General features: G+C 47.3%; 2 protein-coding genes across 3 annotated transcripts; one reads left to right on the plus strand and one right to left on the minus strand.

Annotated features, from left to right (window-relative positions):
- Nucleotides 1-28,440: 28,440 nt before the first annotated feature.
- LOC138665260 (gastrula zinc finger protein XlCGF57.1-like) lies at nt 28,441-92,462 on the minus strand. 2 transcript variants are annotated; one of them, XM_069752576.1, is made up of 7 exons: nt 92,365-92,462; nt 81,461-81,543; nt 81,137-81,325; nt 80,928-81,051; nt 43,563-43,660; nt 41,713-41,821; nt 28,441-30,461 (listed from the first exon to the last, which is right to left on the minus strand). In XM_069752576.1, exons 2-7 carry the CDS (start codon nt 81,530-81,532, stop codon nt 29,356-29,358), a joined length of 1,698 nt encoding a protein of 565 aa, XP_069608677.1. In that variant the 5' UTR covers nt 81,533-81,543; nt 92,365-92,462; the 3' UTR covers nt 28,441-29,355. The 2 variants fall into 2 exon arrangements, with proteins under 2 accessions (XP_069608677.1, XP_069608678.1); XM_069752577.1 differs by having other exon boundaries at nt 92,361-92,432.
- An 11,520-nt stretch (nt 92,463-103,982) lies between these two features.
- On the plus strand, nt 103,983-120,427 carry TMEM17 (transmembrane protein 17). Its single transcript, XM_069752603.1, has 4 exons — nt 103,983-104,180; nt 106,731-106,834; nt 114,183-114,296; nt 118,071-120,427. The coding sequence occupies exons 1-4, from the start codon at nt 104,072-104,074 to the stop codon at nt 118,302-118,304; spliced, it is 561 nt and encodes a 186-aa protein (XP_069608704.1). The 5' UTR covers nt 103,983-104,071; the 3' UTR covers nt 118,305-120,427.
- Nucleotides 120,428-144,179: the final 23,752 nt, after the last annotated feature.

Consider the following 144,179-nt stretch of genomic DNA (forward strand, 5'->3'; position numbering starts at 1 on the left):
CCCCATCGGTTCACTCCCTTCCTCCCCAGCATCATCCACTTTAAACAAGATAGACTTATTCCAGTTTATCGTTAGTCCTGACACTGAGCTAAATCGTTCGATAATCGCAATGGCTCCCTCCAAGGAAGTAGCCGGGTCAGCCAGAAATAGCAGAATGTCATCCGCATACAACGCCACCCTTTCTTCAATCATCCCATATTTAAATCCAGACATCTCATCAGACCGTCTAAGCTTAGCAGCCAGTGGCTCCACAGCCAGGGCAAACAAAAGAGGAGAGAGCGGACATCCCTGCCTCGTCCCTCTAGCTAAGTGTATGGTCCGTGATAACTCCCCGTTCACCCTAACCCTGGACATCGGCCTCGAGTACATCAACCGAATCCAAGACACGAACTGCGGGCCAAACCCCATACTCCGCAACACCTGCCAGAGATATCCCCACTCCAAACTATCGAACGCCTTATGGATGCAATAACTCTCTGGCCACAGTTGTCGGATTTGAGCTGCAGATTCATAAATTGCCTACGTAGGTTAATTGCAGTGGACCTATCAGGCATAAAGCCAGACTGATCCGAGTGCACCAGGCCGGAAATGACACTCGTCAACCTCATCGCCAACACCTTAGCCAGGAGTTTGACATCTATAGTGAGTAAGGAGATTGGCCGGTATGATTTTGGCTGTTTCAGGTCTTTCCCCTCCTTAGGAATCACTACTATTACAGCCTCTCGCATGGATGCCGGCAGACTCCCTCCATTCCTAGCCTCCTCCAAGACCGTCTTTAATCTAGGAATCAGCACTTCCCCCATATTTTTATAAATCTCGGCAGGAAATCCATCTACAAAACCAGGCGCCTTTCCATTAGCCATAGATTGCAATACCCGACCCAGCTCCTCCACCGTGATGGGGGCCTCCAAGTCCTCTCTATCTGTGTCACTCAGCCTCGGGAGCTCCAGTCCCTCAAGGAACACCACCGCGTTTCCCACCGATCCGTCCACCCGAGAGGAATATAGGTCTGCGTAAAAATCCGCAAAGACCTCTAAAATCTCTGGAGTCTCGGAAACATACAACTCCCGGACATCAAAGAATGAACAAAAGAAGAATTTCTCTGAGCAGAAGCCACCAGCGACAACATATGACCCACAGATTCACCCTCCTGATAATAGGCCAGATTAATAAATTCCCTCTTCCTTTCAGCCTTACCCAATAAAACTTCCAGTTGACTCTGAGCAGCCTTCAACCTCCTCCCAGCTTCCGGAGTACCCAGTATTACCATCTCGTCTTCAGCTATTCTCAACCCATCAATCGCTAACCTCTCTGCCTCTCTCGATTTCCGCTTACATCTGCTAATATCCCTAAACAGCAGCCCTCTTAAGTACGCCTTCATGGTTTCCCACACGGTAAGAGCATCCGCACTTCCCTCATTTATCTCAAAAAATTCCGCCAACTCCTGTTTTATCTTTTCCAAATCTACACTGTGTAGCCAATTAGGGTGAATCTTCCACTCCCTCCTACTCCCAGTCCGTGTCCCCATCGGTCGGAACTCCACTTCTGGACTATGGTCCGAAAGGGCCCTAGGTAGATATCTCACACCCCCCACCATTGTATCCAACAAACGATTACCCAGTGCCAGATCAATCCTGGACAAAGTAGCATGAGCCGGTGAGTAGCATGAATATCCCCTCTCCCCAACGTGTCTAACTCTCCATAGATCAATCATACCCACTTCTCGAATGTAAGTCCCAAACGTGGTAATGTGTCCCACTGTCCTATTTTGAGAATTTTTATTTTTATCCCAAAAGTCGTCACATACATTATTAAGATCCCCGATAATTAGAGAAAGCAACGGACCCCATCGCTCCACTCTCTCCAGCACCTCTCTAATTTTCTTGCTTGAATATGGGGGCGGAATATACATTGCTGCTATATACATCAACACTCCATTTATTTTACACTTCACCACCACATACTCACCATCCACATCCTCCTGTACCGCTACCTCTTCATACTGCACCACCACAGGTACCAGCACCGACACACCCCTAGAGTACGCAGAAAAAATAGAATGATACGCCCTCTGTATCCAGCGCCTATTCAATACATCCACCTTTTCCCGCACCAAATGTGTCTCCAGCAGGCATATCATTGAGACCCTCTGTTCTCGAACATACTGCAGACTTGCCGCCCGCCGGGTTTTATCCGCCAGACCTCTCACATTCCAACTCAATGTTTTAATGCGACCACCCATCATGTGGCTCATCATCCTTCATAGTATCCACTTTTCCAAGTATGAGCTCCTGGGGCAGGGGGCTGCGACGGGACCCTATGAGCCCTTTCAACAGCAAAAACTTTGGTCAGTACTGTGCTCCCAATTTTCTCCAGCAGCCAGTTTTCAACAAACTCTGTGGGGTTTCTCCCCTCCGTCTTTTCAGGCAGCCCCACTATACGTATGTTATTCCTTCTGGATCTATTTTCCAGATCCTCATTTTTAGCAGCGAGCTCGGCTATTGCTTGGGCGAATTTCTTCTCCGCTTTTTTGTAATTTAACTATGTGATCTTCTGCCGTGCTCACCCTCTCCTCCACCGCTCCCATACGTTTGTCTATCTTTTGCAGGGCTGCATTAATCTGTGCCGTGTCCCCTTTAACCTCCTGCATCTGCAGGGCTAGGGAATTTAGGGATTGCTGGCACGAGGAGATCAGCGCAATAACATCTCTAAGAGTCGGCTCTTCTGCCCGCTGTGAGCCCTCAGGTCCCCCACCATGCTGCCTCCTTCCTTCCCCTTCTGTACCTTATGCTTCTCCGCCATGCTTGTATCCTCCTCCTCCTCCTTGTCAGTTCCAGCTCCGGATCCTTCCTCTGCCTCCTCCACAGCTTCCACTCTGGCATATTGCGCAGCTTCGCCGCCACCTCCATACGCCGCTGACATGCGGCGTTCTCCCTGTCGGCGTCCTCTCTGACTTCGGCGCCATCTTGGCTGGCTCCTGCATCGCCAGCTCCCGCATCCTTCTGCTGCCTCCTGGTCATGGTCGCCGGTGCCGGTATCGCTGCTCAGCGCCGCTGTGTCCTCCAGACTGTGGGCCAAGTTGTGCACGGTAGGAAATCCCGAAAATGGGGTTTAAAACAGGATTTTAATCCTTCTGGCAGCGGGAGCGCTCTTCCCTGCGTCCGCTCACATTGCTAGCTAGGACACGCCCCAGCTGCCTGCTTCTTCCCTAAATAGTTCTTGCATAATTTGGAGGTGTGCTTTGGGTCATTGTCCTGTTGTAGGATGAAATTGGCTCCAATCAAGCGCTGTCCACAGGGTATGGCATAGCGTGTCAAAATAGAGTGATAGCTCCTTATTCAAAATCCATTTTACCTTGTACAAATCTCCCACTTTACTAGCACCAAAGCAACCCCAGACCATCACATTACCTCCACCATGCTTGACAGATGGCGTCAGGCACTCTTCCAGCATCTTTTCAGTTGTTCTGCGTCTCACAAATGTTCTTCTGTGTGATCCAAACACCTCAAACTTGGATTCATCTGTCCATAACACTTTTTTCTAATCTTCCTCTGTCCAATGTCTTTGTTCTTTTGCCCATATTAATATTTTCCTTTTATTAGCCAGTCTCAGATATGGCTTTTTCTTTGTCACTCTGCCCTGAAGGCCAGCATCCCGGAGTCGCCACTTTACTGTAGACATTGACACTGGCATTTTGCATGTACTATTTAATGAAGCTGCCAGTTGAGGACCTGTGAGGTGTCGATTTCTCAAACTACAAACTCTAAGGTACTTGTCATATTGCTCAGTTGTGCAGCGGGGCCTCACCCTTCTCTTTCCACTCTGTGAATTGCAGTGAAACACCGCCGAGAGGACAGTCAATCGGGGAGTGCGTGCAACTGTTTCACACCTTGGTTTTGCAAGGGAGTTCAGAAGTTTGATGTGACATCTGTGGATGTCAGCGCCAACTGCGGCCTGTGTCACATGATCAGATACAAATATGCTGTCAGTTGTTGTATCATGGATGTATTTCTATGTCCATATTTGAAGTGTCATGCTCATTCCAAGGTTCTACTGACCGGACCACATGTGTTGTGAATTCCGCTCTTGGGCTCCCTTCGGTGGTTGTAAGTGGCACTTTTGTGAGTTCTGCTCTTGGGCTCCCTCTTGTGGTTTCTAGTGGTATGGCTGCTCCTTGGAGTTAGCTGTCATCAGCTGCCTCCACTTATCGTCTCTTCTGCTCGGCTATTTAAGTCTGGCTCTATCTTCTGCCAGTGCCACTTGTAAATGGTTCCTGGTTGGATTCACATCTCTTTGGAGTTCCCTGTTATCCTGACCAGTTCAGCTAAGCTAAGTTTTTGCTTGCCCTTTTCTGTCCATAGATTGTGGAGTTATCCATTCTGTGCTTTCTATGTTTGTCCAGCTTATCAGTGTGAATTAATTCTGTCTTGCTGGAAGCTCTGGGAGGCAGATTTGCCCTCCACACCTTTAGTCAGGTGTGGAGATTTTTTGTAAACTCTGCGTGGATTTTTGTAGTTTTTATACTGACCGCACAGTATTCCATCCTGTCCTATCTATTTAGCTAGACTGGCCTCCTGTGCTCATCCTGGTTTCATTCTGTGTATGTCTTTTCCCTCTCCACTCACAGTCATTATTTGTGGGGGGCTAATCTATCCTTTGGGGATTTTCTCTGAGGCAAGATAGCTTTCCTGCTTCTATCTTTAGGGGTAGTTAGCTCTTAGGCTGTGACGAGATGCCTAGGGAGAGTTAGGAGCATTCCACGGCTACTTCTAGTGTTGTGTTGAGCTTAGGGACTGCGGTCAGTACAGTTACCACTTCCTTCAGAGCTCGTTCCATGTTGCTCCTAGACCACCGTATCATAACACACATGTTCTCGTTGAAACATTTGGCCCGAATACAATCTTATGTAAATGGCCTTATTTTTCCCATCATCCATGACAGCACCTGAGAAGGTGGATCCCGCTCTGTATCACTGGACAAAAAGGCCAGAGCAAACAAATAAAAAGGAAACTCCCACTTGTTCCTTCAATGTGGTTTCCTGTCCTTTAGACAAAAGAACCTTGAGCAAACGACTGGAGTAGCTATGAATCGTGAGGCACCCTTCTTGGTGTTTTTTTTTTAGCAACCTTTAGGAAGAATTACAGTGAGTACATTGGTCCAGTTGGGCACTGGAATGTAACATTAGCCTGGGAAAGTCTAGATGTCATTCCTCCTGTATCTGCTTCCTCATGTTTGATGTTTGGACTACAACTACATGGTTTATGTGGAGCCTGTGGCCTCACTCATGGTTGATGTTGAGCCTGCGGCTGCATGGCTGGTGTTAGGCCTTCAGTCGCATGCTTGATGTTGGGGCCTGCGGCTTCGGGTCTGATGTCTGGCCTGCAGCCTTGTGTTTTGATTGGCAGCCTCATGGCTTGGCTTCATGTGGCCTTTGGCTCTGTGTGTGCGTGACCCTTGGTTAATATGCATTAATTTTGGGCAATATGGCTTTCTTAGGTTTTTTTTTATGACTGCCTCACAACATGATTTTTTGCATGTTGCTTCTAACTTTTTTCACTTGAAACCAGGTGCTGCTGAGCTTGGTGAAGGATAAATTTCAGATGATACTGGTGGTCTGTTTTTAGTTAAGAATGGAACTAATTTGCAGTCCTGCAGGAAGCTGCTGAATGAAACAGGTTCCTAGTCTGTCCCTCCTACTTTGGATGTGCATACTGCAGTAAATAAAATATAACCATTCTAAGCACAGCCATTCCTCTGAAGTCATAAAATAAACTAGTCAGCATTTGATCTGGTAAACCATCTAAGTCCTAGTTGTAGTAATGAGATGGACGTGGCGGCACTAAGACTGAAAACATTATAAGTTCAGTTGTTTTTCCTAGTCTACAGTCATACATTGGTGAAGAACTCCGGCATTCACATATAACCTGAAGCTTGATTCTTTTACTCAGAATCTGTATGAACGTTTCAGCTCTTCACAAGATTTCAAACATACACGTGATAGCATATACAGCGTAACATACAGGTGTCGCATATACAGCATAACATACAGGTGTCGGCATACACAGCGTAACATACAGGTGCCGGCATTTACAGAGTATCATGCAGGTGTCGGGATATACAGCGTAACATACAGGTGTCGGTGTATAGACAGTGTAAGATACAGTTGTCGGCATATACAGTGTAAGATACAGGCGTCGATGTACATATAGTGTAATATATAGGTGTCGACATATACAGTGTAACATACAGGAGTCGGCATATACAAAGTATCATACAAGCGCCAGCATATACAGAGTAACAAACAGGTGTCTTTGTATATATAGTGTAAGATACAGGTGTCGGCATATACAGCGTAGCATACAGGCATCAGCATATACAGCATAACATACAGGCGTCTGTGTATATCCTGAGTGTCATGAATCACAGGGAGGATATTATTATCATCCCCACCGCTGACACCAATATGTCATGAACCGGGGTTGTTTGGCTGCCCCGATTCTTTTCTTAAGTGGATTTAGCTATATCCCAGTTCCGGTTTGGAACTCGCAGCTCTCTGGTGCCCCCTTAATTTCAGGTCAGTCAGGGAACTGCACCTAGGATAATTAATCGCCAGAAAAGCTGCCTGCTATGTACTGCCTATTGGGCACACACTGCAGCAAGGGTGATGTAATTATTCCCAGCTGCAGCAGAGGAAAACACTTATAAACCTCGTTCCGTTACTGCCAGCTTTACCCAACAAGCTCAGTACGGTCCACTGCCACCAGCTCCTATTCCTTAATCAATAACGGGTCAGGAGCCAACCCAATTAGTAGCGGAATTTACTTCAAAGGGTGTGAAAGTACGTCATAGAGCTAGGAGAAACGAAGCTAGTAATTTTATATATTTTAAAAGGTAGGCAGTGTTTACAAAAGTGGAACAAGATATTATAAAATGAGACAATTGTATACTGCATGTACAGAACGATTACAAATAAAAAGGGATTAAAGTTGAAAAAAACACACCGATCTTTCATATCATTGCTGACCATGCGGCTGGGGGGGAGGAGCATATGTCCCAGTGCATCAGAGCAGCTTGCAGAGCTGCTGTTAGCTCTTTTCCTGGGCACAGACTGACTCATAACTGCAGGTTTAAGATATACCCTCTGGTCGTGACATCATTGAGTGGGCTGAATTATGAAATGCACTCCTCTTTTCTCAGAGGGACTGAAGCGTACTGGAAGCTCCTAGCCGTCGTAGTTCGGGGATGGCACCCGATATAGCGACCACAGAACTACCATTCTTCCAGGCATGAGCTGGGTGTTAATTTGAGTCCAAACATGAAGTGGATATGAGCCGCTGTTAAGCAGTAACCCATTTCTGCTAGGCGCTGCGCTTAGAAAACGCACAGGTGTGTAGCCCTATTGTTAAACATACCAAATATATATACAGTACGGACCAAACATTTGGACACACCTCATTTAAAGATTTTTCTGTATTTTCATGACTATTAAAATTGTACATTCACACTGAAGGCATCAAAACTATGAATTAACACATGTTGAATTATATACTTAACAAAAAAGTGTGAAGCAACTGAAAATATGTCTCATATTCTAGTTTCTTTAAAGTAGCCACCTTTTGCTTTGATGACTGCTTTGCACACTCTTGGCATTCTCTTGATGAGCTTAAAGAGGTAGTCACCGGGAATGGTTTTCACTTCACAGGTGTGTCCTGTCAGGTTTAATAAGTGGGATTTCTTGCCTTATAAATGGGGTTGGGACCATCGGTAGTGTTGTGCAGAAGTCTGGTGAATACACAGCTGATAGTCCTACTGAATAGACTGTTAGAATTTGTATTTTGGCAAGAAAAAAGCAGGTAAGTAAAGAAAAACAAGTGGCCATCATTACTTTAAGAAATGAAGGTCAGTCAGTCCGAAAAATTGGGAAAACTTTGAAAGTGTCTCCAAGTGCAGGGGCAAAAACCATCAAGCGCTACAAAGAAACTAGCTCACATGAGGACCGCCCCAGGAAAAGAAGACCAAGAGTCACCTCTGCTTCTGAGGATAAGTTTATCCGAGTCACCAGCCTCAGAAATCGCAGGTTAACAGCAGATCAGATTAGAGACCAGGTCAATGCCACACAAAGTTCTAGCAGCAGACACATCTCAACAACAACTGTTAGGGCTCCTTCTCACTTGCGAGAACTACGTGCAAGTCTCGCATGTTAAAACCAAGCTCTGGTGCCGGCACTCCAGAGCGGAGCGTGCAGCTCCATGTGTTGCTATGCAGCCGCACGCTCCGCTCTGGAGTGCCGGCGCCAGAGCTTGGTTTTAACATGCGAGACTCGCACATATTTCTCGCAAGTGAGAAGGAGCCCTTAAGAGGAGACTTTGTGCAGCAGGCCTTCATGGTAAAATAGCTGCTAGGAAACCACTGCTAAGGACAGGCAACAAGCAGAAGAGACTTGATTGAGCTAAAGAACACAAGGAATGGACATTAGACCAGTGGAAATCTGTGCTTTGGTCTGATGAGTCCAAATTTGAGATCTTTGGTTCCAACCACTGTGTCTTTGTGCGATGCAGAAAAGGTGAACGGATGGACTCTACATGCCTGGTTCCCACCATGAAGCATGGAGGAGGAGGTGTGATGGTGTGGGGGTGCTTGCTGGTGACACTGTTGGGGAGTTATTCAAAATTGAAGGCATACTGAACCAGCATGGCTACCACAGCATCTTGCAGCGGCATGCTATTCAATCCAGTTTACGTTTAGTTGGACTATCATTTATTTTTCAACAGGACAGTGACCCCAAACACACCTCCAGGCTGTGTAAAGGCTATTTGACCAAGAAGGAGAGTGATGGGGTGCTACGCCAGATGACCTGGCCTCCATAGTCACCAGACCTAAACCCAATCGAGATGGTTTGGGGTGAGCTGGACCGCAGAGTGAAGGCAAAAGGGCCAACAAGTGCTAAGCATCTCTGGGAACTCCTTCAAGATTGTTGGAAGACCATTCCTGGTGACTACCTCTTGAAGCTCATCAAGAGAATGCCAAAAGTGTGCAAAGCAGTCATCAAAGCAAAAGGTGGCTACTTTGAAGAACCTAGAATATAAGACATATTTTCAGTTGTTTCACACTTTTTTGTTAAGTATATAATTCCACATGTGTTAATTCATAGTTTTGATGCCTTCAGTGTGAATGTACAATTTGCATAGTCATGAAAATACAGAAAAATCTTTAAATGAGAAGGTGTGTCCAAACTTTTGGTCTGTACTGTATATATTTCATATCTTTCATTAATTGGGGTCAAGTTATGCCTTACTATTAAGTTTTTACATGAACAAAAGAGCACATGGTACTATAGCTGCATTTAGCCAGCTTAAAGCCATAAACTCAGTGGGGGCTGCTGCACATTGGTATCAAGTTGAGTGTGTAGTGAAAAGAAGAGTTTCCTATTCAGCTGAAGAGGGGGGTCAGAGAGCCCACAGCGTGTGTCTGGAAAGCCATGGAACCTTCTAGAACTATACTCCGAATATGACATATTTATATTATCCGGACACCTCCCCCTTTTGGACTGCGATACAGAGGCAAGATCTCTCGGCACTCCTCCATGCGCACCTCGGCAGGTTCACCCCGACAGGACAACCCATCTGCATTGCTATGCTCGCTGCCCTTTTTGTGTTTGACTGTAAAGTTGTACTGCACTCCTTCTCAATGGTGGAATAGGCCACTTTCCTCGGCAGAAGCTTCTGGCTCAGGTACCACATGGGGTGCTCTTGGTTCCGAGTCGACCTGGCTGAGCACAGCACGGAGGCCAAACTCGCTGGCATCGGTCTGTACCAGGAACAGTTGACTGCTGTCGACTGCCTTCAACACGGGAGAGTTGCACAGGGCTGTTTTCAAAGCCCGGAAAGCCACCTTACAGCCGTCCGTCCAGTCGACTGGGGTAGCTTCTTCCTAGTGAGTTCCGTCAAGGGTTTTACCAGGCTACTATAGTTTTGTACAAAGTGCCTAAAGTACCCTGCATGCCCAAGAAGGGCATCACCTATTTCTTGGTCCTGGGGGTGGGCCAGGAAGCGATCGTATCCACTTTCCCAGGCTCTGGTCTCATGACACCCCTGCCTACCTGGTGCCCCAGGTAGTTGGCCTCGCTCATGCCCATCTGGCACTTTCCCAGCTTGATGGTCAGGCCTGCTGGGTGAATTCGCCTGAGCACCTCCTGTAGATGCTGCAGGTGTTCCTCCCAGGAGGAACTGAAGACTGCAATGTCATCCAAGTACGCCACCGTGTACTTCTCCAGTTCCTGAAGCAGGTGGTTGACCATCTGCTGGAAAGTGGCAGGGGCATTCTTCATGCCGAATGGCATGACCGTGGACTCGTACAGTCCGAAGGGTGTGATAAAGGCGGACTTCTGCGCCTCGGGGCTCACGGGAATCTGCCAGTATCCCCGACTCAACCATTTTTGACAGATATTTTACGCCAGCTAACCGCTCAAGCAGCTCCTCGATAGGCGGCATTGGTGGCTCATCAAAGGCTGTAATGGCGTTGAGCCCCCTGTAGTCCACGCAGAATCGGGTGGTCCAAGCCTTCTTGGGCACGAGGACTACAGGTGAGGCCTTGTGGTTTCGGACAATTGAATCACCCCCAGCTGTAACATCTCATCGATCTCTTGGCGCATAACCTGCTGCACCTTGTTGGAGATCCGATATGGTGTTCGCCGTGGGGCATGATTCCCGGTGTCCACCTCGTGGACCTCTAACAGTCCTTCCAGGTCGGTTGTAGAACACAGCCCAAAAGGGTCCCAGCCTGGTTTGCAGCTGCGACCACTGGGGTTCGGTTAACAAGGTGCTTACCTCCACATCCTCGATGGACCCACCGGCCTTGGCTTGGGCCAGCATGTCCAGGAGGGGGTCTTCCCCATCTTTGGGCAGGCTGCAGACCAGTAGGACGTAGGCTTCACATTCGTGATGAGCCTTCATCGTATTGACGTGAAAGGCCTTTCGCCTACCCCGAGCGTGGTCAAGGGTGACCACGTAGGTGACTGGGTTGAGCTGTTGGTGGACGACGTACGAGCCTTCACAGGCTGCCTGAAGCTTATCCTTTGGTACGGGGACCAGCACCCACACCTTTGACCCACCTGGTAGGTCCGCTCCCGGGCGTTCTGGTCGTACCAGTGCTTCTGGTCAGCCTGAGCCTGCGTCATGTTGTCATGAACCAATTGCGTCAAAGTCTGCATTTTATAACGATGAACTCCGGCACTCAGAGATCAAGTTCATATAATTTCTTTAATACAAGAACAATAGTTTTCCATAACAGAGATATTCCATAATCAGCAAGCTTCATACGATGCCATAAAAAATGTGGACATAAGGATTTTTTGTTTCACAGAACTTGATCTCTGAGTGCCGGAGTTCATAGTTATAGACTACTTATATTTCTCCAGAGCACCTATATTAACTGTGAGCACCCCATTAATTACGTGAAAGTCTGCATTTTGTCATGGAAGCGCATTAAATACTTAAATATGGACATGTCAGAAGTAGTGTTGAGCATTCCGATACCGCAAGTATCAGGTATCGGCCGATATTTGCGGTATCGGAATTCCGATACCGAGTTCCGATATTTTTGTGATATCGGGAATCGGTATCGGGATTTAGATTAATGTGTAAAATAAAGAATGGCGATTGCAGCGGTGACAACCAGGGCCCGTCCGAGGGTAAGTATATCAATATTTTTTATTTTTATTCTTTATTTTACACATTAATATGGATCCCAGGGCCTGAAGGAGAGTTTCCTCTCCTTCAGACCCTGGGAACCATTACGGATACCTTCCGATATTTGTGTCCCATTGACTTGTATTGGTATCGGATATCGGTATCGGCGATATCCGATATTTTTCGGATATCGGCCGATACCATCCGATACCGATACTTTCAAATAGCGGACGGTATCGCTCAACACTAGTCAGAAGGGTTCGGCTCTTCCCAGGAGTTCCTTACCAACCCAAGTGGTCCCCGGACTTGCCTGCCATATAGGAGCTCGAAGGGGGAGAACCCCGTCGATGCCTGCGGGACCTCTCGGTAAGTGAATAGCAGGTGGGAGGTACCGCTCCCAGTCACGTTCTTGGGTCTCAAACAGCATGCGCAGCATCTGTTTGAGGGTACCGTTGAAGCGCTCACACAAACCATTGGTCTGGGGTGATACGCACTCGATACCAGACACTTCACCTGCATTCTCTTACAGAGAACCTCCATTAGGCAAGACCTGAATTGGGTCCCTTGGTTGATAAGCATCTCCTTGGGAAATCCTACCCATGAAATGATGGCCAACAGTGTATCCGCCACCTTATCCGCCCTGGTTGAGGACAGAGCGACTGCCTCTGGGTACCGGGTAGCGTAGTCTACCACAGTGAGGACGTATTGCTTTCCTGAGCTGCTGGGGACAGCCAGCGGGCCCACAATGTCCACCGCGATCCTCTGGAAAGACTCCTCTAGCACTGGCAAAGGGATCAGGGGAGCCTTAAGAGCAGGCCCCACCTTCCCCACTCTTTGGCAGGTGATACAGCAGCGGCAGTAGTTTGTCACATCTCTCCCCATCTTGGGCCAATAGAAGTGTTGAGACAGCCAGGCCTTAGTTTTACTGATCCCCAAGTGTCCAGCGAGTGGGATATCATGGGCAATCTGCAACAACTCACCCTTGAATTGGTACGGGACGACCAGCTGTCTTTCCGTCAACCACTCCTTTTGGTATTTTCCGGGTACTGTTTCCCGGTATAACCTCCCTCATTCCCAGAACCCCCTCTCCTTATCCGTCACGGAGGTGAGCATCTCGGCGAGGTGTCTCAAGGTCTCCAGGCTCGGATCTGCGCGCAAAGCAGCCTGGAACTCCTGACTAGGGGCAGCCAGAAGCGACATCAGGGTCCCTTCCCCATGGGAACCCTCTGGGACGTGTTCTGGTTCAGTCATGCCTGTGACTGAGGAGGGTTTGGAAGGCAGAACGTTATCTGGGTTCCGGGCACTTTGACTTTGGGTGACAGCAGCTACGTAGGCTGTCTTCCTGGGGATTTCCACAGACCCATCAGCTGGCGCTGCTATATGTACTACCTCCACATCCACCCCCAACACCTCAGGAGCAGTGCTACCTATGGGGCAGTTACCTTCCTCTGTGGCACTGGTCAGTTACACGGCATAACATTCCTCACGGTTCCCATGTGTCTCCCCATTTCCCTTACCACCATCGCTTGCTCCTGTTAGGGGTTTCTCAGCCATTCCACTCTGCATTGTGACATGGCTGATCACTCCTGCACCTGTAAACACATCATCATTAGGAGATAAATGGTTAACTTAGCACGTAAAACATGCACATTTTCATCCTCATCAGTATGAGATAAAGCATCTGGTATATCAATCTCAGGGGACGCATGCAATTCCCCATCGTTATTAGCCACGTTCGCATCACCCTTAGCATCAGATTGGGTAGGGGAATCAGGGACATAATATGCAAACATTCTCCCCAAATCAGTCCCCAATAAAACACCGGTGGGCAAGTTATCGGACAACCCCATTTCCTTCACCCAGCTCCCGGAGCCCCAATCTATAAACACCCAGGCCATTGGCAGGGAACAGCGGATTCCCCCAATCCCGGTGACAGTCAGGGTTTTCCCTGGAATAATCTCTTCAGGGGCTGCCAGTTCGGGTCGGATGAGGGTACGTTCAGCCCCGGTGTTATTGACGCCTTTAGCGACATGGCCGCCCACAGTGATGTGCTGCACGTTGTCATAGACCCTCCCAACCACCCCACTCACCAAAAGCACTGCTGCATTAGGCCCTGGAGCCTTGGCTGGGGGGTTCTTCTGCTTCTCTGGACAGGTGGTGCTGATATGACCAGTCCTATTGCAGGCAAAACACTTCACCCATTCGACATCAGGCAGCCAATACTGTCTGCAGGCCTTCTCAAAGGCCCTCAGAAAAGTGTCCAAATCCCCATCCTTTTCCATCACAGGAAAGAGCTCTGGCCGGAGTTTAGGGTACGGAGCATTGCTGGACTCACTGCTCTACGTGGTAGATTGTGTGGCTCTGAGTTCGGCCAGTCGCAGTTCATGGTTTCTCTGGGCCTCTCGTTCAGCTCGGGCCTCCTGCTGGTATTGCTGGATCAGCCTCAGATGTCCATTACGGTCGTCGGCGAGGAGTTTTTCCAAGATGCCTGCAGGTGGGGGCCCAATCTGCCCTGGTTGAAAGTAGGCCTGGCATTCAGCGGGTGAACCTCTGCCACAGCACCACCTGCGCTGGTGCTGGCTTCTGCATCCACTGGGCTCCGAGAGCGGTGTTGCGTGGCTTCCCATTGCACTAGGTCAGCGACCAGTGGGTTTTTGTTTTTGCCCACAGAGTCAATCTGCTTCAACATGCACAAGGTAGTAAGAGTGTTCCTGGTCTCCTTCCAATGGTACCGTCACACTCAGCGACGCTGCAGCGATATAGACAACGAGCCGACCTAAACTAGATCGCTGGAGCGTCGCTGTTTAGGTCGCTGTAGAGACGTCAAACACAGCAACTCCAGAACGATGCAGGAGCGATCCAGTGATCGTTCTCGCTGGTTGTTAGCTCCATGTAAAACGTTGCTGGCGTCGTTGCTTTTAATGTCAAACATGACGATACACACCGACCTGACGACGAAATAAAGTTCTGGACTTCTAGCTCCGACCAGCAATAGCACAGCGGGATCCAGATCGCTGCTGCGTGTCAAACACAACAAGATCGCTATCCAGAACGCAACGTCACGGATTGTTGTCGTTCTCGTTGCAAAGTTGCTGAGTGTGACAGTACCTTTATAAAAGGCCTCTGCCAGCATAACCATGGCTGCCAAATAAAAGATAGGACAGAAAAACAAAGAGAAGGGTAGGGGGTAATCGCTATACGCACTATTGTCTCAGGACTAGTAAACACTGAGCTCGTTCTCCAAAACTTTTTTTGCGCAGAGTCCTCACAAGAACTGTGCAAGTTTTTAGTGAAAGGAAAGATTGCTCAAACCCGATCACTAATGCTCTATTATCCCACCACTCTGCCACCAATATGTCACAAATCACAGGGAGGATATTTTTATCATCCCTATCACTGACACCAATATGTCATGAACCAGGGTTGTTTGGCTGCCCCGGTTCTTTTCTGAAGGGGATTTATATATATCCAACTTCCCAGTTCCGGTTTGGAACTCGCAGCTCTCTGGCACCCCCCTAACCCTCAGGTCAGTCAGGGAACTGCACCTAGGATAATTAGTCGCCAGAATGGCTGCCTGCTATGTACTGGCTATTGGGCACACACTGCAGTGAGGGTGATGTAATTATTCCCAGCCGCAGCCGAGGAAAACACTTATAAACCCCGTTCCGTTGCTACCAGCTTTACCCAACAAGCTCAGTACGATCCGCTGCCACCAGCTCCTATTCCATAATAACGGGTCAGGAGCCAACCCAATTAGTAGTGTAATTTACTTCAGAGGACGTGAAAGTAAGGAGCAAGGAGAAACGACGCAAGTAATTTTATATATTTTACTTCAAAGGATAGGCAGTGTTTACGAAAGAGGAATAAAATATTATAAAATGAGACAATTATATACTGTATGTACAGAACGATTACAAATAAAAAGGGATTAAAGTTGAAAAAAAACCACAGATCTTTCATATCATTGCTGACCATGCGGCTGGGGGGGGGAGGAGCATATGTCCCAGTGCATCAGAGCAGCTTGCAGAGCTGCAGTTAGCTCTCATCATGGGCACAGACTGACTCATAACTCTGCAGGTTTAGGCTATGTGCACACGTTCAGGAATTCATGCAGAAAATTCCTGAGAATTCCAGACATTTTCTGCATGAAATCCGCAAGAAAACCGCATGCGTTTTTGCCGCGGTTTTGATGCGTTTTTGCCGCGTTTTTTTCCGGACACTTCCCAATGCATTTTGGAGTGGGAAATCCGCAAAAAAAAACGCAAAAAGATAGAGCATGTCCGGATTTTGTGCGGTATGTGTTTTTTATGCGGAAAAAAACGCATCATGTGCACAAAACATGCGGAATTCATTCTAAATGATGGGATGCTTATTGTATGCGTTTTTTTTGCGGGTTTTATAGCGTTTTTATCGGGAAAAACCGCGAAAAAACCGCAACGTGTGAACACAGCCTAAAGATATAACCTCTGGTCGTGACATCACTGAGTGGGCTGAGTTATGAAATGCATTCCTCTTTTCTCAGAGGGACTGAAGCGTACTGAAAGCTCCTAGCTGTCGTAGCTCAAGGATGGCACCCCGTACAGCGACCACGGAACTACCATTCTTCCAGGCATGAGCTGGGCCTTAATTTGAGCCCAAACATGAAGTGGATATGAGCTGCTGTTAAGCAGTAACCCGTTTCTCCGTTTCTGCTAGGCGCTCCGCATAGAAAACGCACGGGTGTGTAGCCCTATTGTTGCACATACCAAATATATAACTTTCATATCTTTGTCACTAATTGGGGTCAAGTTATGCCTTACTATTAAGTTTTTACATGAACAAAAGAGCACATGGTACTATAGCTGCCTCTAGGGAGCTTAAAGCCATAAATTACTCAGTGGGGGGCTGCTGCATATTGGTATCAAGTTGCACAGAGTGTGTAGTGAGAAGAAGAGTTTCCTATGCAGCTGAAGAGGGGGAGTTAGAGAGCCCATAGCATGTGTCTGGAAAGCCATGGAACCTTCTAGAACTATACTCCGAATATGGCATATTTCTATTATCGTGACACAAAGTAACATACAGGCGCCGGGATATGCAGTGTAACATACAGGCGTCGGCACACGCAGTGTCACATATGGTTTTACTCACGATTCTGGGAGGATTCTGTAACTTAAGTTACCTTCACACATAACGATATTGTTGACGATATCGTTGCTTGTGACGTAGCAACGATATCGTTAATGAAATCGTTATGTGTGACAGCAACCAACGATCAGGCCCCTGCTGGGAGATCGTTGGTCGCTGAATAAAGTCCAGAACTTTATTTCGTTGCTGGATCTCCCGTGGACATCGCTGGATCGGCGTGTGTGACACCGATCCAGCGATGTCTTCACTGGTAACCAGGGTAAACATCGGGTAACTAAGCACAGCGCTGCGCTTAGTAACCCGATGTTTACCCTGGTTACCATCCTAAAAGTAAAAAAAAACAAACAGTACATACTTACCTACAGCTGTCTGTCCTCCAGCACTGTGCTCTGCACTCCTCCTGTACTGGCTGTGAGCGTCGGTCAGCCGGAAAGCAGAGCGGTGACGTCACCGCTCTGCTTTCCGGCCGCTGTGCTCACAGCCAGTACAGGAGGAGTGCAGAGCACAGCGCCGAGGACAGACAGCGGTAGGTAAGTATGTACTGTTTGTTTTTTTTTACTTTTAGGATGGTAACCAGGGTAAACATCGGGTTACTAAGCGCGGCGCTGCGCTTAGTAACCCGATGTTTATCCTGGTTACCGGCATCGTTGGTCGCTGGAGAGCTGTCTGTGTGACAGCTCTCCAGCGACCAAACAGCGACGCTGCAGCGATCCGGATCGTTGTCGGTATCGCTGCAGCGTCGCTTAATGTGAAGGGGCCTTTACTGAACAGAAATGGTCAGGATGGCTGAAGACAGATTGTATTGTTTGTTCAACAGTCCTCCTGTCCTGCAATAAACTTGTCAGAATGACTGAGATAACATTTCTTTGCTGGACTGAGAGCATTTATCTTAGTCCCTCATCCTGTCAGATTCAGTGAAAAGAGGAATGCATGTTCACAATACCTGAAGGACACTGCCTTCATCTAATGTCTGTCTCTTGCAGGTGTGAGAATGGACAGGTGTCCAGGCAAGTTACCCAGAGTTAATGGGTGATCACATTGTTTGCACATGCTATATAATGACTGTATTTTATTCTTATGGCCGGTTTGTTTGTCAGGTTCCTGTAGGGATAACCTCAAGGTCGTCCCTGGAGAGGGGGGATTGGGTGGCCGTACAGGGGGAACCAGTGGGACGGCTACAGTAATAGGCCGGCGTCACACTAGCGAGTTTTACGGACGTATGAGCGCATTAAATACGTCCATAAAACACGCATTACACACGGCCCAATTATTCTCTATGCCCCAGCTCCTATCTGCCGTATTTTACTGATCTGTATTATACGGCTTTTTACGGCCGTCGAAAATCGCAGCATGCTGCGTTTGTCACCGTATTGCGCAAAAAAAATCGCCAATGCAAGTCTATGGGGGCCCGAAAAATACGGATTACACACGGACCAGCAGCGTGACTTGCGAGAAATACGCAGCGGTGTTAGCGAGAAAAGCCGGCAATTCAGTGCGGTGTACAGTAAAATCACACTGACAGCTTACAATAGAATAGGTAGAATAAATGTGTACACATAGAATAGGTATATATATATGTCATTGAGACACATATATGTATATATATTAATATTTCATCCAGCGCTAGATAGCTTAAAAGCCGGCAATTCAATTGCCGGCTTTTGCTATCTCCTTCCTAAACCCGACATGATATGAGACATGGTTTACATACAGTAAACCATGTCATATCCCCCTTTTTTTTTGCATATTCCACACTACTAATGTTAGTAGTGTGTATGTGCAAAATTTGGCCGTTCTAGCTATTAAAGGGTTAAATGGCAGAAAAAATTGGCGTGGGCTCCCGCACAATTTTCTCCGCCAGAGTAGTAAAGCCAGTGACTGAGGGCATATATTAATAGCCTGGAGAGGGTCCATGGTTATTGGCCCCCCCCTGGCTAAAACATCTGCCCCCGGCCACCCCAGAAAAGGCACATCTGGAAGATGCGCCTATTCGGGCACTTGGCCACTCTCTTCCCATTCCCGTGTAGCGGTGGGATATGGGGTAATGAAGGGTTAATGCCACCTTGCTATTATAAGGTGACATTAAGCCAAATTAATAATGGAGAGGCGTCAATTATGACACCTATCCATTATTAATCCAATTGTATGAAAGAGTTAAAAAAAACACACACACATTATTAAAAAGTATTTTAATGAAATAAGCACACCGTTTGTTGTAAAATTTGTTGTACGCTCAATCCACTGGCTGAAGACCCTCGCTCTGTGACAAAGAAAAGATAATAAACCAACAATATACATACCTTCCGAGGATCTGTAACGTCCCACGTTGTAAATCCATCTGAAGGGGTTCATTTTACAGCCAGGAGCTCTGCTATAATGCAGCTATGCTCCTGACTGTAAAACCCCAGCGAATGAATGGAAACTAGGTCAATGACCTGTAGTTACCTTCATTCGCAGTGATGCGCCCTCTGCTGGATGTCCTTCGAGCGTGGGAAAAATTCAGAAAAGTTCCCAGGCTCGAGTTCATATGAGGACAACCAGCAGAGGGCGCCTCACCGCGAATGAAGGTAACTACAGGTCATTGACCTAGTTTCCATTCATTCGCTGGGGTTTTATATAATTAACATTTGTGCAGCATTATATGGGGCAAGTGTTATGTTTGCTAATGACAGGTGTTATGAAGGCAATCCAGAAACACAGTGTGCTTAGCGATCAGAGCGCACACAGTGATCTGACAAATACCCAAAAATACAAGAACGAGCTCTGAGACGTGGAAACTCTGTAGACTGCACACCTGATCCTATCCTAAACACAACTAAAAGCGGCTGTGGATTGCGCCTAACAACTACCTAGGCAACTCGGCACAGCCTAAGAAACTAGCTAGCCTGAAGATAGAAAAATAGGCCTGACTTGCCCCAGAGAAATTCCCCAAAGGAAAAGGCAGCCCCCCACATATAATGACTGTGAGTAAGATGAAAAGACAAAACGTAGGGATGAAATAGATTCAGCAAAGTGGGGCCCGATATTCTAGGACAGAGCGAGGACAGTAAAGCGAACTTTGCAGTCTACAAAAAACCCTAAAGCAAAACCACGCAAAGGGGGCAAAAAAAAACCACCGTGCCGAACTAACGGCACGGCGGTACACCATTTGCGTCTCAGAGCTTCCAGCAAAACAAAAGACAAGCTGGACAGAAAAAAAGAAACAAAAAAGCAAAAAGCACTTAGCTATACAGAGCAGCAGGTCACAGGAACAATCAGGAGAAGCTCAGATCCAACACTGAAACATTGACAAGGAGCAAGGATAGCAGCATCAGGCGGAGTTAAGTAATGAAGCAGTTAACGAGCTCACCAGAACACCTGAGGGAGGAAGCTCAGAAGCTGCAGTACCACTTGTGACCACAGGAGTGAATTCAGCCACAGAATTCACAACAGTACCCCCCCCCTTGAGGAGGGGTCACCGAACCCTCACCAGAGCCCCCAGGCCGACCAGGATGAGCCGCATGAAAGGCACGAACAAGATCGGAAGCATGAACATCAGAGGCAAAAACCCAGGAATTATCTTCCTGAGCATAACCCTTCCATTTAACCAGATACTGGAGTTTCCGTCTAGAAACACGAGAATCCAAAATCTTCTCCACAATATACTCCAATTCCCCCTCCACCAAAACCGGGGCAGGAGGCTCAACAGATGGAACCATAGGTGCCACGTATCTCCGCAACAACGACCTATGGAATACATTATGTATGGAAAAGGAGTCTGGGAGGGTCAAACGAAAAGACACAGGATTGAGAACCTCAGAAATCCTATACGGACCAATAAAAAGAGGTTTAAATTTAGGAGAGGAAACCTTCATAGGAATATAACGAGAAGATAACCAAACCAGATCCCCAACACGAAGTCGGGGACCCACACGGCGTCTGCGATTAGCGAAAAGTTGAGCTTTCTCCTGGGACAAGATCAAATTGTCCACTACCTGAGTCCAGATCTGCTGCAACCTATCCACCACAGAATCCACACCAGGACAGTCCGAAGACTCAACCTGTCCTGAAGAGAAACGAGGATGGAACCCAGAATTGCAAAAAAATGGAGAAACCAAGGTAGCCGAGCTGGCCCGATTATTAAGGGCGAACTCAGCCAACGGCAAAAAGGACACCCAATCATCCTGGTCTGCAGAAACAAAACATCTCAGATATGTTTCCAAGGTCTGATTGGTTCGTTCGGTCTGGCATTAGTCTGAGGATGGAAAGCCGAGGAAAAGGATAGGTCAATGCCCATCCTACCACAAAAGGCTCGCCAAAACCTTGAAACAAACTGGGAACCTCTGTCAGAAACAATATTCTCAGGAATGCCATGCAACCGAACCACATGCTGAAAGAACAAAGGTACCAAATCAGAGGAGGAAGGCAATTTAGCCAAGGGCACCAGATGGACCATTTTAGAAAAGCGATCACAGACCACCCAAATGACTGACATCTTTTGAGAAACGGGAAGGTCAGAAATGAAATCCATCGAAATATGTGTCCAAGGCCTCTTTGGGACCGGCAAGGGCAAAAGCAACCCACTGGCACGAGAACAGCAGGGCTTAGCCCTAGCACAAATCCCACAGGACTGCACAAAAGTACGTACATCCCGTGACAGAGATGGCCACCAGAAGGATCTAGCCACTAACTCTCTGGTACCAAAGATTCCAGGATGACCAGCCAACACCGAACAATGAAGTTCAGAGATAAGTTTATTATTCCATCTATCAGGGACGAACAGTTTCTCTGCTGGACAACGATCAGGTTTATTCGCCTGAAATTTTTGCAGCACCCGCCGCAAATCAGGGGAGATGGCAGACACAATGACTCCTTCCTTGAGGATACCCGCTGGCTCAGATAAACCCGGAGAGTCGGGCACAAAACTCCTAGACAGAGCATCCGCCTTCACATTTTTAGAGCCCGGAAGGTACGAAATCACAAAGTCGAAGCGGGCAAAAAATAACGACCAACGGGCCTGTCTAGGATTCAAGCGCTTGGCAGACTCGAGATAAGTCAAGTTCTTATGATCAGTCAATACCACCACGCGATGCTTAGCTCCTTCAAGCCAATGACGCCACTCCTCGAATGCCCACTTCATGGCCAGCAACTCTCGATTGCCCACATCATAATTACGCTCAGCGGGCGAAAACTTCCTGGAAAAGAAAGCACATGGTTTCATCACTGAGCAATCAGAACCTCTCTGTGACAAAACCGCCCCTGCTCCAATCTCAGAAGCATCAACCTCGACCTGGAACGGAAGAGAAACATCTGGCTGACACAACACAGGGGCAGAACAAAAACGACGCTTCAACTCCTGAAAAGCTTCCACAGCAGCAGAAGACCAATTAACCAAATCAGCACCCTTCTTGGTCAAATCGGTCAATGGTTTGGCAATGCTAGAAAAATTACAGATGAAGCGACGATAAAAATTAGCAAAGCCCAGGAACTTTTGCAGACTTTTCAGAGATGTCGGCTGAATCCAATCCTGGATGGCTTGGACCTTAACTGGATCCATCTCGATAGTAGAAGGGGTAAAGATGAACCCCAAAAATTAAACTTTCTGCACACCGAAGAGACACTTTGATCCCTTCACAAACAAAGAGTTAGCACGCAGGACCTGAAAAACCATTCTGACCTGCTTCACATGAGACTCCCAATCATCTGAGAAGATCAAAATGTCATCCAAGTAAACAATCAGGAATTTATCCAGATACTCACGGAAGATGTCATGCATAAAAGACTGAAACACAGATGGAGCATTGGCAAGTCCGAACGGCATCACTAGATACTCAAAATGACCCTCGGGCGTATTGAATGCAGTTTTCCATTCATCTCCTTGCCTGATTCTCACCAGATTATACGCACCACGAAGATCTATCTTAGTGAACCAACTAGCCCCCTTAATCCGAGCAAACAAGTCAGATAACAATGGCAAGGGATACTGAAATTTAACAGTGATCTTATTAAGAAGGCGGTAATCAATACACGGTCTCAGCGAACCATCCTTCTTGGCTACAAAGAAGAACCCTGCTCCCAGTGGTGATGACGATGGGCGAATATGTCCCTTCTCCAGGGATTCCTTCACATAACTGCGCATAGCGGCGTGTTCGGGCACGGATAAATTAAATAATCGACCTTTAGGGAATTTACTACCAGGAATCAAATTGATGGCACAATCACAATCCCTATGCGGAGGTAGAGCATCGGACTTGGGCTCTTCAAATACATCCTGATAATCAGACAAGAACTCTGGGACCTCAGAAGGGGTGGATGACGAAATCGACAAAAATGGAACATCACCATGTACCCCCTGACAACCCCAGCTGGATACCGACATGGAATTCCAATCCAATACTGGATTATGGGTTTGTAGCCATGGCAACCCCAACACGACCACATCATGCAGATTATGCAACACCAGAAAGCGAATAACTTCCTGATGTGCAGGAGCCATGCACATGGTCAGCTGGGCCCAGTATTGAGGTTTATTCTTGGCCAAAGGTGTAGCATCAATTCCTCTCAATGGAATAGGACACCGCAAAGGCTCCAAGAAAAACCCACAACGTTTAGCATAATCCAAATCCATCAGATTCAGGGCAGCGCCCGAATCCACAAACGCCATGACAGAAAACGACGACAAAGAGCATATCAAGGTAATGGACAGAAGGAATTTGGACTGTACAGTACCAATGACGGCAGACCTAGCGGACCGCTTAGTGCGCTTAGGACAATCAGAAATAGCATGAGTGGAATCACCACAGTAGAAACACAGACCATTCAGACGTCTGTATTCCTGCCGTTCAACTTTAGTCATAGTCCTATCGCACTGCATAGGCTCAGGTTTAACCTCAGGCAGTACCGCCAAATGGTGCACAGATTTACGCTCGCGCAAGCGTCGACCGATCTGAATGGCCAAAGACAAAGACTCATTCAAACCAGCAGGCATAGGAAATCCCACCATGACATCCTTAAGAGCCTCAGAGAGACCCTTTCTGAACAAAGCTGCCAGCGCAGATTCATTCCACTGAGTGAGTACTGACCATTTCCTAAATTTCTGACAATATACTTCTATATCATCCTGACCCTGGCACAAAGCCAGCAAATTTTTCTCAGCCTGATCCACTGAATTAGGCTCATCGTACAGCAATCCGAGCGCCAGGAAAAACGCATCGACACTACTCAATGCAGGGTCTCCTGGCGCAAGAGAAAATGCCCAGTCTTGAGGGTCGCCACGCAAAAAAGAAATAATAATCAAAACCTGTTGAATAGGATTACCAGAAGAATGAGGTTTCAAGGCCAGAAATAGCTTACAATTATTTTTGAAACTTAGAAACTTAGTTCTATCTCCAAAAAACAAATCAGGAATAGGAATTCTTGGTTCAAACATAGATTTCTGATCAATAGTATCTTGAATTTTTTGTACATTTATAACGAGATTATCCATTGAAGAGCACAGACCCTGAATATCCATGTCCACACCTGTGTCCAGAATCACCCAAATGTCTAGGGGAAAAAAAAAAGTGAACACAGAGCAGAAAAAAAAAAAAAAATGATGTCAGAACTTTTTCTTTCCCTCTATTGAGAATCATTAGTTTGGCTCCTTGTACTGTTATGTTTGCTAATGACAGGTGTTATGAAGGCAATCCAGAAACACAGTGTGCTTAGCGATCAGAGCGCACACAGTGATCTGACAAATACCCAAAAATACAAGAACGAGCTCTGAGACGTGGAAACTCTGTAGACTGCACACCTGATCCTATCCTAAACACAACTAAAAGCGGCTGTGGATTGCGCCTAACAACTACCTAGGCAACTCGGCACAGCCTAAGAAACTAGCTAGCCTGAAGATAGAAAAATAGGCCTGACTTGCCCCAGAGAAATTCCCCAAAGGAAAAGGCAGCCCCCCACATATAATGACTGTGAGTAAGATGAAAAGACAAAACGTAGGGATGAAATAGATTCAGCAAAGTGGGGCCCGATATTCTAGGACAGAGCGAGGACAGTAAAGCGAATTTTGCAGTCTACAAAAAACCCTAAAGCAAAACCACGCAAAGGGGGCAAAAAAAACCCACCGTGCCGAACTAACGGCACGGCGGTACACCCTTTGCGTCTCAGAGCTTCCAGCAAAACAAAAGACAAGCTGGACAGAAAAAAAGCAACAAAAAAGCAAAAAGCACTTAGCTATACAGAGCAGCAGGTCACAGGAACAATCAGGAGAAGCTCAGATCCAACACTGAAACATTGACAAGGAGCAAGGATAGCAGCATCAGGCGGAGTTAAGTAATGAAGCAGTTAACGAGCTCACCAGAACACCTGAGGGAGGAAGCTCAGAAGCTGCAGTACCACTTGTGACCACAGGAGTGAATTCAGCCACAGAATTCACAACAGGCAAGTGTCTATATGGAGTATCTTATGGGGCCAAAATTAATGTTTGTGCAGCACTGTATGGGGCAAATATCTTTATGGAGCATATTATGGGGCCATAATTAACGTTTGTGCAGCATTATATGGGGCAACTGTCTATGTGGAGCATCTTATGGGGCCATAATCAACGTTTGTGGAGCACTATATGGGGCAAATGTGTCTATGGAGCATCTTATGGGGCCATTATTAACCTTTATGCAGCATTATATGGGGCATATTTTAATATGGAGCATCTTATGGGGCCCATCAAACTTTATGGAGCATTATATGGAGTTTTTGGTTCAATATCAATATTCAAAAACACATAACCTACTGATGTCTCAATTAATTTTACTTTTATTGATATCTATTTTTACTTTTGACATTTACCGGTAGCTGTTGCATTTCCCACCCTAGGCTTATACTCGAGTCATTGAGTTTTCCCAGTTTTTTGTGGCAAAATTAGGAGGGTCGGCTTATACTCGGGTCAGCTTATATTCGAATATATACGGTAAATCAATATTTGGTGTGGCAGGCCTTTACCTTCTAAACAGCATTGATTCTTCTAGGTACACTTGTACACAGTTTTTGAAAGAATTCGGCATTGAGGTTGTTCTTCAAATCTTGGAGAGCCACAGATCTTTTGTGGACGTAGACTTGTGCATATCCTTCTGTCTCTTAATAATAATAATAATAATCTTTATTTTTATAAAGCGCTAACATATTCCGCTGCTTTACACACATTATCATCGCTGTCCCCGATGGGGCTCACAATCTAGAATCCCTATCAGTATGTCTTTGGAATGTGGGAGGAAACCGGAGAACCCGGAGGAAACCCACGCAAACACGGAGAGAACATACAAACTCTCTGCAGATGTTGTCCTGGGTGGGATTGGAACCCAGGACCCCAGCGCTGCAAGGCTGCAGTGCTAACCACTGCGCCACAGTGCTGCCCCTGTCTCTTCATTTTCTCCCAGATAGACTCGATGATGTTGAGATCAAGGCTCTGAGAGAGCAATAACATCACTTCCAGGACTGCTTGTTCTTTACGTTGACATAGTTGTTAATGACATTATTTGCCGTATGTTTGGGGTCAACGCCCTACAGCACAATCAATTTTGAGCCAGTCAAGACATTTCTGTGATTTAAACTATTAATACTTTTCTTTTTTTTTTTTAAGCATTCTTAAATTGCAGTATTTTTGCACACCTATCCAAAACTTAAGCACAGTACTCTATATTTTAAAATCTCTCTCTTTAAAACAACACATTTTAATTCAAGTTTTATTGGTTTATATTTTAAAGATCTGCCTTTTTTGAGTGTGGTATAATAATATGATAATTTTGTACTCTACGTTGTAGTATGTGTAGTTTTTACATTTTTTTACCATTTTATGGATTTTGTCCAAAAATGTTTTCAAAACTTTATTATTCTTTGCTTTAAACATTTTAATGTTGGTACATTTTGGGTCCTTGGTATTTTTTTTTTCCAAAATGCTGAATGTTCTTATGGTTTTCTCTTCAGGCATTTTGCCACAAGTAAAAAATGCATAAGAAAACTGTCTAAGAAAATTCCACACAAAAAAACCACATGACATTCACGGCACTTTTTACAATGCTAAATGGTAAAGAAAAACTATGTGACGATGGCCTAAAATAGAATTCTGCGTCAACGGATGTAATATTTATTGAAGGGAAATCCCCCACCAAAAAAATAGATAAAATAAAATGAACAAGTGATGTTCTGTCTATATTTCTAGAATTTTACGAAGATTCAAGTAATACCAAGTTACAAACCCCTAATTGGACCGTACAAGCTGGCATGTGGACCTTTATACCAAATGTCATCTATGTACAGCACTGGGTCAACTGCTGTAAATTAAATCTGACTCCTTGCTACAACACACATGACTGGTGAAAGGCGGGGATTCTGGAGGGTAAGACATTTGCGGGCCTCTCAACTAGCTCCCAGGCACAACTGACCTGGACAATGGAACAGAGACCAGAAAATCAATCAGCTCATCTCTAGTAAGGCTAGTTTCACACTAGCGTTTATCCGCATACGGCGGCATGGCCTGCGTATCCAATGTTAAAGATAGGGTGCGCACGCCGCATGCAGCCATAGGCGGAGCTGAACGAAGAGGCGCAGCAGTGGGCAGGGCTTCATGGAGGAAGTCCGCAGCCCGCATAAACGCTAGTGTGAAACTAGCTGTAGGAGGATACTTGAACTTTAGTATTTCTGTAAAAAAAATCCTTTTTTTCTACATATACTTTGGAGATCACTACACAACATCAAGATCCATCCTCTGGTAGTCCACTGCTCTTTGGGGATTCAGAGTACTTCTTTATAGTGTCAGTACAAAACGACTGTTTTTCCTTTTCTATGACTTTTGGTTTCAGGTTGATAAAGTCACAAATGGATATTCTCTGCACATCCTGATGCATGTGAATAGTTACAAAACCTTTGTTCACTTGCATTGGAGGTAGATAATGAGTGAAACTGATGCACCTAAATCCTAATCTAATCCACATCATGGCTCTAAACAATCAGTTGAGGAATGACAGACAGCAGATAACCCTGGTTAACAAATTAATTCTCATCCAATTTTCCTAGGTCCAAATTCTCTGAAATCTTAAGGTACCGTCACACTAAGCGACGCTGCAGCGATACCGACAACGATCCGGATCGCTGCAGCGTCGCTGTTTGGTCGCTGGAGAGCTGTCACACAGACCGCTCTCCAGCGACCAACGATCCTGAGGTCCCCGGTAACCAGGGTAAACATCGGGTTACTAAGCGCAGGGCCGCGCTTAGTAACCCGATGTTTACCCTGGTTACCATCCTAAAAGTAAAAAAACAACCACTACATACTTACCTACCGCAGTCTGTCCCCGGCGCTCTGCTTCTCTGTACTGGCTGTGAGCGCCGGGCAGCCGGAAAGCAGAGCGGTGACGTCACAGCCAGACCAGAGAAGCAGAGCGCCGAGGACAGACAGCGGTAGGTAAGTATGTAGTGGTTGTTTTTTTACTTTTAGGATGGTAACCAGGGTAAACATCGGGTTACTAAGCGCGGCCCTGCGCTTAGTAACCCGATGTTTACCCTGGTTACCAGCGAAGACATCGCTGAATCGGTGTCACACACGCCGATTCAGCGATGTCTGTGGGGAGTCCAGCGACGAAACAAAGTTCTGGACTTTCTTCCCCGACCAGCGACAGCACAGCAGGGGCCTGACCGCTGCTGCCTGTCACACTGGACGATATCGCTAGCCAGGACGCTGCAACGTCACGGATCGCTAGCGATATCGTCTAGTGTGACGGTACCTCTAGTAACAAGATGCCTGCATGCAGCCATTACTAGATCGGTGGTGGTGGGGGGGTAAAGGTGTATATAAATATTTGGCTCCTCCATCAAGCACCGGGCGCCTCTACTTGGTTTGAACAGTTATTCTGTTCTGATAGAGACCCTTTAAAAATTCCCGCCTGTGAATATATGTTTAATTCTACTCAATTGCAATTGGAAACCCTGCTTATTGGACAAATGTATAATTGTTTCTTGAAAAATGTAGATATTTTTTTCTAATATTTTGATGAAGCATGATACGGAGAGTGGACTAATGCTGTAATAAAAGGTACAGTTCTGTCCCAATGGTGGAAATCAGAGTAACTATTGATCTCTGCCACTTAACACTTTGAATGCCACCATCACCTGTAATTGTGGAGTCTAAAAGGAGAAACTGTGACACAATGCAGGCCCAATAATAAAATAACACATGTAAACACTTTTTTTTTGTTTTTACGAAAAAATAAATTATTATAAGCATTAAATAAGATACATATATTGGGTATTTTTAAAAAGCTTAACAATATATTTATAATAGGGCCATAAAATGATGAAAACTGTAGAAATTGTTTTTCTTCAAAATAAAACTGAATACAAGTTAAACACTAATGTAAATGTATAAAAACATAACGCAAAGTACAGTTTGACCCGCAAAAGAAAAATCTCATACAGCAACGTCAAATAAAAAAAAAATAATGTTCTGTGCACTACTTTTCTTGTATTCTGACAACATGCAAGTATAGCAGGTGAAAGATCAAGAGCTAGTCCATCCAAATCGAAGAGTTCAAGTGCTGGGAAGACTCTTGTTCTGTGAAATGTTAGGAATTGCCACCACCTTATGAATTCTCTCATGTTTTTGAAGTACAGATTTCTGGGTAAAACTTTTTCCGCACACCAAACATGGAAATGGCCTCTCTCCTGTGTGAATTCTCTGATGTTTAAGAAGAGCTGATTTCTTGGCAAAGCATTTAGCACATTCTGAGCATGGAAATGGCTTCTCTCCTGTGTGGATTCTTTGATGCTTAACAAGACCTGATTTGAGAGCAAAACGTTTACTGCATTCTGAACATGGAAATGGCTTTTCCCCTGTATGACTTCTATGATGCTTTACAAGATCTGATTTCTGAGTGAAAGATTTTCCACATTCAGGACATGAAAATGGCCTCTCTCCAGTGTGAATTCTCTGATGTTTAATAAGATCGGATTTCTTGGTAAAACATTTCTCACATTCTGAACATGAAAATGGCTTCTCTCCTGTGTGAATTTTCTGATGTTTATAAAGATCTGATTTCTGAGTAAAACTTTTTCCACATTCTGTACATGAAAACGGCCTCTCCCCTGTGTGACTTCTATGATGTTTGACAAGATCCGATTTCTGGGTAAATGATTTTCCACATTCAGGACATGAAAATGGCTTCTCCCCTGTGTGAACCCAATAATGGTTAACCAAACCATATTTCTTGGTGAAACATTTTCCACATTTGGAACATGAAAATGGCTTCTTTCCTGTATGGATGATCTGATGTTGAACTAAATTTGACTTCTTTGTAAAACATTTCCCACATTCTGAACATGAAAACTGTTTTTCACCTTTATCATTTTTCTTATGTTCTACACGACATGATTTCTTGGCAAAATCTTGGCGAAAATCCAAACATGAAAATGGTTTCTCTCCTGTGTGAATTTTCTGATGCTCAGCAAGACCTGATTTCTGCTTAGAATGTTTCCTACATTGTGAACATCGAAAATGTGTCTCTTCTGTGAGAGTTTTCTGATTTAATCTGTGTTTAAACCATTTCCCACACCCTAAACATTGATAGTGATTATTTTCATTTTCTTCACAGGTTGCGGAGGAAAAGAGACTTTGTCCCAAATCCTTGTTGTGGCCATCTGGAAAGGAGGAGAGTAGCTTAATTTTCTCATATTCCTCACATAAAGCTTCAAGTACTATACATTTATTAAGGAGTAGCTTCATTTTTTAAAACTTAATTATTGATCAGTGTTTTGAAAGTTAAACATACTTGTAACATACTTACCTTATTTTGCTTCATTCCCTCATAAACATTAAGTTAAACCCGCTGCTATAACTGCATAGTCCATGCTCTTTCTGAAGATTCTTTGAACTGCTGCTCTAGCAAGCATATGTATCCAAAAACACTGCTCCTAAGGAGCTTTGTTAACCCCTTCCCGACCCATGACGCCACGTAGGCGTCATGAAAGTCGGTGCCAATCCGACCCATGACGCCTATGTGGCGTCATGGAAAGATCGCGTCCCTGCAGATCGGGTGATAGGGTTAACTCCCATTTCACCCGATCTGCAGGGACAGGGGGAGTGGTAGCTTAGCCCAGGGGGGGGGTGGCTTCACCCCCCCGTGGCTACGATCGCTCTGATTGGCTGTTGAAAGTGAAACTGCCAATCAGAGCGATTTGTAATATTTCACCTATTATAACTGGTGAAATATTACAATTCAGCCATGGCCGATGCAGCAATATCATCGGCCATGGCTGGAAACACTAATGTGCTGAAACGCGCTGAAACGCTGCGTTGTATTTTCCGCAGCATGTCAATTCTTTGTGCGGATTCCGCAGCGTTTTACACCTGTTCCTCAATAGGAATCCGCAGGTGAAATCCGCACAAAAAACACTGGAAATCCGCGGAAAATCCGCCGGTAAAACGCAGTGCCTTTTACCCACGGATTTTTCAAAAATGATGCTGAAAAATCTCACACGAATCCGCAACGTGGGCACATAGCCTTAGGGTTAGGGTTGGAATTAGGGTTGTGGTTAGGGGTGTGATTAGGGTTATGGCTACAGTTGGGATTAGGGTTAGGGGTGTGTTGGGGTTAGTGTTGGAGGTAGAATTGAGGGGTTTCCACTGTTTAGGCACATCAGGGGTCTCCAAACGCAACATGGCGCCACCATTGATTCCAGCCAATCTCGTATTCAAAAAGTCAAATGGTGCTCCCTCAATTCCGAGCCCCGACGTGTGCCCAAACAGTGGTTTACCCCCACATATGGGGTACCAGCATACTCAGGATAAACTGCGCAACAATTACTGGGGTCCAATTTATCCTGTTACCCTTGTGAAAATAAAAAAATGCTTGCTAAAACATCATTTTTGAGGAAAGAAAAATGATTTTTTATTTTCACGGCTCCGCGTTGTAAACGTCTGTGAAGCACTTGGGGGTTCAAAGTGCTCACCACATATCTAGATAAGTTCCTTGGGGGGTCTAGTTTCTAAAATGGGGTCACTTGTGGGGGGTTTCTACTGTTTAGGAACACCAGGGGCTCTGCAAACGCAAAGTGACGCCCGCAGACCATTCCATCAAATTCTGCATTTCAAAAGTCACTACTTCCCTTCTGAGCCCCGACGTGTGCCCAAACAGTGGTTTACCTCCACACATGGGGTATCAGCGTACTCAGGAGAAACTGGACAACAACTTTTGGGGTCCAATTTCTCCTGTAACCCTTGGGAAAATAAAAAATTCTGGGCTAAATAATTATTTTTGAGGAAAGAAAACGTATTTATTATTTTCACGGCTCTGCATTGTAAACTTCTGTGAAGCACTTGGGGGTTCAAAGTGCTCAACACACATCTAGATAAGTTCCTTTCGGGGTCTAGTTTCCAAAATGGGGTCACTTGTGGGGGGTTTCTACTGTTTAGCCACATCAGGGGCTCTGCAAACGCAACGTGACGCCCGCAGAGCATTCCATCAAAGTCTGCATTTCAAAACGTCACTACTTCAATTCCGAGCCCTGGCATGTGCCCAAACAGTAGTTTACCCCCACATATGGGGTATCACCGTACTCAGGAGAAACTGGACAACAACTTTTGGGGTCAAATTTCTCCTGTTACCCTTGGGAAAATAAAAAATTGCAGGCTAAAAGATCATTTTTGAGAAAATAATTTTTTTATTTTATTTTCATGGCTCTGCGTTATAAACTTCTGTGAAGCACTTGGGGGTTCAAAGTCCTCACCACACATCTAGATTAGTTCCTTTGGGGGTCTAGTTTCCAAAATGGGGTCATTTCTGGGGGATCTCCAATGTTTAGGCACACAGGAGCTCTCCAAACGTGACATGGTGTCCGCTAATGATTGGAGCTAATTTTCCATTTAAAAAGCCAAATGGCGTGCCTTCCCTTCCGAGCCCTACCGTGCGCCTAAACAGTGGTTTACCCCCACATATGGGGTATCAGTGTACTCAGGACAAACTGGACAACAACATTTGGGGTCCAATTTCTCCTATTACCCTTGGCAAAATAGGAAATTCCAGGCTAAAAAATCATTTTTGAGGAAAGAAAAATTATTTTTTATTTTCATGGCTCTGCGTTATAAACTTCTGTGAAGCACCTGGGGGTTTAAAGTGCTCAATATGCATCTGGATAAGTTCCTTGGGGGGTCTAGTTTCCAAAATGGGGTCACTTGTGGGGGATCTCCAATGTTTAGGCACACAGGGGCTCTCCAAACGCGACATGGTGTCCGCTAACAATTGGAGCTAATTTTCCATTCAAAAAGTCAAATGGCACGCCTTCCCTTCCGAGCCCTGCCGTGTGCCCAAACAGTGGTTTACCCCCACATATGAGGTATCGGCGTACTCGGGAGAAATTGCCCAACAAATTTTATCCTATTGCCCATGTGAAAATGAAAAAATTGAGGCGAAAAGAATTTTTTGTGTGAAAAAAAAGTACTTTTTCATTTTTACAGATCAATTTGTGAAGCACCTGAGGGTTTAAAGTGCTCACTAGGCATCTAGATAAGTTCCTTGGGGGGTCTAGTTTCCAAAATGGGGTCACTTGTGGGGGAGCTCCAATTTTTAGGCACACGGGGGCTCTCCAAACGTGACATGGTGTCCGCTAAAGAGTGGAGCCAATTTTTTATTCAAAAAGTCAAATGGCGCTCCTTCCCTTCCAAGCCCTGCCGTGCGCCCAAACAGTGGTTTACCCCCACATATGAGGTATCAGCGTACTCAGGACAAATTGGACAACAACTTTCGTGGTTCAGTTTCTCCTTTTACCATTGGAAAAATAAAAAAATTGTTGCTAAAAGATAATTTTTGTGACTAAAAAGTTAAATGTTCATTTTTTCCTTCCATGTTGCTTCTGCTGCTGTGAAGCACCTGAAGGGTTAATAAACTTCTTGAATGTGGTTTTGAGTACCTTGAGGGGTGCAGTTTTTAGAATGGTGTCACTTTTGGGTATTTTCAGCCATATAGACCCCTCAAAGTGACTTCAAATGTGAGGTGGTCCCTAAAAAAATGGTTTTGTAAATTTCGTTGTAAAAATGAGAAATCGCTGGTCAAATTTTAACCCTTATAACTTCCTAGCAAAAAAAAATTTTGTTTCCAAAATTGTGCTGATGTAAAGTATACATGTGGGAAATGTTATTTATTAACTATTTTGTGTCACATAGCTCTCTAGTTTAACAGATTAAAAATTCAAAATGTGAAAATTGCGAAATTTTCAAAATTTTCGCCAAATTTCCGTTTTTATCACAAATAAACGCAGAATTTATTGACCTAAATTTACCACTAACATGAAGCCCAATATGTCACGAAAAAACAATCTCAGAACCGCTAGGATCCGTTGAAGCGTTCCTGAGTTATTACCTCATAAAGGGACACTGGTCAGAATTGCAAAAAACGGCAAGGTCTTTAAGGTCAAAATAGGCTGGGTCATGAAGGGGTTAAAAGGCTGGGGTCACGGGGGCGTGGCTTCGGTGCTGATGGAGAAGCACCTGTGAAGAGAGAGCTCCTGGGGTTTTGACCCAAATAACCTACTTCCACCGCATCAAGGAGACCCCCACGCCACAAAGACCCCTTTCAACATCAGCTGACACACCAGAGACCCCCTTCAACCTAATCCCGGGACATTTTCTCCTCATTCAGGGCTCCAAAGCCCCAAAGCTGCACCAGCGCGTCTAGGCCTCAGGCCTGCCGCCCAGCGGATTCATCCGCGCCGCCCTTAAGAGGAATTTCTGCCTCCTGTCCACAGAAATAAACGGCCACAACGGACTCATCTCCCCCTTCCAGGGGTCCCAAGACCGATCACCGGGTATAGGAGAAAACAGACGGAACACCTGGGACCCCTGCACCAGCCAGAGTCTGACAAAATAGTCCCAGGCTTGCAACGCCGCCGGGGGACCCTACCCTAGCAGCCGATACCTGCAGGCAGAGAGAGCAGAGCTGCAGCGGCGTCCATAACCTAAACACAGACAGCCGGCCGGTTGCTCCGGCAGAAGACACAGCGGCTATCCCCAGAAGACCGGCTCCGGAGCATAGGGGACAGAAGAGGACGGAAGTCTCCTGCCGCACCAGGTACAACGCCGCCGGGACTCCACCGCCAGCGCCTGTCAGGCGCCGACAAACATCACAGAGCCGCAGCAGCGGCGAACTCCGTACCTGCAGCCGCCGTCAGAGGATCCCCCAGCCGTCACTCCCGGAGTAAAAGACCCGGACCGCATTCACCAACGCGGCAAGTACTGGAGCTTCGGTCTCGTACGGAGACCCGAAGCTCCGCCCCCTCATCCTGAGCCCGTGTCTCCGCTGGCGCCGCCGAAGATATCTCCGGCGACGGAGATCTGAGCAGGAGATACCGGAGCTGCAGTGGTGCTGAAGGAGGTAACAGCCCCAGCTCCTGACCCTTCCAGCGGGCCCTGTCTCTCACCCTCCCCAGCAATCCCGGACCTGCCGGGCAATCCCTGGGGCGCATTCCAACAACGTAGTACTGGGAGGTCACAGGTTCGATCCCCCTCCACCTCTCCTTCTTACATTCCAAGCCCCCATATAAGCACATAAGCTAAGGGCATAAATAATCCCCCCCCCCTAAACTCGGTCTCACAATAAATAAATAAATAAGTAAACAACCAATAAACCAAAAGTCCTAAGATCTCTAACTAGCTGCCTAAGGGAAGAAGTCCTGGCAAAAATATTCAGGTATTCATACGCAGGGGCCATTTTGTTGTCTGCTCCCCAGACCTGATAACAGAGAACAACAGCTCTAAACTCTAAGTCCTGCACCAAAACTACAAAAATTAACCTGCTTAGTGAATCTTACAGTATTTTCTCATCTGACCTCTTATAACAAGGTGCACCATTTCCTGCATTAACAGATAATCAAGGGAAAAGGCTAAAACTCAGTGCCATTGCATTCATCTCAATTACATCAGAACAAATTCAGCTAAGGTACCAACGGCTTTCAAGCCTTCTATCTGTCAACATGAGCGGCACTAAACCCAAAGGAAAAACCGTCCCAACTGCACCACTAAGATCCCAATATAGTCAGAAACAAGAAAAAACCCTGAGTCGCAGAGACCAGGAAAAAACTAGACACAACTCCTTCTCCTCTCCCAGGCCCAGATCCAGGTCTCCCAGGAGAGACCTTCCTAACCTTCTAGAATATGATTCCTTTAGCAAGTCTCCAACCAGTAAACCTTCCCCAATAAAAATGGACTCATCATATAGCCTAAAAAGATCGAACCCAGGCGCAATAAGTGAGAAATACACACCTGTGGAAAATTACTCTGGAGTAGAAGACGAGATTGACTCTAGTGACACCTCTCCAAATTCAACCCCCATGAAGAGCAAAACCAAATATGATACCCCAGGCCCCTTCGTAAGCTCTAATCCGCCAGACTACGAAGATTTACTTAATAAGCAAGCATCTAAAATGGACGAAAAATTAAATATCGCCGTCAAAACAATAAAGACGGAAATGGATATTAACTTCCAAAAATACTGTGACAAATTAGACGATAAAATAGACAACTTAGACAGACAATTATCCAAACATCAGGAAAGGATCAACAGGCTCGAACACAGGTCATCAATCTCATTTGACGAACTTGACCGAGTTAACATTGAATTGAAGAACCTACGCTCCAAGATGGCCGACTTGGAGGACAGAAGTAGAAGAAATAACTTAAAAATCAGAGGTATCCCTGAAGATGTGCCCCAAGATCAGTTATCTCAACATATAAAAGACATATTTAAATCAGCCTTGCCCGATCTATCAGACCTGGACCTATCAATTGACAGGGCTCACCGACTGCCAAAACCTCCTAAGGTCCCCGCTGACCTACCTAGAGATACTATTCTCAAAGTTCATTTCTTCAAGACTAAGGAGGCCATTCTATCTTACTTGAGGGATAAAAAATCCTTCCCAGACCCCTACAAAAATCTGAAGGTATTTCCTGATTTTTCCAAAGACACCCTGGAAGGCCGCAGAGAGTTCAGGCCAGTCACCTCAGCCCTCAGGCATTAAGTATAGATGGGGCTTCCCGCTCAAACTTCTAGTCTCCTTCACGGAAAAAATCATCCCGATATACTCGGTTGATGAAGGAATGGACTTCGTCAAATCATTGGGCCGTTAATCAAATATGTTCTTTTTTAAATTTTTATCTTCCATCTTAAGGGGTCTCCTTCCCCCCCTTTTTTCATCATATTTTGGGATAAACCCCTTGTTCTCGTCCACATGTACTAACCCCCCTTTACCTTTTTTCTAGGTAGTTCTGCGACCTACCAGTTTTGTTCTGACCTTTCTTCTCCCTAGGTACCCACCAAGTTTTGGTTGATCTGTGGATAGACTAGGGAAAAGTTATATTTAGGTCCTTCTATTCCTGCTGTGACTTTATGCTTGTCTCCTACTAGGTTACATCAGCCTTTTTTGTCCTATTTTGTAAATATGTCATTCAAAATACTCTCCGATAATGTTAGAGGGCTGAATAGCCCACAAAAAAGACATGCTCTGTGGAGAGAGTTGATCAGTCTTCAGACAGACATCGCATGCATACAAGAGACAAAATTCCTGGCGGGGAATCACCCCTACTTTAATCACCGTAGCTTTCCTCATATTTTTGAGGCCTGTAACTCCAGCAAAAAAGCGGGGGTGATCACCCTGATCAGGAATAGTGTACCTTTCGAGCTCATTGAGGAATATGCTGATCCAAAAGGCAGATATCACATCCTGCTATGCAATATTAACGGCCAAGACTGTACTATAATCAACACATATGCTCCAAACAAAAACCAGATTAGCTTTCTGTCCAAGCTCCTGAAGAAAATCAACAAGGTTAAAAAGGGTAACCTCATCTTCCTAGGCGACTTTAATGTCACCCCTGACAAAACACTTGACTCTTCTTCTGGCCTGAGACCAGCCTCAGAGGACCTGAATCGGTGGCTGGACAAAAGTGAGCTCTATGACACTTTCAGATGTCTTAATTCCACATCTAGAGAGTATACTCATTTTTCTTCGGTCCACCATTCGGCATCCAGGATTGATCTAATATTGTCAGACATTTTCTCTCTGGAAAAATTCAAAAAAGTAGACATAGGGGATAGAACTCTGTCGGATCATGCCCCCGTCACCGGAGAAGTTATCCTTGGCCCCTCCCTAAAAAATTCTAAAACATGGAAATGCAGCTCATTTATTATTCACGATTCCATTCATGCGAACACGATCCAAAATAATATTTCCCATTTTTTCAACGAAAACCCTCTAGAAATCACCAACCCCGCAACCAATTGGTGCGCCCATAAAGCTGTTATTAGAGGTACTCTAATAAACATATCTTCTAAAATAAAAAAGGAAAAAAGGGCAAAAATTAAGAAACTTCAAAAAGACATCCGTGACCTGGAAAAGTCCCTAATTAGCCTTCCTTCTTCCTCACCTAAACTCCTAACAGATTTAAACTCCCTTAGGCAAGATTTAAGATACCTCCTCTTCCTACCTTACGAAGCTGCCCTTAATTCTTCCAATTTTAAAGTATATTCCTCCCTGAACAAGCCAACCAAATACATGGCAAATAGAATAAAAAAACTTAGAATCCATAACAAAATTAATAGAATTTCTTCCCTTTCCGACAACACCACTTTGTCCCACCCCCAAGATATAGTTAATGAATTTTCCAAATATTATTCTAAATTATATAACCTTAATCTAGACCCAACATCCCCCCCACCAAAAGACTCGGACATTAAATCCTATCTTGCCAACATCAACCTTCCTTCCCTCACAAAAGAAGAAATTGAATCCCTATCAGCCCCTTTCTCTTCCTCAGAAGTTGAAGAGGCCATCAATCACCTCAAACCGCAAAAATCCCCAGGGCCAGATGGCTTTTGTAATTCATATTACAAAGCTTTTGAAAAAAACCTAACACCTCACCTGGTTAAACTATTTAATTATGTTTCTGATTCAGGTTCCTTCCCTCCAGAAATGTTGGAGGCTTTAATCGTCCTTATCCCAAAGCAAGCAGCTAACCCTATGGATACTAGTAGCTATAGGCCTATATCCCTCCTGAACACGGACATCAAGTTGTTCTCAAAAATCTTGGCCAATAGACTTAGCGTCATCCTCCCTAGATTGATAGTCAATGATCAAATGGGGTTTATTAAAAATCGGCAACCTGCCGACGCCACCAGAAGGATATTGAATCAAATCAAACTCACTAATAAATCCAAAACCCCCACAGTTTTTGTCTCTTTAGACGCCGAAAAGGCCTTTGATCGTATAGATTGGAGCTTTCTCAAACAAACCCTTCAAAAATTTGGTTTTAATGACAAACTTATCTCTTCATTTATGACATTATACCAAGGTCCTACAGCCAAAGTCACCTGCAATAATCATATCTCAGACCCCTTCCTTATTAACAATGGCACTAGACAAGGCTGCCCCTTATCCCCCTTACTCTTCAATTTGGCACTTGAACCCCTGGCGGAACGTATCAGGCAGAATTCTCTCATTACAGGCATATCCACCAACAAACGTCATCATAAACTTAGTTTATTTGCAGACGACATTATCCTAACCCTTACCAATCCATCCGTCTCCACTCTAGAAACCATCAAAGAACTTGAAAACTTTGCATCTCTTTCCAAATTCAAAATCAACGGCTCAAAATCTAACATCCTACCCATCCATCTCTGCAAAAAGGAAATCAATTCCTTGAAAAAGGTAATAACATACAAGTGGTGTAATGAAGAATTCCCATACCTAGGGATCATAATTAACAAAAACCTTGATAAGACTATCTCCTCAAACTTGGGGAAGATAGATGAAATACTTAAAAAGGATTGCAACACTTTTAATGACAAAAGTTTATCCTGGTGGGGAAGAAACCTAACAGTTAAGATGTTTACCCTACCAAAAATCTTGTATATCCTTAGATGTATTCCCCTTCCCATCCCCGCATCTTTCCTGCATAAAATCCAATCAAGGCTAAACAAATACATCTGGAACGATAAAAAGCCCAGAACTAATACTAGATCCCTTTACAAAACAAAAATCCACGGAGGAATGGATCTCCCAAATATTACGGCCCACTATAATACGCTTCTACTAAAACAAAGCTCACCTTGGTGGTCAGACCAGAATGAACCCGCATGGCTCGACTTGGAGGTAGAGATCAACGGAAGAAAACCCCTTAAATCCATCATTCTCAAAGCTATATCTAGTTCCCCCATCAAAACCCACAACCACCCAATTTTTCAGGTGATTTCTCTCGCATGGTCCTCAATTCTAAAAAAGGAAGATGGGGTTAAAAACAACCCTGTCCAACTCAAACTATCCCTGCTATTTATCTATTCAATTCTGAATCTTGTCCTACCCCCCATATGGGCTGACTTAAAAATTCAAACCCTTGGCGACATTTACACTGGGTCTAAATTTATTGACTTCAGTTCACTAAAAAACAAATTCAACGCCCCCTCGTCTCTTTTCCTTCACTACATGATCCTGAGGGAAAACCTAAGTCTATTTCTCAACTTCAAATTGAAATTCTCGGAGTCTTCCTCAAAAATATTATCCAATCCAAATCACCCAATCTTCTGGAGTCACAAGTTCATCTACAATAGCTTCAATAAAGATTCATCACTGGTCAAAAGCGCAGCTCTAATAACCTGGGAGAAATCCCTAGGCCTCCAGGCCTCTACAGACGATTGGGAGGAGGCCTTTTCGGCATCATACCAATCATCAATTTCAATGTCTCTTCTGGAAACACACTTTAAGGTGTGCTCCAGGTGGTACTACACTCCAGCAAGACTGTCTCACATTAGCACATCCAACTCACCCCTTTGTTGGAGGAACTGTGGCCATAAAGGCGACTTACTACATATCTTTTGGAGCTGCCCCACAGTGGCCCTCTTTTGGCTGGAAATATCCTCAATCATCTCTAACTTGTCAGGATCTCCTTCTACCCTCTCCCCACAATTAGCCCTTCTCTCCTTAGACACTAATTCTATCGACAGATCCCTATTGCGCATAACCCTACATCTCTGTTCAGTAGCTAAGAAATCCATTGCCTTCCACTGGAAAAAGCCCACACTGCCCAATGCAGCCTTCGTTGTCAAACTCATGATGCAACATAGAGAATTTGAACTCAAATTTGCCCTGCTTAATAACGAATTTAGCAAATTTTACCAAAAGTGGCATATATGGGAGCAGCATTATCCTCCTTGAGCAACCAACATAATTAACTTGGTTTACGTCTCAATATAAGATGAAAATGTTCACAAGACTTTCTCTCGTTCCCCTCTCATGTTAAACGTCGGTTTCGTAGCCGTAGTTGCTTGATGTTAACAAGTTTTTTCATAAGGACCGTCTCTTTACATCGTTTAGATAAACTGTTGATGACTCGTTTCTTGCCTAATTGCCTTCAAGGGTTGCGTCCCTTGCTTCACTCTAAGTTGAATTATTTCTACGCATAGTATGTTGTATTTACCCTCCCCTTCTTTCCTTCACTCCTATCCTTCCCTCTCCTCTCCTCCCCTCCCTTCGTTCCCCTCCCCCTCCTCTCCAGGTTAAAATTCAAAATCCCAATAAAGTTCTTTGGAAAAAAAAAAAAGGCTGGGGTCACACGTGAGAGAAACTTGCACAGGTCTCGCATCTCAATACGCGGCACTGCCGCCGGCATTCGGGACCGGAGAGTGCGACTGCATGTATTTCTATGCAGCTGAACGCTCCGGTAATGAGTGCCGGCGGCAGTGCCGGGTATTGAGATGCGAGACTCATGCGATTTTCTTGCACGTGTGACCCTGGCCTAAAGCTATGGCTAGCTAGTAATTGTTACAAGGAGAAAAAATGAGAAAGTGATTTTTTTTCAGGTATGGAATCTGATTTTTTTTTCAGGTATTCTCTTATTTTTACTCACCTGGGCTAATTTCAACAGGAATGTTCTCTTCCTTACATGTGTGATCACTACTTATATTAATTTCTTCTTCTTCAATAATTTTAATCTTAAGGTTTAGAAGATCTTCATCCTGATTCCACATGCAAACCAAATAAGAAATTATATTAATTTATTTTTATGCAAAAAAGAAAGGTTTGTAGTGTCATAAGACATATATGAAATAAAACAGTCATAGATAGTAGATTATCCTTCTCCCACCAGGTAATCGCAACAGGAAGTGATAACTTAAAAAGGCCTCTGCAACCTCCACAGTGCCTCCAAATCAAGACAGATCTTAAAGGAATCCAAACATCTCTTTCTACACTCCCAAAAACCGTTAACTGTTAGATGCCTTTAGAAATATGTACAAAAAATGTGTATGTATTACTCTCTTATTTACACAGTAGAATGTCAAGGGCTTGCTCAGCTCCTTAAATCTGACAGGTAATTTTTGCATACCCTACTAATAGTATCCTGAAATAGGGCTTTCGTAGCGCTTTCAGAATATGTAAGTTTTCTTGATGAACGCTACCCCGTTGTGTAGCTGTAAGGCCCTGAAAGTTTATGGTTGCACTCGGGCTAGACAAATGTTTGATAATACCAAATGAATATTCACCCGTTCCCTCACCCATAATCCCGTCCACCCCTCTGGGCCGACTTCACTGATTGGGTGCAGTCAGACTGCCATATTACTTGCCCAAGGATCGCACCACAATCCACGGACTGGCCGTCTGCCCTCCTGACCTATGCATAACAACATGTATTTCTATGCAACTGTTATGCAGTTCTCGGCCATATGGCAGTCTGACTGAATTGCTGACGCCGGTTCAAAGAGTTGGGCAAGATTATGGGTGGGGGAAGGAGTGAATATTCATTTGGCATTAACAAATGTTTGACTAGCCGGTGTGCGAATATTCAGGGGCTTACAGCACCACAATGGGGTAACATACATTAATAAAAGTTACATATCTTGAGAGGGCTGCCCAAGCCCTATTTCAGGATACCATTAGTAGGGTATGCAAAAATGACCTCACAAATTCCCTTTAAATGGGTACGATTGCAGAGTGCTTGTTGCATCAGTTTTTTTCTGATCTGCTTTTTCACTGAAGCTGGTAGACTGAACTTTTTATCCATTGACTCTTAGTAATGGATCAGTTAAAAATGGATGAAACTGGAATGGAACTCTGAAGTACAAAGAATGTCTTACTTGTGTCATCCGTTTAATACGGATCCCCATAGACTTTAATGGCCGAATTTGATCTGCATAATGGATGGTAATTGGACATGTTCTGGGTCTCATGGATTGGAGACACTGATCTGTTTTTAAAACTGAAGAGTACATGGATCAATGAAATTCTGTAGGTCAGTGGGATGTCTGAGAAAAAAAAGTGCACTTAGAAAATTGGTGACATGTTCAATACTTGTTTCACCCGCTGTACATTCCATGTAGTGTTAAACTATCTCCATGTAACAGCAGCAGAGCTTTCAACGGGGAATATTACCAGGCACATGTCCTATTATCATCCTATTATCATAGTATATCACAGTGAGATTTGCTAATCAAAGGAGTTATTGTTTTCATTTCTTGGGAGAGCCCCTTTAAAAAAGTCTTTGGTAAGTATGGCAGAGCTGCTTGCTTGGGTGTTACCGTAATCTCCCACAGACCTAAATGGAAAGGTCTTCACCCATTAATTTAATCAAATCAGCCTATGCTGACCAAATTTGTTTCATTAGCAGGGGTCACAGAGTCTGTTTCCCCCCATAGAAAGTCCCACTAGATTTAGTGAGCGAAATTTGAACAAATAATCCACACAGACGTTAGCTCCATCTACCTGATGATCCTGTAGGTCATCGTAGTTTTGTTCTTCTGGACAATCCTGGGAATACAGAGGGCTAGAACATCTTGGTTGATTTCTCCAACTGGATACATCTGTAGGAAACTCATTATTTACAAGTGAAGCCAAGATCGCTTACAAGAAAATGGGATCATCATCTGTCACAAAGAGTGGCCTTAGATTTTCCCCATAACGATCAATTGGGACACTCGCAAGGAAAGAGACATTCGAAAATAGATGTTTCCAAAGATATGAATGATTCTTATCATGCAAAATCATTTGTGTCATGATTAGTGTTAAGCATTCCGATACCGCAAGTATCGGGTATCGGCCGATATTTGCGGTATCGGAATTCCGATACCGAATTCCGATACTTCCCGCGTATCGGATACCGGAATCGGAAGTTCCCAGAATTCAAACTGAACGCAGCAGCCAATGAGGAATGATTGGAAGTGTGGGCACATCCTGTTTAGCATGGTGGGCATGTAAGTACTGGCAAGGCTGTGATTGGCTGCTGAAATGATGTCACTCTGCACTATAAAAAACGCTGCCGCCATTTTGCGCTCACTCTGCTGTGATTTCAGTTAGGGACAGGACGCTGTGTTCTAACTGAGGGCCAGTTGAGATAGCTAATTGCTTTATTTTCCTTTCCAAAGGCTAATTTAGCAAAACGCTGTGTGTTCTTCACTGTTCACCTTGCTCTTGCCTTGCAGCGCTGTTTTAACAGCGTTCTGCAAGGTCTCTCTGTGTGTGTGTGTGCAGCTCACTCTGTAGTCTGTGTGCAGCCATATACCCGGTTGTATTCAGCTCAGGGGGGGTTCACACTGCCTCACACAGTTGTCCTTTTTTGCTCATAGTGCAGCCTGCTGCACATTTTTTCTCAAATTTCCTATTGGTGTTTTTCCACCCGTCTCCAGCTAAATTGTGGAAAAACACTACATAGGCTAACCTAGAGGGTTTTTTTTGGGCCTTGCAGCGCCGTTTACGGCTGTCTGCACGGTCTCTGTGTGAGCGCAGCTCGCCCTGTAGTCTGTGTGCAGCCATAGCCGGTTGGATTCAGCTCAGGGTGCGTTACTGCCTCATACCTTGAAAAAAAATTTCATTTTTTTCAAATAGTGCAGCTAGTTTAAAATTTTAAAAAAAATTTTCCTACTAGTGTTTTTCCACCCGTCTCCAGCTAAATTGTGGAAAAACACTACATAGGATAACCTAGAGGGAGTTTATTGGGCCTTGCAGCGCCGTTTACGGCTGTCTGCACGGTCTCTGTGTGAGCGCAGCTCGCCCTGTAGTCTGTGTGCAGCCATAGCCGGTTGGATTCAGCTCAGGGTGCGTTACTGCCTCATACCTTGAAAAAAAAATTCCTTTTTTTCAAATAGTGCAGTCTGTTTAAAATGTAAAAAAAAATTTCCCTATTAGTGTCTTTCCACCCGTCTCCAGCTAAATAGTGGAAAAACACTAAATAGGATAACCTAGAGGAGGTTTTTTGGGCCTTGCAGCGCTGTCTGCACGGTCCCCGTGTGAGTTAAAGTCGCTCTGTAGCCCGATCTGCAAAAAAAAAAAAGTAAAGTTCACCAAACACAACTTAACACTTGTGTAGGCCACATTTGAAAAATAATAAAGTTTAGTCCACACTTTACAACATTAGTGTTTCTTACACCTGTTAGGAGGAGCATTTCAGGAATAAGCACACTAAGGCCTTAGTACTTTTCTGCTTATCTTTATCTGTCAACCAAGATGAAGAGGGCAGGAAGTAAGGCACGTGGGCGTGGGCGCGGAGCAGGGAGAGGAGCAGGGAGAGGACGTGGTGATTCTGTGCCTGCTGCGGGCGCCGGTGACTCGTCGTCACTCAGTTTCAGCAGGGAACAGTCCTTCATGCGCAGCTTTGTCGGAGAGCGCCGTGCACCGCTGCTGCGTGAAGACCAAATTGAAGCCGTTGTCGGGTGGATGGCAGCTAACGCCTCGGCGTCGACTTCAGTTAGTGCCACATCCTCTCAGGCACAGACCACTGGAGAGCAGCCATCTGTCTCTTCACCACCTGCCAAATTGGCCAGGCAGTCAGAGAGCCCAGGACAGGAGCCGTCTCTACTTCTGTTCTCTGAATCTCTTGGCTTGGAAACAGGGGGCCAGCCAAGCAGCATTAGAGAAATGGAAGAAGAGGCAGTGTGCAGTGATGCCCAACAGCTTTGTCTCTCTGACTCTGAAGAGGCGGGTGGGCCAGTGCCTCCGGTGACCACAGCGCAGTACGCATCTGATGATGAAACTCAGGTGCCGCTTTCTGGTGCGTACTGTGCTGCCGAGACTACCCAGGAGGAGCAGTTGGTGGCAGAGGGTAGTGGAGATGATGAGGTCGTTGACCCATCGTGGCGTGAGGAACAGGAAGGTGGTGGGAGCAGCTCTGAGGAAGAGATTCCCCTTACGGGCCAAAGAGGGAGAGGGAGGGGGAAGACTGCGGAGCCTGTAGCCTCCACTTTGGCACCCGTTAGGAGCCTGTCTCTTTCCAAAGCCAAAAAGGGCGCTCCCAAGACTTGCAGTGCCTGGTCCTTTTTTGACACAGTTGCAGATGACATTTGTTTTGTCAAATGCAAGCTGTGTCATCAGAAAGTAAAAAGAGGGAAAAATGTCAGCAACCTCAATACCACAAATATGTGGAAACATGTGCGGACCAGGCACGCGGTGGAGTTACAGAAACAGACTGAAGATGTAGGCCAACCAACAGCGGCAGCTACCACCTCTTCAGTTCGTGTTGCCTCTTCCTCCAGCTCACGCACAGCTGGTTTGGCTTCCTCCCAGGATCGCCATGGAAGAACCTCTGGCACTGTTGTCCAGAGACCTTGTGTAATTCCACCCACAGCACCACCTTCCCAGTCATCCTCACACTCCCAGTCTACTCTACAGCCATCGGTAGTACAGGCATGGGAGAAAAGGCGGGCATTCTCGGCCAACCACCCCCGAGCACAGGCTCTGAATGCAGGCATTGCCAAACTGTTGTCCCTGGAAATGCTCTCGTTCAGGCTGGTGGAGACTGACAGCTTCCGTGACTTGATGGCATTGGCAGTCCCACAGTACAAGGTGCCCAGCCGCTTTTACTTCAGCAGGCAAGCTGTCCCTGCCCTGCACAGGCATGTTGAGGGAAACATAAAACATGCGCTACTGAACGCCGACAGTAGTAAGGTCCACCTCACCACCGATGCGTGGACCAGTCAGCATGGAGGGGGCGATACGTTTCCCTCACTGCCCATTGGGTTAATGTTGTTGAGCCAGGTACAGATCGTGCGAGTGGCGCAGGACGTGTCCTGCCCACTCCAAGGATTGCAGGAATCCAGTCTGTACGCATTGACTCCTCCTCTTACACAAGTTCCTCAGAATCAACTCTGCAGGAGCCGTCACAGTCCACCTCCACATGGACCCGTGAACGTTTACCTATGACCGACATGAGCACAGCCGTGACCAAACGTCAGCAGGCCGTCTTGAAACTTGTTTCATTGGGGAATCGAAGCCACACAGCGCAGGAGCTCTGGAATGCCATCAAGCAGGAGAGCGATGTGTGGTTACTGCCAGCGAATCTCCAGCCAGGCATGGTAGTGTGTGACAATGGCCGAAATCTGGTGGCAGCTTTGGCCCTTGGCAACCTCACTCACATCCCATGTCTGGCACATGTGCTCAATTTGGTTGTGCAGAGTTTTCTGAGGGACTATCCGGATCTTGATGCCCTGCTGCACAAGGTCCGCCTAGAGTGTGCTCACTTGCGGCGTTCCAGCTTGGCCAGATCCCGCATTGCTGCTCTGCAGCGCCGATTCCGCCTTCCGGAACACCGCATCATATGTGACCTACCTACCCGGTGGAATTCCACGTTACATATGTTGGAGCGGTTGTGTGAGCAGCAGCAAGCAGTTATGGAGTACCAACTGCATCAGGCGCAAAGAAGTCGCAGTCAGCGCCGATCAGACTTCACAACCACAGAGTGGGCCACTATGAAGGACGTCTGCCAGGTTTTGCGTCCTTTTGATTATTCCACGCGGATGGCAAGTGCAGATGATGCACTAGTCAGCATGACTGTCCCCCTTATCTGCCTGCTTCAGCAAACTTTGCAAGGGTTAAGGGATGATGTTGTGGAAGAGGTGGAGGATGAGGAGTCACCTTTTCCATCAGCTTCTGGAGAGTCAGCGCCACGTGGTTCCTCACAAAGGGGTACGCAGGGGCCAATTTGTGAGGAGGATGAGGAGGCGTCAATGGAGGAGGAAGAGCTCCGTCCAGAGGAGGGAGCGACACAATTGTCCAGTGGTCAGTGTGTACAGCGAGGGTAGGGTGATGACGAGCGGGCAGAGATCATGTCTCAAGCAGGGGACAGCGTTTCTGGGCCAGTTGGCAGTCTGCAGCACATGGTGGATTTCATGCTGCAGTGCCTGAGAAACGACCGCCGCATCGACCACATTCTCAACATGCCTGATTATTGGGTGTTCACCCTCCTCGATCCTCGCTACCGGGACAACGTCCAAAACCTCATCCCAGCGTTGACCCGGGAGCGTTAATTGCGGGAGTACCACGACACACTGGTGAATTCCATCATCTTCTCCTGTCCAACTGAGAGGAGTGCTGCTAGTGCTTTACAAAGCAGCTCAGTGCGTCGAGGCAGTGGGGGAGGCTCTGCCCAAAGAGGGAGCAGAAGCAGTGCCTCTGCCCAAGGCAAGCCCAGTATGGCACAACTCTGGCACACTTTTGTGTGCCCGCCCCAAATGTCTACACCATCACCGGCGGCTCCAGTCAGCAGGAGGCAACGGTTCCGTCAGATGGTGACAGACTACATGGCTTGCCCTCTTACTGTACTCCCAGACGGCTCTTCCCCGTTCAAGTTTTGGGTCTCTAAGCTGGATACATGGCCAGAGCTAAGCCAGTATGCATTGGAGGTGCTGGCTTGCCCTGCGGCTAGTGTCTTATCGGAACGTGTCTTTAGTGCCGCAGGTGGTGTACTAACAGACCGTCGCATGCGACTGTCCTCCGATAACGTTGACCGGCTTACTTTCCTGAAAATCCAGGCCTGGATCTCGCAGGAATTTGCCACTCCTCTGCCTGATTAAGTAATTGGGTGTCATCCAGGTCTCCTGCTGTGTTCATCTTTCTACCACCTGAACTGCTATTCCTGGGCTCCAACACCGCCAGTTGCGGCTCAGAAGTGCAGGCTGCACAGTAAAAACATACGACCCAGTGTTATTGGGTTTCAGTAACGTCAGCTGATCCCCAGCTGTGTAGCCGGCAATGTGTCCTGCGACCGCCACGCTGGCACAACAACCTAAATGTAAGGGAACCTGTCCCCCCCCCCCCCCCCGTCGTTTGTTACTGAAAGAGCCATCTTGTGCAGCAGTAATGCTGCACAAGGAAAAGGTAGCTCTTTTAGTTTAGCTCCTTGCACACGCAGAACTCAACACTTATAAAATGTGTTCACTGATACCGTTATACCGTCCCGGAGCTGGGACTTTCCTTCGTAATGTGACGCAGCACAGCCGTCATTCCTACCCCCTTGGTGCCATGCGCTGCCTCCTCAGCGTTGTTTTAAGCTGTCACGGAGCCTGCGCTGTTCTGTTATCCCTTGGGCATGCCCTATTTGCGCTGCCTGTCTTCTGACATAATTTGGTGTCAGGCTGGCTGCGCCTGTGCGGCAGCGCTGCCCGAGATCCCGCCTCGCAGTGTCTTCTGATTGAGTCACACTGCGGGCCTGGGATCCATGGGCATGCGCAGTGCATATCTTCCCCTCGGGCTCTCGCTCATTTCCCTCCGCCTTCTTTAGACTGTGCGCCGTCAGCTGATCCCTAATAGCATGCCACGGCCGTGACACCGCACAGTCTGAAGAAGAGGGAAGGAGGGGAGTGAGAGTCGAGTATATGCACTGTGCATGCCCATGGATCCAAGGCCCGCAGTGGGATTACGTTAGACGAGACTGCGAGGTGGGATCTGGAGCAGCGTGGACGCACAGGCACTGACAGCCTGACACCAAATTATGTCAGAAGACAGGCAGCGCTAATTGGGCATGGCCAAGGGCTAACAGAACAGCGCAGGCTCCGTGACAGCTTAAAACAACGCTGAGGAGGCAGCGCACGGCACCAAGGGGATAGGAATGACAGCTGTGCTGTGTCCCATTACGAAGGAAATTCGCACCTCCGGGACGGTTGAACGGTATAAGGGGACACATTTTTAGTGTTTACTTCAGTGTTTGCAAGGAGCATAATTAAAAGAGCAACCTTTTCCTTTTGCATCCTTAGTGCTGCACAAGATGGCTCTTTCAGCTACAAACGTCTTGGGGGGGGTTAAAGGTTCCCTTTCAACTTGCTCCAATCAGGCTTCGGCCTACACTCTGTTCCTCTGCTCCTCCTGCTGACCCTGGGCTCTAACACCGCCAGTTGGTGCCTGGAAGTGCTGTGTGCACAGTTAACAGTCGCTCCTCTGTTATTGGGGTTCAGTAACGTCAGCTGATCCCCAGCTGTGTGTGCGGCAATACCTCCAATCTGCTCCTCCTGCTGTCCCTGGGCTCTAACACCGCCAGTTGGTGCCTGGAAGTGCTGTGTGCACAGTTAACAGTCGCTCCTCTGTTATTGGGGTTCAGTAACGTCAGCTGATCCCCAGCTGTGTGTGCGGCAATACCTCCAATCTGCTCCTCCTGCTGTCCCTGGGCTCTAACACCGCCAGTTGGTGCCTGGAAGTGCTGTGTGCACAGTTAACAGTCGCTCCTCTGTTATTGGGGTTCAGTAACGTCAGCTGATCCCCAGCTGTCTATCCGGCAACGTGTCATGCGACCGCCACGCTGGCACAACTAAAATGTAAGGGGACCTGTCCCCCCCCCCCCCCTAGGCGTTTGTTACTGAAAGAGCCACCATGTGCAGCACTAATACAGCACAAGGGAAAGGTCGCTCTTGAAATTATGCTCCTTGCAAACGCTGAACTACACACTCATGTAATGTGTCCCCTCACACCGTCCAACCGTCCCGGAGGTGGGACTTTCCTTTGTAATGTGACGCAGCACAGCCGTCATTGCTACCCCCTTGCCACCGTGCGCTGGCTCCTTAGCGTTGTTTGATTCCGTCATGGACCCTGCGCTGTTATGTTATCCCTTGGCCATGCACAGTTTGCGCTGCCCGTCCTCTGACATCATTTGTTGTCGTCCTGGCTGCGCCTGTGCGTCCACGCTGCCCGAAATCCCACCTCGCAGTGTCGTCTAATGTGATCCCACAGTGGGCCTGGTATCCATGGCCATGCGCAGTGCATATACTAGCCTCTCACTCCCCTTCTTCACGCTTCTTCAGACTAGGCGGCGTCAGCTGATCCCTAATAGCATGCCACGGCCGTGACGCCGCACAGTCTGAAGAAGCAGGAAGGAGGTGAGTGAGAGGCGATGATATGCACTGCGCATGCCCATGGATCCCTGGCCCGCAGTGGGACTACATTAGATGACACTGCAATGTTGGATCTCGGGCAGCTTGGACGCACAGGCACTGCCAGCCTGACACCTACATGATATCAGAAGACGGGCACCGCTAACTGTGCATGGCCAAGGGATAACATTACAGCGCGGGCTCCGTGACAGAACCAAACAACGTTGAGGAGGTGGCGCACGGCACCAAGGGGGTTGGAATGACGGCTTTGCTGTGTCACATTACAAAGGAAAGTCCCACTTCCGGGACGGTTTGACAGTGTGAGGGGACACATTATATGAGTGTGTACTTCAGCGTTTGCAAGGAGCATAATTTTCAGAGCCACCATTTGCCATGTGCAGTATTACTGCTGTACAAGATGGCTCTTTCAGCAACAAATGCCTGGGGGGGGGGGGGGGTTAAAGGTTCCCTTTCAACTTGCTCCACTGCAGGCTTCGGCCTACACTCTGCTCCTCTTTGATTCCCTGGGTTTCAACACTGTCAGTTGCCACCTGGAAGTGTTGTCTACACAGAAAAAACACTAGCTGATGTGTCAATGGGGTTCAGCACCGCCAGCTGTTCCCCTGCTGTGTAGTCGGCAACGTGTCCAGCACAAGCCACGCTGGCACAACAGAACAAAAGCTGCCACCAGTGCAGGCTTCGGCCTACACTCTGCTCCTCTCCTCCTCCTGCTGACCCTGGGCTTAAACACCGCTAGTTTTTGCCCGGAAGTGCTAGCTGCACAGAGAAAAACACCAGCCAATGTGTTAGTGGGGTTCAGCAACGCCAGCTGTTCCCCTGCTGTGTAGCCGGCAACGTGACCTGCAAACGCCACGCAGGCACATGAACTGAAATTAAAGGGAACCTGGCCCCACCCCCCCCAGGTGTTTCTAAGTATAACAGCCACCTAGTACAGCAGTACTGCTGCATTTGTACAAGGTGGCTGATTTTTTATCCTTGCCCACGTAGAATTAAACACGTAAAATATGTGTCTCATTACAGACCATTACAAAGTCCCTGAGGTGTGACTTTCCTTTTTAATGACACGCACCCCCCCCCTTGGTAGCGCTGCCCGTCTTCTGACATCATTGGTTGGCTGCCTGTGCCTGTGCGTCTGCCCTGCCCGACACAACCCCCCTCGTTTCATATATTTTGGCTGCGAGGGTGTGATTGATGGGCATGTGCAGTGCATATGTTCGCCTGTCTTAACTCATCTCCTTCCGCCTTCTTCAGACTGTGCGGCCTCCTAGCCGTGGTAGGCGATAAGGGATCAGCTGAGGCCGCCCAGTCTGAAGCAGGTGTAAGGACATGTGTGAGCGGCAAACATATTTACTGCACAAGGCCACGAATCCCAGCCACGCAGTGTGATTTTTTGAAAACACACTGCGGGCCTGGAATTCATATCCATTGCTAACCGCAACGGCCAACATGAAATGAGGTGAGAAGACAGGCAGCGCTCACAGCGCATGGCCAAGGGATCACAATAGCGCAGACTCCTGTACAGCTAATAACAACGCTCAGGATTCTGCGCCCAGCACCTAGGTGTAAATTTTGACACCTGTGCTGCGTCTCCTTAAAAAGACAAGTCACGCCTCCACTACTGTTAGACAGTATAATGGGCTAAATAGTGTACGTGTTTTATTCAGCGTGTGCAAGGAGCAAACTAAATAGAGCAACCTTTTACTTGTGCAGCATTAATGCTGCACAAGGTGTGGCTCTTGTACCTTGCAACACCTGAGGGGGGGTTAAAGGTTACCTTTGAAATTGGTTCAACTAGGCTTTGGCCTACACTCTGCTCCTCTCCTCCTCCTGCTGACCCTGGGCTCTAACACCGCTAGTTTTTGCCCGGAAATGCGAGCTTCACAGAGAAAAACAACAGCCAATGTGTTAGTGGGGTTCAGCACCGCCAGCTGTTCCCCTGCTGTGTAGCCGGGATCGTGTCCAGCACAAGGCACAACCGACCAAAAGCTGCCACCAGTGCAGGCTTCGGCCTACACTCTGCTCCTCTCCTCCTCCTGCTGACCCTGGGCTATAACACCGCCAGTTGTAGCCTGGAAGTGCTAGGTGCACAGAGAAAAACACCCGCCAATGTGTTAGTGGGGTTCAGCACAGCCAGCTGTTCCCCTGCTGTGTAGCCGGCATCGTGTCCAGCACAAGCCACGCTGGCACAACTGACCAATAGCTGCCACCAGTGCAGGCTTCGGCCTACACTCTGCTCCTCTCCTCCTCCTGCTGCCCCTGGGCTCAAACACCGCTAGTTTTTGCCCGGAAATGCGAGCTGCACAGAGAAAAAAAACAGCCAATGTGTTTGTGGGGTTCAGCACCGCCAGCTGTTCCCCTGCTGTGTAGCCTGCATCGTGTCCAGCACAAGCCACGCTGGCACAACTGACCAAAAGCTGCCACCAGTGCAGGCTTCGGCCTACACTTTGCTCCTCTCCTCCTCCTGCTGACCCTGGGCTCTAACACCGCCAGTTTTTGCCCGGACATGCGAGCTGCACAGAGAAAAACACCAGTCAATGTGTTAGTGGGGTTCAGCACCGCCAGCTGTTCCCCTGCTGTGTAGCTTGCAACGTGACCTGCAAACGCCACGCAGGCACATGAACTGAAATTGAAGGGAGCTTGCCCCCCACCCCCAGGTGTTTCTATGTATAATAGCCACCTTGTACAGCAGTACTGCTGCATTTGTACAAGGTGGCTGACTTTTTCTCCTTGCCCACGTGGAACTCAACACGTACAAAATGTGTCTCATTGAGACCATTCAACTGTCTCTGAGGTGTGACTTTCCTTTCTAATGATACGCAGCACCACCCTTGGTAGCGCTGCCCGTCTTCTGACATCATTGGTTGGCTGCCTGTGCCTGTGCGTCCGCCCTGCCCAACACAACGCCCCTCGTTGTCTCATATATTTTGGCTGCGAGGGTGTTATTGATGGGCATGTGCAGTGCATATGTTCGCCTGTCTTAACTCATCTCCTTCCGCCTTCTTCAGACTGTGCGGCCTCATGGCCGCGGCATGCGATAAGGGATCAGATGAGGCCGCCCAGTCTGAAGCAGGTGTAAGGACATGTGTGAGCGGCAAACATATTAACTGCACAAGGGCACGAATCCCAGCCACGCAGTGTGATTTTTTCCAAACACACTGTGGGTCTGGGATTCATGTCCACCGCTAACCGCATCGGCCAACATGAAATGAGGTCAGAAGACAGGAAGCGCTCACAGCGCATGGCCAAGGGATAACAAGAGCGCAGACTCCTGTACAGCAAATAACAACGCTCAGGAAGCTGCGCCCATGCACCAAGGTGTTATTTTCGACACCTGGGCTGCTTTTCTTTAAAAAGACAAGTCACGCCTCCACTACTGTTTTACAGTAGAATGGGATAAATAGTGTACGTGTTTTATTCAGCGTGTGCAAGGAGAATAATTAAGAGAGCAACCTTTTACTTGTGCAGCATTAATGCTGCACGAGGTGTGGCTCTTGTACCTTGCAACACCTGAGGGGGGTTAAAGGTTACCTTTGAAATTGGTTCAACTAGGCTTCGGCCTACACTCTGCTCCTCTCCTCCTCCTGCTGACCCTGGGCTCTAACACCGCCAGTTTTTGCCCGGACGTGCTAGCTGCACAGAGAAAAACACCAGCCAATGTGTTAGTGGGGTTCAGCACCGCCAGCTGTTCCCCTGCTGTGTAGCCGGCAGCGTGTCCAGCACAAGCCACGCTGGCACACCCAACCAAAAGCTGCCACCAGTGGAGGCTTCGGCCTACACTCTGCTCATCTCCTCCACCTGCTGACCCTGGGCTCTAACACCGCTAGTTTTTGCCCGGAATTGCTAGCTGCACAGAGAAAAACACCAGCCAATGTGTTAGTGGGGTTCAGCACCGCCAGCTGTTCCCCAGCTGTGTAGCCGGCAACGTGACCTGCAAACGCCACGCAGGCACAGCAGAACAAAAGCTGCCACCAGTGCAGGCTTCGGCCTACACTCTGCTCCTCTCCTCCTCCTGCTGACCCTGGGCTCATAACACCGCCAGTTTTAGCCTGGAAGTGCTAGCTGCACAGAGAAAAACACCAGCCAATGTGTCAGTGGGGTTCAGCACTGCCAGCTGTTCCCCAGCTGTGTAGCCGGCAACGTGACCTGCAAACGCCATGCAGGCACATGAACTGAAATTGAAGGGAGCCTGCCCCCCACCCCCAGGTGTTTCTATGTATAACAGCCACCTTGTTCAGCAGTACTGCTGCATTTGTACAAGGTGGCTGAGTTTTTCTCCTTGCCCACGTGGAACTCAACACGTACAAAATGTGTCTCATTGAGACCATTCCACTGTCCCTGAGGTGTGACTTTCCTTTCTAATGATACGCAGCACCCCCCTTGGTAGCGCTTCCCGTCTTTTGACATCATGGTTAGCTGGCTGCGCCTGTGCATCCGCCCTGCGTGAAACAACGCCCCTCGTTGTCTTATTTATTTTGTCAGCAAGGGTGTGGTTTATGGGCACGAGCAGTGCATATGTTCGCCTGTCGTCACTCATCTCCTTCCGCCTTCTTCTGACTGTGCAGCCTCATGGCCGCGGCATGCGAAAAGGGATCAGCAGAGGCCGCCCAGTCTGAAGCAGGTGTAAGGACGTGTGTGAGCGTCGAAAATATTTACTGCTCAAGGCCACGAATCCCAGCACCGCAGTGTGACTTTATGAAAAGGCACTGTGGGTCTTGGATTTATGGCCATCGTTAACCGCAGCGGCCAACATGAAATGAGGTCATAAGACGGGCAGCGCTAACAGGGCATTGCCAAGGGATAACACAAGAGCGCAGACTCCTGTAAAGCAAAATACAACGCTCAGGAAGCTGCGCCAAGCACAAAGGCATTATTTGGGACACCTATGCTGCGTCTCCTTAAAAATACAAGTCACGCCTCAACTACAGTTTGACTGTAGAATGGGCTAAATTGTGTACGTGTTGCATTCAGCGTGTGCAAGTAGAAAAATTAATATAGCAACCTTTTACTTGTGCAGCATTAATGCTGCACAAGGTGTGGCTCTTGTACTTTGTAACACCTGAGGGGGGGTTAAAGTTTACCTTTGAAATTGGTTCAACTAGGCTTCGGCCTACACTCTGCTCCTCTCCTCCTCCTGCTGCCCCTGGGCTATAACACCGCTAGTTTTTGCCCGGAAGTGCTAGCTGCACAGAGAAAAACACCAGCCAATGTGTTAGTGGGGTTCGGCACCGCCTGCTGTTCCCCCACTGTGTAGCCGGCAAAGTGTCCTGCAAACGCAATGCAGACACAAAGCTGACTCCAGTGCAGGCTTCGGCCTACACTCTGCTCCCCCTGCTTACCCTTTGCTCCAACACCGCTAGTTGGGGCTGTAGGAAGACAATCTTTGAAAGGCAACGCATCCGGGTTCCAGCACCGCCAGCTGGTTCTCGGCAGTGTTTTTGTCACAGGTACTCCCTCGTGCCAAACCTGGTTCCAGCACCGTCAGCTGTTTCCTGGTAGTGTCAAGCTCACTGAGACGCCTATGCTTGCCCCGTCGTGGTGCGGTCGGGTTAGCCAACTCCAGGGTGCCTCCAGTTTAGGAGCTTCCTATGTGGGCTGCGTGAACTGGTAGTCAAGGCTGGTTCTGTAGTGCCAGTAGGCCCTGCTCCCCCTGTAGGACTGTTGGGGTTCGGTAACTGCGGCTGCCTCGCGGCCTAGCTGTTCTCTCCTCTCCTGTGGGCCTTGGGGTCCACCACCTGGTTCCAGCACCGTCAGCTGGTTCCGGGCCGAGCCTTTGGCTTTGGTGCCTCCTCCTGGGTATCCGAGTTCCGCCAACGTCAGGCGGTCCTTGGTAGTGCTTTTAAGCGCGGGCACCTACAGCTTACTAACCGGGTTCCAGCACCGTCAGCTGGTCCTCGGTCGTGCCATTGGCTCTTGCACACTGGGGCAACGCATCTGGGTTCCAGCACCGCCAGCTGGTTCTCGGCAGTGTTTTTGTCACAGGTACTCCCTCGTGCCAAACCTGGTTCCAGCACCGTCAGCTGTTTCCGGGTAGTGTCAAGCTCACTGAGACGACTATGCTTGCCCCATCGTGGTGCGGTCGGGTTAGCCAACTCCAGGGTGCCTCCAGTTTAGGAGCTTCCTATGTGGGCTGCGTGAACTGGTAGTCAAGGCTGGTTCTGTAGTGCCAGTAGGCCCTGCTCCCCCTGTAGGACTGTTGGGGTTCGGTAACTGCGGCTGCCTCGCGGCCTAGCTGTTCTCTCCTCTCCTGTGGGCCTTCGGGTCCACCACCTGGTTCCAGCACCGTCAGCTGGTTCCGGGCCGAGCCTTTGGCTTAGGTGCCTCCTCCTGGGTATCCGAGTTCCGCCAACGTCAGGCGGTCCTTGGTAGTGCTTTTAAGCGCGGGCACCTACAGCTTACTAACCGGGTTCCAGCACCGTCAGCTGGTCCTCGGTCGTGCCATTGGCTCTTGCACACTGGGGCAACGCATCTGGGTTCCAGCACCGCCAGCTGGTTCTCGGCAGTGTTTTTGTCACAGGTACTCCCTCGTGCCAAACCTGCTTCCAGCACCGTCAGCTGTTTCCGGGTAGTGTCAAGCTCACTGAGACGCCTATGCTTGCCCCGTCGTGGTGCGGTCGGGTTAGCCAACTCCAGGGTGCCTCCAATTTAGGAGCTTCCTATGTGGGCTGCGTGAACTGGTAGTCAAGGCTGGTTCTGTAGTGCCAGTAGGCCCAGCTCCCCCTGTAGGACTGTTGGGGTTCGGTAACTGCGGCTGCCTCGCGGCCTAGCTGTTCTCTCCTCTCCTGTGGGCCTTCGGGTCCACCTGGTTCCAGCACCGTCAGCTGGTTCCGGGCCGAGCCTTTGGCTTAGGTGCCTCCTCCTGGGTATCCGAGTTCCGCCAACGTCAGGCGGTCCTTGGTAGTGCTTTTAAGCGCGGGCACCTACAGCTTACTAACCGGGTTCCAGCACCGTCAGCTGGTCCTCGGTCATGCCATTGGCTCTTGCACACTGGGGCAACGCATCTGGGTTCCAGCACCGCCAGCTGGTTCTCGGCAGTGTTTTTGTCACAGGTACTCCCTCGTGCCAAACCTGGTTCCAGCACCGTCAGCTGTTTCCGGGTAGTGTCAAGCTCACTGAGACGCCTATGCTTGCCCCGTCGTGGTGCGGTCGGGTTAGCCAACTCCAGGGTGCCTCCAGTTTAGGAGCTTCCTATGTGGGCTGCGTGAACTGGTAGTCAAGGCTGGTTCTGTAGTGCCAGTAGGCCCTGCTCCCCCTGTAGGACTGTTGGGGTTCGGTAACTGCGGCTGCCTCGCGGCCTAGCTGTTCTCTCCTCTCCTGTGGGCCTTCGGGTCCACCACCTGGTTCCAGCACCGTCAGCTGGTTCCGTGCCGAGCCTTTGGCTTAGGTGCCTCCTCCTGGGTATCCGAGTTCCGCCAACGTCAGGCGGTCCTTGGTAGTGCTTTTAAGCGCGGGCACCTACAGCTTACTAACCGGGTTCCAGCACCGTCAGCTGGTCCTCGGTCGTGCCATTGGCTCTTGCACACTGGGGCAACGCATCTGGGTTCCAGCACCGCCAGCTGGTTCTCGGCAGTGTTTTTGTCACAGGTACTCCCTCGTGCCAAACCTGGTTCCAGCACCGTCAGCTGTTTCCGGGTAGTGTCAAGCTCACTGAGACGCCTATGCTTGCCCCGTCGTGGTGCGGTCGGGTTAGCCAACTCCAGGGTGCCTCCAGTTTAGGAGCTTCCTATGTGGGCTGCGTGAACTGGTAGTCAAGGCTGGTTCTGTAGTGCCAGTAGGCCCTGCTCCCCCTGTAGGACTGTTGGGGTTCGGTAACTGCGGCTGCCTCGCGGCCTAGCTGTTCTCTCCTCTCCTGTGGGCCTTCGGGTCCACCACCTGGTTCCAGCACCGTCAGCTGGTTCCGGGCCGAGCCTTTGGCTTAGGTGCCTCCTCCTGGGTATCCGAGTTCCGCCAACGTCAGGCGGTCCTTGGTAGTGCTTTTAAGCGCGGGCACCTACAGCTTACTAACCGTGTTCCAGCACCGTCAGCTGGTCCTCGGTCGTGCCATTGGCTCTTGCACACTGGGGCAACGCATCTGGGTTCCAGCACCGCCAGCTGGTTCTCAGCAGTGTTTTTGTCACAGGTACTCCCTCGTGCCAAACCTGGTTCCAGCACCGTCAGCTGTTTCCGGGTAGTGTCAAGCTCACTGAGACGACTATGCTTGCCCCATCGTGGTGCGGTCGGGTTAGCCAACTCCAGGGTGCCTCCAGTTTAGGAGCTTCCTATGTGGGCTGCGTGAACTGGTAGTCAAGGCTGGTTCTGTAGTGCCAGTAGGCCCTGCTCCCCCTGTAGGACTGTTGGGGTTCCGTAACTGCGGCTGCCTCGCGGCCTAGCTGTTCTCTCCTCTCCTGTGGGCCTTCGGGTCCACCACCTGGTTCCAGCACCGTCAGCTGGTTCCGGGCCGAGCCTTTGGTGCCTCCTCCTGGGTATCCGAGTTCCGCCAACGTCAGGCGGTCCTTGGTAGTGCTTTTAAGCGCGGGCACCTACAGCTTACTAACCGGGTTCCAGCACCGTCAGCTGGTCCTCGGTCATGCCATTGGCTCTTGCACACTGGGGCAACGCATCTGGGTTCCAGCACCGCCAGCTGGTTCTCGGCAGTGTTTTTGTCACAGGTACTCCCTCGTGCCAAACCTGGTTCCAGCACCGTCAGCTGTTTCCGGGTAGTGTCAAGCTCACTGAGACGCCTATGCTTGCCCCGTCGTGGTGCGGTCGGGTTAGCCAACTCCAGGGTGCCTCCAGTTTAGGAGCTTCCTATGTGGGCTGCGTGAACTGGTAGTCAAGGCTGGTTCTGTAGTGCCAGTAGGCCCTGCTCCCCCTGTAGGACTGTTGGGGTTCGGTAACTGCGGCTGCCTCGCGGCCTAGCTGTTCTCTCCTCTCCTGTGGGCCTTCGGGTCCACCACCTGGTTCCAGCACCGTCAGCTGGTTCCGGGCCGAGCCTTTGGCTTAGGTGCCTCCTCCTGGGTATCCGAGTTCCGCCAACGTCAGGCGGTCCTTGGTAGTGCTTTTAAGCGCGGGCACCTACAGCTTACTAACCGGGTTCCAGCACCGTCAGCTGGTCCTCGGTCGTGCCATTGGCTCTTGCACACTGGGGCAACGCATCTGGGTTCCAGCACCGCCAGCTGGTTCTCGGCAGTGTTTTTGTCACAGGTACTCCCTCGTGCCAAACCTGCTTCCAGCACCGTCAGCTGTTTCCGGGTAGTGTCAAGCTCACTGAGACGCCTATGCTTGCCCCGTCGTGGTGCGGTCGGGTTAGCCAACTCCAGGGTGCCTCCAGTTTAGGAGCTTCCTATGTGGGCTGCGTGAACTGGTAGTCAAGGCTGGTTCTGTAGTGCCAGTAGGCCCTGCTCCCCCTGTAGGACTGTTGGGGTTCGGTAACTGCGGCTGCCTCACGGCCTAGCTGTTCTCTCCTCTCCTGTGGGCCTTGGGGTCCACCACCTGGTTCCAGCACCGTCAGCTGGTTCCGGGCCGAGCCTTTGGCTTTGGTGCCTCCTCCTGGGTATCCGAGTTCCGCCAACGTCAGGCGGTCCTTGGTAGTGCTTTTAAGCGCGGGCACCTACAGCTTACTAACCGGGTTCCAGCACCGTCAGCTGGTCCTCGGTCGTGCCATTGGCTCTTGCACACTGGGGCAACGCATCTGGGTTCCAGCACCGCCAGCTGGTTCTCGGCAGTGTTTTTGTCACAGGTACTCCCTCGTGCCAAACCTGGTTCCAGCACCGTCAGCTGTTTCCAGGTAGTGTCAAGCTCACTGAGACGCCTATGCTTGCCCCGTCGTGGTGCGGTCGGGTTAGCCAACTCCAGGGTGCCTCCAGTTTAGGAGCTTCCTATGTGGGCTGCGTGAACTGGTAGTCAAGGCTGGTTCTGTAGTGCCAGTAGGCCCTGCTCCCCCTGTAGGACTGTTGGGGTTCGGTAACTGCGGCTGCCTCACGGCCTAGCTGTTCTCTCCTCTCCTGTGGGCCTTGGGGTCCACCACCTGGTTCCAGCACCGTCAGCTGGTTCCGGGCCGAGCCTTTGGCTTTGGTGCCTCCTCCTGGGTATCCGAGTTCCGCCAACGTCAGGCGGTCCTTGGTAGTGCTTTTAAGCGCGGGCACCTACAGCTTACTAACCGGGTTCCAGCACCGTCAGCTGGTCCTCGGTCGTGCCATTGGCTCTTGCACACTGGGGCAACGCATCTGGGTTCCAGCACCGCCAGCTGGTTCTCGGCAGTGTTTTTGTCACAGGTACTCCCTCGTGCCAAACCTGGTTTCAGCACCGTCAGCTGTTTCCGGGTAGTGTCAAGCTCACTGAGACGCCTATGCTTGCCCCGTCGTGGTGCGGTCAGGTTAGCCAACTCCAGGGTGCCTCCAGTTTAGGAGCTTCCTATGTGGGCTGCGTGAACTGGTAGTCAAGGCTGGTTCTGTAGTGCCAGTAGGCCCTGCTCCCCCTGTAGGACTGTTGGGGTTCGGTAACTGCGGCTGCCTCACGGCCTAGCTGTTCTCTCCTCTCCTGTGGGACTTGGGGTCCACCACCTGGTTCCAGCACCGTCAGCTGGTTCCGGGCCGAGCCTTTGGCTTTGGTGCCTCCTCCTGGGTATCCGAGTTCCGCCAACGTCAGGCGGTCCTTGGTAGTGCTTTTAAGCGCGGGCACCTACAGCTTACTAACCGGGTTCCAGCACCGTCAGCTGGTCCTCGGTCGTGCCATTGGCTCTTGCACACTGGGGCAACGCATCTGGGTTCCAGCACCGCCAGCTGGTTCTCGGCAGTGTTTTTGTCACAGGTACTCCCTCGTGCCAAACCTGGTTCCAGCACCGTCAGCTGTTTCCAGGTAGTGTCAAGCTCACTGAGACGCCTATGCTTGCCCCGTCGTGGTGCGGTCGGGTTAGCCAACTCCAGGGTGCCTCCAGTTTAGGAGCTTCCTATGTGGGCTGCGTGAACTGGTAGTCAAGGCTGGTTCTGTAGTGCCAGTAGGCCCTGCTCCCCCTGTAGGACTGTTGGGGTTCGGTAACTGCGGCTGCCTCGCGGCCTAGCTGTTCTCTCCTCTCCTGTGGGCCTTCGGGTCCACCACCTGGTTCCAGCACAGTCAGCTGGTTCCGGGCCGAGCCTTTGGCTTAGGTGCCTCCTCCTGGGTATCCGAGTTCCGCCAACGTCAGGCGGTCCTTGGTAGTGCTTTTAAGCGCGGGCACCTACAGCTTACTAACCGGGTTCCAGCACCGTCAGCTGGTCCTCGGTCGTGCCATTGGCTCTTGCACACTGGGGCAACGCATCTGGGTTCCAGCACCGCCAGCTGGTTCTCGGCAGTGTTTTTGTCACAGGTACTCCCTCGTGCCAAACCTGGTTCCAGCACCGTCAGCTGTTTCCGGGTAGTGTCAAGCTCACTGAGACGCCTATGCTTGCCCCGTCGTGGTGCGGTCGGGTTAGCCAACTCCAGGGTGCCTCCAGTTTAGGAGCTTCCTATGTGGGCTGCGTGAACTGGTAGTCAAGGCTGGTTCTGTAGTGCCAGTAGGCCCTGCTCCCCCTGTAGGACTGTTGGGGTTCGGTAACTGCGGCTGCCTCGCGGCCTAGCTGTTCTCTCCTCTCCTGTGGGCCTTCGGGTCCACCACCTGGTTCCAGCACCGTCAGCTGGTTCCGGGCCGAGCCTTTGGCTTAGGTGCCTCCTCCTGGGTATCCGAGTTCCGCCAACGTCAGGCGGTCCTTGGTAGTGCTTTTAAGCGCGGGCACCTACAGCTTACTAACCGTGTTCCAGAACCGTCAGCTGGTCCTCGGTCGTGCCATTGGCTCTTGCACACTGGGGCAACGCATCTGGGTTCCAGCACCGCCAGCTGGTTCTCAGCAGTGTTTTTGTCACAGGTACTCCTTCGTGCCAAACCTGGTTCCAGCACCGTCAGCTGTTTCCGGGTAGTGTCAAGCTCACTGAGACGCCTATGCTTGCTCCGTCGTGGTGCGGTCGGGTTAGCCAACTCCAGGGTGCCTCCAGTTTAGGAGCTTCCTATGTGGGCTGCGTGAACTGGTAGTCAAGGCTGGTTCTGTAGTGCCAGTAGGCCCTGCTCCCCCTGTAGGACTGTTGGGGTTCTGTAACTGCGGCTGCCTCGCGGCCTAGCTGTTCTCTCCTCTCCTGTGGGCCTTCGGGTCCACCACCTGGTTCCAGCACCGTCAGCTGGTTCCGGGCCGAGCCTTTGGCTTAGGTGCCTCCTCCTGGGTATCCGAGTTCCGCCAACGTCAGGCGGTCCTTGGTAGTGCTTTTAAGCGCGGGCACCTACAGCTTACTAACCGGGTTCCAGCACCGTCAGCTGGTCCTCGGTCGTGCCATTGGCTCTTGCACACTGGGGCAACGCATCTGGGTTCCAGCACCGCCAGCTGGTTCTCGGCAGTGTTTTTGTCACAGGTACTCCCTCGTGCCAAACCTGGTTTCAGCACCGTCAGCTGTTTCCGGGTAGTGTCAAGCTCACTGAGACGCCTATGCTTGCCCCGTCGTGGTGCGGTCGGGTTAGCCAACTCCAGGGTGCCTCCAGTTTAGGAGCTTCCTATGTGGGCTGCGTGAACTGGTATTCAAGGCTGGTTCTGTAGTGCCAGTAGGCCCTGCTCCCCCTGTAGGACTGTTGGGGTTCGGTAACTGCGGCTGCCTCGCGGCCTAGCTGTTCTCTCCTCTCCTGTGGGCCTTGGGGTCCACCACCTGGTTCCAGCACCGTCAGCTGGTTCCGGGCCGAGCCTTTGGTGCCTCCTCCTGGGTATCCGAGTTCCGCCAACGTCAGGCGGTCCTTGGTAGTGCTTTTAAGCGCGGGCACCTACAGCTTACTAACCGGGTTCCAGCACCGTCAGCTGGTCCTCGGTCGTGCCATTGGCTCTTGCACACTGGGGCAACGCATCTGGGTTCCAGCACCGCCAGCTGGTTCTCGGCAGTGTTTTTGTCACAGGTACTCCCTCGTGCCAAACCTGGTTCCAGCACCGTCAGCTGTTTCCAGGTAGTGTCAAGCTCACTGAGACGCCTATGCTTGCCCCGTCGTGGTGCGGTCGGGTTAGCCAACTCCAGGGTGCCTCCAGTTTAGGAGCTTCCTATGTGGGCTGCGTGAACTGGTAGTCAAGGCTGGTTCTGTAGTGCCAGTAGGCCCTGCTCCCCCTGTAGGACTGTTGGGGTTCGGTAACTGCGGCTGCCTCGCGGCCTAGCTGTTCTCTCCTCTCCTGTGGGCCTTCGGGTCCACCACCTGGTTCCAGCACAGTCAGCTGGTTCCGGGCCGAGCCTTTGGCTTAGGTGCCTCCTCCTGGGTATCCGAGTTCCGCCAACGTCAGGCGGTCCTTGGTAGTGCTTTTAAGCGCGGGCACCTACAGCTTACTAACCGGGTTCCAGCACCGTCAGCTGGTCCTCGGTCGTGCCATTGGCTCTTGCACACTGGGGCAACGCATCTGGGTTCCAGCACCGCCAGCTGGTTCTCGGCAGTGTTTTTGTCACAGGTACTCCCTCGTGCCAAACCTGGTTCCAGCACCGTCAGCTGTTTCCGGGTAGTGTCAAGCTCACTGAGACGCCTATGCTTGCCCCGTCGTGGTGCGGTCGGGTTAGCCAACTCCAGGGTGCCTCCAGTTTAGGAGCTTCCTATGTGGGCTGCGTGAACTGGTAGTCAAGGCTGGTTCTGTAGTGCCAGTAGGCCCTGCTCCCCCTGTAGGACTGTTGGGGTTCGGTAACTGCGGCTGCCTCGCGGCCTAGCTGTTCTCTCCTCTCCTGTGGGCCTTCGGGTCCACCACCTGGTTCCAGCACCGTCAGCTGGTTCCGGGCCGAGCCTTTGGCTTAGGTGCCTCCTCCTGGGTATCCGAGTTCCGCCAACGTCAGGCGGTCCTTGGTAGTGCTTTTAAGCGCGGGCACCTACAGCTTACTAACCGTGTTCCAGAACCGTCAGCTGGTCCTCGGTCGTGCCATTGGCTCTTGCACACTGGGGCAACGCATCTGGGTTCCAGCACCGCCAGCTGGTTCTCAGCAGTGTTTTTGTCACAGGTACTCCTTCGTGCCAAACCTGGTTCCAGCACCGTCAGCTGTTTCCGGGTAGTGTCAAGCTCACTGAGACGCCTATGCTTGCTCCGTCGTGGTGCGGTCGGGTTAGCCAACTCCAGGGTGCCTCCAGTTTAGGAGCTTCCTATGTGGGCTGCGTGAACTGGTAGTCAAGGCTGGTTCTGTAGTGCCAGTAGGCCCTGCTCCCCCTGTAGGACTGTTGGGGTTCTGTAACTGCGGCTGCCTCGCGGCCTAGCTGTTCTCTCCTCTCCTGTGGGCCTTCGGGTCCACCACCTGGTTCCAGCACCGTCAGCTGGTTCCGGGCCGAGCCTTTGGCTTAGGTGCCTCCTCCTGGGTATCCGAGTTCCGCCAACGTCAGGCGGTCCTTGGTAGTGCTTTTAAGCGCGGGCACCTACAGCTTACTAACCGGGTTCCAGCACCGTCAGCTGGTCCTCGGTCGTGCCATTGGCTCTTGCACACTGGGGCAACGCATCTGGGTTCCAGCACCGCCAGCTGGTTCTCGGCAGTGTTTTTGTCACAGGTACTCCCTCGTGCCAAACCTGGTTTCAGCACCGTCAGCTGTTTCCGGGTAGTGTCAAGCTCACTGAGACGCCTATGCTTGCCCCGTCGTGGTGCGGTCGGGTTAGCCAACTCCAGGGTGCCTCCAGTTTAGGAGCTTCCTATGTGGGCTGCGTGAACTGGTATTCAAGGCTGGTTCTGTAGTGCCAGTAGGCCCTGCTCCCCCTGTAGGACTGTTGGGGTTCGGTAACTGCGGCTGCCTCGCGGCCTAGCTGTTCTCTCCTCTCCTGTGGGCCTTGGGGTCCACCACCTGGTTCCAGCACCGTCAGCTGGTTCCGGGCCGAGCCTTTGGTGCCTCCTCCTGGGTATCCGAGTTCCGCCAACGTCAGGCGGTCCTTGGTAGTGCTTTTAAGCGCGGGCACCTACAGCTTACTAACCGGGTTCCAGCACCGTCAGCTGGTCCTCGGTCGTGCCATTGGCTCTTGCACACTGGGGCAACGCATCTGGGTTCCAGCACCGCCAGCGTTTTTGTCACAGGTACTCCCTCGTGCCAAACCTGGTTCCAGCACCGTCAGCTGTTTCCGGGTAGTGTCAAGCTCACTGAGACGCCTATGCTTGCCCCGTTGTGGTGCGGTCGGGTTAGCCAACTCCAGGGTGCCTCCAGTTTAGGAGCTTCCTATGTGGGCTGCGTGAACTGGTAGTCAAGGCTGGTTCTGTAGTGCCAGTAGGCCCAGCTCCCCCTGTAGGACTGTTGGGGTTCGGTAACTGCGGCTGCCTCGCGGCCTAGCTGTTCTCTCCTCTCCTGTGGGCCTTCGGGTCCACCACCTGGTTCCAGCACCGTCAGCTGGTTCTCGGCAGTGTCTTTTGCTCTTGTACCTTCTGCTCCCCATCCTGGTTCCAGTACCGTCAGCTGGTTCCGGGCAGAGCCTTTGGCTTAGGTGCCTCCTTCTGGGTATCCAAGTTCCACCAACGTCAGGTGGTCCTTGGTAGTGCTTTCAGGCACGGGTACCTCCTGCTTAGTAACCGGGTTCCAGTAACGTCAGCTGGTCCTCGGTAGTTCCATTGGCTCTTGGACCTTCGGCTACCCATCCGGGTTCCAGTACCGTCAGCTGGTTCTCGGCAGTGTCTTTTGCTCTTGTACCTTCTGCTCCCCATCCTGGTTCCAGTACCGTCAGCTGGTTCCGGGCATAGCCTTTGGCTTAGGTGCCTCCTTCTGGGTATCCGAGTTCCGCCAACGTCAGGAGGTCCTTGGTAGTGCTTTTTAGCACGGGTACCTCCTGCTTAGTAACCGGGTTCCAGTAACGTCAGCTGGTCCTCGGTAGTTCCATAGGCTCTTGAACCTTTGGGTAGCCATCCGAGTTCCAGTTCCATCAGCTGGTTCTTGGCATTTTCTCAGCCTTCTTGTACCTTCTGCTACATTTCCAAGTTGAAGACCCTAACGTCGACGACCCGGAAGACCACCCCGATGACGACGACGGCGGAGACGACGACGGCGGAGACGACGACGGCGGAGACGACGACACTGGAGACGACGACACTGGAGACGACGACATGGAAGACCGAGAAGCAGAAGAACAAGAGGCTGCAGAACAAAGAGCAGAAGAACATTAAGCATAACACTTAATATCAGAGCAAAAGATATTATCTAAATTATATGCAGAAGAAGACTAAGCAGTGTATGGGGGTGAGTCTGTTCCTCCTCGTGGTGCCCCTGGATAAAGCCTGATGCTGCAGGCCAAACTGAACGCGGACAAATGTAACTTTTGTGACTGGCAGAACGGAAGGTGTTATCTTCAAACTTTTATAGATAACAACTACGGGAATGCCTGTCACAAATGAGAATATGATGAAGAAGTAGAATAGGAAGAATAATAACAGTTGAATAAAATGAATATGTAGAATAGGAAGAATAATAATAGTTGAATAAAATGAATATGAAGAATGTATTAAAAAAAAAAAAGGTAAAGGATGAAGAAGAAGATGAATAAGGTGAAGAAGAAGTTGATGTCAAAGATGCTGATGATGATGAAGATGAAAATGTGGGAAAAGTAAAAAAAAAAGAAGGGGAAGGGCGTGGAATAGTGAAACATCAATATCTGACAAAATAAAAAAAAAATTTACATAGTCAATATCTTTGTCACTCCGAACGTCTTTAAAAAAAACAAAACAAAAACATGCTATTCTATTTGATTGGGCTAAACCTCTATGACTTTATTGTCTCCGCCACCTCCCCAAATATATCCTGCATTATTCTTAGTTGTTTTCCTTCATGTAGAATGAACCTACAAGGAAAGAAAGGGTTTATTTTAATTCCGATATTTTGGTCCCATTGACTTGCATTGGGATCGGGTATCGGTATCGGCGATATCTGATATTTTTTGAATATCGGCCGATCCTATCCGATACCGATACTTTCCGATATCGGAAGGTATCGCTCAACACTAGTCATGATACATTGCGTTTTCGCATTGCCAATCATAGACCCAAATTTAAGGAACTGAAGTGTCAAAACCAAGTATAAACAAAGTGCTGAACATTCTTTATATATATACATATATATATACATATATATATACATATATATATATATACATATATATATACATATATATATACATATATATATACATATATATATATATATATATATATATATATATATATATATATATATATATATAATTTCTACTAAATATTCAAATGAAGGACTTAAAGGGAAGGTGCCATCAAAAAAAAATTTTTTTCAGAAATTCTGAAAATGTAAAGAATTAATGATTACATTTTCTGAAAAAATATTATCATTTGTTTATAATTTAGTAAAATATGAAAAATAATTTGAAAAGTTTTGGAATTTCCACTTTTCAACACTAGGGGGAGCAGCTGCTGAAATTTCAGAAAAACCTAGTGTACAAATAGCTCACATTACTGCACTGCAGTAATTATGGGCGGAGTCTGCTGACGTGTGTGATGTCTCCTCTCCTCTCCTTATGGGTGTTTGCTAAGGGATTAGAGAGGATGATATTCAGGAACCCAGTGAGCAGCCATTTTGTTGGTGACTGCAGAGTATGGCTGCCGTCACACTATCAGTATTTGGTCAGTATTTTACCTCAGTATTTGTAAGCCAAAACCAGGAGTGTAACAAATAGAGGAAAAGTATAATAGAAACATATGCACCACTTCTGCATTTATCACCCACTCCTGGTTTTGGCTACAAATACTGAGGTAAAATACTGACCAAATAATGATAGTGTGAAGGCAGCCTTATACTGACAAGTAGACAGTCACCAAGCATGGCAGGCAGCAAAAGGATTCTGGGAGATATGTGGTGGAGGGAGCAGGGTGACAGCAGCACAGAGTATTTCAGGAGAGCAGTGTGCTGGTCTATAGGGGCCCCCTGTTTGGTGCGCGGAGCAGCCAGGGATTGTATATAGAGCGCTGTCTTTTATACACATGGATGGACCGTCTGCTCCACAGAAATCCAGGAAACATTTCTGCGGATTGATGGCCTGGTCTGATCCAGACTTTGCATGCAGACCCCATTCCCCTCCTCAGATCCTGTCTTCTCCATCCTGTCCTGGCAATGTGTGAAAGCGAGGCGACAGGCGCAGTCCGGGGTGACGCTGGGAAGGAAATGTAGCCATATAGTAACGATAAAAATGAGACCCCTCTCTTCAGCTGCCTCACCAGCCCTGACTGCACCTAACTGGAGGTCATCCTTTACCCTCTATTACCCCAGACCCGCGTGCAGGTGCTCAGCCAGAACCACCATAGAATGGGTCCGCTTTCTGAAGATAATACTGCCATAGTGTTCTCGCATAATACCGCCATATAGATCACACACAATACTATCAAATAGATCACACAATACTGTCATACAGTTCTCACATAATACCACCATATAGATCACACATAATACCGCCAGTGTTCTCACATACCACCATATAGATCACACATAATACCGCCAGTGTTCTCACATACCACCATATGCTTCTCACATAATACCGCCATATAGATCACCCATAATGCCGCCACATAGATCTCACATGTATTGTAAATAAAGACTCGGCCAGAATCAAGTCCTTTATTAATCTTTTTTATACCATACTGAATGCATAATCCTCGACTCCCTCATCTCCCACAACAAAAATAATAAACAACAATGGGGAAAGACACGCAGGGGGGAGAGGAGTGCATAGGAGAGGATTAGATACTGACTGCTGAGCCGTGTATCTAATCCTGTCCTGTGTGATACTGTGCTGCGCCGTGTATCTAATCCTATCTTGTGTGATACTGTACACAGGACAGGATTAGCTACACAAGACTAGATTAGCTACACAGGACAGAGGTAGCAGTGGTAGATGGTAGATAGAGGCAGGCAGCAGTCGTAGATGGTATATAGAGGCAGGCAGCAGTGGTAGATGGTATATAGAGGCAGGCAGCAGTCGTAGATCGTATATAGAGGCAGGCAGCAGTGGTAGATGGTATATAGAGGCAGGCAGCAGTGGTAGATGGTATATAGAGGCAGGCAGCAGTCGTAGATCGTATATAGAGGCAGGCAGCAGTGGTAGATGGTATATAGAGGCAGGCAGCAGTGGTAGGTGGTATATAGAGGCAGGCAGCAGTCGTAGATGGTATATAGAGGCAGGCAGCAGTCGTAGATGGTATATAGAGGCAGGCAGCAGTGGTAGATGGTATATAGAGACAGGCAGCAGTGGTAGATGGTATATAGAGGCAGGCAGCAGTGGTAGGTGGTATACAGAGGCAGGTAGCGGTGGTATACAGAGGCAGGTAGCGGTGGTATACAGAGGCAGGTAGCGGTGGTATACAGGGGCAGGTAGCAGTGGTATATAGGGGCAGGTAGCAGTGGTATATAGGGGCAGGTAGCAGTGGTATATAGGGGCAGGTAGCAGTGGTATATAGTGGCTGGTAGCAGTGGTATATAGTGGCTGGTAGCAGTGGTATATAGTGGCTGGTAGCAGTGGTATATGGGGCAGGTAGCAGTGGTATATAGGGGCAGGTAGCAGTGGTATATAGGGGCAGGTAGCAGTGGTATATAGTGGCTGGTAGCGGTGGTATATAGTGGCTGGTAGCGGTGGTATATAGTGGCTGGTAGCGGTGGTATATAGTGGCTAGTAGCGGTGGTATATAGGGGCTAGTAGCAGTGGTATATAGGGGCTAGTAGCAGTGGTATATAGGGGCTAGTAGCAGTGGTATATAGGGGCTAGTAGCAGTGGTATATAGGAGCAGGTAGCAGTGGTATATAGGGGCTAGTAGCAGTGGTATATAGTGGCTGGTAGCAGTGGTATATAGGGGCTAGTAGCAGTGGTATATAGGGGCTGGTAGCAGTGGTATATAGGGGCTAGTAGCAGTGGTATATAGGGGCTAGTAGCAGTGGTATATAGGGGCTAGTAGCAGTGGTATATAGGGGCAGGTAGCAGTGGTATATAGGGGCAGGTAGCAGTGGTATATAGGGGCTAGTAGCAGTGGTATATAGGGGCTAGTAGCAGTGGTATATAGGGGCTAGTAGCAGTGGTATATAGGGGCAGGTAGCAGTGGTATATAGGAGCAGGTAGCAGTGGTATATAGGGGCTAGTAGCAGTGGTATATAGGGGCTAGTAGCAGTGGTATATAGGGGCTAGTAGCAGTGGTATATAGGGGCTAGTAGCAGTGGTATATAGGGGCAGGTAGCAGTGGTATATAGGGGCAGGTAGCAGTGGTATATAGGGGCTAGTAGCAGTGGTATATAGGGGCTAGTAGCAGTGGTATATAGTGGCTGGTAGCAGTGGTATATAGGGGCTAGTAGCAGTGGTATATAGGGGCAGGTACCAGTGGTATATAGGAGCAGGTAGCAGTGGTATATAGGGGCTAGTAGCAGTGGTATATAGGGGCTAGTAGCAGTGGTATATAGGGGCTAGTAGCAGTGGTATATAGGGGCTAGTAGCAGTGGTATATAGGGGCTAGTAGCAGTGGTATATAGGGGCTAGTAGCAGTGGTATATAGGGGCTGGTAGCAGTGGTATATAAGGGCAGGTAGCAGTGGTATATAGGGACAGGTAGCAGTGGTATATAGTGGCTGGTAGCAGTGGTAGATGCATAAGAAAATAAAAACTCTGTACTTACCTTCAGTCCTCTTCCAGGAAGTGCTGAGTCATGTTCAGGGCAGAGCAGTGTGACGATGTCCCTGCTCTGCTCTGAACAGGTCGGCGGTGAGCAGTGATTGTAGCCTGTGCTGTAATACTAAGTACAGGCTGCAATCACAGCTCCTGGCTGCAGATACTCACCTCAGACCCTCGCTCCCAGCAGCAGCTTCTCCCTGGCAGCTCCTGCTATGATCGCACACACTGAGCTGTGTGTGCGATGACAGAGGAAAATAAAAAACAAAATGGCCGCGATCTCCTCTCACAGCTGTGACGTAGCAGCCCAGGGGGCTACAAATACTGAGGTAAAATACTGACCAAATAATGATAGTGTGAAGGCAGCCTTATACTGACAAGTAGACAGTCACCAAGCATGGCAGGCAGCAAAAGGATTCTGGGAGATATGTGGTGGAGGGAGCAGGGTGACAGCAGCACAGAGTATTTCAGGAGAGCAGTGTGCTGGTCTATAGGGGCCCCCTGTTTGGTGCGCGGAGCAGCCAGGGATTGTATATAGAGCGCTGTCTTTTATACACATGGATGGACCGTCTGCTCCACAGAAATCCAGGAAACATTTCTGCGGATTGATGGCCTGGTCTGATCCAGACTTTGCATGCAGACCCCATTCCCCTCCTCAGATCCTGTCTTCTCCATCCTGTCCTGGCAATGTGTGAAAGCGAGGCGACAGGCGCAGTCCGGGGTGACGCTGGGAAGGAAATGTAGCCATATAGTAACGATAAAAATGAGACCCCTCTCTTCAGCTGCCTCACCAGCCCTGACTGCACCTAACTGGAGGTCATCCTTTACCCTCTATTACCCCAGACCCGCGTGCAGGTGCTCATCCAGAACCACCATAGAATGGGTCCGCTTTCTGAAGATAATACTGCCATAGTGTTCTCGCATAATACCGCCATATAGATCACACACAATACTATCAAATAGATCACACAATACTGTCATACAGTTCTCACATAATACCACCATATAGATCACACATAATACCGCCAGTGTTCTCACATACCACCATATAGATCACACATAATACCGCCAGTGTTCTCACATACCACCATATGCTTCTCACATAATACCGCCATATAGATCACCCATAATGCCGCCACATAGATCTCACATGTATTGTAAATAAAGACTCGGCCAGAATCAAGTCCTTTATTAATCTTTTTTATACCATACTGAATGCATAATCCTCGACTCCCTCATCTCCCACAACAAAAATAATAAACAACAATGGGGAAAGACACGCAGGGGGGAGAGGAGTGCATAGGAGAGGATTAGATACTGACTGCTGAGCCGTGTATCTAATCCTGTCCTGTGTGATACTGTGCTGCGCCGTGTATCTAATCCTATCTTGTGTGATACTGTACACAGGACAGGATTAGCTACACAAGACTAGATTAGCTACACAGGACAGAGGTAGCAGTGGTAGATGGTAGATAGAGGCAGGCAGCAGTCGTAGATGGTATATAGAGGCAGGCAGCAGTGGTAGATGGTATATAGAGGCAGGCAGCAGTCGTAGATCGTATATAGAGGCAGGCAGCAGTGGTAGATGGTATATAGAGGCAGGCAGCAGTGGTAGATGGTATATAGAGGCAGGCAGCAGTCGTAGATCGTATATAGAGGCAGGCAGCAGTGGTAGATGGTATATAGAGGCAGGCAGCAGTGGTAGGTGGTATATAGAGGCAGGCAGCAGTCGTAGATGGTATATAGAGGCAGGCAGCAGTCGTAGATGGTATATAGAGGCAGGCAGCAGTGGTAGATGGTATATAGAGACAGGCAGCAGTGGTAGATGGTATATAGAGGCAGGCAGCAGTGGTAGGTGGTATACAGAGGCAGGTAGCGGTGGTATACAGAGGCAGGTAGCGGTGGTATACAGAGGCAGGTAGCGGTGGTATACAGGGGCAGGTAGCAGTGGTATATAGGGGCAGGTAGCAGTGGTATATAGGGGCAGGTAGCAGTGGTATATAGGGGCAGGTAGCAGTGGTATATAGTGGCTGGTAGCAGTGGTATATAGTGGCTGGTAGCAGTGGTATATAGTGGCTGGTAGCAGTGGTATATGGGGCAGGTAGCAGTGGTATATAGGGGCAGGTAGCAGTGGTATATAGGGGCAGGTAGCAGTGGTATATAGTGGCTGGTAGCGGTGGTATATAGTGGCTGGTAGCGGTGGTATATAGTGGCTGGTAGCGGTGGTATATAGTGGCTAGTAGCGGTGGTATATAGGGGCTAGTAGCAGTGGTATATAGGGGCTAGTAGCAGTGGTATATAGGGGCTAGTAGCAGTGGTATATAGGGGCTAGTAGCAGTGGTATATAGGAGCAGGTAGCAGTGGTATATAGGGGCTAGTAGCAGTGGTATATAGTGGCTGGTAGCAGTGGTATATAGGGGCTAGTAGCAGTGGTATATAGGGGCTGGTAGCAGTGGTATATAGGGGCTAGTAGCAGTGGTATATAGGGGCTAGTAGCAGTGGTATATAGGGGCTAGTAGCAGTGGTATATAGGGGCAGGTAGCAGTGGTATATAGGGGCAGGTAGCAGTGGTATATAGGGGCTAGTAGCAGTGGTATATAGGGGCTAGTAGCAGTGGTATATAGGGGCTAGTAGCAGTGGTATATAGGGGCAGGTAGCAGTGGTATATAGGAGCAGGTAGCAGTGGTATATAGGGGCTAGTAGCAGTGGTATATAGGGGCTAGTAGCAGTGGTATATAGGGGCTAGTAGCAGTGGTATATAGGGGCTAGTAGCAGTGGTATATAGGGGCAGGTAGCAGTGGTATATAGGGGCAGGTAGCAGTGGTATATAGGGGCTAGTAGCAGTGGTATATAGGGGCTAGTAGCAGTGGTATATAGTGGCTGGTAGCAGTGGTATATAGGGGCTAGTAGCAGTGGTATATAGGGGCAGGTACCAGTGGTATATAGGAGCAGGTAGCAGTGGTATATAGGGGCTAGTAGCAGTGGTATATAGGGGCTAGTAGCAGTGGTATATAGGGGCTAGTAGCAGTGGTATATAGGGGCTAGTAGCAGTGGTATATAGGGGCTAGTAGCAGTGGTATATAGGGGCTAGTAGCAGTGGTATATAGGGGCTGGTAGCAGTGGTATATAAGGGCAGGTAGCAGTGGTATATAGGGACAGGTAGCAGTGGTATATAGTGGCTGGTAGCAGTGGTAGATGCATAAGAAAATAAAAACTCTGTACTTACCTTCAGTCCTCTTCCAGGAAGTGCTGAGTCATGTTCAGGGCAGAGCAGTGTGACGATGTCCCTGCTCTGCTCTGAACAGGTCGGCGGTGAGCAGTGATTGTAGCCTGTGCTGTAATACTAAGTACAGGCTGCAATCACAGCTCCTGGCTGCAGATACTCACCTCAGACCCTCGCTCCCAGCAGCAGCTTCTCCCTGGCAGCTCCTGCTATGATCGCACACACTGAGCTGTGTGTGCGATGACAGAGGAAAATAAAAAACAAAATGGCCGCGATCTCCTCTCACAGCTGTGACGTAGCAGCCCAGGGGGCTACAAATACTGAGGTAAAATACTGACCAAATAATGATAGTGTGAAGGCAGCCTTATACTGACAAGTAGACAGTCACCAAGCATGGCAGGCAGCAAAAGGATTCTGGGAGATATGTGGTGGAGGGAGCAGGGTGACAGCAGCACAGAGTATTTCAGGAGAGCAGTGTGCTGGTCTATAGGGGCCCCCTGTTTGGTGCGCGGAGCAGCCAGGGATTGTATATAGAGCGCTGTCTTTTATACACATGGATGGACCGTCTGCTCCACAGAAATCCAGGAAACATTTCTGCGGATTGATGGCCTGGTCTGATCCAGACTTTGCATGCAGACCCCATTCCCCTCCTCAGATCCTGTCTTCTCCATCCTGTCCTGGCAATGTGTGAAAGCGAGGCGACAGGCGCAGTCCGGGGTGACGCTGGGAAGGAAATGTAGCCATATAGTAACGATAAAAATGAGACCCCTCTCTTCAGCTGCCTCACCAGCCCTGACTGCACCTAACTGGAGGTCATCCTTTACCCTCTATTACCCCAGACCCGCGTGCAGGTGCTCAGCCAGAACCACCATAGAATGGGTCCGCTTTCTGAAGATAATACTGCCATAGTGTTCTCGCATAATACCGCCATATAGATCACACACAATACTATCAAATAGATCACACAATACTGTCATACAGTTCTCACATAATACCACCATATAGATCACACATAATACCGCCAGTGTTCTCACATACCACCATATAGATCACACATAATACCGCCAGTGTTCTCACATACCACCATATGCTTCTCACATAATACCGCCATATAGATCACCCATAATGCCGCCACATAGATCTCACATGTATTGTAAATAAAGACTCGGCCAGAATCAAGTCCTTTATTAATCTTTTTTATACCATACTGAATGCATAATCCTCGACTCCCTCATCTCCCACAACAAAAATAATAAACAACAATGGGGAAAGACACGCAGGGGGGAGAGGAGTGCATAGGAGAGGATTAGATACTGACTGCTGAGCCGTGTATCTAATCCTGTCCTGTGTGATACTGTGCTGCGCCGTGTATCTAATCCTATCTTGTGTGATACTGTACACAGGACAGGATTAGCTACACAAGACTAGATTAGCTACACAGGACAGAGGTAGCAGTGGTAGATGGTAGATAGAGGCAGGCAGCAGTCGTAGATGGTATATAGAGGCAGGCAGCAGTGGTAGATGGTATATAGAGGCAGGCAGCAGTCGTAGATCGTATATAGAGGCAGGCAGCAGTGGTAGATGGTATATAGAGGCAGGCAGCAGTGGTAGATGGTATATAGAGGCAGGCAGCAGTCGTAGATCGTATATAGAGGCAGGCAGCAGTGGTAGATGGTATATAGAGGCAGGCAGCAGTGGTAGGTGGTATATAGAGGCAGGCAGCAGTCGTAGATGGTATATAGAGGCAGGCAGCAGTCGTAGATGGTATATAGAGGCAGGCAGCAGTGGTAGATGGTATATAGAGACAGGCAGCAGTGGTAGATGGTATATAGAGGCAGGCAGCAGTGGTAGGTGGTATACAGAGGCAGGTAGCGGTGGTATACAGAGGCAGGTAGCGGTGGTATACAGAGGCAGGTAGCGGTGGTATACAGGGGCAGGTAGCAGTGGTATATAGGGGCAGGTAGCAGTGGTATATAGGGGCAGGTAGCAGTGGTATATAGGGGCAGGTAGCAGTGGTATATAGTGGCTGGTAGCAGTGGTATATAGTGGCTGGTAGCAGTGGTATATAGTGGCTGGTAGCAGTGGTATATGGGGCAGGTAGCAGTGGTATATAGGGGCAGGTAGCAGTGGTATATAGGGGCAGGTAGCAGTGGTATATAGTGGCTGGTAGCGGTGGTATATAGTGGCTGGTAGCGGTGGTATATAGTGGCTGGTAGCGGTGGTATATAGTGGCTAGTAGCGGTGGTATATAGGGGCTAGTAGCAGTGGTATATAGGGGCTAGTAGCAGTGGTATATAGGGGCTAGTAGCAGTGGTATATAGGGGCTAGTAGCAGTGGTATATAGGAGCAGGTAGCAGTGGTATATAGGGGCTAGTAGCAGTGGTATATAGTGGCTGGTAGCAGTGGTATATAGGGGCTAGTAGCAGTGGTATATAGGGGCTGGTAGCAGTGGTATATAGGGGCTAGTAGCAGTGGTATATAGGGGCTAGTAGCAGTGGTATATAGGGGCTAGTAGCAGTGGTATATAGGGGCAGGTAGCAGTGGTATATAGGGGCTAGTAGCAGTGGTATATAGGGGCTAGTAGCAGTGGTATATAGGGGCTAGTAGCAGTGGTATATAGGGGCTAGTAGCAGTGGTATATAGGGGCAGGTAGCAGTGGTATATAGGAGCAGGTAGCAGTGGTATATAGGGGCTAGTAGCAGTGGTATATAGGGGCTAGTAGCAGTGGTATATAGGGGCTAGTAGCAGTGGTATATAGGGGCTAGTAGCAGTGGTATATAGGGGCAGGTAGCAGTGGTATATAGGGGCAGGTAGCAGTGGTATATAGGGGCTAGTAGCAGTGGTATATAGGGGCTAGTAGCAGTGGTATATAGTGGCTGGTAGCAGTGGTATATAGGGGCTAGTAGCAGTGGTATATAGGGGCAGGTACCAGTGGTATATAGGAGCAGGTAGCAGTGGTATATAGGGGCTAGTAGCAGTGGTATATAGGGGCTAGTAGCAGTGGTATATAGGGGCTAGTAGCAGTGGTATATAGGGGCTAGTAGCAGTGGTATATAGGGGCTAGTAGCAGTGGTATATAGGGGCTAGTAGCAGTGGTATATAGGGGCTGGTAGCAGTGGTATATAAGGGCAGGTAGCAGTGGTATATAGGGACAGGTAGCAGTGGTATATAGTGGCTGGTAGCAGTGGTAGATGCATAAGAAAATAAAAACTCTGTACTTACCTTCAGTCCTCTTCCAGGAAGTGCTGAGTCATGTTCAGGGCAGAGCAGTGTGACGATCTCCCTGCTCTGCTCTGAACAGGTCGGCGGTGAGCAGTGATTGTAGCCTGTGCTGTAATACTAAGTACAGGCTGCAATCACAGCTCCTGGCTGCAGATACTCACCTCAGACCCTCGCTCCCAGCAGCAGCTTCTCCCTGGCAGCTCCTGCTATGATCGCACACACTGAGCTGTGTGTGCGATGACAGAGGAAAATAAAAAACAAAATGGCCGCGATCTCCTCTCACAGCTGTGACGTAGCAGCCCAGGGGGCGTGCCCAAGTCACAGCTGAGAGGCAGGAGGAGCGGTCGGAGCCCGACTGTTGGCTCCTATGCCCATGGCTGCCGTAAGTGAGGTGTGCAAGTGTCGTGCCCAGACACTTACACCCACACTAATAAAAAATGGCGGCCTCCAGTGGCAAAAGTAAAAATGAATAAATAAAAAAGTATGAAAGTACTACATTTACTTTTGTATTAAAAATAATTGATTATATAATCAATAATTATTAATACAAAAACTAAAATCACGGCACCCTCCCTTTAACCAGGTCACAAGTCAAATGCTCTGCTCCATCAGATTCCTCTGGCAACCCTGCCAAGCGAATACCAGAAAGGAAATGAAAAAGACCACCCACCTATGTTCTCCCCTCTACAAATTATCAAAGATTGTAAAAATGGAAACAACTTTGATTGGAGAGCCTCAATTTCTTCAGTAAAGTGTCTTCAAGCAATTAATTAAACAAATTTGGTTTTTCAGTCTTGAGAAAAATGCTTGTCCGGTGCCGAAATGCGTTGACAATAAAAAAATCTTTAGTTACTTGCTTGAAGACACTTTATTCCAGTAGCACACTGCTATAGTTTAAGGCTGTGCATATTTATACAACCACATTGTTTTCGCTCTTTTTCTTTTTGTAACCGAAAAGACTTCACTTTCTCAATGGATTTGTTCAGATTGTGGGTGACAATACGGTGCAAAGAAATCTGGAATGATTCTTCGTTATGATTTCACATGATAAAAACCTGGCATTTTAACAGGCATGTAGACTTTTTGTGTCCATGCAGATAAAAGAACTCTTATAAAAAAGTAGGAATCTTTATTAAATATGCAGTAAAATCCAAACAACACCTACATATTCAGATAATATTAATAAAAAACACAAATGGGCAACAAAAGGTCACTGATCACACAAAAAGAAATGCTCAGAGTGACATATTTACTTAATGGAGCGTCAAATAGATAATGGGAAATTGTATCCTTAGGTGAAGAGGTTAACCATCAAATATCTTTAACCCATGGGATAGTTGATGTTGGTCACCAAACGAATATGGCTCGAATCATTAAGACTGGTGTTTTGTATGCCAAGCTTCAAGATCAACACCCCAAAGACGTCTACATGGACATGTAGGTCATAGAAAACTGAATAAAGAGATCCCTTGATATCTGCGATCCAATGTCTTATTATAAAGATATCCACATTTTTCTTTTTTCTAAGGCAGCTAGTAAGATCTATGGGCCAAACACAGATCTGAAGGAGACTCTGCCTCCAGAGCTTATTTTACATGAAAAAAGGCGTCACCAGTGTGAGACATATAGATCAAGAGAGAAGACTGTCAGTCATTACATGTGTGCCCGTCATTTAAAATAATCTCTGGAGGCAGATTCTCAGGGAGATTTGTGTACAGCCCATAGATCTTATCAACTCACAGATTAAGAAAAATGTGTATATCTCTGGAATAAGACATCGGATCGCAGAGATCAAGGTATCGCTTTATTCAGCTTCCTATGTCCCACATGACCATATAGACGGCTTAGGAGGTTTGACCTACTAACAGATTCCCTTTAATGAAGGAAGCGTTGGGTAACGTGCCAAATTCATTAAGGGGCGTGCATCACTTTAATGAATTTGGTGCATCTGTCAACGTCATGTGCATCATGTGTCACCACCAAAAATGCACTCCAGTCAGGGGATGATGACATTTCTTTTTTAATTTATGCCACCTTTGTAGCATATATTATGGTGCATTTGCCATGTGTGCTTGGCCACACTTAGTCTGGACTCACCCAAAATGTTCGAAAGGTGAGTAGGGTTGGCCAAAAGTCACCAAATATTTGCCTACATTTTTTTGATGCATCAAGCAATTTTACACCACAATTCCGGTGAAAACTGCTAGATGAAATGGTCCCTAAGTCCTTATAAATAGGCTAGCAACTCCACATGGCAGGACACCTTGACTAGAATGAATATGCAGAATAATATGAGCAGTCATAACAGTCCCTGCATAAAAGCTATGATACTCTCAAAAAGGTAGCCCCAGCTCCATGTCTTCTAGTCCATTTATACCATAATAATTTTGGTTCATCAGAGGAACTTTTTGTATTTGAACCAGTGGATCCTGAGTGATCAGGTATCAGAACAATGACAGCTGTGTTGTTGTTTGGATTTAAGGGAGCTTTAATTTTTTTCCAGTTTATCTGCTTGTCAGTGTAGATAGAATGACAGGCTGAGCTCAGTGATTGGCTGCAGTGGTCATGTGTAATGCAGTTATGACTTCACTGTAAAGCCCGAAGGAAAGACTGTTGAGATGTTCCTGGAGCAACAGAAGGTAACAGCTCATTTTAATAATCTAACTTAGCACAAGCTTGAAAAAACTTATTCCTAGAAATCCCCATTAAGGAATATTTAAGAAAGATTGTGACTTAATAAGGGCCCACTCTGTGAATTCGTACTTGTTACTGGTGGTCTTACTGCTGTATTCATTATTGTTTATCTCAGAAAAGAACCATTAATTGGTAAGACTGCACTCATTCTTAACTAGAATTGTATCATTTTCCCATGCAGAGACCTCTCATACCGAATACCACTTTACACTGAAGCTTCCTCTTACCCGGTGATGTTGGAGGCTGGTGGTCCTCCATCATGACGTCCATGTACAGATCCTTGTGTCCTTCTATATACTCCCACTCCTCCATGGAGAAATGGACAGTGACATCCTGACTCCTTATAGGAACCTGACACACAATGATACAGTCATCATCCAGACACATCATCCCTTGTGTTACTGTATAATGCCCCAGCATTCCCAGCAGCGCTCACCTCTCCAGTCAGCAGCTCAATCATCTTGTTGACAAGGTCCAGGATCTTCTGATCATTGTACTCATGTATAAGAGAGAGAAGTGGAGGCTCCATGATGGGGCTGTGGGTCCTGCTCAATTCTCCTGACACACGAGAACATCTGCTGGAGGTCACACAATTTTCGGGAATCTTCTTTACTAATGTGTAGTCCTGTGCGTGCAGGGAGATACTGCTCAATATCACAATATACATCTCCGGAATCCATCACTTCTGTAGTTATTATGTCCCTGTTTTTTAAGTAGTCAGAATGGGATATAATGTGGTATTATTCCCTGATTTTCTTACCATTCCTGTTAGCAGGTAGATGAGGTCCAGGCTGAGATTTAATAACTTCATCTTGCTTCTTTCTTCATCCATCTTTAGTGCATCTTGTAGGGAATGAATAGATATTTTACAAGGAAGAAATTTAAATATAAAAAGGATCCATAGTGCTGAGCATGCAATGTATAAAAGTACCGTATTTTCCGCTTTGTAAGACGCACTTTATTTCCCCCAAATTTGGGGGGGAAATGTGGGTGCGTCTAACAAAGCGGATATACCGCTTACCATTACAGGCTGGGAGGAGGGGGTGTCCGCCGCCGCTACCGCCTGCCGCCGTCCGCCGCCACTGCCGGGGTTGTCCGCTGCTGCCCCGGGTGATGCTGAAGGCTCCGGTGCTGCGGGGGGCTCTGGCGACATATTGTGAAAGACCAGAGCCCCCCGGCAGTTCTTCCATGCGTTCCAGTATGACTAATTCCGGGAAAATGGCCGCCGGAATCTCGGGAGATGAGATTTCAGCGCTGAGATCTCATCTCTCGAGATTCCGGCGGCCATTTTCCCGGAGTTAGTTCCAGTATGACTGACTCCGGGAAAATGGCCGCCGGAATCTCGGGAGATGAGATTTCAGCGCTGAGATCTCATCTCTCGAGATTCCGGCGGCCATTTTCCCGGAATTAGTCATACTGGAACGCATGGAAGAACTGCCGGGGGGCTCTGGTCTTTCACAAAATGTCGCCAGAGCCCCCCGCAGCACCGGAGACAGCCCTACAGCACAGGAGCCCCCTGCAGACCCCTCATCCCAGCCTGCAGCAAAGGAGCCCCCTGCAGACCCCTCATCCCAGCCTGCAGCAAAGGAGCCCCCTGCAGACCCCTCATCCCAGCCTGCAGCACAGGAGCCCCCCTGCAGCACAGGAGCCCCCTGCAGACCCCCTCATCCCAGCCTGCAGCAATGCTCCACTCCTGCCTCCGGCAACGAGCCTGGGACCCTGATCCACCACAACCACAACCCCCGGTAAGTAATAAGACGCATGGATTATAAGACGCCCCACCAATTTATTAAAAAATAGTTTTTTCCTATTTTTCTCCTCAAAATTTGGGGTGCGTCTTATAATCCGGAGCGTCTTACAAAGCGAAAAATACGGTAAGTTGTAATACCTGCCTATCATATATACACACCCGATAATGGGGCTGCCTGTCCTATACAGTACAGAGCAAAAGTTTGGACACACCTTCTCATTTAAAGATGTTTTTGTATTTTCATAACTATGAAAATTGTAAATTCACACTGAAGGCATCAAAACTATGAATTAACACATGTGGAATTATATACTTAACAAAAAAGTGTGAAACAACTGAAAATATGTCTTATATTCTAGGTTCTTCAAAGTAGCCACCTATTGCTTTGATGACTGCTTTGCACACTCTTGGCATTCTCTTGATAAGCTTCAAGAGGTAGTCACCGGGAATAGTCTTCCAACAATCTTGAAGGAGTTCCCAGAGATGCTTAGCACTTGTTGGCCCTTTTGCCTTCACTCTGCGGTCCAGCTCACCCCAATCCATCTCGATTGGGTTCAGGTCTGGTGACTGTGGAGGCCAGGTCATCTGGCGTAGCGCTCCATCACTCTCCTTCTTGGTCAAATAGCCCTTACACAGCCTGGAGGTGTGTTTGGGGTTATTGTCCTGTTGAAAAATAAATGATGGTCCAACTAAATGCAAACTGGATGGAATAGCATGCCGCTGCAAGATGCTGTGGTAGCCATGCTGGTTCAGTATGCTTTCAATTTTGAATAAATCCCCAACAGTGTCACCAGCAAAGCACCCCCACACCATCACACCTCCTTCTCCATGCTTCACAGTGGGAACCAGGCATGTAGAGTCCATCCATTCACCTTTTCTGCGTCACACAAAGGCACGGTGGTTGGAACCAAAGATCTCAAATTTGGACTCATCAGACCAAAGCACAGATTTCCACTGGTCTAATGTCCATTCCTTGTGTTCTTTAGCCCAAACAAGTCTCTTCTGCTTGTTGCCAGTCCTTAGCAGTGGTTTCCTAGCAGCTATTTTACCATGAAGGCCTGCTGCACAAAGTCTCCTCTTAAGGGCTCATTTCCACTTGCGAGAAAAACGGACGAGTACAATCTGATAAAAAAATCGGATTGCACTCGGACCAATGTTATTCAATGGGTGACATCTCATCTGCAATTTTTTTCCTCAACTGAAATCGGACTAAGAAAAAAATCGCAGCATGCTGAGATTCTCGGACGAGACTCGCGAATGTAAGTCAACGGGTGCGATAAAAAAATTGCACAGCACTCGGACCATGCGAGTGCTGTCCGATTTTTACGCACCGGTGTCATTTGAAAAGCCGGCAATTCAGTGCAGTGTACAGTAAAATCACACTGACATGTTAGAATAGAATAGATAAAATAAATGTCAACACATAGTATAGGTATATTTATATTTATCAGTGAGACACACATATATATATATATATGTATATATATATATATATATATATATTTATTTATTTATATTTAATACAGCGCTAGATAGCAGAAAAGCCGGTAATTCAATTGCCGGTTTTTGCTATCTCCTTATCAAACCCGACACGATATGAGACATAGATTACATACAGTAAACCATTTCATATCCCTTATTTTTTACGTATTCCTCATTACTAATGTAAGAAGTATCTGTGTGTAAAATCTGGGGGCTCTAGGTGTTAAAATAAAGGGTTAATTCACGGAATAATTGGGGTGGGCTCCAGCGCAATTTACTCCGCCAGAGTGGGAGTGGGAAAGCCAGTGACTGAGGGCAGATATTAATAGCCTAGAGAGGGACCATGGTTATTGCCCCCCCCCCTCCCCGGCTAAAAACATCTGCCCCCAGCCACCCCAGAAAAGGCACATCTGGAAGATGCGCCTTTTCCGGCACTCATCCTCTCTCTTCCCACTCCTGAGTAGCGGTGGGATATGGGGTAATAAAGGGTTAATGTCACCTTGCTATTGTAAGGTGACATTAAGCCAGGTTAATAATGCAGAGATGTCAATAAGACATCTATCTATTATTAATCCTATAGTAATAAAGGGTTAATAATACACACACACACATTAGGAAAAAAGTATTCTAATGAAATAAAAACACAGGGTGTTGTAATAGTTTATTATACGCTCAATCCAAATGATGACCCTTGTCACCTGAAAAAAAGTTAAAATAAAAAAGCAACAATATCCCATACCTCTCCGATGCTCAGTCATGTCCCACGCTGTAAATCCATCTGAAGGGGTTAAATAATTTTACAGCCAGATGCCTGCTAATGCAGCCGCCCCTGGCTGTAAAAAATGGGGAATGAATGGAAAGCAGGGGAACGTAGCTACCTAGACTTGCGGTGCTGCGCCCTCTGCTGGCATAACCTCTTATGAACTGTAGCGTGAGAAATTATTCAGAAAAATTCCCACGCTACTGTTCATATGAGGTTACGCCAGCAGAGGGAGCAGCACCGCAAGTCTAGGTATCTACGTTCCCCTGCATTCCATTCATTCCCCAATTTTTACAGGCAGGAGCAATAGCTGCATTAGCAGGCTCCTGCTTGTAAAATTATTTAACCCCATCAGATGGATTTACATCATGGGACTTGACTGTAATGCCGGAGAGGTATGGGATATTGTTGTTTTTTTTATTTTAACTTTGTTTCAGGTGACAAGAGTCTTCAATTGGATTGAGCGTATAATAAACTATTTCAACACCATGTGTGTTTATTTCATTAAAATACTTTTTTCCTAATGTGTGTGTCTTTTTAACCCTTTATTAGTATTGAATTAATAATGCATAGGTGTCTTATTGACGCCTCTCCATTATTAACCTGGCTTAATGTCACCTTACATTAGCAAGGTGACATTAACCCTTTATTACCCCATATCCCACCTCTACAGAGGAGTGGGAAGAGAGTGGAGTGGCTAAGTGCCAAAATAGGCACATCTTACAGATGTGCCTTTTCTTGGGTGGCTGGGGGCAGATGTTTTTAGCCGGGGGGGGGGGAGAGGCAATAACCATGGTCCCTCTCTAGGCAATTAATATCTGCCCTCAGTCACTGGCTTTACCACTCTGGCGGAGAAAATTGCGCAGGAGCCCATGCCAATTTTTTCCCCGTGATTTAACCCTGTACTTTAACAGCTAGAGCCACAAAATTGTACACACAGACACTTCTCACATTAGCAGTCAGGAATATGTAAAAAAAAATAAGGGGCGTGAAATGGTTTACTGTATGTAAACCATGTCTCATATCCTGTCGGGTTTGGGAAGAAGATAGCAAAAGCCGGCACTTGGATTACCGGCTTTTCTGCTATCTATCTCTGTATTAAAAAAAAAAAAAATATATATATATATATATATATATATATATATATAAATATGTGTGAATATTTCGTTGGAAAACAATGTGTAAACGTCAGAGAACTGCTGTATGTAAAAGCTCATGGCTCATGTTAAAATCGCATTGCACACGGATTGCATACGGATGTTGCGATAAAAAAATCGCATGACACTCGCATGATTTACCTCTGTTTTTTTCGGTCTGTAAATCGGACCGTTTTTTTTCTCTCAAGTGGAAATGAGCCCTAACAGTTGTTGTAGAGATGTGTCTACTGCTAGAACTCTGTGTGGCATTGACCTGGTCTCTAATCTGAGCTGCTGTTAACCTGCGATTTCTGAGGCTGGTGACTCGGATAAACTTCTCCTCAGAAGCAGAGGTGACTCTTGGTCTTCCTTTCCTGGGGCGGTCCTCATGTGAGCCAGTTTCTTTTGTAGCGCTTGATGGTTTTTGCCACTGCACTTGGTGACACTTTCAAAGTTTTCCCAAATTTTTCAGACTAACTGACCTTCATTTCTTAAAGTAATGATGGCCACTCGTTTTTCTTTACTTATCTGCTTTTTTCTTGCCATAATGCAAATTCTAACAGTCTATTCAGTAGCACTATCAGCTGTGTATCCACCAGACTTCTGCACAACACAACTGATGGTCCCAACCCCATTTATAAGGCAAAAATCCCACTTATTACACCTGACAGGGCACACCTGTGAAGTGAAAACCATTCCCGGTGACTACCTCTTGAAGCTCATCAAGAGAATGCCAAGGGTGTGCAAAGCAGTCATCAAAGCAAAAGGAGGCTACTTTGAAGAACCTAGAGTAGAAGACATATTTTCAGTTGTTTCACACTTTTTTGTTAAGTATATAATTCCACATGTGTTAATTCATAGATTTGATGCCTTCAGTGTGAATTTACAATGTTCATAGTCATGAAAATACAGAAAAATCTTTAAATGAGGTGTGTCCAAACTTTTGCTCTGTACTGTACACACAACCGATAATGGGGCTGCCTGTCATATACACACCCGATAATGGGGCAGCCTGTCATATACACACCTGATAATGGGGCAACCTGTCATACCCACACCTGATAATGAGGCTGCCTGTCATATACACACCAGATAATGGGGCAACCTGTCATACCCACACCTGATAATGGGGCTGCCTGTCATATACACACCAGATAATGGGGCAACCTGTCATACCCACACCTGATAATGGGGCTGCCTGTCATATACACACCAGATAATGGGGCTGCCTGTCATATACACACAGGATAATGGGGCTGCCTGGCATATACACACCCGACAAAGGGGCTACCTGTCACATACACACCTGATAATGGGGCTGCCTGGCATATACACACCTGATAATGGGGCTACCTGTCACATACACACCTGATAATGGGGCTGCCTGGCATATGCACACCCAAAAATGGGGCAGCCTGTCATACCCACACAGGATAATGGGGCTGCCTGGCATATACACACCAGACAATGGGGCTACCTGTCACATACACACCTGATAATTGGGCTGCCTGTCGTATACACACCTGATAATTGGGCTGCCTGTCATATACACACCCGATAATGGGGCTGGCTGCAATAAACACACACCCAATAGTGTGGCTGCCTGCCATAAACACACACCTGATAATGGGGCTGGCTGCCATACATACACCCGATGATGGGGCAGCCTGTCATATACACACCTGATGATGGGGCAGCCTGTCATATACACACCCGATGATGGGGCAGCCTGTCATATACACACCTGATGATGGGGCAGCCTGTCATATACACACCCGATGATGGGGCAGCCTGTCATATACACACCTGATGATGGGGCAGCCTGTCATATACACACCCGATGATGCTGCTGCCTGTCATATACACACCCGATGATGGGGCTGCCAGGCATATACACACCTGATAATGGGGCTGCCTGTCATATACACAAAACCACATTGTCTAATTGTATTAAAGATTTTCCACATAGATTCTGCACTTAATATCAATGTAGACAATGTAGGACAGTACAGTCGCTCTATATACCTGGGGGTGGCAGTGAAGACACTGAAATATGAGTGACATGGGAGGTCTTTATGGGTGAGAACAAGCATCCTGTATATACAGTGGCTTGGGAAACTATTTACCCACTTGGCATTTTGGTCTTTTGCTACCTCACAACCTGGAATTTCACAGTTTTATTTTTATAGTTTGCATCAGTTCATGTAAAGAACATGCCTACAACAAAATACTAGTGATGTGTTTGAGTGTTTTTTGTTTGTTTTTCATGATTCCATAATTTTTTTCCCCAGAATCGAGTGATTCCATAATTTTTCTCCTATGCTTGGTTAAAAAAGTAACCATTACTGACTACCACATTTTTTGTTCTTGATTTCTTTTAGTATTTCTTAAAGGGAACCTGTCACCTGAATTTGGCGGGACTGGTTTTGGGTCATATGGGCGGAGTTTTCGGGTGTTTGATTCACCCTTTCCTTACCCGCTGGCTGCAATATTGGATTGAAGTTCATTCTCTGTCCTCCGTAGTACATGCCTGCACAAGGGAAGATTGCTTTGTGCAGGCATGTACTATGGAGGACAGAGAATGAACTTCAATCCAATATTGCAGCCAGCATGCAGCCAGCGGGTAAGGAAAGGGTGAATCAAACACCCGAAAACTCCGCCCATATGACCCAAAACCAGTCCCGCCAAATTCAGGTGACAGAGTCCCTTTAAAGCCAGAAAATTGCCATTTGAAATGACTTTAGTTTTGTGCCATGTCTGTGATCTGCTTTTTTTCTACAAAATTAAACAACTGAATGAACGTCCTCCAAGGCCGGTGATTCCATAATTTTTGCCAGGGGTTGTATTCTGGTTGCATGGACAGACACTCCAGTTTCTGCTTGTTTCTCTGTGCTGCCTTTCTGATTAATGCCCTCCTTGCCCTGTCTGAGAGTTTTGGTGGGCGGCCCTCTCTTGGCAGGTTTGTTATGGTGTCATGTTCTTTCCATTTGATGATAATGGATCTGATGGTGCTCCGGGGCATCATCAGAGATTGGGGTATTTTTTATAACCCAACCCTGACTTGTACTTCTCAACAACTTTGTCCCTGACTAGTCTAGAGATCTCCTTGGTCTTCGTGGTGTGGTTTGGATAGTGGTGCCTTTTGTTTAATGGTGCTACAGCCTTTCAGAAAAGATGTGTACAGTATATACTGACAGACCATGTGACTTATGAAGGTAATTACTTTTAGACACTTCATAGTAAAAGGGGTGAATACATATGCTCATGCCAATTTTTAATTATTTGAGCCCATAAACTTTATTTATGCCTATATTTTTCGCACTTCACCAGTTTAGACTATTTAGTGCTGATGCATCACACCCAAACTGGATTACAAAACTATTTAAGCACAGGTTGTAATGTAACAAAATAGGTAAAAAGCCACTGTATGTTGACATCAGAATGATAATGTAAACGGGAGCAACAGAGGGGTCCGGCATGCGAAGGGACAGAGCTGAGGGGTTCTGTTCGCGAAGGAAAGCAGCGGAGGGGTCCTGTACGTGAAGGGACGTAGCGGAGGGAACCTGTAAGCGAGGGGACGCAGCGGAGGGGTCCTGTACGCGAGGGGACACAGTGGAGGGGTCCTGTACACGAGGGGATGCAGTGGAAGGGTCCTGTACACGAGGGGACACAGTGGAGGGGTCCTGTACGAGAGGGGATGCAGTGGAGGAGTCCTGTACGAGAGGGGACACAGTGGAGGGGTCCTGTACACGAGGGGATGCGGTGGAGGGGTCCTGTACGCGAGGGGACACAGTGGAATGGTCCTGTACACGAAGGGATGCAGTGGAGGGGTCATGTACGTGAGGGGACACAGTGGAGGGGTCCTGTACGAGAGGGGACACAGTGGAGGGGTCCTGTAAACGAGGGGATACAGTAGAGGGGTCCTGTATGAGAGGGAACACAGTGGAGGTGTCCTGTACATGAGGGAATACAGTGGAGGGGTCCTGTACGAGAGGGGACACAGTGGAGGGGTCCTGTACACGAGGGGACGCAGTGGAGGAGTCCTGTACAAGAGGGGACACAGTGGAGGGGTCCTGTACACGAGGGGATGCAGTGGAGGGGTCCTGTACGCGAGGGGACACAGTGGAATGGTCCTGTACACGAAGGGATGCAGTGGAGGGGTCATGTACGTGAGGGGACACAGTGGAGGGGTCCTGTACGAGAGGGGACACAGTGGAGGGGTCCTGTAAACGAGGGGATACAGTGGAGGGGTCCTGTATGAGAGGGGACACAGTGGAGGTGTCCTGTACACGAGGGAATACAGTGGAGGGGTCCTGTACGAGAGGGGACACAGTGGAGGGGTCCTGTACACGAGGGGATGCAGTGGAGGGGTCCTGTACGCGAGGGGACACAGTGGAATGGTCCTGTACACGAAGGGATGCAGTGGAGGGGTCATGTACGTGAGGGGACACAGTGGAGGGGTCCTGTACGAGAGGGGACACAGTGGAGGGGTCCTGTAAACGAGGGGATACAGTGGAGGGGTCCTGTATGAGAGGGGACACAGTGGAGGTGTCCTGTACACGAGGGAATACAGTGGAGGGGTCCTGTACGAGAGGGGACACAGTGGAGGGGTCCTGTACACGAGGGGACGCAGTGGAGGAGTCCTGTACAAGAGGGGACACAGTGGAGGGGTCCTGTACACGAGGGGATGCAGTGGAGGGGTCCTGTACGCGAGGGGACACAGTGGAATGGTCCTGTACACGAAGGGATGCAGTGGAGGGGTCATGTACGTGAGGGGACACAGTGGAGGGGTCCTGTACGAGAGGGGACACAGTGGAGGGGTCCTGTAAACGAGGGGATACAGTGGAGGGGTCCTGTACGAGAGGGGACACAGTGGAGGGGTCCTGTAAACGAGGGGATACAGTGGAGGGGTCCTGTATGAGAGGGGACACAGTGGAGGTGTCCTGTACACGAGGGAATACAGTGGAGGGGTCCTGTACGAGAGGGGACACAGTGGAGGGGTCCTGTAAACGAGGGGATACAGTGGAGGGGTCCTGTATGAGAGGGGACACAGTGGAGGTGTCCTGTACACGAGGGAATACAGTGGAGGGGTCCTGTACGAGAGGGGACACAGTGGAGGGGTCCTGTACACGAGGGAATACAGTGGAGGGGTCCTGTACGAGAGGGGACACAGTGGAGGGGTCCTGTAAACGAGGGGATACAGTGGAGGGGTCCTGTATGAGAGGGGACACAGTGGAGGGGTCCTGTACACGAGGGAATACAGTGGAGGGGTCCTGTACGAGAGGGGACACAGTGGAGGTGTCCTGTACACGAGGGAATACAGTGGAGGGGTCCTGTACGAGAGGGGACACAGTGGAGGGGTCCTGTACACGAGGGGACGCAGTGGAGGAGTCCTGTACAAGAGGGGACGCAGTGGAGGGGTCCTGTACACGAGGGGATGCAGTGGAGGGGTCCTGTACGAGAGGGGACACAGTGGAGGGGTCCTGTAAACGAGGGGATACAGTGGAGGGGTCCTGTATGAGAGGGGACACAGTGGAGGTGTCCTGTACACGAGGGAATACAGTGGAGGGGTCCTGTACGAGAGGGGACACAGTGGAGGGGTCCTGTAAACGAGGGGATACAGTGGAGGGGTCCTGTATGAGAGGGGACACAGTGGAGGGGTCCTGTACACGAGGGAATACAGTGGAGGGGTCCTGTACGAGAGGGGACACAGTGGAGGGGTCCTGTACACGAGGGGACGCAGTGGAGGAGTCCTGTACAAGAGGGGACGCAGCGGAGGGGTCCTGTACGCGAGGGGACACAGTGGATGGGGTCCTGTACATGAGGGGATGCAGTGGAGGGATCCTGTACGAGAGGGGACACAGTGGATGGGGTCCTGTACATGAGGGGATGCAGTGGAGGGATCCTGTACGAGAGGGGACACAGTGGAGGGGTCCTGTACACGAGGGGATGCAGTGGAGGGATCCTGTACGAGAGGGGACACAGTGGATGGGGTCCTGTACACGAGGGGATGCAGTGGAGGGATCCTGTACGAGAGGGGACACAGTGGATGGGGTCCTGTACATGAGGGGATGCAGTGGAGGGGTCCTGTACGAGAGGGGACACAGTGGAGGGATCCTGTACGAGAGGGGACACAGTGGAGGGATCCTGTACGAGAGGGGACACAGTGGAGGGATCCTGTACGAGAGGGGACACAGTGGATGGGGTCCTGTACATGAGGGGATGCAGTGGAGGGGTCCTATGAGTTAGGGGACGCAGCCCTTATACAAGAAGACATATACATAAGGACATTGCAAAGAGATTCTGTATATATGAAGGAAAGCACAGTCGTTCTGTATATATGGGGGGTAGTGGAGCAGGTAGAACAAGCCTCCTGATATAAGGTGACCTCAGAGGGTTAATGTAAATAGGGGCAGTAGAAAGGTACTGTATACAAGGGGGGGGGAACCATTCTATATACTGCGCTATAGCCGGACATGTACCCATGATATGACTGTATATGGCTACATAATGACATAGATGGGAGCCGTACCTACCACAACCAGCACTAGTTCGCTAGAAGCTAAATTGCACAGGGTGAAGGACCTTCCGATGACGTCGTGACCATGTGATCAGTCACGTGTGGGAGGAGCCGGACTGTACGGCTGGAGGAGGAGAGCTCAGCTTTGTGGCAGGCGGACAGTTTCTGCAGAAATCCCTGGCAGAGGGCAGGCGGGAAGCCGTGAGGCGCGCTAGGGGTAACCGGTAGTACTAGATGCCTGCAGCTCAGGGCACTGGCAGCACTCATTACAATACCCACCAGCATTGGAGAGGAGGGCTGCAGCCTCCAGACAGCAGGGGCGCTGTTACTGCAGACAGGTGGTATCGTGCACTCTGCTAATGCTGCCCATCTCATTCATCCCAAGAGTCCTGGTACAGCTGCCTGTATGGCCACCAGGTGCCTTGTGTGTAACTAGTGTCAGTGCTGCACCGTAAAACTCTTCAAGAAGTGTGTGCTGATGGCCAGTCTGGCGATCCGGCTCATTCCCCTTGACCGTACCCTATAACATGTGTCCGTGCAGGTGAACCCATCATGTGGTATGGTCGCCGCAGTCTAAGACTACTTTCACACTAGTGTCGTACGTCGCAATGCGTCATTGTGCAGAAAAAACGTATCCTGCAAAGTTGTTTGCAGGATGCGTTTTTTCTCCATAGGCTTGTATTAGCGACGCATTGCCACACGTCGCAACCGTCGTGCGACGATTGCGTCAAGTTGTGGCGGACCGTCGGCACCAAAAACGTTGCTTGTAACGTTTTTTGGTGTGTTGTGTCCGCCATTTCCGACCGAGCATGCGCTGCCGGAACTCCGCCCCCTCCTCCCCGCAACTCACAATGGGGCAGCGGATGCATTGTAATAAAGCATCCGCTGCCCCCGTTGTGCTGCGATGCGTCGGTACGTCGGCCCGACGCTAGTGTGAAAGTAGTCTAAGGCAGTCAGAGACCCTGTCCACTTGCAGCCATCCAGTGACAGCATTTTCCAGGCTGGGACCCGTTTTCGTCACCGGCAGCCGAACGCTGTCGTTTACCCCAAGTGAGCCATCTGGCATTCTCAGAAAAGCTGGATCGGTCCACTATTTCACTTGTTAAAAATAGATAACTAGTAGTGATGAGCGAGTGTACTCGTTGCTCATTTGGTCTCCCGACAATTTGTAAGTGCTCGGAGATTTAGTTTCGTTGCCTCAGCTGCATGATTTACAGCTGCTAGCCAGCTTGATTACATGTGGGGATTCCCTAGCAACCAGGCAACCCCCACATGTACTCAGGCTGGCTAACAGCCATAAATCATGCAGCTGAGGCAACGAAACCTAAATCTCCGAGCAGTCACAAATACTCGGCAACCACCTTAGCGTGCTCAGGAAAATCCGAGGAACAAGTACACTCGCTCATCACTACTAACTAGTGATGAGCGAATGTGCTCGGATGAGGTGTTATGTGTGTGCAGAGTATCTAATGTGTATGCGGACATCCGAGCCCCAGCGGCTGCATGTCTCGTGGCTGTTAGCAACCTGTCAGGCAATCCCTGCTTGTGTTACACCTTAGGCTTCTTTCACACTAGCGTCGGAATCTCCCCGTCGCAATGCGTCGGGGAGAGATTCCGACGCTGGCGTTTAGCGCATTGCACAATGGAGGCAGCGGATGCATTTCTCCGGCGCATCCGCTGCCCCATTGTAAGGTGGGGGCGGAGTTCCGGCCGCGCATGCGCGGTCGGAAAAAGCGGTCCGTCAGGAGCAAAAAACGTTACATGTAGCGTTTTTTGCTCCCGACGTTCCGCAGAAGCACGACGCATCCGTCGCTCAACGGATGCGACGTGTGGCAATCCGTCGCAAATGCGTCGTCAATACAAGTCTATGGGGAAAAAACGCATCCTGCAAGCACTTTTGCAGGATGCGTTTTTTCTGCAGAACGACGCATTGTGATGGATTGCAGAAAACGCTAGTGTGAAAGTAGCCTAACAGCCGTGAGACATGCAGCCGCGGGGAATATATTCGAGCACATGGAAGACCCTTGGCACACTCGTATGCTTGAGCATCACTATTACCTAAATGACATGTTTTCAGTCGGAGTGCGGTCGAGGTAAATAATTGACGACAAAATGGACCAATGTTATTTAATAGGGCTGTTTCCATGACCGTTTTTTTCTTCACACAGACCGAATATCCATTTGAAGAAAATCGCACTATTCTCATCCATATCTTTGATGAGACTCACCCATGCAAGTCTATGGGTGCACAAAGTAAAATTGAATCCCATACGAAGCCACCGAAGCTTCCGTATCACAGATACATTGCAATTCTTTACCATAGGAAACTTTTTGTTCTTGTAAATTTCTGATGAATAAAAATGGATGAAACATCTGTTTATTCTGCTTGAAAATCAGACCATTTTCTTGTACTTTCGTATGAGCTTAGCCTCACAGTGAGACCACACAGAACACTGCCCTGGGGTGGGAGAAACGCTACCTAATGCAATAGCCAATTGTCGCAAATTAGGTGTCACAAAACCCTGACTGCGTATCCTAATCAAATTCCACACGGAAAAAGCGTGGGGGAGATTAGAAAACTCTTCCCTTCTGCTGGTACTATATTCAGCTACAATGTTTCTGTCCAAAGTGGCGTATGTGTAAAGAGACAGTATGAGCAAGAGGGAGAAGAAATGTATGGACAGGGAGGGAAAAGAAAAATGTGAAGAGACAGTATAAATGTGTGCAGAGAAAGTAATAGGGAGAGGAATGTGTAAGAAGACGGAGATGTGTGAGGAGACAGTTTGGGCAAGAGAGAATGTGAGGTGACAGTATAGATCAGGGGTCCCCAACTCCAGGCCTCGAGGGCCGCCAACAGTGCAGGTTTTCAGGATTTCTTTAGTATTGCATCGGTGGTAATGTGATCATCTGCACAGGTGATGATTCCAACCCCTGTGCAATACTAAGGAAATCCTGAAAACCTGCACTGTTGGCGGCCCTCGAGGCCTGGAGTTGGGGACCACTGGTATAGATGTAGGGGGAATTTGTGAGGAGACAGTATAGGTGGGGGGAGGAATGTTCTGATCTTATACACATGTAACAATCTGCAACCTGTAAGATAACGTGATACATGGCTATGCTAATAAAGTATATCCCCCAGATATGGATTACGGCATGGGACACAACGACGGACAGGTATGGGGTATATTGTTGGTTTGTTATTTTACTTTTATTACAGGAGATCGATGGGGTCATATGGATTAGGAGTAAGCCCCGCGTCACACTCAGCGTAAAACAATACGGTCCGTATATTATGGCCGTAATACGCTGAAAAGTCCCGAAAATAGTGGTCCGTAGCTCCTCCGTAGGCAGGGTGTGTCAGAGTTTTTTGCGCATGGCATCCTCCGTATGGCATCCGTACTGCGTGGTTTTCTCGCAGGCTTGCAAAACCAACATACCGCTATAGAAGTGATCCATGTGTCCCAAAAAGAAAAAAATATATATATATATACTGTCTATATATATATATGTCAGTAGACACATATATGTATATATATTAATATTTTTTCCAGCGCTATACAGCTTGAAAGCCGGTAATTCAATTACCGGCTTTTTCTTTCTCCTTCCTAAAACCCGACATGATTTGAGACATGGTTTACATACAGTAAACCCGTCTTCTCTCCTTTTTTTTTGCAGATTCCACACTACTAATGTTAGTAGTGTGTATCTGCAAAATTTGGCCGTTCTAGCTACTAAATTAAAGGGTTAAATGGCGGAAAAAAATGGCGTGGGCTCCCGCACAATTTTCTCCGCCAGAGTAGTAAAGCCAGTGACTGAGGGCAGATATTAATAGCCTGGAGAGGGTCCACGGTTATTGGCCCCCCCCCTGGCTAAAAACACCTGCCCCCAGCCACCCCAGAAAAGGCACATCTGGAAGATGCGCCTATTCTGGCACTTGGCCACTCTCTTCCCATTCCCGTGTAGTGGTGGGATATGGGGTAATGAAGGGTTAATGCCACCTTGCTATTGTAAGGTGACATTAAGCCTAATTAATAATGGAGAGGCGTCAATTATATCCAATTGTAGTAAAGGGTTAAATAAAACACAAACATTTTTTCAAATTATTTTAATGAAATAAAAACAATGGTTGTTGGAGTATTTTATTCTACGCCCAATCCAGTCACTGAAGACCCTCGTTCTGTAAGTAAAAAAACATAATAAACCAACAATATGCTTACCCTCCGCAGATCTGTAACGTCCAACGATGTAAATCCATCTGAGTGACGGACCTCAAATGCTGCTTGCAGAGTTCGAGGTCCGTTCCTCGCTAGCGCAGATCGGGCATCTGCGCTAGCGGGATCGGCAAACGCGATCCCTTTTGGGACATTGCGTTAGCGCAGTCCGTTAGCCTATGCGCTAAACGGATTACCCTGACGCAATGTGAACCCAGCCTTATTCTCTGTCCTGTTGAGGGCAGAGCAAAGTACTGCAGTGCGCAGGCAGTGGGAAAGGTCAGAGAGGCCCAACACCTGCGCACTGCAGTACTTTGCTCTGCCCTCAACAGGACAGAGAATAACGCCTGCACAGGAGCCGCAGCAGAAGCAAGAAAGAGGACTTGATTGCATGAAGATGGGAGGCGCTGGACCTGCGACGCCCATCGGACCCAAACGGGACCGCCCCTGGGTGAGTATAATCTAACTTGTTTTTCTTGTCTTTCAGGTTACATCAGGGGCTTACCTACAGCATTACAAAATGCTGTAGATAGGCCCCTGATAGTGTTGGCCGCAGTTTGTAGCAGCAAAATGAGGTGACATTCCCTTTAACCCCTTCGTGACCTTGGGATTTTTTGTTTTTCCGTGTTCGCTTTTCGCTCCCCTCCTTCCCAGAGCCATAACTTTTTTATTTTTCCGTCAATTTGGCCATGTGAGGGCTTATTTTTTGCGGGACGAGTTGTACTTTTGAACGACATCATTGGTTTTAGCATGTCATGTACTAGAAAACGGTAAAAAAATTCCAAGTGCGGTGAAATTGCAAAAAAAGTGCAGTCCCACACTTGTTTTTTGTTTGGCTTTTTTGCTACGTTGACTAAATGCTAAAACTGACCTGCCATTATGATTCTCCAGGTCATTACGAGTTCATAGACACCAAACATGTCTAGGTTATTTTTTATCTAAGTGGTGAAAAAAAATTCCAAACTTTGCTAAAAAAAATAATAAATTGCGCCATTTTCTGATACTCGTAGCGTCTCCATTTTTTGTGATCTGGGGTCGGTTGAGGGCTTATTTTTTGCGTGCCGAGATGATGTTTTTAATGATAGCATTTTGGTGCAGATACGTTCTTTTGATCGCCTGTTATTGCATTTTAATGCAATGTCACGGCGACCAAAAAACGTAATTCTGGCATTTCGAATTTTTTTCCCGCTACGCTGTTTAGCGATCAGGTTAATGCTTTTTTTTAATTGATAGATCGGGCGATTCTGAGCGCGGCGATACCAAATATGTGTAGATTTGATATTTTTTTAATGGATTTATTTTGATTGGGGCGAAAGGGGGGTGATTTAAACTTTTATATTTTTTTTATTTTTTTAACATTTTTTTCAACTTTTTTTTTTCACTTTTGCCATGCTTCAATAGCCTCCATAGGAGGCTAGAAGCAGGCACAACTCGATCGCCTCTGCTACATAGCAGCGATCTGCTGATCGCTGCTATGTAGCAGAAATGCAGGTGTGCTGTGAGCACCGTCCACAGGGTGGCGCTCACAGCTACCGGCGATCAGAAACCATAGAGGTCTCAAGGACCTCTATGGTTACAATGGAGACGCATCGCCGACCCCCGATCATGTGACGGCGGTAGTTAAATGCCGCTGTCTGCGTTTGACAGCGACATTTAACTAGTTAATAGGTGCGGGCAGATCGTGATTCTGCCCGCACCTATTACGGGCACATGTCAGCTGTTCAAAACAGCTGACATGTCCCGGCTTTGGTGCGGGCTCACCGCAGAGCCCTGCATCAAAGCAGGGGATCCGACCTCGGACGTACTATCCCGTCCGAGGTCAGATAGGGGTTAAAAGACTTTATTCTGGCTGTGTCTTTATTTGCAATACAACTATAGGATTAGTAATGGATAGGTGTCTTATTGACACCTCTCCATTACAAAGCCGTGGGCTTGATGACACCTTACAATACAAAGCTGACATCAACCCTACAACTATTACCCCATATGCCACTGCTACAGGGCAAGTGGGAAGTGCGAAGCTAAGTGCTAGAATTTACGCATCTTAGAGATGCGCCTTTTCTGGGGTGGCTGAGTGCTGATGTATTTAGCTGGGGGGGAATATCTATGGTCCTTTTCTAGGCTATTAATATCAGTCCACAGCTGTCTGCATAGCCTTTGCTGGTAATTAATATTGGGGGGACCCCATGTCATTTTTTGTGGGGGGTCCCCCTATTTTAATAGCCAGTAAAGGCTAAGTATACAGCTTTGAGCTGATATTAATAGTCTGGGAAGCTCCAAGGGTATTACCCCGCTCCCAGACTATAAACATCTTCTGTCTTTCTGTGCAATATAAATACATATATATATGTGTGTGTGTTACTGACACACACATATATATATATATATATATATATTTATTTTCTGTGTGTCTATATTCTATCTATTCTTACCTGTCAGTGTGATTTTACAGTAGCCGCCTATGAATTATCGGCTTTTCATAGGACACCGGTGCATAAAAATCGCATTTTTTTTTCTGACATCCCATCCGAGATATATAGCAAATTGCAGCATGTTGCGATTTTTTTCTCAGTGCAATTTCAGCTGAGAAAAAAATTGCAGATGAGATGTCACCCATTGAATAACATTGGTCATAGTGCAATACAATTTTTTTCTCGGATTGCACTCGTCCGTTTTTCTTGCAGATGAGTATGAGCCCTAAGTATGAAAATAGCATATGTGCTTGGGGAGGGGGTGGGGCACCATATTGAATTCTTACCCAGTGCGCTGGAAAAGCTAGATACACCTCTGTGTAATCCCATCACATGATATATTCTACATATCTAGTCTACGGATTAATTACTATGCTACGGATTAATTGGGATTATGTGCAATAGACTTATACTGTGACTACTGGCACCTTAATCCATTATTGTTTCTTTTGTGGGCGTTTTGTTCTGGACATGTGCGAGTGGGTGTTCTCTGTTCCCCCCCTCTTCCTTGTGTTATCTGTACTTGGTCTTATTCATTAAAGTTATCTTATGTTTATGTACTTTATTTTTGGGAGTTTTTTGTCGTGTTTTTTCTTCGTTTTACTACGAGTTATACAGTCTGCATCTATAGACTCCGCTGAGGCCTGTATAATCCCATCGTATGTATCTAACCTATTCTGTGTGGTATCTAATCCTAGTGATACACTTTTCATATCTAGTCTCAGTGAGTTATACAGACTGCATCTATGCCAGCCTGTGATGCAGTCCATGTATCTAATCCCAGCGTGTGATACAGTGTGCATACCTGATCCCAGCGCATAATGTTCTCCGTGCCCCTAATCCCAGTGCGCAATATAGTCTGCATATCTAATCTCATCAGAATACAGTCCTCTATCTAATCCCATTGCGTGATACAGTCCTCGTATCTAATCCCATCAAGATATAGTTTGTGTATCTAATCCTATTGCATGATATAGTCCTCGTATATAATCCCATCATATGATACAGTCCACGTATCTGATCCTATTATGTGATGTGTTCTGTGTTATTTTTTTATATTAGTTAACTACAGTGTTGTTGGTCAATCCAAATGATTAATAAATCTGAATATTTAAGTCAGTAAAAGTCATTTTTTTTCTGTGTGCAGAATCATCTAACTAAAGAATGTGGATTTTCCCATGTCAATTGTTAATTTTCATCTGTTAAAGTGAAAATAATAGCCAAACAACTCAAAATATACAAAAATAAATTTCTTACATAAAAAACGTTATCAGTGATCAATATAGCCACCCTTCTTTTCCATAACAGTCATAAGCCTTCCATCCACGGAGTCTGTCAGTTTCTTAAAGGGAACCTATCACCAGGTTTGGCCAATATAAGATACGCCCACTGCCTTTCAGGGCTTATCTACAGCATTCTATAATGCTAATAATCTCTTTATTTTTATATAGCGCTAACATATTCCGCAGCGCTTTACAGTTTGCAGACATCATCATAATCACTGTCCCCGATGGGGCTCACAATCTAAATTCCCTATCATTATGTCTTTGGAATGCTGAATATCTGCCCCCGATCCAACCTGTAAGACAAGAAAAGAAAAATAAGTTTTATTATACTCACTGGGGGGCGGTCTGGTCTGAGGGCTCTCACTCTTCTTGGTCTGGTGAGTCACCCGCTAGGGCCGTGGGGTACTCTGTACCGGGTCCAGTCGCGCTTAAAGGGGATGTCACGGTGGCTGCGCCCTAGTCCGTAGCTCTGGGCTCCAAATTTAATAATTGAATAAAGTTTATTGTTCGTGACGCCACATGTGGTGTTCAGTCAGTGGGGACCGACACTACTTAAAGGGGTCCTCTGGTTGGATGGTACGCAGCAAGATGGTGATGCTTCCCACAGGTGAAGCAGGGTCCCCAGGGCTTCCCGGGTGTAGGGCACGGATGGTGTGGTGGATGGTATGGCAAAGAATGAGGACACAGGTTTGCAGTCTTTACCTGGTTTACTGATGATAGCAGTCCTCAGTCCAGGGTACTAAGTGCAGGGTAGCTGTGGTCCGGCCAGCTTGGAGGCAATAGGGGATCCCTATCCCAGGTGAGGTCCGTAAGCCTTTCCTACTTGCGCTACTTTAGTTTGCGAGGTCCCTGCTGCTTGAAGCTTGGATGCAAAGTCCCCTCTCTCCTGTCCTAAGACAGATGTCTGTACGATAGGCAGTGCGAGACGGTTTATAGTGTCTCTATCAAGACCCAGGCTCTCAGGTTACTGTTTCACCTCAGAATTGATGCGGGCAATTGACATACAGTCCTATGCCCTCTGGTTGTGTTGTGCGTCCTGGAGAACAACACAACCTCGGGCTCCCGGTAAACGGTTTCTGCGCTCTGACTCTTAGGGTATGTGTCCACGTTCAGGATTGCATCAGGATTTGGTCAGGATTTTCCATCAGTTTTTGTAAGCCAAAACCAGGAGTGGATGATAAATACAGAAGTTGTGCATATGTTTCTATTATACTTTTCTGCTAATTGTTCCACTCCTGGTTTTGGCTTACAAATACTGATGGAAAATCCTGACCAAATCCTGATGCAATCCTGAACGTGAACACATACCCTTAGGGTGTCCTTCCACTGTTCCCCTGCTGAGCCTCTTCCTCCTCTGTGTTCCTTTCCTCTAAGCTCCTCCACTGCAATTCCATCCTTCAGGTCCTTTCTCCTTTCCAGAGGCTGCAACTCAATCCTGGCTGCCAGCCCCGCTGTCTGCTCTCTCAGACTTCCTTCTTTGTTCAATGTCTAAGTATCAGCAACTGCCTAACTCCTCCTCCAGGCCAGAACACATATAGCTGGGGGACGCTCCCCTGAATCCGGGTTCAGAGCTCCCCTTTCTGGCCTGTATTCCGAATGTGGTGCATGTGTGTGCTTACCTGGTAAAGAGAATCCTCTTTGCCTCCACGCATGATATCGCCCTCCCCAAAGGAAGGCAACATCACCGTAACAACCGGTTACCTGGGGTGTTACACTGGCGTCTTCCATCTTCTTACGATCCCTGTCCTCCTGCTTGCTTCTTGTAGATGACGTGTCCCTTTGTCATCCACACCAGCTCCCTAGAATTGCGCTCCTGCACAGGCGTACTTATCTGTCCTGTTGAAGGCAGAGTAAAGTACTGCAGTGCGCAGGGAAAAGTCAGAGAGACCCAACACCTGCGCACTTCAGTACTTTACGCTGCCCTCAACAGGACAGATAAGTACGCATGCGCAGGAGCGCGATTCTTAGGAGCCGGTGTGGATGACAAATTATAGAATTCTGTATATAAGCCCTGAAAGGCGGTGGCCGTAACTCGTATCGGCCAAAACTGGTGACAGGTTCCCTTTAAAGAGTTTGCCCATTACAATGTATAATGCCCCCACCAATTTAAACCTTGCAAAAATGTATTTTTGTAAATACCGTATGTTACCATATGTGCCTGCGGGCAGCGCCATCACTGACTACTCACTGCGCATCACGTGACCCCGGCTACAGCCGCCACTGACATCCGCTGATGTGACGCCAAGTCCCAGAATCCCTTGCACCACCAAGGCATGACCCAGTCGCACGCACTCCTCTGATTGACTGTCCTCTGGTTGGTGTTTCCCTCACATCACAGCCCAGTATCCAGCGCCTGCTTGTGGCCTCTTTAATCTGTTGATGATCAACTTTTTAGGCAGCACCCACCACAGCCTCCCGGACACTGTGCAGAGGTGACTGTATTCCTTCACCATAGACGTCCCATTCAAGGCTCGCTCACTTGAGCACATAACACGGCCAAGTGCTGGCGGAAGTTTTATAGCACTCGGCCCAATGTTATGCTATGGGGCAGTGCAGTTCTGTGTTCGTTAGAAAAAAAATTGCAGTGTCTCTGCAAATCGGATTACGCGCGCTCAATCAAAGCTATGTTTACAAGTTAAATCTCAGACTGCACTCAGATGTAATCCGAGTGCAGTCCAATTGACGCAAACACAATGGCGAAATGACATTCTGCTTCGCTCCCGTGATACGGTTCTCTCGTGAGCACGGTGCACTGACACTGATCAAGGTTGGATCAGAGCTTGAGCCAAGTGTCATTAGCATAATCGGCCCTATTCTCTTGCATGAGGTAATGAACGCTTGTGTGACCCCTCAGAAAGGGCCACTGTCCTCTCATCAGTCCATACAACCTTTGAGAAATCTGTCCAGATGTTTCTTGGCCCAGTCCTGACGTTTCGCCTTCCGTGTCTTGTTCAGGGGTGGTCGGGTTTGAGCCTTCCTTACCGTGGCCGTGTCTCTGAGCACTAAATACAATGTACTTGTGGGCAGACATGTCCCCCCCAAAAATCTGTTATAACAAAAATTTTTGGGGGGTTCGCCATATTTTGAGACACATCATTCTTTGCATTTCTTCCATAGACAGTTGATTGAAGGTTTTGGGGGTATTTTGGGGGTACATATGGCTTTTTGATATTTTTGTATTTTTTGGTGAGGCTGGATTAGCAGAATCCAGCCATTTTGGCGTTTGTTTATTGGTCTTTTTTTCTGACAAGCTTTCACCATGCGGGGTGAATAATGGGGCAGTTTTATAGTAAGGGTCATTACGGTGGTACCCAATTTATAGAATGGTTTTATGTTTTGACACTTTTGCACAAGAAAATCAATTTTATACAATCTATATTTTTTATTTGGCTCTTAATCTGAGAGCCATAACTTCTTTTTCTTTTTTTTTGTTTGCAGAGCTGTGGGAAGGTGTGAGCCGACTATGGAGAGGTGTAAAATGTGCGGAGCTGTGACCCAAACCCAGTGAGGTACGTGGGTGCTGTGAGCCCAGTGTAGGGACAGGTCGCTGAAGCTCGAGCTCCTCACAGAACACACGTGCCGGCCATAACCTCCCGAAATCGTACTGGGCATGCGCACTGCAGTCTGCCACACTACTCGGCAGTCAGCGCGGAAAGGAAATTGACGCATGCGTAGTAATAGTCTCTCTTCACCGGATAGGTATTGTTATGGAAACCGGTCTCCAAGCTTTGTCTCGCATACACAGTGGGTGAAACATGGCGCTGCCCGGGCCCGTCCGTCGGCAGTTAGACTCTATGACACGCAGCATTTTTCATGATGTGAGGAGAACGGTGCCAAACAAGAGCGAAGTGACTGGCAGCAGCGGTGAGCATGGGACGGGCGCCGAGCAGGGGGCACTATACGTGGCATTAGGACTGTGTGGGGGCTTGTGTCTGCTGCCCACCCTGGCTCTGCACCCCCTGTGTGCCCCTGTAGCTGCCTAGTATACAGGTAGACCATGTGTCAGTGCCGTGTCACCATACATCCACTATATAGGCGACGTGTCGCAGGATTTCTCCCCCACTGGGTGTGCATGGCGCCCTCTCCGAGACCGGCCTTTACATGTTCCTCAGAGGCTGAAGTGCTTTCACTATACAAAAGCACTTCCCAAGCCTCTGTCACTCCAGCTCTATTCCTCACCCAGCCCTGTCGCCTCCCCAGTGCAGTCTGATATTTTACTTGTGCCCGTAGATTTGAATGAGTGCGCGTAATCCGATCGCGCCTTTAGGTGTGGCTTCAAGTAAAGGAATTGTAAGGTGGCGCTGGGCTGGGAATAGACCCTAGGAAGTGCTTCCACACCCCGAAAGCACTTCAGCCTCTTTTATATTAATTCAAATAGTGATTTCTCGTTTACCTAGCCAGTAGAAGACATGGATGGACTTGTCTTTGCAGGAGCTACATGTGCGTATAATGAGCTTCGTTTTGAGTCTCAGACTTGACGTCGAGAAATTTCAAAGAGTGACCTCCACTTCTTACAGCCCGATGTTCCTATGGCAAGCAGCCATGCGAGTCACTGAGTTTGCGGGCACCATCAGACTGCACTTACATGCCATCTCAGTGGAGTGTGATTTCCGGGCACTGACAGAATGAAGAAGATGGAGATTTCTGTTTTTCCCATCTTCTCAACCTAGAGAATCAGAGTACAGGGTTGATCAGACTGTCATTTGCTCACTTGCTGACTGCTGAGTAGGAGACCCACCATCTACGGTGGCTCAGCATCCAAATCAGACTCAATTGTCTCATTGAATTACCATGGAAATCAGGTTTTACCCAACTTATTACTGAGACGTTAAACCCAATTAATAAAAATCGGCTTCAGTATCATTCTAAGGCGACACTTTATTACTATTATTATACATTTTTATAGCGCCATTTATTCCATGGCGCTTTACATGTGAATACGGGGCAAATATAGACAAATACACTAAACATGAGCAAAAAACAAGGCACACAGGTACATAAGGAGGGAGGACCCTGCCCGCGAGGGCTCACAGTCTGCAGGGGATGGTGAGGATACACTAGGAGAGGGTAGAGCATGTTGTGCGGCGGTTCAGTAAGTTCAGGATCACTGCAGGCTGTAGGCTTGTTGGAAGAGGTGAGTCTTCAGGTTCTTTTTGAAGGTTTCTATGGTAGGCGAGAGTCTGATGTGTTGGGGTAGAGAGTTCCAGAGTATGGGGGAAGCACGGGAGAAGTCTTGGATGCGGTTGTGGGAAGATGAGATGAGAGGGGAGTAGAGAAGGAGGTCTTGTGAGGATCGGAGGTTGCGTGTAGGTAAGTACCGGGAGACCATGTCACAGATGTATGGAGGAGAAAGGTTGTGGATGGCTTTGTATGTCATTGTGAGGGTTTTGAACTGGAGTCTCTGGGCGATAGGAAGCCAGTGAAGGGCTTGACACAGGGGAGAGGCTGGGGAATAGCGGGGGGACAGGTAGATTAGTCGGGCAGCAGAGTGTAGGATGGATTGGAGTGGTGCTAGAGGGGAGTCCAGAGAGTAGGAGGTTGCAGTAGTCGAGGCGGGAGATGATAAGGGCATGCACTAGCGTTTTTGCGGTGTCGCGGTCAAGGAAAGCACGGATCCGGGAAATATTTTTGAGTTTGAGACGGCAGGAGGAGGCAAGGGCTTGGATATGTGGCTTGAAAGAGAGGGCAGAGTCGAGGATCACGCCGAGGCACCGGGCGTGTGGGACTGGGGATAGTGAGCAGCCATTGACATTGATAGATAGGTTTGGTGGAGGAGGGGTAGAGTGAGATGGGGTAAAGATGATGAATTCTGTTTTGTCCATGTTCAGTTGTAGAAAGCGAGCAGAAAAGAAGGCTGAAATAGCAGACAGACAGTGCGGGATTTTGGTAAGTAGGGAGGTGAGGTCAGGTCCGGATAGGTAGATCTGCGTGTCATCGGCGTAGAGGTGGTACTGCATACCATGGGATTCTATGAGCTGTCCCAGGCTGAACGTGTAGATGGAGAAGAGTAGGGGTCCTAGAACAGAGCCTTGAGGAACACCGACTGACAAGGGGCGAAGTCAGAGTGTACAGCATCACAGAGGCTTATGTCTTACCATAGACATTGCTGGCCTGTCACTAGCATGGCATATGCCATCAACAAAGGCCAATTTTACCTTTAAAAGTCGCTCCTGGCGGCGTAGTTCCTAGTTTCCTTGCCTAGGTGGTCCTGAATCACTGGTAATACCACTCTACCCCCATTATCACCACCTGCATACTACAACATGGACAATTCCCATTGTAGTTCCAGCTCCCGCATGAGAAGTAGATGGCGACCGCTCCTGTTGGGTGATGCCGGGAGAGATGATCTGCGCCAGTTTTTGCGATACAAATCATGTTACTGGTTACTGATTATTTTCTTCTCGTCTCTTTTAGAGGTCGACATTGTCTCTAGCTTGCCGCTCCAGATGTCGCTCTACTTCAACACATTTTATTTCCCCTTCTGGTGGATCTGCGATGTTTTAACACTTCAATTAAAGGTACTAATTAAAATGCTTGTGTTGATGAAAATGCTAAATAGTGTCAATCTAGCCGATTAGTCATTTAGCCTCCTATGGCTATCATACGTTCCCTTTTCATTAGACATTCGTCATGAATAGCTTTACATGTTTTATGAGATGCTTCTTGTCAGTGTCACAGATCACAGTAGGGAAATAAATGGCATATGGTACCTTTCCACCATGTTGCTGGTGCAGCTGGCATCTCTGCTGAAAGATTAGATCATATAGACTTACTTTTCAGGCGAGCTGCGCCAAAGCATAATGATGAGATCAAGGCTTATGTTTTTCTGAAATCATAAAGAACTCAGTGCTGAGGATTACAGGGAGTCTTGGGTCTCCCTCTGAAAACCTGGAAAAAGTGACAATTTAGCGCCCATTTGTAGGATAGGGGATCAATGTCTGATGAGGAGGAGACTGATTGGCGCAGCGGTTGAGCGTACACCCTGCCCGTCCAGTTATGTCTATGGGGATGACAGAAATAGCCGCCTGCCTTGTCACTGTATACGGGTTGCTGTTTGGAATACACTTAGGCCTGAATCATCATTGCATTTCCGCCAGTTTTTTGGCATGAATACCCCTCAATTATTGACTGTCTGATTTGTCACAAATTCATAATAGATTTGCGCTTTTTTCCAAGTTATCTTTTGTGGTCTTGCTAATTTTCTGATTTTTACATCAGTCACTTTTTCAGATGTTTTAGATATATTCTTCAAATGTGACTTTTTAAGAAAAAAAAAAGATGCAGAAATTGGCACAACAATGATCAAAGGCTTAGATGGCCGAAATTGGAAGTACCACCAGTCCTGGCCATTGAAACCAGAGTCAGGCTGTAATTTTCCTCCCAGCACCCTCTCTAGGATGTCACCCATACAAAACTTATTGTAAGATGCTGAAAAAGGCATATTGATGATCGAGGTTGTAACCCTTTTAATATGAAAGTCATCAATCTGCGAGTCAGGCTCATTTCTCCTACTTCAAGAAGCGTTACATGCCCCCATTCGATGAATGACTAGCCACATAATACTTAAGCCAAGTCAACTAGAGCCAAGGCTGCTCATTTTTAGCTGCTGTCCCATCTGGACCCATTCAATAGCTATTGGGGTACAGTGAGTATCCATTGCTATTAAGTCGCGCGCACTGTGTCAGCCACAGCCGCCGTGCGGTCATGTGTCCCCACTACTTAAGGGAATGAATATTCAACCCTCTACACCTATGGGCTGAAAAACTTGGCTTATATTCGAGTATATACGGTATGTTGTCAATTTTTTTTTCATTTTAAAAATTACAAAAAGGGAAATGGATCCATGCAAGAGTTTGGATACCCTTGTAGATTTTTTGCTCAGATAACTTTGACCAAGGTTTCAGACCTTAATTAGCCTGTTAGGGTTATGGCTTGTTCATCATTTATTTTAAGAAAGGCCAGGTGATGCAAATTTCCCAGCTTTATAAAAACACAGTCTCCTCTAACCTTGTACCAAAAAGCAGCAATGTTTTTTTTATAAGCAACTGCCTAGCATTCTGAAAATTTATATGGTGGAGGTCCACAAAGCAGGAGAAGGCTATAAGAAAATACCAGTGTTTTCAAATTGCCCTTTTCTCCGTTTGTAATGTAATTAAGAAATGGCAGTTAACAGTAACAGTGGAGGTCAAGATAAGGTCTAGAAGATCAAGCAATATTTTAGTGAGAGCTGCTCGTAGGATTGATAAAGAGGCAAATCGGAACCCCCCGCTTAACTGCAAACGTCTTCCAGAAAGTTTCAGCAGACTCTGGAGTTGTAGTACACTGTTCTACTGTTCTGAGACGCCTGCATAAATATGGCCTTCGTGGAAGAGTCATCAGAAGAAAACCTCTCCTGCGTCCTCACCATAAAATTCAGCGTCAGGGTATGTGTAGACAATCAGTAAACGCTGCGGGTTGGACCCTTTGTGCTTGTGCAGTGTCCAACCCGCAGCGTCCCAATGTTACAGAAAAGTGGATGGGATTTCAAGAAATCCCATGGCCACTCTTCATCCACAGATGCCTGCGGATCACCCGCGGAGACTAAGGCCAGGTTCACATTGCGTTAGTTCAGTCCGTTCAACGCATACGTTAAACGGACTGCGCTAACGCAAGTGCCGACTTTGGCACAGCGCTAGCGCAGATGGAGCATCTGTTAGCTCCATCTGCGCTAGCGGTAACAGACCCGGAAACGCTGCAGCCTGCGTCTCGGGGTCCGTCACTCAATGACGGCACATCGCTAGCGCATGCCCATTGTGGGCGTGCGCTAGCGATGCGTCCGACATTACATTCAATGGAAGTACAGGGAGTTACGTCAGCAGACAAGCGGCGCATGCGCCGGAACATCGGCAACCATCTGGGCTCTTCCCGCGGCGTCCATGGAACGCACGCAATCCACCGTCGCTAGGCGACGGTGAACACGTGCAGGCCAGAAGGATGCGTCCTTCTGGCCTGCACGTGTTCACCGTCGCCTAGCGACGGTGGATTGCATGCGTTCCATGGACGCTGCGGGAAGAGCCCAGATGGTTGCCGATGTTCCGGCGCATGCGCCGCTTGTCTGCTGACGTAACTCCCTGTACTTCCCTTTCCTTGCGACTCCCACGCTTATTGGCTAGCCTCAACTATTTAGAGCTCTGGAAGCAGTACCTAAGCCACGCCTCCTGACGAAGACCGGCGAAACGCGCGTTGAGGCGGCAGGCTAGGACTTCAGATGGTTTTCCGCATGTAGGTATTCTCCCCTTTAACGTACTTTTCCATTATTCTTGGCATCCCCTGACCTTATATATATGGCGTGCACTTTATCCCATTTCTCCCTATCCTGGCACTCCTTGCACTTTGCATATTATTAAGGATTGGTGTGCTCCCAGCATAGGTTTTGAGTGGGGCCTGGGTGGCTTAATTAGTGTAGCACCTGTATTACTACAGCACCTTAGCTAGCATTTGCACTTTAGAGTTTATATTTGGTATTTGCACAATTATACCAATTCTGGTTGGTTTTGTCATTTCTTTAGTATAGTGCAATTTCTTCTCCCTTTTCTCAGTATATGGTCAGGGTTTGGGCTATTGTAATTTATGCGGACCACCTGCATCTGTCTTTTACCTGCTTGGTAGTGTTTATTCTGCTTTGTTATTTTGTAATTAATAAATATTTGTTATATACTCCTTTGGGTCTCTTATGTTTGAGTTCTCCTTGGTTGTGCTATGTTATGTTTTGGAGTTTCTATTATTTTGATCCTGTGGTTTATCTTGTGTCTCTAAAGGTACTAACCATGCAGGGTGCCCAAACTTTGGCATCGCCCATTTTCTTTTTTGTCATTTTGTACATGTAAAAGATGACATTTTTATTAACGCCTAAAATGCATAGGAAATATTTCATTAACTTTAGGTCTTTTAGAGATCATAAAATCAACGTGTACAAAAATAGAGGGGCACTTCATGAACATTGCAACAACCAATCGCATATACGTTCATACAGGACAAGGAAGAGATCCCACAAAAAAATAAATAAAACCAATAATTTTATTAATCGGTATTTAAAAGACAAAATGTAAAAAAGCAGAAATGCCGTTATAAGGGACGCCGAGCATTAATCGAAACAAGGGGGCAGGAAAATAATAGCACCCTAGAGAAGAAAAATATACTACTGGGGAACAAATCCAATGAAAACCTGAAATAGGTGTACAGACGTAGTGTAAATCAATGTACAAGAGATAGAAACTGCTAACAAATAAGGCCCTCAGTGGAAATCAGTGATAAAACAAAAGGGTCAGTAAAAAAAAGCCCCTGAATAGAGATCAGAAATAATGCGACGGGTCAGTTAGATGTAAACAGGCTTAAATACAACTGCCTAAGTTATGATGATTAAAGCAATATCAGAGCAAAAATAAAGGTATTCTGCTCCAGAATATGGTAAGAGCTGGCCATATAGAGAATAAGTAGTAACACAGATGAATATAATAGAAGCAGTGTCTTACAATGTTTATAGGTTACAATTCATAATTTCAGGTTGTTTTAACCCCTTAGTGACAGAGCCAATTTTGTACTTAATGACCAAGCCACATTTTACAATTCTTACCTTTGTCACTTTATGAGGTTATAGCTCTGGAACGCTTCAATGGATCCCACAATTTGCTGGAATCAATGGCGGGCGCCATGTCACGTTTTGAGACCCCCTGATGTACCTAAACAGTGGAATCCACCCAATTCTAACTCCAACCCTAACCCCAACACACCCCTGATCCCAACCCTAATCCCAACACACCCCTAACCCTAATCCCAACCCTAACCAAACCCCAACACCACAACCCTAGCTCTAATCCCAACCCTAGTCCCAACCCTAACCCTATTGGAAAAGTCAAAATAAATGCATTTTTTTATTTTATTATTTTTACCTAACTAAGGGGGTGATAAAGGGGGGATTGATTTACTTTTTTTTTAAATTTTGTTCACTATGATAGACTATATCACAGTGATCAAAATGAACCAATATGAGAAATCTCCTATTGTTGCCGGGTGCTGGCCGGCAGATCTTGGCGGGTTCACTGCGCATGCACCCACCATTTTCTTCCCGGAAGAAGACGCCAAGGGCCGAGGGACAGAGCTGGAGGGATAGGGGCATGCCGGAGGTACTGGGGGGGGGGGGGGGGGGGGGGCTCAGGGGACCCCATTTTTCTTTCCTCTGGTGTGCTAGATCATATCAGAGGAGAGAGAAATAAATGGGAAATCAGCCTTTTTTTATTTGCAGTCACCGTTATTTGGTGAATAACGGTGATCGCAACACTGGGAACGGTAAAAACCGCCCCGAATCATGTTTTTCAGGGTCTCAGCTACCCCGATAGCCGAGACTCCGGAGATTTTCCGACACTGGGGGTGCTATACCCTTATTTCTCATGCCGTTGAAAGGAGTATCGGCGGTCGTTAAGGGGTTAAGCTGTTTTTTTGCATATCCAGTGAGTGAACTCTTAGAACTGCATGCTATAGGTGACCTGCTCCCATGTGTATGTCACTCAAGTCCTACTTTTGTCCCCTCCAGTAAGCTGAGGGATTTGTGTCCTCTATCTTCCCAGTGTGGCTGCTTAAGGGTAAGTTCACACAGGGCGTTTTTGCTGCGTATTTTTTATGCTAATTTTCAGCTGCTTTTTACAGTAACCAGCATAGCCTATGAGATTTCAGAAATCTCATCACACACATTGGGTTTTTGTGTGATCAGTATTTTGTGTTTTGCTGCGCTTTTTGGACATAGAGCATGTCACTTCTTTCAGCGTTTTTTCAGCGTTTTCCACCTATTGACTAAAAATGGGTGGTGAAAAAACGCTGCAAATACGCAAGGTTGACTTTTCTTGCAGCGTATTTGCTGCAGAAAAGTCAAGGAGAGCCGGCTGGGACGTCACACTCGGCTCTGCTACATCTAGATGGCAGGCTCCATGATGTGTCCATGCAGCCTGTCATCCAGCAGAGTGAACCTGATCCCCATTCACTTGAATGGGGGGGTCCGACAATACAGTGTTTGACACGCTGTCATAGGCAAACACCGCTTCTGATCGGCGGGAAAATCATGCCCGCCGGTCAGAGCCATGGTTCCCACGCTATCAGAAGACAGCGGGAGAGCTCAGCTGTGATCGGAGGTGTAAACTTCACCTCCGATCACTGGTGTCAGCTGATGGGACTACTGATCCCATCATCCGACACCTACATCCGCTAATTACAGTGAGAGCAGGAGCGGCGGATGGGAGTTTTCATCTGCCGCTCCTGTGCTAAAAAATAAATAATTTTTTTTAAAAATGGCGTGGGTTCCCCCCAATTTTGATAACCAGCCAGACAAAACTCACAGCTGGGGCCTGCAACCCCCAGCTGTCAGCTTCAGCAAGGCTAGTTATCAAGAATAGAAGGGTCCTCACGCTTTTTTTAAAAAAATTATTTAAAAACGGCATGGGGTCCCCCCATTTTTACAGCCAGCCTTGCTAAAGCAGACAGCTGGGGGCTGGTATTCTCAGCCTGGTAAGGGGCCACGGATATAGGCCTCCCCAGCCTAAAAGTAGCAGCCCCAGCTGCCCAGAAAAGGCACATCTATTAGATGCGCCAAATCTGGCGCTTTTCCCGCTTCTTCCCACTTGCCCTGTAGCTGTGGCAACCGGGGTAATGAGGGATTAATGTCACCTTCCTATTGTATGGTAACATTAAGCTGGCTTAGTAATGGAGAGGCGTCAATAAGACACCTATTCATTACTAATCCTATAGTAATTAAAGGGTTAAATAAACACACACACATGCAGATAAGTCTTTTAATGAAATTAAACACCACATTGTTTTGACCATCTTTTTATTGTTCTGCCATTCCAAAGCAAAGCCAACGATCTTCTGTAATTAAAATAAAATATAAAAGCAAAAGTATACTCCCTGATCTGTCGTAGTCCGATATAACGAGTATCCCATACAATATCTGGGCGAGATAAAGCTTAAGGTACCTTCACACTGAGCAACTTTCCAACGAGAACGACAGCGATCCGTGACGTTGCAGCGTCCTGGATAGCGATCTCGTTGTGTTTGACACGCAGCAGCGATCTGGATCCTGCTGTGACATCGCTGGTCGTAGCTAGAAGTCCGGAACTTTATTTGGTTGTCAGGTCGGCGTGGTTCGTCATGTTTGACAGCAAAAGCAACGATGCCTGCAATGGTTTTTCATGGAGCTAACAACCAGCGAGAACGATAAGTACGTCACTGGATCGCTCCTGCATCGTTCAGCTGTTGCCGGTGTTTGACGTCTCCTAGCGACCTAAACAGCGACGTTGCAGCGATCGGCTCGTTGTCTATATTGTTGCAGCGTCGCTTAATGTGACAGTACCTTTACACCCGGGAGTGCTGCTAATGCGACCGCTCCCGGCTGTAAGCAACTGGGAAATGAATGAGACACAGCGGTCGCAGGCTCAGTAACTAGCGGTGACTGAGCCTGCGCTCCCTCACAGTCTGACTGGAGGTAACCTCTGCACCGTGCGAAAATGTCAGGGAAGAGGTGTGTAATGTATCTATTCTACTCTATCTATCTATTCATTCTATCAATCCATTCATTCTATCTATTCTATCTATTCATTCGATCTATCTACAGGAAGTTGTTTTTTTTCTCTGTGTGCACTCAACTTTATTGGCATGCACAAAGAGAAAAAAACGCACCAAAAACGCACCTAAACCTGCATTTTTGGCATAGCTTCTTTCCTGCCAAGATGATCAGGATTTGCTGCAGAAAAAAATGCAGCAAAAACGCCCTGTGTGAACTTACCCTTATACTGTTGTTGCAGACTTGTCATTGGTGACGGTGTTTTTGTATTTTTGTAGTACGTTCTCCTTCCCGATCACTACAAATTCATCCTAGTGACTCTTCTGATCCTGATGTCTGTGATCGAAGTAATTCGGCTATACCTTGGATACAGTGGAAACCTGCAAGAAAAGGTACCCTAAAGCATGGTAGAACTGTGAGGCCGGGGATGGACATTTCTGGAACTGATCTGTTCAAAAAAGGTTTAACACTAAGGCCGGGATCACACATGCGAGAAACACGTCCGTGTCTCCCATGTGAAATCCAAGCTCTGGTGCCGGCACTCCAGAGCGGAGCGTGCGACTCCATGTGTTCCTATGCGGCCGCACGCTCCGCTCTGGAGTGCCGGCGCCAGAGCTTGGATTTCACATGCGAGACACGGACGTGTTTCTCGCATGTGTGATCCCGGCCTTATGCACATACCGTGTGTAGAATTCTTGATCCAGTCTGATGGCCACTGTGTGATCAGGAAGTGCTACTTTCCTTTGAGGTTATGTGGACACAACATCTTTTCCACTTTTTCTGAATGCTTTTTCATGTGGATTTCAGATGGAAGCCTCCTGAATAAGACATTGTGTTCACATACCCTTAGGACAGATTGACTCAATTTTCTTCCTGACCCATAAGTGATATTTCCTAATTGCTTCTGACTCAAAAGTAGAGACATTTGCTATTAATACCCACATTGCCACCAGGACAGTAATATTTTAAAATTTACCTGAAAAGATGCAAATTATTCTATTTTCTCATTTAGTAGGTCAGTTTACAAATAATATTGTCCAGGTATAAAAAAAAGCAATGGTAGTACAATGCAATAGTAAAATAGTGGGACATTTTATAAAAAAAAATGATGTAGTCGTTTGGGATGTGCTTGGATGTTATTACTTTAGATGACCCTTTACGCATATTTACGTCATATCGTGTCCCTGAATTTGATGCGGGATCCTGTGCTGACCCTGCAGCTTTCCCTCACATGACAGATGATTTTATAAGCCGTCATGTACCTTTTTACAGCTGTGCATGGATCGGAGCTCAACCTGCGGCTTTTAACCAGTTAAATCCCACTGTCAGTTTCTGACAATGAGATTTAACATGACCCGACCAGAAGTTTGTCATTCCGGCCACCCATCGGCACCCCTTTCATGTGACCAGAGGGTGCTGCTGGGTTGTCATGACAACCTGGGGTCTGCAGAAGATCCCTGTGCCTGTCATTACGATACTCCTGTGAACATAGGCTCATGGCCGGCGTTCATAGGAAACTGATTTTTGCTATGCATAGCAGAGCTAACAGCCTGCTATGTATAGCACAGATGATTGGGTGATCGCAGCTTCAAGAGTAACTGGATTATTGAAGTCAATAAAAAGTGGGGGGAAAAAAGTTTTTAAAAATTGTTGAAAAACACAATGGTACAGGTCACCCCTTTTGCCCCCTTGAAAATAAAACCATAACCCCCCCCCCCCCCCCCCCCCACACACACACACACACACACACACACACACATATATTTGGTATCGCTGCATCCGATATTTTAAAAATATTAAATAAATTAATCTGATCGGTAAATTGTGTAACGAGAGAAGAAATCAAAACGCCAGAATTACGTTTTTTTTTTGTTTCCGCAACATTGCAATAAAATGCAATAAAAGGCAATCAAAACATTGTATTAACCCACAATGGTATCAATAAAATGTCAGCGCAAGAAATAAGCTCTAAACCAGCCCCAAATCGTGAAAAATAGAGTCTCTGCTGGTCTCGGAAAATGGCAACAAACGCAAAAACTTTTTTTCATTCAAATTTCAGATTTAAAAAAACAACAAAACTATACGTTTGCTATCTGCGTACTTGTACTGACCTGGAGAATCCCATTACCCAGTCAGTTTTACCATATAGTGAACATGGTAAAAAAAAAAAAAATATACCATATATACTCGAGTATAAGCCAACCCCCCTAATATTGCCACAAAAAACTGGGAAAACTTATTGACTCGAGTATAAACCTAGGGCGGAAAATGCAGCAGCTACCGGTGAATTTCAAAAATAAAAATAGATGCTCCATACCGTTCATTATGGCCCCACAGCTGTGCCATATAGTGCTCTGCACCGTTCATTATTGCCCCATAGATGTACCATAGAAAGCTGTGCCATATAGTGCTCTGCACCGTTCATTATTGCCCCATAGCTGTGCCATATAGTGCTCTGCACCGTTCATTATTGCCCCATAGCTGTGCCATATAGTGCTCTGCACCGTTCATTATTGCCCCATAGCTGTGCCATATAGTGCTCTGCACCGTTCATTATTGCCCCATAGCTGTGCCATATAGTGCTCTGCACCGTTCATTATTGCCCCATAGATGTACCATAGAAAGCTGTGCCATATAGTGCTCTGCACCGTTCATTATTGCCCCATAGCTGTGCCATATAGTGCTCTGCACCGTTCATTATTGCCCCATAGATGTACCATAGAAAGGTGTGCCATATAGTGCTCTGCACCGTTCATTATTGCCCCATAGCTGTGCCATATAGTGCTCTGCACCGTTCATTATTGCCCCATAGATGTACCATAGAAAGGTGTGCCATATAGTGCTCTGCACCGTTCATTATTGCCCCATAGCTGTGCCATATAGTGCTCTGCACCGTTCATTATTGCCCCATAGCTGTGCCATATAGTGCTCTGCACCGTTCATTATTGCCCCATAGCTGTGCCATATAGTGCTCTGTACCGTTCATTATTGCCCCGTAGCTGTGCCATATAGTGCTCTGCACCGTTCATTATTGCCCCATAGCTGTGCCATATAGTGCTGTGCACCGTTCATTATTGCCCCATAGATGCTCCTTATAAAGCTGTGCCATTGCTGCTGCTGCAATAATAAAAAATGCCATACTCGCCTCTCTTGCTTGCAGCTCCTCAGCGTCCCGTCCCGGCGTCTCTCCGCACTGACTGATCAGGCAGAGGGCGGCGCGCACACTATATGCGCCATCGCGCCCTCTGACCTGCACAGTCAGTGCGGAGAGACGCCGGGAAGATGGAGCGGCGCCTGGCGGGTGGAACGCGGACAGGTGAATATGTAATACTTACCTGCTCCCGGCGTCCCGCTCCTTCCCCCGGACAACTGGTCTTTGGTGCCGCAGCCTCTTCCTCTATCAGCGGTCACCGTTACCGCTCATTAGAGAAATGAATATGCAGCTCCACCCCTATGGGAGTGGAGTCCATATTCATTTCTCTAATGAGCGGTCCTACGTGACCGCTGAACAGGGGAAGAGCTGTGGCACCCAGAGACCGTGGGACTGTAGGGACAGCGCCAGGAGCCCCAGAAGCAGGTAAGTATGCCTCAGCTCCCTCTCCCCCTCACCCGCCGACCCTGCTGCCCACCGTGACTCGAGTATAAGCCGAGAGGGGCACTTTCAGCCCAAAAATTTGGGCTGAAAATCTCGGCTTATACTCGAGTATATACGGTATAATTGTGGAGTTGCACTTTTTTTTGGCAATTTCACCACACATGGAATTTTTCCCCTGTTTTCCACAACACTATATGGTAAAATCAATGGTGTTATTCAAAAGTACAACTCGTCCCGCAAAAAACAAGCCCCCTTGCGTCTATATTGACAAAAAGATATAAAAGTTATGGCTTTTGGAAAAGAGGAGCAAAAAACAGAAAAAGGCCATGGTGTGAAGGTGTAAAAGGGGTTGTACAGGATTAGAAAAAATGGCTGCTTTGTTTCAGAGATAGTATTGCCTCAGACCATGGGTTGTGTGTGTTATTGTGGTTCAGTGCCACTTCACAGTACTAGACATAACCCACGGTCATGGATGGCGCTGTTTTTGAAAGAAACAACCCCTCTAAGCGACTAGTTAAGTAGCGTGTTTACCTTTTATGTTTGTTCAGTGCTGTTTTCTATTTTTCATTAGGTCCCTGAACTAGCTGGATTTTGGCTGCTCAGCATCCTTTTACAGTTGCCACTGCTACTTTTTCTTTTATGTGATCCTGGCGTTGAACCATTGCCACTTGAACGAGCGTCACATGGAATACTTGCAGCATTTTTGGTCTTTCAGATACCTATATCGTCACTTACTCTACGGAAGACTACCAGACGTCTTGCTGGGAGATTTCACCAGCTCGGAAACTTGGGAGAACGTGCATAAATGGTTTTAATCACTGTGTAAGAGGTGGTCACTCACCGCAAACAGGACCAAGGGCAGGACCTGCAGCCGTACGTACTGCTACATGTAGTACAGAAGCAGTGGGACTTGGAAATTGTTGGGTTTTGTATTGTTAATTCAACATCCTTTAAAGATAAGTGCTCTTGGTGCAGCTGGGAGCATCTGATGGTGTTTCAAGTGCCATTCCCACCCATCTACCATAGTAGACCTGTTCCTAAGTGCCAGCTATTGGACGATTTACTTTGATATCACTTTAGATGTATTGCTGTCTTACCTGGTGACATACCATTAGAACATGTCAATACTAAATGATGGGTGATGGTGGTGTGACCACTGGATCACTCAACAATCCTGGGAAAGAAGGGGCTACAGTTGTTTTCTTTGTATTGTTTGTCTGGTGCAGTTTATCTGCTGGATTAAATAAGTACTGCCATCCATTTGATATTGCTGGAGGTTCCAGAGGTCAGGCCACCATCCTAAAATGAAGGACATAACCCAGCAATCTTCCATGACTTTATAAGATGGGTATTACGCTTTAAATTTGGAATCAATCATTATTGGATCAATTTCTGATTCATTTTGGATGGAGGAGGTGTTAGACCACGGTGACACTATCAGTATGTGGTCAGTATTTTACATCAGTATCTGTAAGCCAAAATCAGGAGGGGAACAATCAGAAGAAAGTGTAATGGAAATACGTCACCAGTTCTGCATTTATCACCCACTCCTGGTTTTGGCTTACAAAATACTGACCAAATACTCAATGTGTGATCGTGGCCATACATTTGCAGCAGAACCAGTAGAAATTACTGTATTTTTCAGACTATAAGATGCACCGGACTATAAGACGCACCCAGGTTTTAGAGGTGGAAAAAAATATTTGAAGCAAAAAATGTGGTAAAATATTTAATAACATACTATTATATGTGGTGTTATTATATATAATAGTATATTATTATGTTGGGAGCTACGGGTAGAAGATGCTGCTGCGGGACTAGTGAGGTGTCTGTAAAGTACTATATGAAGGGGGGCTGATTATAAGAATGGGGGCACAGGGCTTATATTTAAAGCACCACTCCAGCACTGAAAAATAACACTGGAGTGCTGCTTTAAGTTCCCATGAGAGAACTATAACTGCCAGCATGTCCTGCAGATCCTATGGCATGCTGGGAGTTATAGTTCACCACCGCAGTGGCAGAGTGCTTTTTTTTGTGTTGTATTTACTAACCTTTTAATTAATTCTTACTTGTACAGGCTGTGCTCACATCAGTGCAGGTTCTGCAGCCAGCCACGCGAAAACCGAAAGTATCTATCTCTACAGCTTACAGGACCTGTGGTGAGGTAATGAAGGGCTGGAGCATCACATGATCGCAGAGCCATGTAGCCTCTTGTTACCTCACCACAGGTCCTGAAAGGAAGCTGAATTGTTTCTAGTGCGGTGTCTGCATATCCTGTTGTGACATAATGAAGAGGGAGGGCTCTGTGCTGTCATGTGATGCTCCAGCCCGCCCTCTTCATTACCTTATCACAGGTCCTATAATGATGGGATCACTCAGCATCAGCACAGCCCGGGCTGTGCTGTCCGGTATGCAGCGATCTCTCCTCTGGCCCCTGCTCCTGCCGCCTCCTTCTCCATCGGACACAGATCTCCCCAGCCGCTGCAGTAATCCGGCACTGGGGAAACCGTGTGGGTCCGCTGTTTAAGTGAAGGAATATTTGTTTGCTGCTCCCCGCCTGCTGCTCGGCACTCACAGATGGGCAGGGAAGGGGCTAATGAATATTCCCTCACTTTAAGCATCGGGACCACGTGGTTTTCCCAGCATCGGATTCCTGCAACATTTTCCTGCCTCCTGGGAGTGCGATCCCACTCTGCCGCTGCCCCCTCCCCACATGTTACATTTGGACCATAAGACACACCCCACACTTTCCTCCCAAATTTGGAGGGAAAAAAGTGCATCTTATGGTCTGAAAAATACGGTACATACTTACATTCCAGTTGAAGTGGGCATATCTCACGTGTCTTCAGAAACTATTACTGATACTAATTTTAAAATTTGATAAATATTTTTAATTTTTTTTTTTAATAAAAATATCACTGTTCCCAATTTTTTATTTGATTATCTTTAGAAACCTAATACTATATGGCATTGTCCACAAAAATGCAATGAAAGTGCAAGGTGTCAACACAGAGATAATGGTCAATGTCCAGTAAAAGTTAATATAATCCCAAGATTAAAATCCAAATTCAGAATAAAACATTTCAAAACCTTGGCACTTTTTGCATAATCCCAACCCAGAGTTTTGCTTTATGGCTTTGTCAGGGGCATGATGCCAGATCCATAAAGAATAGGTTGGGTTAATTTGATATGGAAAAGCTTGAATGGCTCACACAGAGCCCTTGCCTCAGTCCCATAGAGCAGCTTTCGAATTAAGTAGAACTGTTATTGCGATGCAGGCCTTTCGTCCAACATTTGTGTCTGACCTCTTAAATGCTTTTCCGGATTAATGGGCAACAGTTCCTACAATCACGCTCCAAAATCTTGTAGAAAGTCTTTCCAGCAGAGTTGTAGCTGTTATAGCTGCAGAGGAGGGACTTATTCTACACTGATATTTGTGGATACAGAATGGCAGGTCAAATCTTCTGTAGCTGTAATGTGGAGGTTTCTGTCGCAACTCTGTTGTGATAATACCCAGGGCCTTCTTCCCTGTCCCTAACGCTAGGGTCACACTAGCTATCCCTGCTCCCTGGATTTAATCTGATGGTGAAGACACCTGGGCCACTTGCCTTGCTGAACTCCTGAATCAGTCATATATCTGTCCCCTACCCCCACCCAGGGAAGTGGGGAAGTAATACTGTATGTATATACACAAACCAGACTAACAAGAGAGGATGTACAGGGATAAACGAAAATACCAAACATACAATTATGCACTCACAGACAGCAGAGAAAAGGAAGGAAAACCAAATAGGAAAGGATAATGAATTGCACACAGCTGAAACACCAAGCAACAGTCACAGATCAACACTCCAAACATCTCTACCAACAATCTACACCTTACTAGGCAGTACAAGACTAATACTGGCAATCCAGATTGCCAGTGGCTAGTATATATAGGAGAGAGAAGTGGCCGATACTGAACAGCTGAGAACATTCAAGCAGGGAGGCTTCAGAGATTAATTTGAAGGAGACGTGCTTCTAATCAGTGCTGGAGTACTTGAAATGAGACGCTGCGGTCTTCTGCCCCCCCCCCCCCCCTTGTCACAGTTTCCTAACACTGTGATCAATATAATGTATGAATATGCCTAATATAGTGCATATTAACACAGTGAAGGTATGTTGACATTGACTGACAGGGAAATTATTATTTTCATTAAAATCTGAATCTCGGTAAAAGAGAATTGAGATGAACCAGATGATACTAGTTGGCATGTGATGACCGCAAATGTATAAATCACATACATGCGGTCAGATCATAAGCCACCCACATCGAGTGACTGCAGACTTTTCTTCTTGGATAGAAAAATTTCTTTAACTGTAATCATTGTTAGTAGACCTTTATTTTATTTTTTTATGCTTTTCTTCGGAGGTTTTTATCCCGACAATTAACATAAACCATGAATTTGAAGTGATTGCAATGCTTTTACTGAACACTAGAGGTCACCAGAACTTGCAGTTAATCAGAGTACTTTTTAACATTGCTATTATATGTGAACAACAGCAGAAAGGCTAGCAGTATATATTGGTCAGATAAATCCATTTAGTGACCTAACATCACTATTGTATAGTGTATAAATTATATCATCAAATAGACTAAGGCCACTGTAAAGGAAAAAAGAAAACCCTTTGTAAAACAATGGGATCAGTAAGGAGTGGTTGATCATAATTTCATAAAAACATAATGGCTGTGATGATTGACATAACCCTTTAATCGCTTATCTGCCCTACTCATTGAACAATGTAAGGCATACATATATATACTGCTCAGAAAAATAAAAGGAGCATTAAAATCCCACATCCTAGATATCACTGAATGAAATATTCCAGTTACAAATCTTTATTCATTATATAGTGGGATGTGTTGACAACAATAAAATGTAAAAATGACCACTATAAACCAAAATTAATATCCCACGGAGGTCTGGAATTGGAATGATAAACTCAAATTATAGCCTGATCCAACTTCAGTGGAAATGCCTCAAGACAAGAAAATGATGCTCAGTAGTGTGTGTGGCCTTTACGTACCTGTATAATCTCCCTACAATGCCTGGGCATGATGCTGATGAGGCGTCGGATGTTCTCCTGCGGGATCTCCTCCCAGACCTGAATTAACCCCTTTACCCCCAAAGGTGGTTTACCCGTTAATAACTAGGCCAATTATTACAATTCTGACCACTGTCACTTTATGTGGTAATAACTGTGGAACGCTTCAATGGATCCCGGGGATTCAGAGACTGTTTTTCCGTGACATATTGTACTTTATGATAATGGTAAAATTTCTTTGATATTACTTGCGTTTATCTGTGAAAAAAATGGAAATTTGGCCAAAATGTTTCAATTTTCCAACTTTGAATTTTCATGCCCTGTAATCACAAGAGATATGTCACACAAAATACTTAATAAGTAACATTTCCCACAGTCTACTTTACATCAGCACAATTTTGGAACCAATTTTTTTTTTTTTGTTAGGAAGTTATAAGGATTAAAATTTGACCAGCGATTTCTCATTTTTCCAGGAAAGTTTACAAAACCATTTTTTTAGGGACCACCTCACATTTGAAGTCACTTTGAGGGGTCTAGATGACAGAAAATACCCAAAAGTGACACCATCCTAAAATATGCACCCTTGAGGTGCTCAAAACCACATTCAATAAGTTTATCAATCTTTCAGGTGCTTCACAGGAATTTTTGGAATGTGGAAAAAAATGAACATTTAAATTTTTTTTCACAAAAAATTTACTTCAGATCCACATTTTTTTATTTTGACAAGGGTAACAGGAAACGGTGGACCTCAAAATTTGTTGTGTAATTTCTCCTGAGCATGCCAATACCCTATATGAGGGAGAAAACCACTGTTTGGGCTCTCGGAAGGGAAGGAGCACCATTTAACTTTTTGAATGCAAAATTTGCTGCAACAATTGGCAGACGCCATGTCGCGTTTGGAGTTCCCCTAATGTGCCTAAACAGTGAAAATTCCCCACAAGTGACACCATTTTGGAAACTTGACCCCTCAGGGAACTGATCTAGATGTGTGATGAGCACATTGAACTCTCAAGTGCTTCACAGAAGTTTATACCGTTGAGCCGTAAAAGTAAAAAAAAAAATCACATTTTCCCCAGAAATATGTGTTTAGCACAAAATATTGCATTTTCATAAGAGCAACAGGAGAAGTTGTACCATGCAATTAGTTGTGAAATTTCTCCTGGGTACGCCAATACCCCATATGAAGGAGAAAACTACTGTTTGGGTGCATGGTTCAGAAGGGAAGGAGTGTCATTTGACTCTTTTTCATGTAAAATTTCCTGGAATTATTGGCAGATGTCATGTCCCATTTGGAGAGCCCCTGATGTGCCTAAACAGTGGAAACCTTCCTGAAGGGACTCTATTTTGGAAACTAGATCTCTCAAGGAATGCATTTATATGCATTGAACCGCCAGGTGCTTCACAGAAGTTTATAACGTTAAGCCGTGAAAATAACACTTTCCTCACAAAAATGTTGTTTTAGTCCTAAGTTCTGAATTTTTCTAAGTGCTAATAGGAAACCGTTTTTATAACAAACTGAGATCCATTTTGTCCTGAGTGCACCAATACCCTACATGTAATCGGGAAATATTTTTCAGGCACCGTGCAAAGCTCAGAAGGCAAGGAGTACCAGATTTTACTGTTTTGGGTTACAGGTGCCATAACCCACTGGGAGAGCCCACGAGGTGTCAGCACAGGAGAACCCCCCCCATAAGTGACCCCATTTTACAAACTACACCTCTCAATGACTTCATCTAGGGGTGCAGTGATCATATTGACACCACAAGTGTGTCACAGAATTTTATATGATTGGGCAGTAAAGACAAAATAACTACATTTTTACCACCAAAATTAAGTTTTAAGGTACCGTCACACATAACGATATCGTTAACGATATTGTTGCTTTTTGTGACGTAGCAACGATACCGTTAACGAAATCATTATGTGTGACAGCGACCAACGATCAGGCCCCTGCTGGGAGATCGTTGGTCGCTGGGGAAAGTCCAGGACTTTATTTCGTCGCTGGATCTCCCGCAGACATCGCTGAATCGGCGTGTGTGACGCCGATTCAGCGATGTCTTCACTGGTAACCAGGGTAAACATCGGGTTACTAAGCGCAGGGCCGCGCTTAGTAACCCGATGTTTACCCTGGTTACCAATGTAAAAGTAAAAAAAAAACACTACATACTTACATTCCTGTCACGTTCCTCAGCGTCAGCTTCCCTGCGTCCCCCAGTGTCAGCGCCGGCCGGCCGTAAAGCAAAGCACAGCGGTGACGTCACCGCTCTGCTTTCTGGCAAGCGCGCTTACACAGAGCAGGGAAGCGGACGCCGGGGGACGCGACAGGAATGTAAGTATGTACTGTTTTTTTTTTTACTTTTACAATGGTAACCAGGGTAAACATCGGGTTACTAAGCGCGGCCCTGCTCTTAGTAACCCGATGTTTACCCTGGTTACCCGGAGACTTGGGGATCGTTGGTCGCTGGAGAGCTGTCTGTGTGACAGCTCTCCAGCGACCAAACAGCGACGCTGCAGCGATCGGGATCGTTGTCTAGATCGCTGCAGCGTCGCTTAATGTGACGGTACCTTTAGCCCCAGATTTTACATTTTCACACAAGAAGCTGGTAAAAATGGCACCAAAATTTGTCCCACAATTTCTACTGAACGTGGCAATACCCCATATGTTGCAGTACAGTGCTACTTTACTAGAACAGTTTGCGGACTCCATATACAGAGCCCCTAATTGCAAGAAGAGCAGAATTCCCCCTCAAGTGAGCCCATCTTGGAAATTATACCCCTTGGGGAATTTATCTACAGGTGTAGTGACGATTTTGACTCCATGGGGTTTTTCCAGAAAAAAGCAGCAATGAATGTTTCTGAGTGAAAATTGCGACCTGCCGTTATAGTGACCAGTACGCTGTAGTCACCAGTGCTTTATGCCCAACCCTTGTTTCTGGAGGCATGCACCCGTAAATTAGGCGGGCTCTCATTTCTTCAGAAATGCCAAGCGTGGATGCAATATGTGGTTTAGGTACACTGTGGGGCTTAGAAGGCAGGGGGCATTTGGATTTGGGAGTGGAGAATTTGCTAAATTTCTTTTGGTGGGTGAGGAGTAGTGTTGAGCGATACCGTCCGATACTTGAAAGTATCGGTATCGGATAGTATCGGCCGATACCCGAAAAGTATCGGATATCGCCGATACCGATATCCGATACCAATACAAGTCAATGGGACACCAAGTATCGGAAGGTATCCTGATGGTTCCCAGGGTCTGAAAGAGAGGAAACTCTCCTTCAGGCCCTGGGATCCATATTAATGTGTAAAATAAAGAATTAAAATAAAAAATATTGATATATTCACCTCTCCGGCGGCCCCTGGACATCACCGCGGGTAACCGGCAGGCTTCTTTGTTTAAAGGGAACCTGTCACCTGAATTTGGCGGGACTGGTTTTGGGTCATATGGGCGGAGTTTTTGGGTGTTTGATTCACCCTTTCCTTACCCGCTGGCTGCATGCGGCCGCAATATTGGATTGAAGTTCATTCTCTGTCCTCCATAGTACACGCCTGCACAAGGCAAGATTGCTTTGCGCAGGCGTGTACTATGGAGGACAGAGAATGAACTTTAATCCAATATTGCAGCCAGCATGCAGCCAGCGGGTAAGGAAAGGGTGAATCAAACACCCGAAAACTCCGCCCATATGACCCAAAACCGGTCCCGCCAAATTCAGGTGACAGAGTCCCTTTAAAATGAGCGCGTTTAGGACCTGAGAATGACGTCGCGGCTTCTGATTGGTCGCGTGCCGCTCATGTGACCGCCACACGACCAATCAGAAGCCGCGACGTCATTCGCAGGTCCTAAATTCCTAGAATGCGGAGTTTAGTGCCTGAGAATGACGTCGCGGCTTGTGATTGGTCGCGTGGCGGTCACATGAGCGGCACGTGATCAATCAGAAGCCGCGACGTCATTCTCAGGTCCTAAACGTGCTCATTTTAAACAAAGAAGCCTGCCGGTTACCAGCGGTGATGTCCAGGGGCCGCCGGAGAGGTGAATATATCAATATTTTTTATTTTAATTCTTTATTTTACAAATCACTATGGATCCGATACCGATTCCCGATACCACAAAAGTATCGGAACTCGGTATCAGAATTCCGATACCGCAAGTATCGGCCGATACCCGATACTTGCGGTATCGGAATGCTCAACACTAGTGAGGAGCCATTTTGCTTTTCCAGAGCCTTTGTACTATCAGTAATGTGGAAGCCCCCTATATTTCCACAGATGGCCGACCTGAGTGAGGACTTGCTTTTTTGTGGATTGAGTTGAAGCTTTTATTGGGAACATTTTACAGAATGTTTGGGATCACATTTATCCGGCGCTCTACGCTGACCACTTACTTTAAGGTTTCCATCTAAATCTAAGATGTGATTCCGATGAAACCCCTGAGGGATCCATTCACTATAAAGAGGCAGCAGAGTTACTCTGGAGTTCATCTGTCCTCTGTTAAGTGGTGTCCTTTTCAGAAGTGCACAAAACTGTGGCTGATGGCACTTTTATGCAATCCTAAAAAGATGGACACCACTGGAACACAGGTCCTATGGCGCCCACAGTGCCTCCATCTGCCTCATTATAAGGAACTAGCTATTGAACCCGTTCTACGCCCGGGTGGCGAGCATTTATATTGGTATATGGTCTCCATCCTGGTATGTGCTGCTCCATCCTGCGCCCCCATCCTGTCATGTGCTGCTCCCATCCTGCGCCCCCGTTCTGTCATGTGCTGCTCCCATCCTGCGCCCCCGTTCTGTCATGTGCTGCTCCCATCCTGCGCCCCCGTTCTGTCATGTGCTGCTCCCATCCTGCGCCCCCGTTCTGTCATTTGCTGCTCCCATCCTGCGTCCCCGTTCTGTCATTTGCTGCTGCCATCCTGCGCCCGTTCTGTCATGTGCTGCTGCCATCCTGCGCCCGTTCTGTCATGTGCTGCTGCCATCCTGCGCCCGTTCTGTCATGTGCTGCTGCCATCCTGCGCCCGTTCTGTCATGTGCTGCTGCCATCCTTCGCCCGTTCTGTCATGTGCTGCTGCCATCCTTCGCCCGTTCTGTCATGTGCTGCTGCCATCCTGCGCCCGTTCTGTCATGTGCTGCGGCTATCCTGCGCCCGTTCTGTCATGTGTTGCGGCCATCCTGCGCCCGTTCTGTCATGTGCTGCGGCCATCCTGCGCCCGTTCTGTCATGTGCTGCGGCCATCCTGCGCCCGTTCTAACATGTGCTGCTGCCATCCTGCGCCCGTTCTGTCATGTGCTGCTGCCATCCTGCGCCCGTTCTGTCATGTGCTGCTGCCATCCTGCGCCCGTTCTGTCATGTGCTGCTGCCATCCTACGCCCGTTCTGTCATGTGCTGCTGCCATCCTGCGCCCGTTCTGTCATGTGCTGCTGCCATCCTGCGCCCGTTCTGTCATGTGCTGCTGCCATCCTGCGCCCGTTCTGTCATGTGCTGCTGCCATCCTGCGCCCGTTCTGTCATGTGCTGCTGCCATCCTGCGCCCGTTCTGTCATGTGCTGCGGCCATCCTGCGCCCGTTCTGTCATGTGCTGCTGCCATCCTGCGCCCGTTCTGTCATGTGCTGCTGCCATCCTGCGCCCGTTCTGTCATGTGCTGCTGCCATCCTGCGCCCGTTCTGTCATGTGCTGCGGCCATCCTGAGCCCGTTCTGTCATGTTCTGCTGCCATCCTGCGCCCGTTCTGTCATGTGCTGCGGCCATCCTGCGCCCGTTCTGTCATGTGCTGCGGCTATCCTGCGCCCGTTCTGTCATGTGCTGCGGCCATCCTGCGCCCGTTCTGTCATGTGCTGCTCCCATCCTGCGCCACCATTGTATTATATGCCCCCCGCTCCAGTGTGTATGCCCCCGAATGCTGCTGCCATATAAAAAAAAAAAAAATACCATACTCACCTATCGTCCGGCTCCACTGCAGGTATGTCTTCAAGAAAATGGCGCCGGAAAGCGGGGACTGCGCAGGCGCCGATTCCGGCAGCAGGAATCGGCGCCTGCGCAGTCCGCGCTTTCCGGCGCCATTTTCTTGAAGACACACCTGCAGTGGAGCCGGAGTGTGTCTTCAAGAAAATGGCGCCGGAAAGCGCGGACTGCGCAGGCGCCGATTCCGGCAGCAGGAATCGGCGCCTGCGCAGTCCGCGCCCTCCGGAGCCGGGAGACGGAGCCGCAAGCAGCGCTGGAACCGGGAAAGGTGAGTATACTTACCCTCCCTCCTGGCGGTCCCTGACTCTCCGGTGGAGATCGCGGTATGCGTTCAGTGCTTACGCATACCGCGATCTCCCGGGAGCGTCGCTCTGTGAGGCCCAGACTGCGCCGGCGCTTGCGCTTGCGCAGTCTATAGAGGCTTCGGACAGAGTGACGCTCCCAGCGTTATATTATAGATCTTCCGCCTGAGGTTCCATCTGAATAACATATTTCAGAGATTTACATGGAAACCTCGGTGTAAGCACTCAGCGAAGAACGCAGGATAAATGTGCGCCAAGCCTTACTGTGATCTTTTGGAGGCAGAATGAAAAAATCAACAGCATGTGAAGAATTGGTTTTATTTATTTTTTACGCCATTCCTCATGTGGTATCAGTGATTAGGTGACTTTATTCTTCGGGTCGGTGCGATTACAGCAGATTCGGGTTTTTATGCTTGGCTGCGGTCACACACTAAAAGATGCTTTTTATTGCAAAAAAACGTTTTTGCATCACCATATTTTGAGAGCTATAATTTTTACATGTTTTGGCCCACAGTGTCACGAGGTCTTGTTTTTTGCAGGAAGAGTTGACATTTTTATTGGTAGCATTCTTGGGCACATGACATTTTTTGATTGCTTTCTATTCTGATTTTTGGATGGCAGAATGAACAAAAACCAGCAATTCAGGATTTTCTTTTTCGTGGGGGGTATGCCTTCTCTGTGTGGTAAAATTGATAAAGCAGTTTTATTCTTCGGGTCAGTACGATTACAGCGATATCTCATTTATATTTTTTTTTATATTTTGGCGCTTTTACTCAATTAAAACTATTTTATAGAAAAAAATATTTTTGCATCTCTTTTTTCTGAGAGCTATAACTTTTTTATTTTTTTCCGCTGATAGAGCTGTATGGCGGCTTGTTTTTTGCAGGACAAGATGACTTTTTCAGCGGTACCATGTGTATTTGTATCTATCTTTTTGGTTGCGTTTTATTCCACTTTTTGTTCTTCGGTATGATGATAAAGCGTTGTTTTTTTGCTTTGTTTTTTATTCATTTTTTATGGTGTTTGCTAAATGGGTTAACTAGTGAGAATATTTTATAGATCAGGTCGTTGTGGAAACGGCAATGCCAAATATGTGTACTTTTATTGTTTATATTTTTTTTTATTCGGCCCCTTTAACTTATTACTTTGTTGCGCCACCTTTTGCTGCGATTACAGCTGCAAGTCGCTTGGGGTAAATCTCTATCAGTTTTGTACATCGAGAGACTGAAATTCTTGCCCATTCTTCCTTGGCAAACAGCTCGAGTTCAGTGAGGTTTGATGGAGATCGTTTGTGATCGTTTCAGCTTTTTCCACAGATTCTCGATTGGATGAGGTCTGGATTTTGACTTGTCCATTCTATCACCTGGATACGTTTATTTGTGAACCATTCCATTGTAGATTTTGCTTTATGTTTGGGATCATTGAATTGTGGGAAGACAAATCTCTGTCCCAGTCTCAGGTCTTTTGCAGACTCCAACAGGTTTTCTTCAAGAATGGTCCTGTATTTGGCTCCATCCATCTTCCCATCAATTTTAACCATATTCCCTGTCCCTGCTGAAGAAAAGCAGGCCCAAACCATGATGCTGCCACCACCATGTTTGACAGTGGGGATGGTGTGTTCAGGGTGATGAGCTGTGTTGCCTTTACGCCAAACATATCGTTTGGCATTATTGCCAAAAAGTTCGATTTTGGTTTCATCTGACCAGAGCACCTTCTTCCACATGTTTGGTGTGTCTCCCAGGTGGCTTGTTGCAAACTTTAAACAGCACTTTTTATGGATATCTTTAAGAAATGTCTTTCTTCTTGCCAGCCTTCCATAAAGGCCAGATTTGTGCAGTGTACGACTGATTGTTGTCCTATGGACAGACTGTCCCACCTCAGCTGTAGATCTCTGCAGTTCATCCTGAGTGATCATGGGCCTCTTAGCTGCATCTCTGATCAGTTTTCTCATTGTTTGAGATGAAAGTTTAGAGGGATGGCCGTGTCTTGGTAGATTTGCAGTGGCATGATACTCCTTCCATTTCAATATGATCGCTTGCACACTGCTCCTTGGGATGTTTAAAGTTTTGAAATCATTTTGCTTCCAAATCCGGCTTTAAACTTCTCCACAACAGTATCACGGACCTGCCTGTTGTGTTCCTTGGTCTTCATGATGCACTCTCTGCTTCAAACAGAACCCTGAGACTATCACAGAGCAGGTGCATTTATACGGAGACTTGATTACACACAGGTGGATTATATTTATCATCATTAGGCATTTAGGACAACATTGGATCATTCAGAGATCCACAATGAACTTCTGGAGTGAGTTTGCTGCACTGAAAGTAAAGGGGCCGAATAATATTGCACGCCCCACTTTTCAGTTTTTGAATTTCCACAAAAATGTAAAATAACTAATAAATTTAGTTCAACTTCACAATTGTGTTCCACTTCTTGTTGATTCTTCACCTAAAATGTACATTTGGTATCTTTATGTTTGAAGCATGATATGTGGGAAAAGGTTTTTATATTATTATTATTATTTTTTTTTTTTTTTTTTTACCTTGTTCCACTATGGGTCTGTCATGCAGCAGCATCCTGATGCTGTAGAAACAGTCAGCTCTATAGTGACAGAGAAACTTGCTGATCATGCACTGTGCACAGTTGTCAGCTGTAAGAATTATCTGACACCTGGCGGCAATGACATAATAATCCATCCTTGATCAAATAGGCCCACAGCACATGAACAAATTATTACTAGTGATGAGCGAGTGTACTCATTGCTCGGGTTTTCCTGAGCACGCCCGGGTGGTCTCCGAGTATTTATGACTGCTCGGAGATTTAGTTTTCATCGCCACAGCTGAATGATTTACAGCTACTAGCCAACTTGACTACATGTGGGGATTCCCTATTAACCAGGCAACCCCCACATGTACTCAGCCTAGCTAGTAGCTGTAAATCATTCAGCTGCAGCGATGAAAACTAAATCTCCGAACACTAACAAATACTCGGAGACCACCCGAGCGTGCTCAGGAAATCCCGAGCAACGAGTACACTCGCTCATCACTAATTATTACAACTAATGTCAGAAAGGGAATAAACCATCAGTCAACTCCTGGACAGTCTCCACCACAGTCTGTGGTGCTACGTGACATTGGTGAATGAAACGAGACATGATGTCCCAGATGTGCTTGATTGGATCAGGTCTGGGAAATGGGCGGGCCAGTCCATAGCATCAATGCCCTTCACCATGCATGAACTAAGCAAAAGTGACCAAAACAGCCAAAAAGGATGAGAACAGATAAATCATCTGTGGTCACCCCCTGCAGAACCACTCCGTTATAGGGGTTGTCATGCTAATTGCCTATCATTTCTACCTGTTGTCTGTTCCATTTGCCCAACAGCAGGAGAAATTGATTCACAATCGGTGTTGCTTCATAACTGGACAGGTTGTTGACTTAAGTTGGAGTTACATTGTGATGTTTAAGTGTTCCCTCTATTTTTTGAACAGTGTATAAGATATATATAAAATGCTCTACATTGCTCAATGAGTAGGGAAGATAAGTGATTAAAGGCATATGTCACACATCACAGCCATTAAGTTTCTACTAAATATATGTCTGTAATTGATGCATCGTTTTCCATTTAAAATAATGTCTGACACCTGCTATGGCTGAAAAATAATATTTTAAAGGAGTTTCCCTCTAAATCAGGGGTGGGCAATTCATTTTCTTGATGGGCCACATGAGAGACTTTGACTGTTGTGGAGGCCGAGCCAATAGGCTTAAATGAATTTTGCTCAATATTTGCTCAGTATTCTGCTACAGATGGATCTGGATAAGTTGGAAACTTGGGCTGAAAGGTGGCAGATGAGGTTTAACAATGATAAATGTAAGGTTATACACATGGGAAGAAGGAATCAATATCACCATTACACACTGAATGGGAAACCACTGGGTAAATCTGACAGGGAGAAGGACTTGGGGATCCTAGTTAATGATAAACTTACCTGGAGCAGCCAGTGCCAGGCAGCAGCTGCCAAGGCAAACAGGATCATGGGGTGCATTAAAAGAGGTCTGGATACACATGATGAGAGCATTATACTGCCTCTGTACAAATCCCTAGTTAGACCGCACATGGAGTACTGTGTCCAGTTTTGGTCACCGGTGCTCAGGAAGGATATAATGGAACTAGAGAGAGTACAAAGGAGGGCAAGAAAATTAATAAAGGGGATGGGAGAACTACAATACCCAGATAGATTAGCGAAATTAGGATTATTTAGTCTAGAAAAAAAGACGACTGAGGGGCGATCTAATAACCATGTATAAGTATATAAGGGGACAATACAAATATCTCACTGAGGATCTGTTTATACCAAGGAAGGTGACGGGCACAAGGGGGCATTCTTTGCGTCTGGAGGAGAGAAGGTTTTTCCACCAACATAGAAGAGGATTCTTTACTGTTAGGGCAGTGAGAATCTGGAATTGCTTGCCTGAGGAGGTGGTGATGGCGAACTCAGTCGAGGGGTTCAAGAGAGGCCTGGATGTCTTCCTGGAGCAGAACAATATTGTATCATACAATTAGGTTCTGTAGAAGGACGTAGATCTGGGGATTTATTATGATGGAATATAGGCTGAACTGGATGGACAAATGTCTTTTTTCGGCCATACTAACTATGTTACTATGTTACTATGTTATTATGTAATATTACTATTAACATATTAATTAGAATTATTTTATATTAATATTGTATCCCTTAATGTTGAGAAGAATTAAGTATGGTGACATCCCTCTATATGCCCACACACAGCCCCCTATATACCATAAGAGCCCATGCACAGCTCCCTATATATAGTATGAGCTCCCACTTGGCCTTCTATTTACAGTATAAGCAGGGACGCTGCTTCCATTAGGCGATTTGAGCCTTTTGGCTCAGGCGGCAGAAGAGAGGGGGCGGCAGATTCCATCGTAACTGGATTTGCGCTGCTAGGTTTTTTTTTTTCTTATTTTAATAAAACTCCGGGGACAAGTGCCTGCCCCCTCCTCCCACCGCCCTTCCTCCTCCCTCCCTCCTTCCCGCCCCCCCTCCCTGAAGACGTAATACTCACCTTCCTCCAGCGGTGGCTGCAACTGCGTCTCAGCGCCGGCAGCGCGTCCTGTCTTCAGCGGTCACATGGTACCGCTCATTTAAGGTCATGAATATGCGCATATTCATGACCTTAATTAGCGCTATCATGTGACCGCTGAAGACAGGAAGGAAGACGCTGCAGAAGAGATGCCAGGAAGTTCTGTTCTGTGCCGCGCGGTGAGAGGTGAGTATGACAGGGAAAAAGGATGGGGGAGCCATGCACGCAGGGTGGGAGGATAGGGGAGCCAAGCACGTAGGGGAGAAGGATGGGGGAGCCATGAACGCAGGGGAGAAGGATGGGGGAGCCATGAACGCAGGGGAGAAGGATGGGGAGCCATGAACGCAGGGGAGAAGGATGAGGGAGCCGTGAACTCAGTGGAGAAGGATGGGGGAGCCGTGAACTCAGGGGAGAAGGATGGGGGAGCCGTGAACGCAGGGGAGAGGGATGGGGGAGCTGTGAACGCAGGGGAGAAGGATGGAGCCGTGAACGCAGGGGAGAAGGATGGGGGAGCCATGCACGCAGGGGGAAGGATGGGGGAGCCATGCACGCAGGGTGGGAGGATAGAGGAGCCATGCACGCAGGGGAGAAGGATGGGGGAGCCATGCACACAGGGTGGGAGGATGGAGTATAAATATGGAGTATAAATACTAGGCCCTATAGGGGGGACACAGTGTGAGAGGACAGTGTGAAGAGGGGGCCGGTATAGAAAGGAGAGGTCAGCGTGAAGAGCATGTACCATAAGAGGGACAGTGTGGGGGTCATATTTTGTGCAGACAATATAGTGAGGGGCAATTTTTTATTCCGGAGCATTATAATGACAGTTATATCTTTAAGAGCGTCTTGTGGAGACTTTCTGCAAAAGAGCGGAGAAGATGGATGTCTGCAGAGACGGCTGTGGCTGAGAAAACTCAACATGGGGTCTGGACAAGATGAAGAAAAGAAGAACGGCTCCAGAGTCAACGCCATCTATAAGGTACCTGGATGTAAATGTTATTTGTGATACTAACTAATTCTCATGTTTTTATTTATGTTAGGAGCTTTAAAGGGGTTGTCCAGGTTTGTAATGAGTCTGCAGTCATTCTTTGTGACTGCAGACTTCTGACTTCTCACAGTGCGAACTGCACGCTGTCAGGATTCTCTCGTGCTGGTGATTTACATACATGCAGTCACGTGCTGACTAGACATGTGTAGCCTCCGTCATTGAAAATGAACTAAGCGAGGCCGGGCACGTCTAGTCGGAATGTGGTCAGAAGTATACAAATCACATACTTGTGCTGACATGACCGTCCACCGGCAAGGGAGAATCCTAGTAGTGTGCAGTGCATTGGTTGTGAGAATTCAGAAGCTGCGATGTCAGGATTCAGCTCTGCAGGTTCCAGTAGTCATCATATGGACACTTCACTCATATGCAATTTTCATACTTATGGTCCTGTGACAACGAGCTTCTCTTCTGCTTCTCTCAGTTTTTCACTGAACATTGAGAGCATTAGGGAGAGGAGCTTGTGGGCACATGACTAAGTGTGCAAATCACATATGTCCTTGGCGGAGGGGGGGCACCAAAATGAATTCTTGTCCCTGGTGCCAGAAACCCTAGATACACCTCTGCTGGTATGCTACTGCGAGCAGTGATTACCGGGTCCGGTGGAGGGATGTGTGTGCACAGGCAGTGAGGCAGGGACTGTGTGTGGGGGGGGGGGGGCGCCATTTTTCCGTTCGCCTCAGGCAGCAGAGAGGCTAGGTTCACCCCTGAGTATAAGGCCCCCACATAGCCTCTCTATATACAGTATAAGGTCCCCACCTCGCCTCTGTATATACAATATGAGCCCCCACTTAGCCTTTCTATATACAATGAGCCCCCACATAACCCTCTGTATACAGTGTGAGCCACTATATACAGTATTAGCCCCTATATGCAGTATATGCCCCCACATAGCCCTCTATATACAGTATAAGCCCCACATAGCCTCCTGTATACACTATGAGCCCTACATATCCTTCAATATAAACTGTGAGCCCGCACATAACCACCTGTGTACAGCATGAGCACCACGTAGCCTCCTATGTGCAGTAGTATGAGCCTTACATAGCCTCCTATATACAGTATGAACCCCCACATAGCCTCCTATGTACAGCATGAGTGTAACAGGGACCAGGGCTGTAGTCGTGGCTTTCAGTGGTGGCTGTTCCAGCGCACCCTGGCCCTCTGTCACATACACACAATGTCCCAGCGGTAGCATACCTTTTTGTCCGCTTTCCTGTCCATCTGGATCCTCTCTGACTTGCTGGGGGTTTCTTTCTTTGGATTTCACATAAACAGAGACCGAGTCAAGTTCCAACTTAAAACAAACAATTTTACTCAGTTCCTTTCTCAGCTCGTCCAGTTCATATTCAGATACAGCACAAAATACCTCACGTGTCATTTTCTGTCCCTCTGCTGTCTCTCTCTTCTTTAGGAATACCTCCGGGTCGCACCGTTGTCCCCGGTACCGCAGCATTTGGTCTGACCAGTCTGACTAACTGTAGGAGTTCCCGGTCCACTTTGCCCCAGACACACAGGCGTCTTCCTACCGCCATCATGACAAAGCTGCCCTGTATTTCTCTGCTTCTTGGCAATCGATACTCCTAGGCCCTGGACAAGCTGGGCTCCTTTTTCTTGTAGAACGTTACGTGGCTCAACTGCCCTGCATGGGCTCTGAGGCCCTTCTGAATAAAGGCAGTAAGCTCCCTACACCTTACACAGCTGGCCCTTCCTAATTAACTACTTATGTCTACTGATGTCTTATACTATTGTGCCCCCCTCTAGTGGGCCAATCTGAATACTGCACTGTCCCTAGACAATAACATAAATACATGGCATTAGCAATCATGCAGTGCACATAACATTTTACAAACACATACAAGATAGTAGCATTATATAGTTCACAGCATAACATATTGAATATACCAGCTTGTCAGGGATGTAAAAATACGGGCGAGGGCGAGTGGGCACAACTAGTCTTTGTAACCCATTACATGAGCACCACATAACACATAACCTCCTATATGCATGTAACTATATACCTCCTTGTTACATGTAAATATTCCATACCAATGAAAAATACAACACATACCTCGCTCCTGTTCACCCAGTGCTTTGCTCCGATCCCCGATCCACTGATTTTCTGTACATCACTTCTGCTGTGTGACACACTGCCCCCAGCTTCATGTTTGCGGGGGGCAGTGCGTTCCTGAATGTGGACAGTTCAGACTAGTAGTATGGTTGCCTCTCTGCGTCCAAACTGCGCATTTTCTGATGTTGCAGCTCCAACAATCTGTCCAGTTTTAGTTGTGTTTACAAGTTATTAAAAAGAGCTTATAAGCACTAAGCTGCTTGATCATACTACTATTCTGCTTCCGTGGTCGGTAACCTAGACAACAAGGATTAAACATTGAAATAAAAATCCCTCTGTTCGTGAGAGCAGAGTGATTTTTTTTTAGTAAGATTAAAATTGACTTTGTAATTTTACCCATTTTTTATGTTGAGACAACTCCTTTAAGCAGAACTGGGGTTCTCTAAAGGTTCTATAAGAAGAACCTATCATCAAGGTTTTCTCTATCAAAGCCGTTTTCACCCTGTTGTCCATACTTTTAAAGACGTTATTCTGGATTTCTTTTGTTTTGTTTTTTTATATGCAACGGGCCTAAGAAGTAACAGGCAGGTAGTTGCTAGCTCCCTGCTTTTGTGCCTGGCCGTTGATCTCTGCCGGCACAGAGTGGTCACAGACTGCTCCTGCCGGTGATCCAGCAGCCTCCACTGACGTCACGTTGACAGAGAAGTGGCTTCTCTTCTGCTCTGCTATGTTGAGGTGACGTGATTGCAGATGTCATTGTGATTGACAGCTGGCTCCACGCTGCCTAACTGCAGGGAGTTGGCTGTCAATCAGCATGATGTCGGCAATTACACCATCAACAGAGCAGCCTAGAAGAGAAAGAGCTGCTCCGTTGACATGTAGCAGCTGAATCCCTGGCAGGAGTGGTCCGTGATCACAGGTAATTGCCTCTGTTAGCAACTATCTGCCTGTTTAGTTTTTAGGCCTATAGTAAATAAAAAGTAAAATAGTCATAGATAACCCCTTTAATGTATCTAACAAGCTGTTATTAACCTGTCACGGGTGTAGTGCCAGGCTTGGCTTCTTTGTCCAAAGGCCGGCTCCCTCTGTGCTAGTCTGCGCCGGGTTTACTGTGATACTCTGGAATACACCTATGACATTATCAAGCAAGGCCTTTTTAGGCTGACTTTGTACCATCTGACAATTCAGAAAGTAGAGCAATCCTGCTTTTCCAGGAGTTTGCCTCATTTTTTATCAGTCTCTGCTCCAACCAGATGTCAAGATACCTGTTTGCCTATACAGCTCTGCTATTCATATCTGTAACTGCACTTCTGCACAAAGATACCAGTTGGCTTCACATCTCTGCCATTCTTGTACAGTCCAGACATCTGACTCTGCTGCATCGCATCTAGTGCTTCCAGCTCTCACTGCTATCCAAGAAACCCAGCAAGAGTACAGTGGGTGTCACTGGCCTTCCAATAATTCTTTCCAATTATCTAAATTTTCAGCAGAGTAAGGTACTAGGTAAAATACAGTATAACCTATAATTAGTACCATAAAATTATGGCCAACATATATACATATAACAATCCATACAAGTGCTAGTGCTCATGATAACCAGTGCTCATATTAAAACATGGCTTGGTTTCACCAAAGTAGTTTTCCGTGCTGGATGCACAAAACAGGAGCAGGAGGGAAACTGGTGGCAGGGGGAGATTAATTTACAGTTCTTTATAACTCCATGTCTTGCCCCTGGAGTGCTCCCACCCTTTTAAGGGCGGTACCTAAGTATAACCCGTTCACAAATTACCCATAGCATTTTGTATACCCTCCCTATTTATGAATGCAAATCTGTACAACACCATTCATATACAATTTAGCCACTGTATAATGTACCATTCAAAATATAAATTGATAAGCCTCAGCTGTTCCCCACTTTAAGTATAATTTAGCCACTTTAGCCAGGTTAATAATAATTTAAATTAATTAGCAACTGTACATCTCTCCCCCAATTCACCACTGGTCACGGTCATGTGTCCTTTCTTCCTCTGTCCCATTCATTAGTAGTCACTTTATTGTGTCTTTTTTCCCTCCCCCCTAATTCATTGCCAATCCCTGTCCTGTCTTCTCCTTCTCTCCTCCAAATTCATTACCAGACCGGCCTGTGTCTCTGTATAATTCATTACTAGTCCCTGTCTTGTCTCCCTCCCCAATTTATTACAAGTCCCTGCCCTTTGTACTCCCCCCCCCCCCCCAATTCATTACTAGTCCCTGTCTTGTCTCCCTCCCCAATTTATTACAAGTCCCTGCCCTTTGTACTCCCCCCCCCCCCCCCCCCCATTACTAGTCCCTGTCTTTACTAGAAACCTGGCTCACCCCCTCTGACTCGGCCTCTCCAGCTGCGCTCTCCTATGGCGGATTCCACCTCTCTCACACCCCTCGCCCCAGCAACAAACGCGGTGGAGGAGTTGGCTTGCTCCTTCACTCCAATCCCGCTACCACCCTCCACTACTCTTCCCTCGTTTGAGGTGCACTCTGTCCGCATCTACTCCCCCTCCAACCTCCAGCTGGCTGTCATCTACCACCCCCCAGAACTAGCCATCTCCACCTTTCTCAACCACTTCACCACCTGGCTACTTCATTTCCTATCTGTTGACATCCCCACTATCATCATGGGTGATTTCAATGTCCCCATTGACACTTTCACCTCAGCTACCTCTAAACTTTTATCACTGACTGCCTCCTTTGGCCTCACTCAATGGTCCTCTGAGGCCACTCACAAAGATGGCCACACGCTGGACCTCATCTTCACCCGCCTCTGCTCCCTTACTAATCTCACTAACACACCCCTCCCCCTGTCTGACCACAACCTACTGACATTCTCGTCCCTCTCCTCTCCTAGTGTGCAACCCCCACTCCACAAACTCACTCACCCTCGCAGAAATCTCAAACATCTCAACTTACAATCACTCTCGGAGTCCCTTCTCCCTCTCACAGACATAGCTTCCCTTCATGACACAGATGCTGCTGCCACTTTTTGTAACACCACAATAACAACAACACTCGATTCGGCCGCCCCACTCATGCATAGTAAAACTCGTACAATTAACAGGCAGCCCTGGCTGACCAGCCTGACCAAAGAATTGAGACGGGCTTCCAGGATTGCTGAGCGGAGATGGAAGCGATCCCACTCTGCCGACCACTTCACTGCATACAAGCAGTCCCTCGCCAGCTTCAAGTCTGCGCTCACTGCCGCAAAACAAACTTACTTCTCATCCCTCATATCCTCCCTGTCCCACAACCCTAAACAGCTTTTCAACACTTTCAATTCTCTACTCCGTCCCCCCGCACCTCCTCCCTCCCCCCTCATTTCTGCTGATGACTTTGCCTCTTTCTTTAAACAGAAGATCGATACGATCAGAGAAAGCTTTGGCCCACAGCGCCCACTGCCCCTCTTAGCTGCTCAACCCTGCTCCTCCAAAACCAGCTTCTCCACCATGACAGAAGATCAGCTCTCCACCCTCCTGTCAAGATCACACCTCACCACCTGCATGCTTGACCCGCTCCCATCCCACCTCATCCCTAACCTTTCCACGGTCTTCATCCCAACCCTAACGCACCTCTTCAACCTCTCACTCACAACAGGTGTCTTTCCCTCATCCTTCAAGCATGCCAAGATCACATCCATCCTCAAAAAGCCCTCCCTCGACCCATCCTCTGTGTCTAGCTATCGCCCAATATCTCTTCTCCCTTATGCCTCCAAATTGCTGGAGCAACACGTCCATCTTGAACTGTCCTCCCACTTCTCCTCCTGCTCCCTCTTCGATCGGTTACAGTCAGGCTTCCGTTCCCATCACTCAACTGAAACTGCCCTAACTAAAGTCACCAATGACCTACTAACTGCCAGGAGCAAGCGACACTACTCTGTCCTCCTTCTCCTGGACTTGTCTTCTGCCTTTGACACTGTAGACCACTCCCTTTTGCTACAAATCCTCTCATCCCTTGGCATCAAAGACTTGGCCCTTTCCTGGATCTCGTCATATCTGACAGACCGAACATTCAGTGTCTCCCTCCCCCACACCACCTCCTCACTTCGCCCCTTGTCAGTCGGTGTTCCTCAAGGCTCTGTTCTAGGACCCCTACTCTTCTCCATCTACACTTTCGGCCTGGGACAGCTCATAGAATCCCACGGTATGCAGTACCATCTCTACGCTGACGACACGTAGATCTACCTCTCCGGACCTGACCTCTCCTCCTTGCTTACCAAAATCCCGCACTGTCTGTCTGCCATTTCAACCTTATCTGCTCGCTTTCTACAACTGAACATGGACAAAACAGAATTCATCATCTTTCCCCCATCTCACGCTACCCCTCCACCAGACCTATCCATCAATGTCAATGGCTGCTCACTATCCCCAGTCCCACTCGCCCGGTGCCTCGGGGTGATCCTCGACTCTGCCCTCTCTTTCAAGCCACATATCCAAGCCCTTGCCTCTTCCTGTCGTCTCAAACTCAAAAATATTTCCCGGATCCGTGCTTTCCTTGACCGCAACACTGCAAAAACGCTAGTGCATGCCCTTATCATCTCCCGCCTCGACTACTGCAACCTCCTACTCTCTGGACTCCCCTCTAGCACTCTGGCACCACTCCAATCCATCCTACACTCTGCTGCCCGACTAATCCACCTGTCTCCCCGCTATTCCCCAGCCTCTCCCCTGTGTCAAGCCCTTCACTGGCTTCCTATCGCCCAGAGACTCCAGTTCAAAACCCTCACACTGACATACAAAGCCATCCACAACCTGTCTCCTCCATACATCTGTGACATGGTCTCCCGGTACCTACCTACACGCGACCTCCGATCCTCCCAAGACCTCCTTCTCTACTCCCCTCTCATCTCTTCTTCCCATAACCGCATCCAAGACTTCTCCCGTGCTTCCCCCATACTCTGGAACTCTCTACCCCAACACATCAGACTTGCGCCTACCATAGAAACCTTCAAAAAGAACCTGAAGACTCATCTCTTCCGACAAGCCTACAGCCTGCAGTGATCCTCAACCTACTGAACAGCCGCACAGCCAGCTCTTCCCTCTCCTAGTGTATCCTCACCCACCCCCTGCAGACTGTGAGCCCTCGCGGGCAGGGTCCTCCCTCCTTATGCACTCGTGTGCCTTGTTATCTGCTCATGTTTAATGTATTTGTCTATATTTGCCCGTATTCACATGTAAAGCGCCATGGAATAAATGGCGCTATAAAAATGTATAATAATAATAAATAAATAAAGTCTTGTCTCCCTCCCCAATTTATTACAAGTCCCTGCCCTTTGTACTCCTCCCCCCCAATTCATTACTAGTCCCTGTCTTGTCTCCCTCCCCAATTTATTACAAGTCCCTGCCCTTTGTACTCCCTTCCCCCCACCCCCCAATTCATTACGCCTGATCACAGTAATTGGGCCCACCGGAGGAGTATTTGCATCGAATATTATGCTTTCGAAATCTCAAGAGTCTGTTTAATTGAGCAGAAATGTAGGAAATACTACAATTAAGTTTGAAGCAACATCTAGGCTCTTACTATACATAACCTTATAACATAAACCATGGAGATCTTTCTTGTCTGGTGGGTCAGTGCTTACAATTTTAAAGAAATGTCAATGTATTTGCACTAGGTAATAGATGCTGAATGCAGTCTTCTTTAGGTACATGGTGCAAGCAGTCCTCGATTTCGAATGTGACCAGATTGCGAAGTTAATGCAGGAGATGTATACCATGCGCTCCTCTAATTATACCATATTATCACTTCTAATGACTCACATTTGCTGTCTGAACACAGAATGTTAGCTGTTCCTCTCTCATTTACGTTGTATTTCTTCATTTTTTGATATTGCCTTTGTCTTGGATTACTGTTCTGTTTTCTCCATTTATTTTAACTCTTCACAGGGTCTCCTGTCATTATCTCCCATCTTCTTGTTTGTCTCTCCCTACTCCCCACAATTCTGCAGAACCCTTTAAATCTGGCCTTGTTTTCCTGCTTGTTCCTCTTCCCCCGCTCCATCTCATCCTTCACACCATCTGTTGCTTGTTAGCAGAGAAAACGACTTTTCTGAGGCAGATTCTGCACCCCTTCCTGTGCCAAATTTTTACATCCTTCTCTAATTCTTACTCAATTTCTGTCACAAACTGTGTTTATAACCTCAGATGGGAACCATAGTGCCCCTGTCTAGCCTGTGTATGCTAGAGGTGGTGAACGTGCCAAGACATGGCTATCTGCACAGAATAAAAATCAGGGCATGTTTGACGCTAAGACGTATTGCCTTATTGTCTTCATCTGGGGGTCTAAAGATTATGCTATTAAATTCTTTCTAAGATTTAAGATGATACTAGACCCGAGAACATGCGAGGCACCACATATTAGTCAATGATGTTTAATGATTAAATGCAAATAAAATATGACCCTAAACCTGCATCTTATCAATATAGAGCACCATTTATTATTACCCTAAAGTACCTATATCATCAGACAAAACTTGAACTCGCGGAATTCAGCGATCACATCAGGTATATGCCCAATGAAGTTTAACAGGAGAAATGTTTAGATTTTTTTTTACTTTTCAATGAAAAATATATTTACGGTGACCCTTTTTACCATATAACCTCTAGCTCAGGAATAGACCTCCTTTGACCTCTCTGTGCGCTTTTGTGTCTCCTCAGGGACATGAAGATCTACTACAGTAAGGGTACCGTCACACACTGCCATTTCGATCGCTACGACGGTACGATTCGTGACGTTCCAGCGATATCGTTACGATCAGCAATCAGGGATCCTGCTGAGAATCGTACGTCGTAGCAGATCGTTTAGAACTTTCTTTTGTCGCTGGATCTCCCGCTGGCATCGCTAGATCGGTGTGTGTGACACCGATCTAGCGATGCGATCTAGCGATGCGTTCGCTTGTAACCAGGGTAAACATCGGGTTACTAAGCGCAGGACCGCGCTTAGTAACCCGATGTTTACCCTGGTTACAAGCGTAAAACTAAAAAAAAACAAACAGCACATACTTACATTCTGGTGTCCGTCAGGTCCCTTGCCGTCTGCTTCCCGCACTCAGTGACTGCCGGCCGTAAAGTGAAAGCAGAGCACAGCGGTGACGTGCTTTCA

Source organism: Ranitomeya imitator, chromosome 2, assembly GCF_032444005.1.
Source record: "Ranitomeya imitator isolate aRanImi1 chromosome 2, aRanImi1.pri, whole genome shotgun sequence".
NCBI lineage: Eukaryota > Metazoa > Chordata > Amphibia > Anura > Dendrobatidae > Ranitomeya > Ranitomeya imitator.

Bases quoted from the DNA above. Each gene is read 5' to 3' on its own strand.
- LOC138665260 (XM_069752576.1), bottom strand. From the start codon at position 81,532: ATGGATGAAGAAAGAAGCAAGATGAAGTTATTAAATCTCAGCCTGGAC. The intron at 43,661-80,927 runs GTAAGAGGAAGC...AGTTTCCTACAG, and splicing joins CCAGCCTCCAACATCACCGG to ATGTATCCAGTTGGAGAAAT. The intron at 41,822-43,562 runs GTAGATGGAGCT...ATGTGGAATCAG, and splicing joins ATGACCTACAGGATCATCAG to GATGAAGATCTTCTAAACCT.
- TMEM17 (XM_069752603.1), top strand. From the start codon at position 104,072: ATGGCGCTGCCCGGGCCCGTCCGTCGGCAGTTAGACTCTATGACACGC. The intron at 104,181-106,730 runs GTGAGCATGGGA...CGTCTCTTTTAG, and splicing joins CGAAGTGACTGGCAGCAGCG to AGGTCGACATTGTCTCTAGC. The intron at 114,297-118,070 runs GTACCCTAAAGC...ATTTTTCATTAG, and splicing joins GTGGAAACCTGCAAGAAAAG to GTCCCTGAACTAGCTGGATT.